Here is a 119,871-nt window from a genome sequence, read left to right as displayed (position 1 = left end):
TGGCAATCTGAAATAAATATCTGAGATGCAAATCTTTTTCTTTGAGTATTGTATTGTAAGTGAACAAAACCATTGCAAAGGGATCAGAGCCTCAAGACAGAGTCTGCATTGTCTGATGAAGATGGCTTCGTCAAAATACAGTCTTATACAGCTTTATCAGTGTGAGAAAGAAAAGGGAGTATCAGGTTAGTTATGCCTCTACTAGGGGGAGGACAGGAAGAATAAGATATGACTTCAACAGCGTATTTGCAGGTGGGTACTGACTGGTTTCAAGGCCGCATTGATCAGGTCACAGAGTTGCAGAGAGAAAAACATCTCACATATGAACATTGTATAGTAATATGTCCCTACAGTGTTGTTAAGGGCCATGTTCAACCCATGAAATGCAGATTTAAAAATATTGCAATATTTAAACCACCATTAACAACAGATGATCAAAGTCTTGACAGTGACTATAAACCCAGAGGCCGTCGCCCCCTTCAGACCTAATGTGTTCCGAGTGTGGTCGTCTTCCTGTGGAACAAGGATGCTCTCACTGTTTCGAGTGTAAAGTTTGAATTGTCGTCCATAGTTAATATGTTTATATCACTGTTGTTTTGTATTTACTGTGTTTAAATGTGCTTCTCTCTGTTTAAAAAAAAATGTTTTAGCTAATTTTTCTCTTTATCTGAGACTTTATGATGGTGTGGTCATAACAGTTGTGAGGTTAGTGCAAATCGGTGGGGTCTCCCCAAGTCAAATTCTGCTGAGGGGCCTCATGAAGGCTTTGGCCCTGCAGATTGCCTCAGAAAAGACTTTATTGCAGTACTCTGCAGACGACAGGGTTTCAAACTGAAATTGTGGTCATAGCTTGTTGTCCAAATCAATCCTGACCCTTGGATTGTCTTACTGCAGGATTTAGTCATAAGGTTTTGGAACATCAGCTCAGGCTTTTCACTACAGCTCTCCTCTCCGAGGGGTTTTGTTAGAATTACAGGGAAGAGAAAGCCGAACAACTGAAACAGATGTTGTTGTTGTTGTGGGAATTTTGAAGACTGGATTCCTGCCATACAAGACAGGAGGGTTTGGGGCCCCTTGACATGTGCAACACTTAATAACAAATGACATAGATTTGATTAAACTGCTTGTAGAAGTCGCTTTGTACTGAAACTGTGAATTGAATCCCTTAACATAGAATCATATTCAAAACTTAATTTTCAAAAGTCAGTTATTTATAATAGCCATGGGTAAACAGACATGTACAAACACTTAACACAAAGAAAGACATTGTAGAATGAATGGAATCTTCTGATATATCCGGCAGACAACTTGTCAACGAGCTGCGCTAATTTGATAAAAATAGAGCATCAGCGGTGCGCATCAGTATTTCTACAGCGTCATGTTTAGGCGACATGTAGTCTCATTAAAGTTATGGGACAAACAGATAGGTTACAAACCATTTTACCTGGGATTTATTGAATTTAATAACAAAGAAAAAATCTAATTGTAATTTTCCTTAACAAGAGTTTGGTTGTATGTCTTTCTCCGCGAAAAGAATGTAGGCGATATTACTACATCACATGAATGGACTGACAAAAACAAAGGCCACTCCGCCAATCAAAACACACTACCGTAAACGGGACCAATCAGAGCAGTAGCCAGCGACAACATAGTCTCACTATCAGCCAATCGTACGAGGCGGACGTGTGACGCAGCGCCGTCAGCTGTTCTTGTTGCGCTTCGTTTTTGCTCCTCTTTTTTTCCCCTGCGGGGTCTGGATAACCGACCTGTGAAACCGCAGGCACTGAAACATCGTTGTTATTCATCTGCGGCTGAGGATATCCACGGCTCTTCTTCGGCCGCTCAGCCGCACATCACCTGGTCCACATTTCTTCCAAATTGGAGCCGTCTGCCGCCGACATCGAGCGAAGAGGTGCAGCCGATCCCAGGCCTCCAATCCAGGGCGGACGGAGGAAAGGAGGTCGCTGGGCATCGGGATGGAGACCGCAGAGGGAGCTGGTGGGCCTGGCGGACCGGACGGATCGGGGCACCGGTTTGGCTGCGCCTCTTTCAACCAAGACTCCACGTAAGCACCGCACGCAGGCGGATAACAAGAGGCTGAGTCATCAACACTCAACCTGCTTGGTTTCTCCCTCAAATAAGTCGAATGCATCTGGCTGTGCCCTGCAACTATGTCATTCAACACTTAGAACACAAAGGCGTGTTGAAGAAAAACCCCACACACAACCTTACGTTCATACAGTTAAAGGGGCACTCCACCAATCAGTGAACTTACCGTGACATGATGTAAACGATTCAGCATGTAAGAACAGTTTTATACTGTCTTCTGGTGCTCTCGAGGAGCTGGCCAAAGTATGAGGAAAGAACCCTGATGATGTCAGAGTGATGTCATCGGGGGTTACCATTGCTTTGAAAACAAAACAAAACTGGGGGTTTGGAGGTTGAGAGATGTGCATGATTACAGGTCATTGGGTGGTGTGTGTGTGTGTGTGTGTCTGCGTGTGTGGGTTGTTGTCCAACAACATATGCTATTGATGTGCATTATGGGAAATTTAGGATCCAGGGACTCGAACTCTTGGCCTCTGGTGTCACACAGTTTGACCAGGCCGGCATTACAAACCTCGGAAGGTGATTGACAAGTACAAAGGGTCTGATGTTATCAAGACTCAGTGTTTTCTAGCTTAACTCAAACTAGGGTCCAAAATCCTGATATATTTGCGCCTGGTGGACAAAATCTTTTCTCCGCATGTCCACTAGCTTCATGGATTTAGGGATAGGGTTGCTGGAGTAGCCTTAATCACGGCTCTGCTTGGGATGATGATGATGATGATGATGATGAATGTAATCGCAGCTCAACTGTTGCAACTTGTGTTTTCAGTGCCCCGGAGAGACCTTGAATTCAAAGGGTGTAACTATCTCATTACACCACTTTACACAACAAGCAAAAGAAGACTGCTGAACAAATGAAGCATCCAATCTGGTCAATCAAGTTTCTGTCTATTTCAAGCAGAAATACTGAACAACCAGCCCATTTGTCAAACCACATAATTAAGAATATGTTTAATAAGCTCACTCACTGCATACAAAACAGGACATCACACAGAGGCCTGTCGCTATGCTCACTAATCTTAAAGATCAGAGCTGCATATTGTGAAAGATAGTTTGAACTTCTTTATTTGTGTTTGGGTATACAGTATATGCGCCAACATGCCCTCATGTAACACATTCATCTCCAACCCATGAGGCAGTAACAGTTTTCAGGCAGCAGAGGAATGCAGACTCATGATTTTTATGCTTTGGCTGTAATTAACTCATTCCCTCTGTTCAATGTCTCATTCCCTCTCCCAAAACAGGAATCAGCTCTTTGTTTTAAAAGAATGGTTGGGAATCAGAGAAAAAGCTGTGCATGGCACGACCCTCAGTCAATTTATTCTGCAGGGGCCTTCAAAATCTGTTGTTCTGCAGGTTCCCTCTTGTTAGGACACAGGATGGGACAAGACAGGAATGTAGAGGTCTTACAGCAAGGAATAAAGGCACAGGTGGTCATTAAGAAAATTAATTGTGTTAAGTAAAGAAATGGCATCTTAAACAGGTCAAATGTCGTCTGTTTGACTCTGCGTATAAGAGCAGGGAAGAGAGTCAGAAAGTTTAACGAGACATCAAATGAGGGGCTCCTAAGGTGGATGTTAACAGATGTGTCACCCTGTGGAAATCTTTACCTCAGCATCATTCTCTGGATGGCGTGTTTGTGTCATGATGTTTTCAAATCATAGAGAAAGAGAAACTCGAATGGCACTCAGTAGAGCGCATACCTCCACCAAGGCCCGACAGTCCACCATAATTTCTATCAAGACACACCGAATTGCACACACTCATAGATATCACTTTTATTCTGCCCTAAAATGGAATGGGTTATGTTTTTGGCCTATGTCCCATTCTTCCAACAAGTTTCGTGGGAATCTGTTCAGGAATCTTTGCTGACAAACAAACAAACAAACTTGGCGGAGGTAATTATGATCCGAAAGAAGAAAGAGAGACCATCGAACAGTTGTGTAACAGTTATATTTAAGCTTCAAGTCAGACTGGTTCTCATAATGACAATGTGGAGAGGGTGTCTGCATCCTGAGCCCAAACTGAATAATAATCCTGAATAATAATACTAATAATAACAGAGAGAGAGGCCTAGGCCAATATAGCATTATAACTAAGAGATGGTTCAGTAAACACCTGAGCAGCTCTAACTATAAGCTTTATTAAAGTCTGCCTCCTTGACACAAACTGGGATCTGGTTCCAGAGGAGAGGAGCCTGGTGGCTGAAGGCTCTGCCTCCCATTCTACTCTTACAGACTCTGGGAACAGAAGGTAGTCCTGAGTTTAAAGAGCCAAGTGATCTATTGGGATGATATGGAACTATGAGCTCTGTAAGATATGATGGAGCCTGATTATTAAGGGATTTGTGGGTGAGGAGAAGGATTTTGAATTCTATTCTGAATTTTACAGGAAGCCAATGGAGAGATGCTAACACTGGAGGAATATGATCTTTCTAGTTCCTGTTAGAACTCGTGCTGCAGCATTTTGGATTAACTGGAGGCTTTTCACAGACTTGTTTGGGCAATGAATTACAGTAGTCCAGTCTAGAAGTTACAAATGAATGGACTAGTTTTTCAGCATCCTTTTGACATAGGATGTTTCTAATGTTTTTAATTTTGTGCAGGTGGAAAAGGGCCAAAATGTCATGCCATATCATGCAAAATGATGTCATACTTCATCAGGCAACTTCACGTGATCAAATCATGTAATCTCCTTTTATGGCCACTGTCTGAGAATTTAATGACAAATACATATTTTAATCTTTAATATTGTTTACATTGTGTACGATGTAAATTATGTCTGACCAAAGTTATGTCTCACAGACGTCTGAAGGCCTTTCACTATTTTCCAACATACAATTTGTTTATCAATCAAAAGATAATCAACAAAATCATTTTTAACGGAAATACTGAGGTATGTCTGCGACCAAGAACATGGCACCAACAACCAGATAAAAGTGAGCTTGTTCTTTTGTCCACCGCTTGTTGTCACGTCTCCTGGAATTCAAAAGATGGCAGGCAACGACGTAACATCTCATAAATTTTCCTTTGAATTTACAGTTTTTAAGCATTTAAATGGTGCGTTTCATTTGGTCAGGATTAGGGTTGTGATTATGGTTATGGTTATGGTCGTTGTACACTACATTTAACATCAAATGACAACTTCTTTCAAACCTATCAAAATGACAGCAATACAATAAAAAAGTCACTACATCTACCACTCTTCTTTCGCTTTTCTGCCACATTTTAATATCTGCCACTGTCAGAGAAAAGGAAAATCTCCGAAGCAGAAGGTGCTGTTAATGCTTCTAATACGCTGGTTGCCAACCGCCATTAAATATGAAGAAGAAGAGTGTACAACCAATCACGTTGCGATCTCTTAGCTGGTTTTGGACTAGAACACGGCCTCAACCATAGCACGGCAATACTTGCCAGGTGTGACACCAAAGCATCAGTACAGGAAAAGGAAGCGGCAGGATACTTTAGCACATGTTTGTTTCTGATTTCTGATGTTTCACTAACAGTGCTGACTCTCCACTCTCAGTCCTTGTGTTTGCAGGACGCCATGTCTTCTCAAACACTGTTGTTTTAGTGTTAAAGTTCATTATTGACTTTACAAACATAAGTATGTCAACACACACTGCTTCCCATAATGCAACTCAATTGCATCTTCCAAACACACTTCTTTCGAACCCTATTCCACATCTTTATGCATTATTTTAAAAAGACATTAAGGTGTCAAGCCCACACTGAGATAACCCTGATGAGGAGGTTCATGCAGGCTGAGCAGTACTCAGTGGAATACTCCTTTAACTTACTAACTGCATCTGTACATGTTCCCAATTATCATTTACCTGCTACCATGTGACTGAAATTCCACACTTGGTTACACCCGAACTGCTGCATCTCCACTAAAACTGAAAGCTTCAGCAGAAAATCAAAAGTGAAGCAAGTAGAGACTTTAATTGTAAACCCAAACATAACTTATTTTTAGACCCATCTGATCACAAGATCCCGACTCTTGTTTATCATGGCACATTTCACCACTAGGGTTCCCTACAGAAAGGAGCCGCCAAGACAGAGTGATAATGTGCAACCGAATGCACCACAAATCAGCTCACATCTTGTCATGTCAAATTGTCCCTGTTTTTCCAGTACAGAGGCAGATTCAGTCATTCATGCTAAGAATGTTTGATACTGAAATACTGAGAAAAACTGGAGCTTTACTTTGTGTGTGTGTGTGTGTGTGTGCGTGTGTGTGCGTGTGTGTGTGTGTGCGTGTGGTTGTGTGTGTTTGTGTGTGTGCGTGCATGTGCGTGCATGCGTGCGTGTGTGTGTTCGCACACTGCAGGTCACTGGCTTTGGGAACAAAGGCTGGCTACAAGCTGTTTTCTCTGACCATGGTGGAAAAACTGGACTGCATCCATGAGAGTGGTAAGTGTTGTGAATCTGCACTTTGTATCAGTATGGCCTAAGCATCCATCCATACCCAAATTTAAGTTTAAACCTTTTATAACAGATTCTTTAAAAAAAAAATTGTGCAACCCGCTGAATGGTATGCTGAAATTTGACTTGTAATCCGTTCCATTTCTCGCCTTCAATATTTGATGACAGCATGAGCACCACAATCATTCATCAGATTCTCTGGTGGATTATTAATTTTTATTCATTCTGGTTCATGTGACATTATGCTTTTTTGTAAACTGAGCTGTTGTAACAGCTCATCTGTCCCCACACAGACGACCTGTCCGCTGTGGATAAGCTCTCCTCAGGTTTCCCTAAAAGGAACAGTGATAATGTGAAAATACGTCAAACCCTGGTCACATTGTTTGTCAGTGAATAATTTGTCTATTGTCTAATACAGTAGACAGCTCTTATTAAAGCTCATACACATGAGATTTTAAACATGAATAGGGCAGCCAACAACTATTTTCTCTGCAAAGATACAGTGGAGTAATGTTGTCCTGAGCAGCGAATGAAGTCACACTCCATCTGCGTGGGTTGTAATCCTAGGTTCTCTGTTCTTTGTTTTGGTAGATGGTCTGGGAGCACCTTCATGTTAATGTGAGTCCCTCCCTGTGAAAGTGTTTGCCTTTCAGACTTTTATAAAGCAAGCTCCAATCGGCAGTGACGTAAACATGACTCCCGGGTGAATGCACTAATTCCCACCCCTCTTCTGTCCTGTGAAGTCTTTTGGAGACATATACACACACACACACACACACACACACACACACACACACACACTGATGCTTTTCTAAATGCATTACTTTTGCTATTTTTACGTCTGTCGTCCACACTACTCTGGAGTTTTGTGTCCCTAAATTGGAGAATTTGGGAAATGCTGCTGGCAGTTGAATGCAGGCTGCTAACACTTACTGCAAGTAATAGTTCCACTTTTTAAAACTCAGTCTTAAAAATGAAAACGTATTAATGTGGATGTTGTCTTAAACTACACCTATCACCTGCCCACCACTGTGCTGTTACACCACACCCACAAAATGCAGAGTGGTTGAAAACAACATAATTTGGATCGTTTTTATCCACCGCTTGGTAACTGTTGGACGAACCACAGCAAAATGGGTTATTCGTTTAACTCTACAAGATGTGTTGGATATTCTCTCCAACTGTTGGTTCATATAAACCCAAATGTTGGATACACATAATTCATACATGGCACGGCGTTCAGTGTCTTGACAAAGGATACTTCAGCATGCAGACAAAAGGCGCTGGGGATTGAACCAGCGATCTTCTGATGAGTGGCACTACTACTACCCCCATACTACACTACTTAACAGTTAAATTACAAAATATTAATGTTTTTTTAATCATGCAGTTGATGCTTCCCTCTTAAGGCAGAGTTGACACAGCAATTGGTGGATATGTATTACATGTCTTTCCAACCTCTAAACCAGCTGCTGGGTTACACCAAAACTACACAACTCCCTTCAAATAACCCCGAAAAAAAGCCCCCCAGGCTCAACCCTGCATTTAGGTAGATACAATAACCCAGCATTTTTCTGTGTGCACAAACAAGTACACCTTTTAAAAAAATGTATGTGCTACTGTACACATGGCACAGCTATGCTAATGGTGCTATCCCTGCTTGCCGCTGTACAGGTCCGCTGTAGAATGCGCTAAGGTTTAAAAACACACATTTACAGGGTTTTAGAGGCTCGGACACTGACAGGAGCACTGACCTGAGGATGAGATGCGACAGTCAGTCTGCATGGCAGCTAGCTGGCTTGTTTAATTGTTGGCGTCCCTTTACATAGGGTAACTTTATTCATTTGTGCTTCTGGTTGTGTGTTTAGGAGCTGCTGTGCTTCGCAAATAAGGGAGGGGACAGTTGTGGCAGACAAAGTACTTTTTTTGGTTCGAGAGACTTAAGGTTTTAAAACTGTTTCCATGAAACAGTGTTTCTGTTGGTGCGAGTAAACCTGTGTGGTCGAAGCAAGAGTAGCTTACTTGTAATACAAAGGAACTAAATGATCTCTGTAATAATGCCCAAACATTTGCATACATCTGTACACTAGTGAGGCTGCAGTGATGCACCAGAGTTACAGAAGAATGACTGGAGTTCTTTAATCATCTTGCCATCTTAAGAATACTCTCATGGGTCTGCAGACTTCTACAAATGTGCAAGAGCCGCACAGCATTTAGTTGGAAACACAACTACAGTCACCAGTTTAATGTGGGAGGAAGCCTGACATCTTAACCAAGTTTCTGCTAAATCAGAGTTCCGCATCAGAATTAGAGCTCAGCATAATTAAGATCAATGTATGCTGACACAACCAAGCTACACGAATAACTGGGTGAGAGAGGGAATATTTCCGTGCATGTAAACAGAAGCAGTTGGGTTGTTTTAGTGTTTCAGTGGCTGGATGCTCACACAAGGTTGTGCTTACTGTAATAACAAGGTGCTCATGTCTGTTGGCGGAAGCCTATATGTCTGTATATCTGTATGTCTGAGAACTAAAAAATCTGATCTGATGAAAAATCAGCATATTTTTTTCCACTTCTGTGGCACTAAATAGGTAACCTGAAATGTTTGAAACTTTTAACATATCATTTCAATAATATACATTTAATATGTAAAATATTTAACCTACACAACCTATTTAATAAAAGGAAACAAAAACAGAACTTCAGTCTTTTAAGGGGAAAAATAAACAGAAACCAAAACGATCACAGGGAAACACAAGAAACATAAAGTAACAGAAAACCAGCCGCAGGAGAACAGGAAATTAAATAGATAAAACCTTGGTGTCAGATTTGACCCTCAATTTCATCATCCTTCCTTTTTATCCTTAAATTAGCACAGCTCTTTAAATAACAACAGCACAACAGCTCTGCTTTAAGAAAAAAGAAGCTGCATCTCAGCTGTTCTTTGATAATTAGTATAATATGTGTGCAGAGGAGTGTTTGTGTGGGTTCTCAGTGGCAGGAAGCTTTTGGCAGGAGTCAGACAGCCTTCTTTTAATTTTCAACATCAACTAAATATTGAAGTTCAGCTGCATTTATTGAACCGAAAGGAGCACTTGAAGCATTTTGGCTAACTAGCAGAATGTTATGATGCAAAACATTACAAACATCATGGCTGTGACGATGTAATGTATTTGAAATTATTGGCAGCCTTAGTCCAAAAATACGTAAACAGGGTAATTCACCCAACTAGAGATACCAAAAACTTGGAAAACAGTACAAGTGATGTACACTTGCAACACTGTAAAGGGTTCAACTGTTGATTTATCATGAGAACTAGACACTGGACTCAAAGATTTTGCTCACTCCAGTAACAATCGCTGACTCTACGTAAGGCCAAAAAACAGGTTTTCTAGTTTTGTTTATTTTATCTATTTGAAAAGAGACAATGTATTAAACATTCACACAAATGTAAATGCACCTGGGTTAGCTGAAAAGCTAGTTTTCATTGGCAGTCTATTTGACAGATGTTGATAGACATCCTGCTGTGATAAAAAAAAATGATATTACTACAATAGAAATAATTAAGAAGGATACTACATTTTTGTAAAAAGCATTAGGCTACAGTTATCCATTATGAGCAGACAAAAGTCATTAGCAGCTGATACAAGAACTTTAGCAGGAGTACAGTCATGGTAAAACATTATCACTTACGAAATTGTTGGTTATCAACAAGCCATTAGTTAATGCTACATTTTAAAATACAATATATTGGAGACTTTCAAATAGTTTCTGGGTTTGCTCCTGTGATCCCAGTCAACTGCACATATTCACAGTGTTTCTCCAGCAGGCTCCACCCACATGTTCACACGTGACCCATAGACTTAACATAGTAAGATATCATGCAAATAAAATGGTAGGCTCTGGAAATAATTTCCATGGATGAAAATGTCATCGTACAAAGAGTAATAACTGCCATTGTTTGCAGTTGCAGATGTCTTGCAACTGCAGGAAAGAAAGGAAAATGGCTTTCTGGCTGCAGATGATTGTTTTTGTTGTCATAAGACTGTGGTGGCACCTGCCTGACAAATCAAGAGTCAGTCTCAAATGATTTTTGCATCAAATAAGTAATTAGAACCAAACTTATCAGTAATTTGAACTTACATCAGTTTGACAAGAACTACTTATTACTGACTGACTGTCTCTCTGCTTCTGTTCTTCACCAGTAGAGACTCCAGATGTTTACATCGTGGAGCGTCTGTTCTCCAGCAGTCTGGTAGTCGTGGTGAGCACCGCAATGCCGCAGCGAATGAACGTCTACCACTTCAAGAAAGGGACAGAGATCTGCAACTACAGTTACCCCGACAACATCCTTGCTGTCAAGCTCAACAGACAGGTGAGCAGCCGTGTTTCAGAGTCACACACAGAGCCACAATACCCACATTCAGACCAACGTAGTGGCTGTTGTTAAACATGCATCTATCTGTATGGGTCAGCCTGTGTAATCCAACAATCTTTCACAAATAGCCTCACTCAAGTAAGACAATACTCAACTTTAATGTTGTAGCATCCAGGACTGGCTCTCACACAGTGGGGAAAATCAGTGTATGTGCTGTTAATATTGGGACTTTTTTTGTTAAACATTAGCTGTTATCTGTAGTAAGCTAATGAAATGCTTTAGAAATAGTAGTAGTTAGATGGTATTTACTGGTTATTCATGAGGAGATAATCACACTCTTTAATCCATTCCTTGCACTTGTGTTTTTGCTTTTGGTAAAGGTTAATCAAAAGAAACAATCATCTTTAGATTTTAAACTCTTTAGATGCTGAATATAATACAGCTGCATTGACACCAATGGGTGTTTGGGGGTGTAGCATACCCCCACTAACATGCTGCGCATATCAAAAGAAGACGCAATTAATCATCAGCATCAGTGATTTGTCCTTTGGCATTCTAACAACTAAGGAAATAAGGTTTAGGAACATGGACTAAAATGTTGAAACAGAATTATTTCTAATATATACATATTATTTCTACCATGCTACTAAGCCACATATGAAGAAATGGTGGGATCACAGTGGACAAGCATATAATAATATGATATAGATGTGGCCATAATCAAGCTGTATCAGATTTGACAAAGCTCCCGTATTTTTGTGTTGTTCAACCGTCTTGTCCATCAATCTGTCTTCTTCACCCTACGGATGTGACCTTTTAGAGATGAGCTGAGACAATTGAAATGAACCAGAGCCTTTACCTGAACTGCTGCCTTTGCTTACTCACACACAAACTGCTTTACAAGCTTGCATGCAAATACATAGCAAACCATGATACCCTATTCTGAACAGATCCAGTGTGTAACGATCAGGTGATTGTGCACTGTAGAGAGAGAGCTCACTACCACAACATCCACAACCTGAGTTGATGTGACCCGCATCTCAATGTTCCTCAACCATCATCTTGATCAACTTCATTTTGTAGGGGGTTTTATTTTCTATTTTAATATTTTAAAATAATGTAATGTTTTTTATAATGAGCATGATGAGTAAACTGTGATGGTGAATATGGTTAATATCACCTGGTTATAAGGAGTTAAACATGCCAAACATGTTAATATTGTCATCGTGAGCATTTTTCTACACCGATATCAAGCCTGGTTATGCAATGGGAAAAGTGGCTCCAGCGTCACTGACCCTCAGGGGCCCCAAAGGCTCCAGGGTCAATGTGTTTTGTGGTTGTTTGATTACGCATTTATTTGTATGCATGTACCACTAAAGCACATTACAATTTGAAATGATAAGGGACTTAATTGAAGTCTGCATTATAACCTAATTCTTTGGCCCCACCTTGTAGAAGTGCCTTGATTTAAAATCTATTTGTAAGGTCTGTAATTATTCATTACACAGTAACAAGCTTAAGTTTGAGGCATTTCAGTTGATTAGATTCTTTTCCATCACACAGTCTCATCAGGTAGCGTCTGATCAGTCCCAGATTTATTCTGCAGTGATAAATGAGCCCAAACATACAATCATACAGCAACAGATGTCTGGCCCCCACAGACCTCTCTGTTCTCACCATCATGGCATCAGTGTGGGACAGAAGACACCGAGACAAACTTAAATCAATTCAGTTCAATTCAATTTAATTTGTATAGCACCAAATCACAACACACATTATCTCAACGCACTATACATAGTGAGGTGGAGACCTCACAATATTACAGAGAAACCCAACAGTTCCCACAATGAGCAGCACAAACCCTGGAGAAAAAACCCTCTATTTTAACAGGAAGAAATCAACAGAGCCGGACTAAGTTGTGGGTGGAACATCTGCCGTGACCGGTTTGGGTGAGATAAAAGAAATGGGGAAGAGAGGAGAGGTGGGAGGAAAGAGGGGAGAAGAGAGAGAACAGTTGTATAACCATTGCTTTAAGCTCTATCAGACTAATTCTTATAATTGCAATAATAATACTGACACTTATAGATCCAATGACATTGTTAATAATAACAATAATAATCATAATGATAATTATGATAAGAAAAATACAAATGTAATGCTGATGATAAATATTAGGATAACAATCCACAGAACAACTTTGGCAACTTCTCCAAGACACTTGGAACAACCTACATGCCATGTACGAGGCATGATCAATAATTTTGTGACGTAGAGGGAGTCAATTTTAGAAAGCGTATTAAAATCTATTTTTCCACATTGTCCGTCTCACATCCACACACAGTCAAGTAGTCACAGAGTATACAGATCCCTTCTTGGTAGACCCGAGTGTCTTGGATCTCCAGAGAATGGTCCACAGCAGCGACGAGAGTCATCTTCCGGTTCTCTTTGCCATATTTCAATTAAGCAACCGAGATAACTCATACCTTGAGAAACTGTTTGCAGGTGTACTGAGGAGAACTTGTGCTGTTTTAAAGGCAAAGGTGGTCACAGCAAATTCTAAAATTCAGGTTTATTCTATTTACTGAACTTTGTATAAAGTTAATAGATAAATGAAGGACACATTAACAAGCACTGACATCAAACACCAGTAGTGTATATGTAGCCCAACTAACTATCTAACTAACTAACTTACTAACTAACTGTTTTTAAACATTGGCAAACCAACTAGATTGACCAGTAGAGGATTCAGTAGACAAGTACATTTTTGTTTCTGGTGTGGAAAAACAGCGTTAATATACATTGGAATTCAGAATGGAGGTCAGTGAATTTGTGAATTTGGTAACTTTATAAAAATATCTCTTACTTCAGTCTCTTCCAACTTAACGCCAAGAGAACGATGTGCCAAGTGTTGCTTGAGATGAGAGAGATATAATTTGTGGCTGAGAGGACAAAAACAAAAACTAACTAGATTGGCACTCAGATTGGCAGTGCCTACCTCTGCCAAGGCCCAACAGTCCCGTTATGAAACCACATTTACATCTACTAGATCCAGATTTTTATTTGGATCTGCATTAAATTGCACACAGTCATAGATCAGTCCCCTAAATACACCTGATTTTTTTCATCAAGATCCATGTATTATTCCCTGGGGGATGAGTGAAAATGTAAAATTGCCCTATCTTGTAATGTGAAAGAAAATGATTAAAAAAACACTCCTGGATTTGTCCCTTTGTTCATACCTGCGGCAACATTCGATGGGTTATTTCTTGGCAAATGTTCCATCCTTTTACCAAGTTTCATGGAAACTCTTCAGTAGTTTTTGTGTAGTCCTGATGAAAAACAAACATAACTTCCTTAGCGGAGGTACACTAACTAACTAACTAACTTACTAACTCAGGTTATCAAAGGGTCCCCTTTAAAGCAACAAAGGTCACTCATTGTGGGCACTAATTAATACTCCTGCACAATCAGTGTATCTTAAATGTAAATAAACGTATATCCACAGAGTGCATTATAATAAGGTCTCAAAATCTAGGCTTTGTATGAAAAGCTCAGGGATTAGTAGAAAAATAGTTAGCCACTAATCGATCTACCTAAAATTCCACCTGTTGGCCAGGAACAAATAAAAAATTTCTAATGTCAATATAATATCACTAGGTACATCTTATTCAACTTTACCGCTCTCAGTATTCTCTGAAATTACAGGGGTTCATGTGTTTGGTTACAACAAAGGACCTGTAAGCTCTTTGTCAAGACACAACAGGCAGACTGTTGACAGAAATGTAATATTTGAAGCAGTGTCAGTCAATAGATGGCACATGTGCGGTGCCCCGGCAGCCCCAAAGCTGAATTCATTGAGCAGACCTAAAAAAAAATTGTAATCAAAAATTTCGATGAGTAATAACATTAGTATTTACTTGTTAAAAAAAATCCCCAACATCAATTAAAGTAAAGTTAAACATTTTGTTTTTAAAGAATGAATTGCACTTGTGTATTTTCTTTCCTAATGGGCAATACACACAAATTCAACACTGGTCTCCCCCTGATCCTGCTGCCTCCAACTAAACCAAGTAAATGTGCAGAAGTCATGTGAAACTGCAGCTGTGAGGAAATGATTGTGAACAATTTAGATGTTGTGACATGGAGTATGTTTTCACTGACACGACACAGTTGCTGAACAGTATGATGACCTGAGGGCTGCTGTGTCTTGCAGAGACTCGTGGTGTGCCTTGAAGAGTCCATTTATATCCACAACATCAAAGACATGAAGCTGCTCAAGACTCTGCTTAACACTCCGTCCAACCCCTCAGGTAAGCTGTTGTGCCAAGACAAAGGAACGGCTAACACATGGTTCACCCCCATATACGCCTTTTCTGTGGTGCAGTGACTGAAACAACATCTAACGGGAAAAATCCAGCTAATTACAACTTGCTGAACTGTTCTCCATCATTCCTATGTGAAATAATAACACTGTACTCACCAAGTTAATTGCATCATAGGAAGACGTCTACCGGGGCAAGAAAGAGCAAAAAGACAAGCAGACAGGTGGTAAAGAAAATTCTCAGGTGAAGGCTTTCAAATTAACCAGGAAGACATGTTGTCTGACTTTGTATAAAGGTGTAGGTTTATCTACCTAAAATGGAGAAATCACTGTGCCTCTGTCTGTCTTTTTGTCTTTCGGACCGGTCTTCAAGTTTGGTGGGTGTGAGAACCCTAGGAAGTGTGGTGTCAACCATGAAGGTTTTTGGATGAGTGGTTGTTGAGTAATTTTTAATTAACATAACGTGATAACATGCCTTTGTTTTTTTCTCAGCTTGTTTCTGTTATCCCAATAAATCAAAAGGTCAATTATGTTCACATAATGTAGATGTGTTCATGTCCTGCTCCTGTTTACTACTGGAGGGGTTCAACAGTCTTATTACAAACTGATGGTTGTGTTCCTTGGCTGACACTACCATTGTTTTCCACAAACCATTAGTTAGTCATTCTTTCTCCTTGATAAACCTAAATCTTCTCTCCTCCTGCAGGTCTCTGTGCTCTTTCTATCAATCATTCCAACTCCTACCTGGCTTACCCCGGCAGTGCCACCATTGGGGAAATTATAATGTATGATGCCAACAATTTGGTAAGCAACATGTAATCGTAGAACAATTCAGATACCATCTGTCACCCACTTTGCAGTTACATTTCTATTGTTTTGGATCCTGTGTCTGTCGGCCAATACAGTCGAGTTCTCTGTTGCCGAAGAACGAAGAGCAGTATGGTAAAGAAAAGATAACTCATCAGGATAAAGCAGGGTCGGACTGGGAACAAAATTCGACCCTGGCAATTTTGTTTGGGCAGGCCCCGTTTTTCTTCAACATCTGCACCGCAATATAAGGCTATCTGTGGCCCACAACTGGGCTGGCCCATCTGGCATTTGCCAGATTTGGCAGATGCCAGTCCGAGCCTGGGATAAAGGCAGTTATGAGAGTTCAACTTTGGGGTTTAACAAATGCATGTCGACATCTGGCGTCATCCCCATTTTGCTATTGTTTCTAACGGCTTCTTCCAAACACACTGCACCATGTGGCAAAGCAAATGTCGTTCATTGAAAATAGTTCAATGAACATGACAATGAGTTCAGTGAACTTCAGTGACGTCACCAGGCACCGTATCTAAATTTTCGTACAACAATGGATCTCTAGGGCACAGAGGAATAAGATATATCAGACTTTGATACAAACACTTCTCCTTATAAGTGACATAAACATTACAATAATGTGGAATAACACAATTTTTTTCTGTCTCATGTATCTTTCTTTTTGTCATTTCAGAACACAGTGACAACGATCCCAGCTCACGACAGTCCTGTGGTAGCTCTCGCCTTCAACTCCTCGGCGAGCAAACTTGCCAGCGCCTCAGAGAGAGTACGACAGAGACAACCTTTTCAAGTCTCATAACTCATAAGATTGACAGACTGTATAAAATGGAACAAGAGCTAGTAATATGTGGCACAGAGTCCACACGTTGGTCTTATTAATGATGTTCATTGTCCCCAGAGAATGAATCCTAGCATTTGTGCTAGGCCATATTTTTTTGTCTGACCGGCCATTTTATCTTTTGCAAGGGGTTTCTTTGGCTTAGACTGCATTTCCACTTAGTTTGCTCTGGATATTCACTGTCCACAGAGGTAGGCCTGTAACAATAACTCCTTTTTGTTGGATGGTATATTGTCCTTGAAATAATTGCGATAAACCATAATATTGTCATTTAAGACCATTTTTGCTACTGAATCATGTGAGCTTGCAGAACAGGCATATTGGTCTTTGTGAGTGTGAGTCACTGCACTCTTCTCTTACTCGATTTTTTTTCCCTCCTTAGAGAAATATTATTAATATTATTATTATTATTATTAAGTATAGATAATGCAAGTCTTCAAGCAGATGGTGATACCACAGTTAGTGAGCTGCGTCCTGTTGTTGACATTCATTCTTATGTCAACAAACACGCATGTAAACACAATGGCTTTTATTGAGGTCAATAAAAATTGTTGAATTCATGTTCATGTATTATACCATAAGCCGATAACGTAATTATTGTGACAGGCCTTCCCAGAGGATGAATCTCTTGTGACTTTTCCTTCAATGCCACCATCAGGACTCAATATTCGCTTTGGCATAAAACACTTGCAAATGCTCTGCTCTGCTCTGAATACCCCTTGAAATTTCTACCTGTGCCATCTTAAAAGTTAAAATGTAAACCTTGGGCACATTCAGGCTCCCATGGGAAACATTTCTTAATTTAAATAATGTCATGGCTTTTTCCTTTGCATCTAGCCAAACTGATTTTATAGCTGGGCTAGAAAACAAAATCATTAGTATACAATATTGTTTCTTTCACAGCCTCTGTTGTGTTGGGTACAAGAGCATTGTAGTGTTGATAGCATTTTTACTCTTATTCTACTCTACTCTTTAAATATTACATTATAAGAGCAGCTTCTCTGCGCCACTATGTTCCTAACAGGAATATTTTGTCTCTGCATGTCAAGGCAACTGTGGAAAGTAAAATATTCAACTTATGAAAACCAAAGTAAAGATAACACCTTACTGGCAACTTGTCTCGACAGGGCACCGTCATCCGAGTGTTCTCCGTTCCCGAGGGCCTGCGTCTGTTTGAGTTTCGCCGGGGAATGAAGAGGTCAGATTATCGCACACTGCCTAAATTTACCTGTGTTCACCTCTTAGTAGAAGCATCACTTAGATCACACAAAGCTTGTCTTCCACTTTATTTACATAATGTCTCCAAGCTTTTTCAGTGGCCTTCCTGACACATTTTTGAACGTCTTGTGATGCTGGCATTAACACTATTTACGTTTGAAAATACTTTTTCCGGCGTTTGAAGCAGTGGCATAGTCAGCCATGTTTTTTATTTTGAAAAAAAAACTTAAAGAACATAAAATTCATTCATAGCAAACTAATCCTATTTAAAATAATGAAGAACTAAACAGCTTTGTGCAACAGATGAATTCCAACATCCGAACATCTGTAGATCTAAGCCTATCCATGTGAAAGCGGCCCATGTAGTCATCCTTACAATGCTGCAATGTAGTTATACACTAGCGTGCATGCATGAGACTTTATTACATCCTGATGACTGATTACAGTTATTAAATGGCACATGATTTGTGCTGGCTAAGATCTTCAAAAGCTGAGTAGACTGATGAGGTCAAATCAGTCAGCTAATAGCTCACTAACAGGCAAAGTTATTTATCCACTTGAGATTATAGATTACTAATCAAGACTTTGTGCAAGTTTTTTGCGTGTGTGTGTGTGTGTACTGTATTTAATATGTGCTTTTCTAGTCTTATTGACCTCTCAAAGCGCTTTACGTCACATACCGATCATACAGCGCTGCCAATTACCGCGCATTTTCTGTCACATTCATACACTGCCCGAAGATAAGAGAAGTTAGAGGAAATTTTAGGGTTGAGTGTCTTGCCCAAGGACACATCGGCATGCGGACTGGGGAAGCGGGGATCGAACCGCTGACCTTTGGGTTAGCGGACTACTCTACCTCCTGAGCCACCGACGTCCGTGTGTGTGTTTATATCTGTCTTGTTTTGTCTGCAGGTACGTCAGTATAAGGTCTTTATCCTTCAGCCCTGATGGCCAGTTCCTTTGTGCTTCAAGCAACACAGAGACGGTGCATATCTTTAAACTGGAACATCTGGGACCAAGGTACTCACACACACACACACACACACAAATATCTGGGGTTTTATTATTTTACCTCTGGCCCCTACTGCTGTCAGCTTTGACATCATTGCACAAACCAAGGTGTAAATCAAGTTGCAGGATGAACTTGTTCCTAAGGAAGCTTGTTACCCTGTATACAGTGAAGGGGATGAGGCTGCCACCTGGACAGCCTATGTAGGGAAGATGTTCTCAGCAGCCAGCAGCTACCTCCCTTCTCAGGTATCCGGTATGATGAGCCAGGACCGGGCCTTTGCAATTGTTCACCTCCTCTCGTCTGAACAGAGGAACGTCTGCACCTTGGCTATGTGAGTGTCTTTGTGGTCTATAGGAATCAGAGATTAATTATGATACCCTATCATATTATGATAGATTTTTTTTTAGCTCCAAACTGAATGAATCTTCTATCAAACCTTTTATCTTCCTGGTTATTTTTCACAAGCAAAGATCAACGGTGAATCTGTCAGACTGTTTGTTATAATGATAATAATAATAATAATTAAAGTGATATTTTGATACTTGATAGATGTAATAATTTCCTTAATAGTAACAGCAGCAATGATACCAGTACCATGGTGCTATGCTAATACTAATACAAATTATAATTATAGTAATATTTAATAGTAGCTTGTTTGTCCTTTATTTTAGTGTGCCATGATTCATATTTTCTGCTGCTTGACTCATTTTTAGTTTGGAGTTGCAGGTTAGATTAGCTTTATTAATGTTTGATAGATTTGACACTGGATTAGGATTCGATGCAATGCAATCAAACCCACCTGAGGATTTAGATGTAGGTCGACACTGTGATGGTTGACTGATCCAGCTATCTATTATTTTTTCAAGGTGACAAAGTAAAATAATCAGTTCTGTGTTGCTCTGTCTGAGAGACTGGGGTGAATGACTATGATTGTTCCCAAGCAGCTGTAATGCAAACTCAATCTGGTGTTTCAGGATCCAGAAGCTTCCGCGGCTGCTGGTGGCCACGACCAGTGGCCACCTATTCATCTATAACGTGGATCCACTGGACGGAGGCGAGTGCATGTTGGCCCAAAAACACAGGTGAGGGTTGAGTGTATGTTAAGCACTAGGCTCAACAAGAAGGAAGGAGGAGGAAGCTCTGCACGCCATTGTAATTTGTAATTCATAGATCAGTGTGTCAACATGTGTCCTCATTCAGGATAAAATCACAAATCTCACAGGATGTTAGTAGGCCTCCTTTTTTAATCCTGATGATGGTGATTTGTAAAGACTGAGCTTGAAATCCTTTGGAGGTTTAAATCTTACAAACCTCTTCATCAGTAAGGTTATCTTATTAGATTCTCCAGAAACTCCTGAAGAATTGTATAATGCCCTGAAATCTTTGAAGCAGGGAAATTACCTGGTATGGGTGATGCTTAATATTTTATTAATAATAATAATAATAATTAAAGCTGCGAGCAGCGATGATCGGGCCCTCGCACTCTTGCCGTCGGGGACGCGCCGGCAGCCGCTCTCCACGCGTCCGCCGGGTCTCGCGACGGCCGGTCGGGACGCGACGATTTCTCTTCCCCACCCTAGGGAAGCGGGCTCCGGAAACCGTCCAGTGGCAAGAAGCGGCCCATGTCGCGGAGTGGACGTCCCCAACCCCCCCTTGCCCGGCTCCCCGGGGGTCCTAAAAATAGGCGGCGAAGTGTACGTACACTTCAAAATACCTTAGAGCTGAGGTCAGGGTATTCCAACTGGACAAAGGCAAGGTGGTCTTTTCCACCCGGCCAGCACAGTCCTCCTCAGTGGGGGGAACATGTCCACTCGGTGGAAGTGCAACCTACCCCAGGGGCCCCCAGGTACCCCCTGGGGGCCCCTGGTACCCCTGGGGTACCCCCCGGCACCCCTCGGGCCCTCCTCCCAAAGTCGGCAAGTGAGTTTTGGGCCGATTGGACTCTTGGCCCCCGGGGGCCCCCGGGGGCCCCTTGTGCCCAAGCCCCCGGTGTCGGCAAGTGAGTTCTTGGCTAATTGGACTTTTGGCCCCCGGGGGCCCCTGGTACTCCCGGGCCCCCCTCAGGCCTCTCCCCCCCGATGTCGGCAAGTGAGTTCTGGGCTAATTGGACTTTTGGCCCCCGGGGGCCCCGGGGGCCCCTGGTACCCCTCCCCAGAGTCGGCAGGCGAGTTTTGGGCAAAAGGGGGCCATTTACCCAGAGTGGACAAATATTCCTCCGATTGGACATATTTACTGTACCGTACTGTACTACCATGACAAGTTCTGCGATGTCGACAAATGTACCACGAAGCGGACACCCAAAAATTTACAAAGTGAATGAAGTGGACAAAAAGGTCCATCAGTTGGACAGGTGTACGAGTTAGGGAAGTGGTAGGGGCCCCTGTGTCCAACGGCAATACCCGGGGCCCCCCCCCCCAGCCCAGAAAGGAGTGATAGCGCCACCGACAGGCGCAGTGGCTTCAGCACACTTTGCGTCCAATTCGTGATCTTAGTCACAGCCATATGACACCCTAACAGGGACGCAAGTCCATTGTGACGACCTTTGACCAATGGCAGGAAAATGCCCATTCATTCTCAGCCACGAAGTGGAAAATTCCCTTACCCGTGTCCCGTAGGAGGAGTTCGTCAAAGTGCGTCGCCTTTCATTCACTGCTTACCCCAAGGTAAAATCCAAAATGGCTGACTTCCGGTTGGGCGGAGCTAATTGCTCCGGAGGCTTTTTGGTAGGTCGTCGGGAGGTACATGAGCCGACCGAATTTGGTTCTTCTAAGTCAAATTTAAAGGCGTTAGAATTGACTTTGAAATGTTGTAGGGGGCGCTATGGAGCCATTTTGACACAATTGGACAAAAGACACATATCAGACATATTGTCTTGCCACTCTGAACATGTCTGCCAAGTTTCATGAGAAACAAAGCATCATAAGTGCCTCAAATATGTAACGTATTTGATGGCGAACAGGGCGTCACCATGGCAACAGCGTTTGACATATGGTCAAAAATTTCACAGTACAATATCAGCCATGTCTCACAACTAAGCTGACCAAATTTGAGGTTTCTCCAGTGAACCTGCGAGGCAGAGGACGTAAAAGAAGAATTTCAAACTTCCTATCACCATTAGGTGGCGCTATGACTTATGTCCAATATTGACATGTAGATGTGTTTAGGGTGGGACTGTTATCACGCCTGAGAAGTTTGGATCAGATTAGACCATGTAGCTTTGATTTGGAGCAACTTCCTGTTCATGGTGAATCACGCCTCACCGCGGCCACGCCTTTCGATGTGGAGTAAATCTTTTGATATCGTTTGATCCGGAAGGCCTCCTCTACGCGTTGCTAAAGTTTGAGGCGGATCCCATAAACCGCCTAGGAGGAGTTCGTCAAAGTACGTCACCTTCCGTTCACTGCTTACACCAAGGTAAAATCCGAAATGGCTGACTTCCGGTTGGGCGGAGCTAATTGCTCCAAGAGGCTTTTTGGTAGGTCGTCGAGAGGTACATGAGCCGACCGAATTTAGTTCTTCTACGTCAAATTTAAAGGTGCGATAATTGACTTTTAAGTTTTGTAGGGGGCGCTATGGAGCCATTTTGACACAATTGGACAAAAGACACATATCGGACATATTGTCTTGCCACTCTGAACATGTCTGCCAAGTTTCGTGACAAACAGATTATCATAAGTGCCTCAAATATGTAACGTATTTGATGGCGAACAGGGCGTCACCATGGCAACAGCGTTTGACACATGGTCAAAATTTTCAAAGTATCATATCAGCCATGTCTCACAACTAAGCTGACCAAATTTGAGGTTGCTCCAGTGAACCTGCGAGGCAGAGGACATAAAAGAAGAATTTCAAACTTCCTATCACCATTAGGTGGCGCTATGACTTATGTCCAATATTGACATGTAGATGTGTTTAGGGTGGGACTGTTATCACGCCTGAGAAGTTTGGATCAGATTAGACCATGTAGCTTTGATTTGGAGCAACTTCCTGTTCATGGTGAATCACGCCTCACCGCGGCCACGCCTTTCGATGTGGAGTAAATCTTTTGATATCGTTTGATCCGGAAGGCCTCCTCTACGCGTTGCTAAAGTTTGAGGCGGATCCCATAAACCGCCTAGGAGGAGTTCGTCAAAGTACGTCACCTTCCGTTCACTGCTTACACCAAGGTAAAATCCGAAATGGCTGACTTCCGGTTGGGCGGAGCTAATTGCTCCAAGAGGCTTTTTGGTAGGTCGTCGAGAGGTACATGAGCCGACCGAATTTAGTTCTTCTACGTCAAATTTAAAGGTGCGATAATTGACTTTTAAGTTTTGTAGGGGGCGCTATGGAGCCATTTTGACACAATTGGACAAAAGACACATATCGGACATATTGTCTTGCCACTCTGAACATGTCTGCCAAGTTTCGTGACAAACAGATTATCATAAGTGCCTCAAATATGTAACGTATTTGATGGCGAACAGGGCGTCACCATGGCAACAGCGTTTGACACATGGTCAAAATTTTCAAAGTATCATATCAGCCATGTCTCACAACTAAGCTGACCAAATTTGAGGTTGCTCCAGTGAACCTGCGAGGCAGAGGACATAAAAGAAGAATTTCAAACTTCCTATCACCATTAGGTGGCGCTATGACTTATGTCCAATATTGACATGAAGATGTTTTCAGGGCGGGACTGTTATCATGCCTGAGAAGTTTGGATCAGATTAGACCATGTACCTTTGATTTGGAGCAACTTCCTGTTCATGGCGAATCACGCTTCACCGCGGCCACGCCTTTCGATTTAGACAAAATCTTTTGATATCGTTTGATCTGGAAGGCCTCCTCTACGCGTTGCCCAAGTTTGAGGCGGATCCCATGAACCGCCTAGGAGGAGTTCGCGAAAGTACGAGGCCTTCCGTTCGCCCCTTACGCCAAGGTAAAATCAAAATGGCGGACTTCCGGTTGGGCGGAGCTAATTGCTCCAAGAGGCTTTTTCGTAGGTCGTCGGGAGGTACATGAGCCCACCGAATTTGGTTCTTCTACGTCAAATTTAAAGGTGGGATAATTGACTTTTAAGTTTTGTAGGGGGCGCTATGGAGCCATTTTGACACAATTGGACAAAAGACACATATCGGACATATTGTCTTGCCACTCTGAACATGTCTGCCAAGTTTCGTGAGACACAAAGCATCATAAGTGCCTCAAATATGTATTCGTATTTTATGGCGAACAAGGCGTCACCATGGCGACAGCGTTTGACATATGGTCACAAATTTCATAGTACCACGTTAGCAACTTCTTACAACTTAGCTGACCAAATTTGACGATGATGTGGTCAACCTATAAGACAGAGGGCGTAAAAGTGTAGACACATGTTACTTCCTGTTGCCAGTAGGTGGCGCTATGACCTATGTCCAATATTGACATGGTAATCTGTTCAGGGCGAGACTGTTATCATGCCTGAGAAGTTTGGGTCCGATCGGAGCATGTACCTTCGATTACGAGCGACTTCCATTTTCATGGCGAGGGATCGAAATTCGCCACATTTTCGCCACGCCGTCACAGCATGGGCCTCTGACGTACACTCAAGCTTTTGATATCGTTTCATCCCATGGGTCTTTAGATGACACACGACAAATTTGAAGTAGCTCATGTGAAATTTGTAGTAGTAGTTCATTAAAATATGGCACGTGAAATATGGATTTTGACACAAAATGGCCGACTTCCTGTTGGTCATAGGAAATTTTGCCAAGAGGTTTTTTGTCAGGTCCGACAAGATGTATCTGCCACCCAAATTTCATTTATGTAGGATACTCCAAAAAAATTTTTCCTATACCTGCTGATTTTTCCAGGGGGCGCTGTGAAGCCCCTGGGCCACACCCAGTGCCGGGCCTCTAGGCCTGAGTAGCGGGAGCAGTTTCTGACGTGTGTGCCAATTTTCATCCGTTTTCGCATATGGGAACAGGGTGTAAAATGAGTGAACGATGCTGAATAAGAATAATAATAATAATCCTTACGGAAACAATAGGGCCTTGCACCTCGGTGCATGCGGCCCTGGTGCATGCAATGCCCCAGGTCCGCGCACCTCGTGCTCGGGCCCTAATAATACATTTAATTTATAGAGCACTTTTCATTACTAAAAGCAATCTCAAAGTGCTACAGAGTAGAAACAAGCTAAAAGAAAGTTTAAAAAGAAAAAACATCGGTGGGAATGCTTGTTTAAAAACAAAGGTTTTCAGGCCCTTCTTAAAAGAGAGAGTGCTTTGTGGAGCCCTCAGGTGGTCTTGAAGGGAAATTCCACAGGCGAGAGGTGGCTGGGCAGAAGGCTCGATCCCCCATGGTGCGCAGCCTGTTCCTCGAGGGGTGAAGGGTGAAGGTTTTGTTTCCGGAGCGGATGTTGGGTGAGGAGGTTTGTGGTGAGAGTAGATCTTTCAGGTAGGGAGGGGCATTGCCATGGATGCACTGATAGGTGAGTAGGGAGATTTTGTAATCAATCCTGAAAGAGACAAGAAGTCAGTGGAGTGAGGGAAGGACGGGTGTGATGTGGTCATATTTTCGTATCCTCATCAGGATCCTAGCGACGCTGTTTTGGACGTATTGAAGCTTGTGAATGCCTTTGCCAGGAGTCCCGATGAGGAGAGCATTGCAGTAGTCCAGCCTTGAGGAGACAAAGGTGTGGACAAGGTTTTCGGCATCTGACAGACAGAGTGTGGGACGGAGTTTGCCAATGTTCCTGAGGTGATAGAAGGAGGTCTTGCACAGATGTGGGTGTGGGCAATGTGGGTGTCAAATGTAAGATGAGGGTAAAATCTTACACCCAGGTTGGTGACTATTGATGTCAGGGGTATATTTTGAGGGGAAGGTGATTTGGGTTATGGGGGATGACTGGACCTGGTGTGGTGTGCCAACTAAAATAGCTTCTGTTTTAGAACTATTAAGCTGTAGGAAGTTTTCTGTCATCCATTCCGTTATCTCCTTAAGGCAGTAGCTCAGTGATGATGATGACCCGAACAGTGAGGCTGCAGATGAGATGGGGTCGGTTTTTATGCAGAGCTGTGTGTCATCAGCGTAGCACTGGAATGGTATTCCATGCTTGCTGATTATGCGGCCAAGGGGAAGAGTATAGAGGGTGAACAGAGTGGGGCCGAGAACCAACCCTTGGGGGACTCCACAAGTGACAGTGAGTGTTTGCGATTCTGCTCCTGCCAAGGAGACGTATTCTGTTCTTCCAGACAGGTAGGACTGGAACCAGCTCAGGGCGGAGTCAGAGAGTCCGATGGTGCGTTGGAGGCGCTGAAGGAGGATGTTAGGGTCAACCGTGTTGAAAGCTGCAGACAGATCCAGAAGGATGAGGAGCGATGGAGATCCAGCGTCAGCCGCCATCAGCAGGTCGTTTGTGACCCTGACCAGGGCTGTTTCGGTGCTGTGGGCGGAACGGAAGCCAGACTGGAACTTCTCAAATAGGGAGTGAGAATTTAGGTGGTCCTGAAGATGTGCGGCGACTACTTTTTCCAGCACTTTGGACAGAAATGGGAGGTTGGAAATGGGCCTGTAGTTGGCGAGGATTTCTGGGTCTTAGGTGGTTTTTTTGAGGAGGTGTCTGGTGAAAGCAGTTTTGAGATCAGATGGAACATATCCAGCCTGGAGTGAGTGGTTGATGACTTGGGTGATTAGGGGACTTAGAGCGCAGACGTTTGATTTTACCAGGGCTGTGGGAAAAGGGTCCAGGGTACAGGTGGAGGGTTTCATCCTGCAGATGATGTCCTCAATCTCTCACTGAGAAATCTTGGGGAAGCAGCAGAGAGGCTGAAAAATCTCAGGAAGTGGGTTGGCAGTAGGGACTGATGGAGCAGGAGAGCTGGAGAGAAGAGAGCGGATGGTGTCGACTTTTTTCCTGGAGAAGATGATGAAGTTATTGCACTGCTCTTCTGTGGTATCGATGTGTGAGAGAGTTTGAGGCTTGAGGAGATGATTTATAGTAGAAAAAAGCTGCTTGGAGTTTCCAGGACTTGTATTGATGATGTTGGAGTAGAACTGTGACCGTGCTTTTCTAAGTGACTTTGACTAGGCCTTTTGGTGTTCTTGATAGGCAAATCTTTGCACAGTGAGTCCAGTTTTTGCAACACGCCACTCGAGTACATGCCCAGCTGCTCATTTATCCAAGATGATATGTGCTGCCTCTCAGAGAGGGAGTATTTAAATAGAGACATTCATTTAGGTATTATCTCTCCACAAATCGGCTCCGCAAGAATTGCAAATATCCTAATTTATGCTCAGGTTGGCATCCAGTATTTCTTTTAACCCTCACCACCAAGAGTGGTCTGTATGTTATTAAAAAGTGACCTTTCACTGACATTTTAAATAGTCCACCATGCATGGCACACTTTGCTAAAGCTCTCAAAATGGGATTGCCATGTACTACACTGACTACAATGTAGCATAATTCTTTATTCACTTTAATTTCTGTTTCATAATTAATTTAGAGCAGGTTCAATTGTATCAGTGACAACTGATTCATTGTTATGAGGGTGTTATTCACTCTCTAATTTAGAATTAGGAGTAGGAAAAAGTAAAAGTGAGTCTTTCAAGTCTTCATCTGGCCTGGTGATGTGGACAGGGAGACCTAGCCCAATACATTTTGGCGTGGATCCGAACAAAGGGGCGGATCCAGGATTTAAAACATTTTTTATCACTGTATTTAACTTTGTAAGATAATGCATGAATGTTGATGAAAAAATCTGGCATATTTAGGGGACTGATATCTATGAGTGTTTGTTATTTGAGGTGGCTTGATTGAATTTCAGGGGACTGTTGGCCGTAGGTATGGGTGTCATCCTTGTTCAAAATTCTCCCTTATCCATAAAGACCAAAGGTGTTCATTTTGGCCTTACAGTTGTAGAGCCGTTTTGATTGATCATTGATTATTTTCAGGCAGGAAAAAAAAAAACACCCTGGGTTTTAAGGAGCGTAAGCATTTAATTGTAATATAAATTATATAATAGATTTTAGCACATTGTTCAGAGTCAAGGTTCAAATTGTAGGAACAAAAATTGAACCTTGAGGAACACAACATTTCATTTTGTAGCTTTTAGATGAACAGTCATCCATGCTTCCAAAATATTTCCTGTATGTAAGATAAGACCAATTAAAAAAAACTGTACTAGAGAGATCAGACTGTGAAATCTGTCTAACAGAATTCAGAGGTGTTTTTATCAAAGGAAGCGCTAAAGTCAAGTACTAACACAGAGGGGTTTTTTTCACTCCCATATTGGACCTGAGGTCATTTAGGAAATTAACTAGTGCTGTCTCTGTACTGTGATTGGTTCAAAAACATGATTGGTATTTTTCTAAAATATTACATATTCTGACCATGATTCATAGCAGTTTCTCCACAGATCAAATAACATGGACTAGGTGGATTAATTGCCAGTAAAGGGCACTGACATCCATATATCTACAGTATCTGTCATAGGAAACATCAAATACTAAACAGAGAATCACAAACTTACACAATGGAAAAACATAAATTGGATTTACATAGAATAAAGTCATATGTTTACAAAAGAATAAACAAATGAATTGCAGTAGAAATTGGGTGAATTTAAACCCTATGGTAGCACATTATTTTGGGGTACGGAATTTGATTCACTGTTTATGATTATTCCTGGGAAGAACTTTATAATATTGGGGTAATTATTACTAATTATTGGGGAAGTACAAACAGTGTTTAATTAATGAGACTCCCCTGATGATACATCACAAGGGGTATAAACTGATATAATAAATGTGACTAATACTCCTCCAGTTGATTAATTTCAAGTACTAGTCAGAAAAAAAAAATGGAAATTGTCAACAGACAGGCAAAAACTTCGACATAAATTTTCCAATGATAGTGTCAATGGAGCCATTTCCTAAAGTAAAACCCTGTTTTCTATATAATTACTGTGAAACCTTTTATTAAGAAACTATTAGAAAATAACATCACCTGTAAAATGACGTAACAGGCCTTTGTTACTTCATTTTACAGGTGATGTCATTTTGTTAAGGCTGACTAACAAAAATGAAAATATGTTTTTTGTAAATGGTAAATGGACTGTATTTATATAGCGCTTTTCTAGTCATATAGACCACTCAAAGCGCTTTACAGGAGAGTCACATTCACCCATTCACACACATTCATACAGCGCTGCTATTAACCACGCATTTTTCTGTCACATTCATACACATTCATACACTGTCGGAAGAGCCGTCAGAGGCAAGTTAGCGTTAAGTGTCTTGCCCAAGGACACTGCGACGGCAGAGGGTTTTCAATCAAGGGTATCTTGATTAATTAATTGATCAGAGTGTGAACCTCCAAAATACTACAATTATAGGAAATCTAAGGGATCTAAGGGCATCGCTTTTTACATTAACAAAGCCTGACAGGGAAGCATTTGCCATGTTGTTCTTTTCTTTCTTATTGTCTGAAAGTTGTTCGATGATCACACGCTACATTGATGCTGCGTTCATCAATTCACCTGCTTTGGGAAAATAATCAATACCACAGTGTGAAATGTACTCCCTCACAAGGAAAAGTCATTCCTGTACAAATCTTACTTGAAAAAAATGAATTACTTGAATTGAAAAAAAAAAGCATTATTAGATAAAATGACTTTAAAGTATGAAAAGGGAAAGTATGCGGAGGAGACCCTCTCATTGTAATGGTGATACTATATCATTTGTATGTTAAATCTGAGAGCCCCATGCACACCCTGAGTCCACCCACACTAACTTACATGATGTTTCCTGATTCTTCTCATTTAAATATGGACAATGTACACTGTGTTTGATGGACTTCCCATGTACACTTCTGTTTGTCTTAATGTACCTGTTAGGGAAGCACAACCTGCCCAGTCATCATTCACATTAGCTGGCATGAATGCAACAAGTGGGAAACTCATACATGGTCATCAGAAGAACATCAATGGGTTAAATGTCTGGCCCAAGGACACATTGACATGTAGACAGGGGGAGCTTGGAATCAAACCACTGACCCTACAATTAATCGTTGATCCACTGCTGAGCCACAAGAAACCTGTGATTAGATGTCATTATCAGACTCTTTCCAGGCACAGATCGCATGTTAATACCACATGGAAATATACCGCACTTCCTGTGCCCCTGAATCCAAAGGGGCACAGGAAGTGCGGTCACCCTCTCTACAGGTCCAGGAAGCCACTGAATCCAACACTATTTCTTGTGTTTTGCATCAAACTCATAAACTTGCGAGCAGATGAGCACAGTAATCCATTAGAGGGGACGTTGTAAAACTCAAAACTGTGCTCCTTCACAAATACTCTCTGTTTTATTATTCTTTGAAAGACTCAAGACTTCTGTGTCCTTGCTTCTTTCTCTCTTCCACTCTAAGGCTGTTTGGCATTGATGATGACCAGGGTGAAAGCAAAGAGTCAGAAGGGTCAGAGATCACAGGGCCAGCACAGGCCTGTCCATCCTACGCTGCGACGGCTGCCTTACCAGCCTCCAGACCCGTCACTGCCACTCTCACAGGTTGGTGCTCACAGACACTTCTCCGTCTGTGTGTAACAGGGAGGCATAGAGTTCCTTTCCTGGCATTGATTAAGGGTCATATATACATCCAAAAACTATTCTCTTGTCTTCAACAAGCACACTAGAAACCTACAGAAAAAAGAGCAACACTGACTCATTACTGTTTACAGTCAAGGCTCCATCTTGGGCCCATAGATATACCTTAAATGGGAAATCTCTCTCATTTTAAGCTTCTTCTGTTAAAATGTTATTTTAATGTTAGAATTAAGATAATGTTAAAATGCAGATTATTCACTTATGTTATTCTGATGATTCATCTACATCCCTCATCTGTTTCCACCCAGGCTATTCTGAGGATGGTGGAGCAAAGAAAGGCGAAGTCATCCCAGAACACGAGTTTGCTGCTGGACCTGTGTGTCTGGACGACGAGAACGAGTTTCCTCCTGTGAGCATCCTGAAATGTTAACTGTCAGCTGTAGCTAGCTCTCCTAGAACGAGTTTAAGGTATAGGCATGACAACTCATTCGTGCAAACTTAAAAAAAATTGAGGCTAACTGGTTCTCTGGCATGAACAGATGAGATCAGTACATATTTTCAGCAAAAGCAACATTGGTTTGAAATTCAAACATCAGCAAGATTCCGAAACATTGGACATAGACTGAGGTCCAAGTTGTCTGAAGATAATCCATAAAAGTGATAAATTGTTCACTCTGTTGCCAGTTTATTAGGTACATCAAGCTAAAATGACAGCAGTCATATACAACAGTCCTGCAATAAATTCTCACTTCACGGCGGTAGTAATGATTATATTTAGTTAAAATTCAGTTGTTGGGAATTTCAATTCATCCATCCTTTAAATTTATTTGTATAGTGCCACATCATCATCATCACCATCATACATTATCTCAAGGCACTTTACATAGTACGGTGAGGACCTCACAATATTAAAGAGAAAACCCAACAGTTCCCACAATGACAAGCACTTGGCGACTGTGGTTGTGGGCGGAACATCTGCCTCTACCGGTTGGGGTGAGAGGAGAGGAGGGCAGAAAGAGGGGGAGAGACGAGAGAGAGGGGCCAGGAACAGTTGAGTAACGGTTGTTCAAAGATCTGTCAGGGGTAATTCATTTGGTTTTTCATCTGGATTCTCACCACTGATGCCACTACAGTACATCAAAGTAATTTATGGAAATTTCCAGATTATTTTATATGTGTGCCTTATGTTTGAAATAAATCTAGATTAACGGAAAATTCCAGTCATTTTCATCCTGGTTCTAACGCTCAAACTTTTGGCCATCTGCCTTCTTCACTGTAGAGATCGATAAATTAAGAATCTTGGGGGGGGTGGGTAGTTGTACATCATGCCTTCTAAAGCTAATAATAATAATAAATTTCATTTCTATGTGTAAGTATGTGAACTCCTTGGCCAATGACATAATTTAACTGGATTCAGCAGTTGGTAAACCTGGAGTCCAGCTCATGAAGCCAGACTGGAGGTGTGTGTTTCATAGCAACAAGATGTAAAACAACAGATCTTAGAAGACTTGGGAACAAGCATTTTTTAACAGTTTGGAGAGGGTTATCAAGTAACCTCTGAATAGTTCAGACATTCAGTCTACAGGGTCGCCAGTTAAGATGAGTCCTAAGAGACAACACCAAATGTGTGGTAAAAAATAAAACCATTGGAGCTGCTTAACATACAGTATCTGTAAGTTTGCCATACGCAGGTCTTGGAGCATGGTGTCTGTGTCAGTTTTCCAAAAAAGCACTTAAACAACTTGTTTTGTGGACTGATGAAACAAAGGTTGAATTATTTGGGAAGAACATGCAGCACTACGTATAGAAAAAGTAAACAGGAAACATCCGTGCAGGGAGAATCATGATTTGGGGGTTTGCTGCCTCTGGGCCTGGGCAGCTCGGCATGATGGAGGGACAAAATGAATACCAAGGTTTTTCAGTGTACGTTACAGGATAATGTCAGGGTGTCTGTTTACCAGTAGAAGTTGAGTGATGCAGCAGGATAATGACCCAAAACATTCAAGTTGATCTATTCCAGAATGATATATTCAAACAATTCTGTTGGAGCTCAGGGAGTGGTTCACTCCCTGCATCCTGACTGAGCTGAAGAATGATCCAAAACTCCTTCTGAACTTTCTGCATGGACTGAAAGAGCTTGTTTGAAGTTCAACCTGTTATTAAATCCAAACATTCACTTGATTTTCCCACCAGCACTGTGACTGTTGTGTTAAATAAAGACATGAAAGATTATAATTGTGCGGTATTAGCTTTAGCACATTTTGTGTGTCTCTAATTGTTAGTCAGATGAAGATTAGATCATATTTTATAGACAATTAATGCAGGAAACCAGGTCATTCCAAAGGGTTCACATACTTTTCCTTGTACTGGGATTTCCCTTTAGCTGTGCACCAGAAAGAGGGACGTGAGCTGCATTTGACAAATCCTGTAGAAAAAACTAACAGGTCTGTTCATGTGTTTTGGTAGATTAATTGGTGCCGCGACGGGACTGGAGGTGGCCTGGGGAGGCGCTCGTGAGTGGGTAGAAGGAGAGATGGACAAAAAGACAGGCACCAGCGAATGAGATGAGCAGCAAAAAAAAAAATCTTTCAGGGTGTCACGTTATTTTTTCATTCAGAGAGAAAATAACATCGATTTACATTCAAGATGACATGGGAAACAAAACACTGACCAAGAAGTAGAAGTCAAGTAGTAATTTCAGCAAGGACCATGATTTGGTTCTGTTACGTAATGACTGTGTAAAAGCTGCACTTCTGATTTTGTCATAGCACCAACAGGACCTCTGAACTTCCTCTAGCTTGTGGTTGAATTTCAGAACACCACCTGTGAACTGGGAGGATATTTCACCTTTTCTGATGCTGTTGGCTACTTCAAAACAAATCAGGGAGTTTATCTTTTAAGTCATGCTTGATGAAAATATGAGGTGCATGCTGGAGCATAAATATAACCACAATTTTCATAGCTTTATTACTTGACAAATATTTGTATTAAGTTACATTATTGTAGCAGCATTTTTTATTGCCAATTATATCTTAGTTTACAAATTGTTTTTCTTTTTATTCTGTATTGTATTTCACTGTATTGACATGTATGAAGTGTTTCTGTTTGCCGCCTGGATGCATTTCATATCGTGTGTTTGTAATGTATGTTTGTACCTATTATCATTTGTACAAGAGCAAAGTATTTTGCTAATTGCACAAGACCAAAACAAGTCAAAGAAACAATACTGAAATAATGAATGATATTAATAATAATCATCATAATAATTACTATTAAATAACCATGGTGGAGTAAAAATGAACCTATGCAAAGAATTTGTCTTGTTTCATGTTATGTAATTTTTTTTTTACTCTGATAAAGGGTTAGATAAGGAACTGATTATTGACATACATGGCTTTGAGTGTTTATGGTTATGTAAGTCACAGGTCAAACATTTCATGACATTTACAGCTTCAAGTGTTGTATGTGTGTTAAGCTGCGAACACATGGTGGTCTTTTCAATATTCTGTGTTATTGACTGCCATGGGCCTAGAATTAAGTAAAACATGGTGCCCTAAAAGCCTCAGTATGCTTCAACAAAGCACTTGTCAGATATGCAAATTCACATGTATTGCATAGAGGACGTCAGCTGAGTAGGCCCGCAGGACACATTTCCATTTAAAGAAAGTGACCACTTCCAATGCGTCCACATTCACTTCTGTAACTAGAGCTGTCCACTTGTGATCGAATCCCCCAAGACACAAGTTAATGCAAGGTATGAACAGGACCTGACGGTGTCTGCAAACCACTAGACAGTTTTCATCCCTTTTTTGTCTGTACAGCTGAGTGCAACACCTTGAATGTCTTCCAGGAGCTTGAATTAATATGAATAGGCCGTACGAAAGTCTGGGTTATGATTGAAATTAATCAGATGATGTCCTACCTGACCAAATGGCCTCCACACACACATTTGTATAGAATACTATAAAAACTACTGATAGATTTTAAAAACAATAAAAGATTAGGTGATATTCTCCTATATTAAGGAATATGATTTCAACAACTGAAAACTTCTGCCATGCAGACACACCTCCCACACTTTGTGCATTGTATGATTTTTTTCTATTCTATTTTTTGAGTCCAACAAGGACTGGGGACAGAGACCAAGAAATAAACTTCTCCTCTTAGTCTTTTATGTAGTACTGCCTGGCCCCAGGTTTTCAGGTGTGTTACTTTATAGCCATTTCATTTGACACGGCATTATTTAGGATGTAAGCTAAAAGTAGACAAAAAATGAAAAGGGCCCCTCTAAAAACTGCCAGATACTGCCTATTTGGTGCCTGGTACCAATGTGGACTTGAGCTTCTTCTCTCTTGAAGATCCTGTTTGAAACCAATATAATCATGTATAAAATTTGCACAGAGTAAAGTGGAGGGCAGTAATGGAGTTTATGGTAAAAGCGGATAAAAAATATGACTAGTCATCATGCGTCACAGTCCATAGTCACTCAGAGGATCATTACATTCATTCCAGAAAAAATGCTTAAAATGGGACCAACTTGGAAACTATTCTATTTAAGTCGAAAAATAAATCCAGGCTGGTGTAAGTCCTTAATTAGGATGCCACGTACCTCCTAGCCCCTGACTGAAGTGCTACTCATCAGCAGTGGCGTTAGGGTGAAATCTGCGTCAAATGTGTTGTAGCTTCTTTGTCTTAATTAAAGGATCTTGGGTTGTACATGACCAAATTGTCATTTGAATCAGAACGGGCTTTTCAATACAAATATTCCACAATTTTTTTCCATATAGACTAATTACCAATGCATCACTGGACTAAAATATTTTTGACCATGGTTCAGTTGGACAGTGACAGCTAAATTCATGTAATATAGTAAAGAATTCTAGTTATTCCTCCGCTAACAATGGATTGTAGGTGTGATGTACTTGCCGCTGTGGACTCAATGTCAGCAACTACATTGAGCCCACAATGTTACAATTCAGTTTGCGTTATTTAGACCCCAAGGCAGATTCAGACACAACACACTGGCTGAGTACAATAAAGTTCTTTATTTGGCCTTTAGCCAGTCTGGGTACTTGCAGGCCGAGTGTATCATGGAGATGAACAGGAGAGATGGAATCCCGGTGGGCGGTGATGGCATCCTGTGGTGGGGAGCTGGTGGAGAACTGGTGCAGGCTGGAGCGAATGGTAGCTGGTGGGGACAGGACGCAGCAGAGGCAGGCTCAGCTCCGGTTATGGCAATTATTGGAGGTGAAGGAGGCATAGGTGAGAATGATATCAGTGAAGCTCAAACAAGAGATCAGTAAAGTTTACTTTCACTAGTATACGAGGGCCTGGCGAGTTACCACATAGAGAGCAGATCAATCTGGTGACGAGTGAGTGGAGAGCCGGGGTTCTTGTACTGAGCTTGATGATGATGAGAGTCAGGTGTGCCAGGTGGTGACTGAGCCACGCCCCTGCTGAGAAACATACACACACACCAAGAGGAGGAGTCACAGGGAATGACTGACAGGGAAACAAACAGGAAACACTGGGGAAGTCTAGAGGTCACAGAAAGGGCTGTGACACACAACTGCAAGTACATGTCGTCTTCACCAAGCGGACAGGATGACTTGACTGAGAACAGCACCAAAAAGTATCTTTAGGCCTATATGGGGCCCTCAGCAGAATTTGTTAATGATATTGTCAATGCTTGATTGTTTGCAAACTTTCTGTAAATCGTACACACCCATTATCAATTGTATTAGTTGTAGCTGTGTTGCTTATATTATAACAATGTCAGCCTTTATGCTTCTAAGGTTTTTAATCTTAAAAATAGCCAATTCATAAAAGTGGTCCAGTGTTAATTTGCACTTTAATATTCAAAGTGATACAGTACTGAGTGGAATCTAGCTGTTGTTGTATTTTCTTAGCTATTGCCTTGACTGAACAGAAGGCTATCTAGCCGTTGAATGTTTATAGTAAAACATTTAATTAGTCATGCATGTCCTTTTTTGTGACATTGCCTTTAGATTTAACTTTATTTTCTACTGCATTTTCCTTCAGCTTTCTGACTGACGATGGCTGAATATTGCCTATAGAAACATTGAGCTTCGGGGCACCAGGGGGCCCTAAGCGGCCGCTTAGTTCGCATTTGCCTTGGGCCGGCCCTGTTTAGGGTCATCAGGACAGCACACGAGTTTGTCTTTTTAACAATCTCACACGAGTCTTGAAGTAAGCCAAATATTCAAGTTGGAAAATAGCCATCAGGACTACATGGCACACTACCTTATAGTGATTACATCAAGGTTATTCACAAATTTGATCCTTAAACTATTTGCAGTATGTTGCAGCAAGACTAAAGGACACTTGACCTTTCATCAGTACTTCAAGCACTCTAAAGTCCACCAGCTCAACACTTTTATTACTAGCATGCTCTCATTGCTGTTCGTTTTTTCAGCTGCAAACTGCTGTCATCAATCATCCTGAGGCACATAACCTCCCAATTTTCCCTGAAAAGACCACAGTGTACAGCAAATATCTCAGTTAAAGGGCATTGTCCTGCAGCTAGTCTTCTCATCATGTATTTCCTTTATTAGTGTGGTGGTTGCTTGACATTACGCAATGCAGGACCATTATAAGCAGCTGTAACCTCACACCTATTAGGACAATGTACTGCAGAGGGGAGACAAAGACAAATGACCCAGGGGAAATAGAAGAAGGGAGGAAGTAGCAGACAAACAACAGAAAACAATCTCTGACAGTTAAATGAATACATAGGGTAGAAGAATGGAGCTGAGGCCTCTAAGGTGATGTGTGAAGTGTAAGAAACCAGATTGTTTTCTATTGCATACAAGAATGCGTATTCACTTTTTCGGCATGTCACACCAGGGTCTCTCTATGAAATTGATCACAGACGCAAATTCTGGCATGTTGAAATCTCATTTGTGAGACAATGCAGCTTATATTGGTGATTTTTCTGCAATCTCAAAATCTCAAGTCAAACATCAACATCAGGGTCAGTCAAATATGAAAATTTAAGGAGTATGAAAATCTTGTCAAAATCTCGTTGCACAACTCTCTCCAGCCAGGAAGAACTGGCTGAACAAACACTGAGTGATCTGTAGAATTTGTACTGTCCCCAGGCAATCAGTCAGTGTTCACTGACACATTGATTAACTTTCCTTGGGATCACGTCTGTTCTTTAATCAGCACTGCTCAGGACTTAGGATAACATCATTGTTTTATCAGTTAGTGCACAGTAAAGCAGAGGAATTCTGAGCCATCTTGATTTGGCAAAGATACTGTGAGCTCAATATAAGAACATCGTAAAATCATTTTACAGACTTGTGATTCAGTGTCTTGGATCCTTGGTTCCAAAAAATGTGTTGTCTTGATAGTCCAGCTTCTTGCATGAAAAATAAAACAATGACTGGAAGAAAAGTGTACATTTTAAGGATTTGATCAAGATGTATTGACCTCACCAAACATCCTCCTCAACCAGTCTAACCTGATAACAGGCCTAGATCTGTGGCTGGCCACACTTTAGACACACCCCTACACCACACTGAAATGTAGTCTTAGGGCAGTTCAGAATACTCAACATAAATCAGGATCATTCACAACCAAGAGACAGGTGAGTCCTCTATAAATTATACAGAGCTATACTTCTGGGCTGGATGAATTGATGATGTAATTATTTAACATGCATTATTAAAATCATATTTAAATTAAAAATCCAATGTACGTCATTCTGAAAGGGTTATATAGTTTTTTTAATTACTTTTTGTTCAAGGTTATGTAAGACCACCATTAGTTCAGCTGACAACCATCTAAACATTTCATGATGTTTTCCTGTAAACACTGCAACTTTTTCACTCACTGTAATCCAGTTACACAATTTCAAAGAAAATAGAGCTTTATTGCGGCGGTGTTCATTTGCTGTTGACTAATGTTGTTTACATGTTTCTTTTAAGCTAATGTTTGAATAGTTGACAGAGCAGCCAAGTTTTGCCCAGAACGCAGTTTGGCAAAGGTAGCCCAGTTTTATTTTGGAACCCATCCACAACCCTACCAAACAAATGTGCTAATGCAAGTGGCTAAGTCAGAGCTGGCAATCATGATGTTGATGCAACATTTACAGTAAATAGGTTATCTATAACCACTACATTTCTGATGTTGTAGAGAGCGATACATTAAAATCAAGTGACGTCACCAATTGAGTTTTGCATTTTAACCAGAGCCAATCTTCGGTTTTTTGAAACCCAATGGGGTGGGTCTGCGTGCCCACCTACACCAGCAACTCTGCACCGATTGGACGGACCAACTGTCAGTCAAGCTGTATCCATACTACGGTGCTTTATTATCTATTTTACATTTTAAATGAGAACAAATGAACATCACGTTGTATTGAAGAAGATTTGAAACTAGAGATTGACCATAAACTCCTCAGGAAAATGTTTACTGATGTTATAAATCAAGTGAGAATGAGAATGACATAGATGACATATTTATAGATATTTGACTACTAAATGAAAGCGTGAACGTTGTAGAGTTTCAGGACATTCAATTCAAGGGAATGTTTTTCTTGGAAAGAAAATATATAGATATGTAATTTTGATAAACAGAGATTTAAGGGACGCACACGCGCGCGCCAACGCCGCAGGGTGGAACGCCACGCCGCCTCCGCTGCGTCTTGACTGGAATCAGCCTGTTCATCCCAGCCGCGCGCCCGGCGTACTGTGCGTTGTGGCGCGCGCCAGGACACGACGGAGCTGTATTCACGTCACAGGATGAAATGAGGAAAGTAGGATGCTATATCGGTTTCCAGAGTGAAGTGATTGCTGATGTACTTGGTGTCAGATCAGCATGTAGCTAATGTTAGTTGACTAACCAGTGAACCAAGCCTGCGACCCAAGCCTGCGATCACCCACAAAAGACAGTCCACTTAAAAATTGCTTTTATTCCGGTGTCAATGTTTTTTCCTACCGGCACTGGAACGCAGCCTCGGAACAGCTCAAGCGGCAGGGGAAGCACGCGGTGCAGAGTGCGCGCGCGCGCGCGCGCCTGTGTGTGTGAGAGAGAGAGAGAGAGAGAGAGAGAGACTTTCCGCTTCTCTAACGAGAGAAACCCTGCGCGTTCGTGAGTACGAGCGGTTTTGCGCGCCCTCGTTTGAATACCGGCTCGAGCCGGTAAAGAGCTGTCAAAGCAGGCAGGAAATCATCCAGTGAAGACAAAAGATGCCGCTGCCTGTGATCTGTGCCACAGAGAAAACAGGCCGCAGCGACTCTTCTAATTGTCCATTTTTTTCGCATTAGAAGCAAGTGACCTAGGATATCACAATAAATCATTATTGCTGTCTCCAGCCAAATAGGCTTATATCTTTTTATACGCTGCGTTTAAAGGCTCAACGAGATGAGGACGAAGTAGAGAAGCCGGCTCGTTCCCACCGGAAGCCTGTTTTAGCCACCCCGCGTCAACTGCTCCGGTAAGTCAGACGTGAACCCGGCGGCTCCAGCCGCAGGATGCTGTTCATCCTCGGCCCGCCGTCGGAGCCGCCTCCTGCTCGCCTGGACCCGGGGAGTTGCATTACTTCAGCTGTATATCTGCTGTGAGTGCATAAGGGGCCCGGACGACATGTTATAGATCGTCTCCAAACCATCACGCATGTTAACGAGAGCAGGGGTGAGGCGGAGGCAGCTCCAGCATTGACGTCAGCCCTCCTCCACCGCACTGCGGATAACCAATCTGTGGTATCTAATAAAATGATACGTAAATCTCGGGGTTATAGGCCGGTCACATTTATGTGATACAGTCAATTTGAAAACTGTCATTCAATCCTTAAAAGTTGCATGGTTGAAGTGATGCAGTTGCACACGTTCCAGTGCAACATGCATTGCTGACATGAATGGACTCAGTGCCACAGCGAGCAGGAATTGTTCACCCCAACAAGTGCTCTCGCCCCGTGGCCCTGGTGTGATGCTGCTACATGCTGGCAACACAGCACCAGAGAAGGCAGTCAGTCCCCGGCCCGTGGGAACAACCTCTGTGGTGCCTGTCTTCTTTGTCACCTGTGCTCCTGTTGCTCCTGATCAGCTCTACTTAAACTAAATCTTTACTGCAAGTCATTTGCACACACCTAGTAATAAAACTACTGGCAGTGGAGGATCCAAAGTGAGGATCAGTTCCTTTTCCCCTGGTTGGCTATGGGAAGGAATAAGGAAGTGACAGGCCCTACTGTATACAGGGGAAAATGCTAAGAAACAAATGGCACCTCTGTAAAACTTAAAAATAATAAATGCTATGTAACATAGCCTCTAATGGTCAAATCTCTGTGGAACTTTGGGCTGCTAATATATGAATGATATACTTTTTGAATTGCCATATACAGAACAAATAATTGCAAGTATTGAAATAAGTTGTGTATAATGGGATAAATATTATGCTTGGTCTTCAATTATTTTTAAAGGGGCCACATCAGCGTTTTAGTGTTGGACTTTTATCAAGTTGTGAGTGAGAAACAGTTTTAAAAAGAATGGTCCAGATCGATGTAGAGGACGTTCTCAGTGGACTGTGACTTTATCAATGACTACATTTTTTTGTCTGCTTTTGTTTTGCAAATGTTCAAATTCATCCAGCCATCAGGATTTGGAACAGGACAGTTAACTGATGAATCGATTAGTAATCGCCTACTAAATAAACCACAAACTATTTTGACAATCAGTTAATCGGTTCAAGTAGTTTTCATCAAATAAAAAGGCAAGATTTTCTGATTTCAGGTCTTAAGTGTGAATATTTTTCTGGTTTCTTTGCTCCTCTATGACTGTATATGTGAGCTGAATATCTTTGGTGTGGACAAATAAAAAACCTCACCTTGGGGTTTTGGGAAATAGGATCAACATTTTCTTAACTTACATGACTTTTAAAATATACAAATTAGATAAGACACCGAGTTATGTATTTCCTTAGTTGTGTCTAATGTGTCACGTTGTGTCATGAGCGTCGGTTTGAAAGGCATCACTGATTTTCAGATCCAGTGTCTAGTGCCCTGGTGAATGTCAGGTTTCATGCTGGTTTTCCTGCAGCCCCTGCAACTTTTTTTCCTAAATGAAAAAGATTTGTGATGTGACGACTTGTAGTTTCAAGTATGAAATGGGACATGGTGAGCCTCCATGTAGCATATCGTGAGCAGTCAGTGTGTAGCTACATTAACTGTCTGAAATCTGAGTCGCACGGGATATCCTGTAAGAAAAGCCTGTGCCTGTTGTCTGTGGGATATGACATCAATGTCACATAGTGTAGGAGTTATATATCCTGAGGTGAAGGTTATCGTCCCTAAACCAAATGAGAGGTGCGTTTGCGTGATCACGGGTGTGTTTGGGTGGGATAGCCCAGTGTTTACAGGCTCACATAGCCTGTGAGTCATCAGCTGGCGACCTAAGTCTAGACTCCCAAGGTGGAGGTTTTATTGTTGTCTGGAGGCAGAGTGTAGTTCAGGGAAATCATGTTCTGGGTACATCTTAATGCTTTCGGGAGGAAAGACCATCAAATGTTTTTTTCATTGGAGACTTAAACCATTGTCTAAATTATTTTCTATAAAGGAAATTTGAGTAAATAAACGAAATACTTTATACTTTCCTGGCAGTCAAATGATTAAAGACACAAAATATTTTCCAACTCTCCAAAAGCCACATCAGGGAAGAAGCTACTAGGTTGCACATGAGATTTTGTTTGACACATTGTGTGCCTTTTCGGCTGCACCCTCAGCACTGCTACACATTCTGCCGTTGTTATTCTAATGTCGCTGCCTGTGTCGGCTTTCCACCGCACTGCCACACATCACCATTAGGTCCAAGTGCAGTACAGTCAGGGCGGGCAAAATATTTGTGGAAATAATTCTGTGTTATTATAATAACTGATAACTAGTTGATGATAAGAGAAAAAGCAAGAACCTGAATCATTCAAATTCAGGAATAAATCAAGTCTGTCAGAGTGTTCACTTACACAGATGGTGAATCCTTAAATCATCACTGACGTCGTCTCTGTTTCTTCCTCCAGGTAGCCGGCTCTCGCCATGAGGGTTCCCTATTCCCAGCGTTGTTTGGGTCCTAAGGTTTACCCAGAAGTGCCTGATGGCGGCTGGGGCTGGGCCGTGGCTGCGGCCTTCTTCTTGGTGGAGGTCTGCACCTACGGCACCCTCAAGAGCCTGGGCGTCTTCCTCCAGGACCTGATGGAAGAGTTCGGAGAGAGCAACAGCCGAGTGTCATGGGTCATCTCCATTTGCGTCTTCATCTTTACCTTCACCGGTCAGTCACCTGGGGTTTAGTCACGTCTCGACTCTTCATGTGGTCTCATTGCATTTCCCTTCTAATGACTTGATGAGATTTATGAGGTTCTGTGCTGTCAGAAACAATCAGCTTTATTGTAAATGCTGTGTAAAAGTGGGACATCGGTAAAGGTCTGGTGTTTTGTCCATCTTCAAAAAAAATGTATTTGTCTCCATTCACATGGATGTTTCATCACCTTAGCTGAGTTAAGTGAAACAATGCAACATGAACTCATGTCAAAAAGGTAGTTCAGTGTGTATGTATTTGATGCATTATCACTCTCATGATGTAATTCAACTTGAATAATCAGATTAGCTGTAACTCAATGAACTTTGCATGTCACTGGTCATCAGTGCATAAACAGATATTAATATCTGCAGTCTGAGAGGGAGAAATGTTGTCGGAGTTCATAAACTGTCTGGATGTATCCTGAGCTACTAAAAGCCTTCAGCAAATACACGTATCATACTGTGCAAACTTTCGAAAGGATTTTAATGAAATTACTGTTTTGTTTTTCACCCCCCTCCCACAAACACACACACACACACACACACACACACATCCTCAGCCCCCCTGTCCATCATGCTGAGCAACCGTTTTGGCTATCGTCCTGTGGTGATGATAGGAGGCTTCCTCATCAGTCTGGGAACCATCACCTCCGCTTTCACCAATTCCATCAACGAGATGTACATCACCATTGGCCTTGTCTCAGGTAGTTATAAAAGTCACAGCTCCCCACCCAGTGGCTCGTCTATCTATATATCTATCTACCTATCTGTCTGTCTGTCTGTCTGTCTGTCTGTCTGTCTGTCTGTCTGTCTGTCTGTCTGTCTGTCTGTCGATCGATCTCGGTATGTGTCTGTCTTTGGCTACGTCCACACTTTTACATTTCCGTTATAATATGCATCACTGTTGCTATGGTCACACCTGGTATTCACACAACGCTGAGTTTTTGAGCCTCTTAAAACAGAGACTCTTGAAAACACTGCTACGGATCAACCACGTGCTCTCTTCCTGATTGCGTGTTATCAGTCATGACTCGATTATCAGCGCCGAATGCAAAGCGCTGCTAACACTTTCGGTCAGTAATCCCTGCTCTTACTTTCACTGTTGTTGTTCCTTGTTTACTGTAACTAAGCAACCAACTGCAGAGTAGACAATCTGCGAGATCATTTCTGATCTGGAGCTAAAACGCTTGACTAGATGGAGATTGTTTTTTTGTTTTAAAACAAAACTGTATCAAAGTGGACGCAGCCTTTGTGTGTTATTGTAACATGCAGAATGTTACAGAATGATTTGCTCCTACTGATGAGTTGTCTGTCTTGTCATTAGTGAATGAACTAAAGGGACTCCTAGCAGTGTCCACAACAAAGTCTGCCTCAGTCTGTCCAATGAGTGAGAGGTCAACAGCCTCTTGTAAACAGAATGGACCTCACAGACAGTGAGGTCCATTCCTCTATTTTAACTCTCTAGGAAGGACTGAGAGAACAGAGCAGGGCAGATACCCCCCCCTCAAAATAAAAGATTAAATTCCCTTTCAGATGGTGATGGAACAGGAAGTGGCTCAGGAAGGAATAAATGGACTGAATGAAAGTAATTGATTGGATTATGAGCAAATTGGTTGAATGAGTTTTGTATCAGAGCACATTAACTTGTTTTTTCCTTGGACAGAAAGCACTGCTAGCCCTCCCACCGTGATAACCATGTCTGCCTCTGAAACGGGCCACAGCTAACTTGACAACCCCTTCTCCTCTCTCCCTCTGTCTTTCTCTTTTTTTTTTTTTTTTTTTTGTCTTTACATGCCATTTGTCTTTCAGCCGCAGCTGTAGCAAAGATGAGTCATCTCAAGCAGCTGGCCACATGTGAAAAAGGAGTGACCTGACAACTTGATCTTTGACCCATCCCCCCTATCCATGCAGTGTTCCTACCATGCGGGCCAGTGGCTGTCATGTCCCCTTTTGCTCTTCTCCTCTTTGTTTACAGGCCTGGGCTACTGCCTCACTTTCCTCCCCACCGTCACCATCTTAGCCCAGTATTTCTCCAGACGGCGAGCCCTCGTCACCTCTGTCGCTTCCTCTGGAGAATCCTTCGCCATATTCGCATTTGCTCCAGGTGAGTTTTCAGTCAGACTTATGATGAGTTATGATGTGTTATCAATAGTATTGTTTGACATAAAACTTTTAACTCACAATCCATAACTAGCTTTTTATGTGGCTTTCAACCACATCTTCCTGATTGGATGAAGTTTGTCCACTTACCATTGAGATGGCTCAGGGCTAATTTGGAACATTGGTGACATGATCATATAATACCAGCACATCAAAGTTTTTTGCTTGCTGAGGAGGAGTTGAGTCTCAATTATTCTCCCTTGCGGATGTGTACTTGTTCTTGTTACGTCCTCTGACGATGAAATTCACGTCACACAGAACAGTTCGGATGCAGGAAGTATGAAACTGATAAATCTGATAAAACAAATAAGGAGGTGTGTCTGTGTCTTTGTGTCAAAAAGTATCTGTTTCTGGCCATCCGGACAAAAACACAACCCCAGACTTTCCAAAGTAAACAACTAAAACGTAGCCTGGGGTGACAGCTCACTGTTGCTGCTCCTGACTGCTCCATTCTCCCTGTCGTACACTCAGCTGATCCACTGAGAAAAAAATCACCAAGCCCGTGTCTCGGTCGGTCGGTCACGTAACCCTAGTGACAAAAACACAGGTTTTCTTTCACAATGAAAGCCATGTCATGCTTTGCTAGTTGAAGTCTACTAATGTGAAGCAGCAGCAGAAATGTTGTGGAGAAAACTGTAAACAGTGAGGCTCATATCACTGAGATCAAATTACAAACAATAACACTGGATTATGTGCTGCAGTGATCCCCAACAATCCCCAGTGTGTGTGCGTGTGAGTGATTGTGATTTCATGAAACCATATGAATTCTAGCTTTAACGTCAATAGTTCAGAGGGACGTTTGCTGAAAAACATCCAAATCCACTTACGATCACCAAGGAGCCCACAGCCCTGTAACTTTATGTCAGTTTCACGGCAAAATAGGCAAACCCCATCCACTGAGGAAAACACTGGGACATGAGACCTTGAGAAAGATTTGAAAAAGGAGAACAATATCAAAAGTAACCTGTGCTGTCCTAATCTCTCCACAGCCTTCACCACACTTAAAGAACACATTGGTTGGCGCTACTGTCTGGTTATTCTTGGCACCATTCAGGCTTCTGTGATTGGATGTGGGCTTCTCCTATGTCCAATCATCATTGAGCCAAAACTTGTAAAGGAGGACAGTGAAGCGGACAAAGACTCTCTCTCTCTGAAGCAGACGGCTTACAAGCTTGAGAACGAACAAACCAGAACCTCCATCAGTTCCACAGTCTCCCGAGGTTCGGAGGACTCAGGCGTTACCTCGCTCTCCGCTTCAAACGTTGACCTCAGGTCTGCGGGGGCAGAAAGCAAGGCCCTGATGCAGTGGGGAGTGCAGGACAAAGAGGCAGAGGTGGAGGCGGGTCCTCTCAACCCTTCAAGCCCCAAACTCATGGACTTCTCTGTGCTAAAAGATGCTGCCTTCATCTGGTACTCCCTCTTTGGCCTGTTTGCCACGCTGGGCTTTTTTGCCCCGCAGCTCTACATCATCGAACTGAGCAAAAGCCGTGGCGTGGAGCCCAGCATGGCCTCCTATATGCTCTCTGTGATGGCCGTGGCTGAGATCTTCGGTCGCTTGTCCATCGGGGTGGTGTTGAACAAAGTCCGCTGCAGGAAGACAATGGTGTTGTTGGGGTGTGTGGTTCTACTGTGCCTGGTTCTGGTGGCCTTTACAATAGTGTGGGAGTTCTGGGGCCTGGTGGTCTGCTGCGCCCTCTACGGCTACTTCATGGGCACCGTGGGCTCCATACACATCCCCATGCTGGCTGAGGAGGACGTGGTGGGCATTCAGAGGATGGCGTCATCTGTAGGAGTGTATGTCTTCATCCAGAGCTTCGCTGGGCTGGCCGGACCGCCACTAGGAGGTAAGAACTTCTCGCCCTGCTATGTTTTCTGTGTGCTGTTTTATTTCGCTAATCTGCCTAATCTGCTAATTTCCCTCCAGGTGTGTTGGTGGATGTCACACAGAACTACGGTGCTGCCTTCTACTCCTGCGCGGTGGGCATGGGGCTCAGTGCCATATGCCTGGCTCTGGTCGGCCCCGCCAAATCCGGCATGTGCCAAAGACAGAGCAGAAACATAGACGAAGGCAGGAGCACAGAGGAAGAGGAGAAAATGTCACAGGACAGCAACCAGACCTTTTTGGAGGTGGACCTAGCACCTGAGGACAGTCCTATTAGACAAGCCCTGGATCAAGACAACGCCTCTGTAATATAAACCCAACCTCAGCGTGACATCACCTCTTTACTAAAGACAAGGAGGTCAACACGCTAATACAGATGCACTTGGTAAGGCTACAGTGTCATCGACACCCACAAACTTTACAGATGCTGCTGGTTGCAAATTTCAGGTGCCACGTACTCACTTTCTGACCAGCTTGAACTTCACTACTTCCCTGGAAGGAGGCTGTCGCTCCTCTGAGACCAAAGACACAACCGCGTTGTTAGCTTCTTAACAACGCCCCACAAAGCTTTCACAATCCATTCTAGCATTTCTAGTTCATGTTCAGTTTAGGTTGCAGTGCTGCTATCTCAGGAAAGAAGTATAGTTGTCATGGTGATCGAGGCATCATGGGTATGGCAGATACCACAATTACACCTGGTATTAAATTGTGTTTTGTAACCAGATTGTATCTAGATAAGTTGGACCTGATTACATTTACACCTGGTGTTGATGTGTATCCAGTGTCCACATGATCTCTGACCTGCTCACGTCACATCAACAAACAAAAAAAGAGACAGAAGAGGAAGACGCTGTCCACACGTGAAGCTGTGTCATTGTGTTTTCCTGCTTTTCGATCGGTCTCATCTTCAGTCCATCCAAAGGCGTCTCGAACAACATGAGAACTGAGGGGCTTCCTGTGTTCACTGGCTAACGACTGCTAGCTGCCTTACTGCTGCGACCTGTCGGACCAGTCATATTGTTGTGTGTGAATTGTGTTCTATCCAAAAACAGTCCAATTACCCAAAATAAGTTGTAATGCCAGGTGTACATGGGATACTTTGTATGAGAAGCTCCCTCTCTCATATAACGCTGATTCCTCAAACATGACACAGTCACTTCTTCAGCAAAGTGTGGAGAGGGAGACACACACCTCATGGCTTTAAAATATACCCCCCCCCCCCCAGAAAAATAAGGAACACTTGACAATCTGCCTTTTATGCACCAGATGCATGGAGAGTGATCGGCTAAAGCTGGACAAGAACAGGTCATCGTGTCATCTGTACATACTGCAGGTCTAGTTCATGTATTGATATTTAATTTCTTACACTATGATAACAACAGCAATACTGCAGCAGTGTTCACTGGTGGTTGAGGATCTGTGATACTGGAGGTGTCAGCCTCCACTTGACTTCCTTGCTCCTGTGCTGCTTGAGGTGAAAGCATTGCCTGTATATATACTGTCATGTTATCATGATCCTTTCAATGTACTGTAGAATGACCTTGTTAAGTATATTTGCACGCAGCCTGAATGGGAGGGTGATAATATAGCAGAACCTTGGGGGTTTACAGTGATTTTTTTCCCTATCAGTGCCACAAGTAGATGAACACAATGTGCACATGTCAAATTGTAGAAGTAGAGATGGCCATTTATGTAGTATTTGTATGCAAAGGTGTGAAGGAGGCATTTGACAGGAGTGAGAGCGTCCACACCCACCTTCACATGACTTGAATTACTCTGTCACCTTTATTTAAAAATAATTACGGTTTGATGTTCTTTTTTTTTTTATTTAACTTTTTTTGCCAGGCAGGTTCCTGTCTGTAAAAGTGCTGCACAAGTGCAAATTTTTAAAATAAAATCTCCTCCAAACTCTGATCCCCTTTTTTCTTCCGCGTCTGCTTCAGTGTTAGGCTGGCAGAGGCAGACCTGTCTGCAATGCTAGTGCAACTAAAGGAACATGCCCCCTATTTCTTAAAAGACAGAAAAGTGCTCAAGATAAACCGGTTAGTGCTGCTCACATGTGTCACTGTTACAAATCTAATCTCATGATCTCTCATATGTCACATTTTGAAAAGTTTTACATGGTCTAATGTTGAGAAAAGGCATTAGTGTTCTCATACTGCCCATTCCAGCTCCTCTTTTCACCCTGTCTAAAACGCCTGGATTTCTATTAGCTCCCCCCCTCCCGAAAAACCCCCAGTCTGCTCTGATTGGCCAGCGGGTCAACCGCTTTCAAAATTTGTAGATGTCACTACTCTCCACCAGAAAAGTGCAGGTGGGGATTCCCCAAAAGAGTCTGACTGTGACAGTGGGAGAGAAATCTGAAACAGTGGAAGGTTTAGCCAGGGTTTAGCCAGCCCACAAAAAAGACGACAGGGTGGTCTTTTCACAGTTTGTGGGCCGGCAGGCACCACAGATACACAACGTTATGTGCACAAACACTGAAAAGGTGATTTTGGTATAATATGTCTCCTTTAAATACAAAAATCTTTAGATCCAGAGGTTTTTTTGAATTCGCAACAAATTCCCCTCTCACTTAGAAATATCAGTCCCCTAAATATGCCAGAATTTTTTCTCCATCAACATCCATTAAAGTGAAAGAATTATTCCTGAAGCCCAGAACTGCATCAAAAATGTTATGGTCCTTGGCCAATGTCCCGAGGGACATGTATAATCTGTACTTGTACCTGCACCACCTTGGGACTGGGGGTTTGGTGCTGTATACATCACTGCATTTTACGAGCAGGCAAAAAAACCCATGCTTGGAGCTATCAGTTAGGATAGCTTGGCCTGTGCTGTTTCTCTGTTTAATGTGTAGCACCAGTTCCCACTAATTAAGCGATGAGGTGTCATACTAAATCAGTGGAGTAGCTCTTTAAGTGTAAATTGATTAATGATCAAACCCTTATTTTAAGACCACTGCTCAAATGGTGTCTCGAAGAAAGAGGCAATGATTCAAATCTGAAACTTTCTTCATGGATTCAATTTGAAAAGTCTTGCAGCAAATTGCCTGACATCTGTAGAACATGAGCCCTGCACGGCTGTTCTAAGTGGTTTATTAAGCCTTTACATAATTTCACATAGAAAGTTGGGGACATAATGTTTTCCTCCTCAGCCTATTTCCCTGGATTTCACTGACTGGTTACAGAGTTGCACTGCACACAGCTGCACGCAGCCGTTCAGTCAGTGCTGTTACTACAAGTAGTGCAACACCATCTCCTACTGGCTGAACATTAGTTATGTCTCTGATATGACCCTTGTCTTAATGTGTATTAGCCTGAATAATGTTCAGTATATAAAACCATGATCAAAAGATCATTACTTTAAATTTCAAGAACTGACAAGAACATACATCTGTTCATATCCCACTATGTGGATAAATATGTAAAATGTCTGAGTCTAAAAATTGATCCAGGTAATCATTTGTATAAATGTCAGTATAAAATATAAATGGAAGATGTTCTGCCCACAACTGAGTCCGGGTTCTGTTAGAAATTTCTTCCTGATAACATTTTTTTCTTCTTCTCCACAGTCGCCAAGTGCTTCTCATTGTGGGAACTATTGGGTTTCTCTGTAATATTGTGAGGTTTGACCTCACTGTGTAAAGTGCCTTGAGATGATGTATGTTGTGATTTGGCGCTATACAAATAAAATTGAATTGAATGTTAATATGAAAACACAGTCTGCAACCACATACCTTCTTATTTGTACTTAGGGTCAGTGGCAATAATTCCTGCTTCATCAGTTCTTACGGTCTTTTAAAAGGCAGACGACTGTCTTCACAGATGTGGGTTGTCATGTGGTGATGTCATATCATTCAGCTGGTTGGGTAACTACATGTTGTTTATTAAGGCTTTTGAATGGATGCAGTTGCAGTTGCACTGAAAACAGTTCATGTTGTTCAGTGCAGTTTGGTTTGAATGGTCTGCACTGGGTGCTGAGGTCTTTGCTGCATAAGTAAGGCTTCAGACGCTGTCACAAACAATTCAACTCAAATACCGTCCCAGGCACTCAGCATAATCCTTTTTTTCCACTTTTTATTTAATTGGGCAGAAAAGATGGGTATGTCAGGTTAGACTGAAATCCACAGAGAGGTTGATGTTTGGATCGGTGTGCAGCGCTGGTGTGCTGTTGCAGGGGTTCCATTGAGTCCACGTGCACGTGTCTCAATCATTTCCTCTGGTGCTGTAAACTGACCTGCTGCAACCGATGCTGTCTTTAATCAGTCATATCCAACCCAGGGGTCACCTGGGGGCATTTCAACTGAATGGCTGAACTTTAAAAAAAAAATTCTATTGTCATGGATTTATTCTATTTACAAATAGGTCGGACTTTACCTCACAGATCACAATCCCCCACACACACATATTCAAACAATGCTCTCTATACCAAGCACATTGTCTATCACTCACACATCTCACCTCTCTCACACTGCCGACACAGCAGTCAGGGGCAATATTGGGTTTCAGTGCCTTGCCTGAGGACGGTTCAACATGCTGACTTAGAGGAGGCGGGAATCAAAAAACTGACTGTTGGATTAGCGGAAATCCCACTCTTCCTCGAGAGCCACAGCTGCCCTGGACATAGATTACATTCCCTGAACACAGCTGTCTGCTCCTCCATCCGATCACCAGTAAGTCAAGTCAAGTCAAGTCAACTTAATTGTCAATTCCTGCAATATTGTTCCAGGCATACAGAGGAATTGAAAAGCCGTTTATCTCGGACCCACGGTGCAATACTCCCAAAAAATAAAATAAAAATAAGATAAGTAATATATACAATAAATACATTCTAAATAGTGCAAAAGTAAGAGTAGGGCTAAAGAAATTGAAAATTTGCAATAGAAAGGAAATACTGTGCAGTATGTGAAATATACCGGAAACTAAATGAATAGAATAAATTGAGAAATATAGAGGACATGGAGTGCAGATTGAATGTAATAAATGTAGAGGGCACTGATGAAGTGACAAAGTGTTCCTCAGTCTTTGTAAAGTGACCGGTGCAGTTCCAAGAGCAGTTACCCAACTGCTCCTGGTTTGGTCAACCCAACCAGTCAGGACAGTGAGACAAAGACAAACCAGTGAGCATGGAGAAAATTATCAGAAACCTGGATTACAGGATCCTGGTTTCTATCAGAAATCAATTCCAGGTTTATCTAAACCTGGAAAATGGTAATTTAGGCTTCTGAAAACCAGAGTATGTTACCATGTAGATACACCTGATCATAACAAAGGTACTAGAGTGCATGTAAACACATGATAATGTTCATCTGGACAGCAGCTTTGCTCTGTACACACATCTAATGCAGAGATAAGCCCCGCCTCCAGCATCACTGCACACAGTGTTTGGATGATGATTCATGCCGATGGTTCAAAACATATTATCTCATACACAGCATGTGGATACTCCAGCTGCAACAGGCCGAATCAGCAGTTATTTATCAGTTGACTTGTTACAAAGTGGAGCAATGTGATCCCACCTTGACTCCATGATGCTGAGATCAGGTGTCTGTGGGGTCCACACCATCTGCTGCGGGACTCGTTGTTCCTCTTGTCTCTGGAGACCGTTGTTTAGGACTCGGTGTGTTTGGGCTCGTTGTCCTGCTAAAGATTGAACCTGGGACCAATCAGACGCTTCCTTGTGTGACTGATGAAGGAGAAGAATCCAAACGTCTGAATTGCCTTAGAACTGTACATTAGGTTGATCAGGGCAGCAACTAAGCATTATTTACATTATTGATTAAGCTGCTGATATTTGGTTATTAATCTTTCATCTGACAACTAAAATGTCCAGTCACAGGTGACAGAACCAGACCAGATTTTCCAGCTATGGTATAAAAACAGAAAACTCTTCACATTCCACAACACGTTTGGCATTTTCCATCGTCACAAGACAGAAACTATTACTGGATGGTCGGGGTAGTAGCTGATTACTGTACATGATTAATGAACTAAAACAGAACCACACCATATGCTGTTTGTATGAAACAACAACAATTTGAAGAACAGCAGAGGCCGTGTTTAAAAAAACAGCTGGATTTATTTAAGAGTAGAAGGATAAGACAGCATAAGTTAGACTGTACATCGAAAGTTTTTGTACGTGGAAATACCAAAAACTGGGCAGAGAAATGTTTGTGTGAGTTACTTAGTATGAGGACATCAGACTGTGGCATTATTAAAACATAAAAATAAAACAAAACACAGTATAAAACCTTTGTTAACACGATTGGACAATAGAGGCAGAGCTTGGAAAAGGAGGCACTCAACATCAGTATATTTGGCAGATCATATTTCTATAAAACACTGGCATTAAGAGAATCATCAGTCAGTGAGATCATGATTATTTGAACACATAATAATATCAAGTCAAGGCTGTGGAGCAGTGCTGTTGCATAGTTTGGACTATCTTGGGTGACACTGGTTTCCTCTCACAGGTGTTTTACAACCTCTCTCAGTCGAAACACGATCGCGACCTCCAGTCGCAGCACCGACGTCAGACTCACACAACACATAGGATGCAGGGTAGAAAACCAGCATCACAGAAAAGGTTAAAAGGCAAAGTCAAAGGCAGTTAAAGAAGTGAGACGCTGCTCAGCAAGGAGCTTTGGGAGCAGAACTCAAACAAGGTCACCTGGTTTGAAATGGATCTTCTCTGTTCCCGGAACAGAAAGAAAGATCCCCACCAGATCCCAGCACTGAGCGCCGGCACTGCTGAAGCAGCTCAACCTCAGGACCTGGTGACAAATCTAAGGCCCTGTTCAGATCTGGTGTGAACAATCTGTCTCAGGTGATCTGATCACGAGGTATTATGTAGGACACTGGAAGGTAAGATGGTGAAGCCTGGACCACAGTTCAACAGAGAACACAGAATACAGAACAGTTTCTGGGCACAAAGGGGATGTTGGGCCGAGGATTGAAGGTAGGACTCAGTTTGGTGTGGCCTTCATTACGTTTCAGACAAAGTGCCAGTCTGTGAAGGCAGAGTAACCTACATCCAGCACAGTCCCCAACTCTCTGAAAAAAAACAACCCACAATCAGATTATACAGCTGACTTTACACAGTGACTGGTCCACTTAGTGGAGGAGCAGATGTAGGCAGGGGCTGAACTTTTCTCTCAAGTTATTTCCCTTCATTCGTCCTTCTCACCACTACTTCTGTCACCACAAATGCACGAGGGTCCAATTTGTCTGGTTCATGGCAGGGAGACTAAAAGACGTGCAAAAAGCACAGAGTTCCTGGAAGATGTGGAAGAGTTGTTGAATCAGGGCAGGCATTTTGATCGCCACCTTCCAGAGTAGACGTTGATGACGCGACTTGCTGTACCATTGTGTTAGTTTGTTTAAATCTGTAAAACAACAGCAGACAGGCATTTACAGCAGAGCCACCACTGGTTCTGACTTTATCTCGACAAACCTGAAGTTTGAAGTGTGATGACATCCTCTACACTGAGCTTGTGGCAACTTTCAAACACACACTAAGGTCTCCATGTGTCACTCTGGACCCATGAGAGTCCAAGCATGATCTCTGGTCTCAGAGCTGAATGCCCCCATGACCCATCACAATGAAGACCATGTGGGAGCTCTGAAACGTTGGGCTTTGAGCTGAGATTTTCTTACATATGTTCGAGAGAGTTAAACAACTAAATCTCAGAAATGCTAATTAAGTCATTAAGTCCAGATCACCTTCTTGACCCGTCAGATGGTGGAAGGCAGCAAAAAAGCCTAGGTGCTTTGAAAGGATGTCTTCTTTTTTTTTGCAGCAGGCTCCGAGTCAACTGTCGGACTTTGGAGTCGTGACGTCACATGATGGAGAAACATGACATGACAGAGCCGAGACATGTAGCTCGCTCACCCGTCTGCTCCTGGTCCCCTGTGACAGTACACTGTCTGTGCACTCATGATCAAAACCAAGTTTGTTCAGCACTGACAGAGGCTGTTCTGCTCTGACTCCATGGTGCCCGTGTGTTCGCGTGTGTGTAACTATAGGCTTTCTTCTGGCCTTGAGTGACGACATGACACAGCAGTCTGATACCAGACATTTGTGTGACACAAACAGACAGTGCTTCATCCGGACACAGACAGACAGAGAATCATGCTGACTGGCGCTGCACAATTTGAGGGGGAGCCAGTCATATTAGCCGACACAAATACACACCAACATCAGCCATGTGACGACACATGCTGAGTGACAGCGGGCTCCTTGTTGGTCTGGGGGGACAGTGACATAGCTTCCTGTGACACGTGTCCCCCTCACCCTTCATGTCCCTGATTAAGGCAACTGTTTACTCAAAGCTAAATCGTCCGAGTATGAGGAGCAAAGAGGAACATGTCATGAATGTGCTGAAAACAGAAATACAGTTGAAAAGCGTGATCCACTCTACTAGTCATCAGTGAAGTGAGCGGTATGAGAAACGGCTGCAGCAGCAGATGATGTTGACACCTTGATGACTTCAACAGTGTAATCCAGTGACTGTATATAAAGATGGAAGACATGACAAACATCTGGAATGTACAGGTCCAAAAATGGGTTCTGTCATGTTAGGTAGTTCTTTTCACAATGTGGCATGTTCAAGTGTTAATTAGTTATGTGATGCTATAAAAAAGGCTGAGGTGTCATAATGGACAGCTGAGACTGATTGGTCAGGAAGGCGTATGGGCGGGACCTAGATACAGAGGCTCCACACCTCGATCACTTCTGCGCAGACTCTGCCTCCACATGACATCACCAACACAAGATGTCTGCGCCTGCATCCAGAATATTTTGGCCTCATGTTTGAACAGTGGGAGGAAGAGGAAACAAGCCATCCGTCTTTATTTACAGTCACTGGTGTCATCTATCACTATGATGCATTATTTTTCTACAAATTCATTTTCAGAGTGAAAAGACTCTTTGGATCTTTAAAACTCTGGGAGTGTGTGTAGCTGTGGGATAGGTTGGGCATGTTAAGAGTTAAAAAACGTCATTCAGTCTTTGCAGCGATTAGCTGCCATTTGCAATAACAACTATAAAGAGAAATAACCACGAAGCTGTGCTGGTGTATGTACAATGTCTGTGTTCAAGACCTTAAACAATAAACAATAAAAGATTTTCTGTCGATCACATTTAAAGGTGACATATTATGCTCATATTCAGGTTCATACTTTTAATTTTGGTGACCACTTGAAAAGGTTTACATGCTCTAATGTTCAGAAAAGGCATCATTGTTCTCATACTGCCAATCCTGCAGCTCCTCTTTTCACCCTCTGTCTAAAACGCCTAGATTTCTTTTAGCCTCTCTTACCGATAAACCCCAGTCTGCTCTGATTGGCCAGCTGGGGTCAACCGCTTTCAAAATGTGTAGGAAATGTCACACCCATACATTCAAGTTGAGATTCTCAAATTGCAAGCAGGGTTTCCCCAAAAGAGCCCGACTGTGATGTCACAGTTGGACAGGAATCTGAATCAGTGGTTCACAGATTTCATCACTCATCAACATCTGCTGAAGCATGAACCAGTGGAGCCAAATATCTGGAGGTGATCACGTTGTCGACACATCTGGAGGAAGCTGATGCTTTAGATTTAAATAAACACCATCCAAACTTTTTTTTAAATATATGTAACAACACTCATGGTCATACCGAGATATGTGTGGAGGGATTTACATCAGCTGTTGGAAATGAGAGTGATGTTGCATGATGTGTGATGAATTAGACATTTGAGAAGGCGCTAAGAGGACAATTTGAACAATGGATAACCTGTACACGACGGGGCCAGTGGATCATTAGGAACATACAGACTGGCTTCATCCCTTTCCTTTTTAGCTCAGAAATGTGGACGAGAACGACGGACAGCATCTACAGGTACCTTCTGAGACAGCAAAACAAAGGCCAAACAAGCCGCCTCCTCCGTTCTGGTACGATACACAACACTTACAGGATGGAGATGACGTGGAGAGATAAGACATGAAGGCTTTGGAGGTCAATGTCTGTAATATCGCTGCAATACATTCCAATTCACTGCAGCAACACCACTTTGACTGTCAGCTCTTGATATTGCTGCAGTCAGCCGCCAGAGCAAACCAGTTCACGTTCTCGTTACAGAGCTTTCAGATGACACCAATGTGGACCACAGACCAGATGTCACCCTGGTATTACCGTGTGATCTGTATCAGCATTGTGTTTTGCCCATTAAAACATAAAAAATAAAATGATAAATAAATAATTATTAACGTAGATGTAAGTGCACACAGAAACACGGCAATGGGGAATCCTGCCAGATGTGTTGACAAATCTGAATATTGTCCAGAATGTTATCCAGATATGGTGCGTGGAGATGAGATTCCTACAATCAACCCTCAAGTCTTCCAAATCCGCAAGCATCAACAGCATTGCCCCCGGGGGTCTCTGACTCCTAGATGCTCTGACCCAGGTTTTGTCAGGTGCTGCTTGGAGTTTCTAGCTTGCATACTGAGATCCAATTAAGTGGCAAATAAGGATCATTATTGTTATCATTATCGATTAAACCAACAGTTATTATCCAGTTTACTAAAATGTGAGATTAGGACATGTAACAAGTCCCTGCATATGAGAAGCATAAAATTTTGGCATCTTTGCTTGAAAATCACTACCCAAGAGGAATTTTAAAGAATGTGGATAACAACACGACTTATTAACGCCGGATGCAAATGTTAAGGTCTTCAGCCATGTACAGATCACGAGTTAATACCAGGTGGAAACGGGATCAGCAGTTTCTTTTAGTACACACACGCACGCACACCCAGAGAGAAGACACTGTAACAGCTGTCATTCGACAACTTGACTTGTGGGGGGGCAGAGTGAGAGAGTTCTGGCTTCAAATCACAGAGAAGTGGTTCACAATTTGCCCTGAGAAAAAGCTAAAAACAATGTTTCACGCTGAACCTAGCTAGCCTGATGGTTTATGTTACAAGTGGTCTATTTGTGTTTGTGTCTGTGCTCTCTCACCCCCCCCAAATTAACTGTAACAGAGGCCATCAGCAGTCACACAAGTGTAAACCCCTATAAAATATAAGTTAAAAGAAAATGCATAGGTTAAATACTGAATATTCAACGACTAGAAAGTGAAAGTAAATGATTAGAAAACTAGAATCAGGTGGAATCAATAGGACTTCCTATCTGTGTGTGTGTGTATTGTTCTTTCCTGTTCTATTTCTCTCAGAGGAAATCCCCACCCTGGCCCGGTGATGAGATCAACAAGCGCCGCTGGAAAGCATATGTTAACCCAAAGACAAAACAAAAGGCATTCTGCAAAAGGAAGGCAACACCTGGCAACAGTCGCTGAGCCGCTGACGTTGCCAGCACTGGCAGGTGGCTTTGACAGCTACTCATTGACGCCAGTTTAAAACAAGCCCCCCCCCCCCCCCCCCCCAATCAACAGTGGTCAGAGCAGCATAGAAAAAAAGGGACAGTGTGACGATGTGAATCAGAGCAAAACACATACAGAGAGGATATACCATAGACAATGTCGACAAGGTCCACTGTACTGAGGGTGGACGTGGGGGGTCATTTACAGTGGTTTTCGAGGGTCAGAGGGCGGTTGGAGCTCTGAGCCAAAAGCAGCTGTTATAAGTCACAGTGAACAAGCTCAGTAAGGCAGAGAGAAAGCGTGGGGGTGGGGGGAATGGCGGTAGTAGTGGTGGCTTAATACACAGTCAAAGTTCAAAAGTGACGCCTCCTGCTCCACTTACAGGCTGGCAGGAGTGGGGGGTTAAGGAAAAAGGCACCTTGACACCCATTTTCCATCTGTCTCCATCCCTCTGTCCCCCTCCTCCTCCTCCTGGTCAGTCCCTTCACTGCAGCATCAGCTGCTTGAGGTTGTCGTGAAGGATGGTGTCCTTGACGTCACGGAACACCAGCCGGATGTTCTCGGTGTTGATGGCTGTGGTGAAGTGGTGGTAGAGCGGCTTCTGCTGCTGCTCGCGGCGCTTTTTGCGAAAGCATTCCACCAGGAAGCGCTGGACGTCCGCCAGGCTCGTGGGGTCGCCTGAAAACTCGGGGAAGTAGTCTTTGACGGACACATGTTTGACCTTGTCCTCCAGCAGGTCCGTCTTGTTCAGGAACAGGATGATGGAGACGTTACTGAAAACCCGGTTGTTGACGATGGTCTCAAAAATGTTGAGGGACTCGCTCAGCCGGTTGGTTTGCCGGTCCTCCATCAGCACCTGGAGGAGTGCAGACATATCATGAATGCTGGGGTCAAAGGTTGTCGGGACACGTATGTGCCTAATATGGGCAACAGGTTTGATTGACTGTGCATTGTACAAAGAAGAGAAGAAAAAATCTGTCAAAATTACCCTTCCATACTGGCAAAGTTGTCTTAACCCTTTTATAAGGACTCAAAAAGTTTACCTGCATTTCCACCTGAGGAAAAAAGGTCCAACCTAATTTCTTTGGTCATAGTTCCTAGTCCCAAAAACAGTGTATCAATCAAAGGGAAATTTTGTATCCATAATTTGACTTATTGGCCTAATTTTCATGCTCTTTCAAATGCAGTGGAAACACAAACAGCAACACATTTTTAAGCCTTTTATTGACAGGAGAGTATTCAGCGTGAAGGGGGAGAGAGTGGGGGAAGACACACAAGTGCCAGGGTCAGAATTGAACCCATGGTCGCTGCAGGAGGACTCAAGCGTCCGTACATGGGGTGCTGGCGCTGCCAAGTGAGCTAAACGACCCTCTGCTGAATTTTTTAAATACAGTGAAAACTGAGGAAAGAACCTTAGAAGAAGCATAAAATATTCATAGTTGTGGTTTTGAGTTAAAATTATGGACAAGAAAATGGGCAAAACCAGTTCCTGATTTTACTCTGGTGGATCCTTAGTTCCTCGAACCATCAGGTCACAAAGAGACTTGTGTGCATCTGTGTTTTAGTCATTGCAGTTATGAGCGAATGTAAAACACACTGTGATATCTATGAAACATGCGAATATTCATAACCCACTGCCATAACATATTTTTAAATGATCCAGGAAAGGTCCATGTCGTGTTGAGGGACACAGAGGTCATCATTAGAGGAAATCTTGAATAAGGAAAAGGACAGCAGCTCATCTCGCTCTACTCTGACATATTTCTCTTGGTTTGGCTCTTGAATGTCGTTTCTTTCTTTAATTTAATAAATTCATATTGATTCATTGGCAATTTTGGTCATGTCATTCACATTCAGTGACTGCACACTCTGGTGTTTTGTATGTCCCTGGCGCAGATGTAACGGTATGAAAATTGAACATCACGGTTATAGTGACCAAAATTATCACAGTTATCAGTATTATCACAGTATTTTTAAAATATGATGAAAATGTACAAAAAGTACCAATACATAAACCTTGTTTGATTCTGCTTAACAACATAAGCACCATGACACAATCAGATTTAAAATAAATAAAATAAAACAATTCTCCAATTTCTCCAATTATTTGTCCTCACTAACACCACTCCCTCTCTGCATTCACTCTGTAGCTCGCTCGTCCACTGTCTCTCTCTCTTTTGATGTGCAGGAGGGGGAAACTGAACTCACCTGGTCATATTCAGAGGAAGAGACGAGGAAGAGGATGGAAGTGACCGAGTCAAAGCATTCGAACCAGCGCCGCCTCTCAGAGCGTTGACCGCCCACGTCTACCATCTTGAAGGGCACATTCTTGATCTCAAAGTCGTACTCATGGATGCCCTTAGTGGGTTTTCTGGCCAGGAGGATGTCCTGCTGGCTTGGGAGGTAGTCCTGGAGACACATTGTTACAATTAAGAGATTTTACAAGTCTCGTCAAAATGTACATAGTCAATAGTGTCAATGCTGAATGCTGATTCATGTGAGCTTTTTGTTGCAGTGCACACCCTTCTCATGCTGCTGCATGATTTGGAGACATCCCTGTTTAACACACTGCATTCCTTAAATACTAGCACACAAAAACAAATGTGTCTGCAAGTGTGTGTGTGCGTGTGTGTGTGTGTGTGTGAGTTCCAAGATAGATTTACATTCCTAACATTACAGAAGTGATGAGTCATCACTGACAGACCATGCTGGTGTGTGTGTAACTACAAACACACACACATAATGGATGTAAGACCCCCCCCCCGCCCCCACAGGACTTCCAGTGCACTTATTTGTTCATGCAAAGCAGGAAAAGAATATCAGCTACAAAAACACCATATGGAAGAAATGCAGCACAGACAAACCAAGAATGATCATCAACAGCCTCAATTCAGCTCATTTAGTTTAATTAGTTATGTGTGATTTTTGGTGGGTAGTGGTAGTGTATGACTTCATGTGTTTATGGTCTGAACATTCTACAGGTCTTTTTTGAAGCTCCTTTCACATTTTCTTTCTCTATGGGCTCATTTTCCACTGCAGCTCTATGGAAACCAGAAAAAAAGGCTAGAAGTAAAAACGACTTATAATGTCTGATGCAGTATAACACAGTAATAATATCATACATTTAAAAAAATAAAAAGGTAAAGGAACATTTGATTTTCTTTTACAAAATGTGAAAAATAGAATCAATATACACAACATTTTTCAATACCAATACTGTAAAAAAACAAAACAATAAAGGCCTCCATATGGTATACATGTTGAACGATTTAGAGATTCAACATGATACAATACAACCACATGTCAATGCATGGATCCTTGCGGCAGTAGAATTGTAACAGAATTTTTTGTCATGTGACTGTTGGTTTCACAAAGGAAAAGACGTTTTTAAATGTTCCCACTTAAAGTTTAAAATGATACACAATAAAATGTTTTGATGAAATATCAAAATGTTAAGCTCATGATATGGTTATTTGTCCTGAAGCGAACATCACATGATTAGTTCAAGATGTGCTGGCAAATGTTGCTTTTTTAGTGTTTACAGTTTCCGGCTGTGACGATTATGGTGATTAAAAAAACCCAACTATGCCTTTCAAACCTTTTAAGGTTTAACGATAAAAAACAAATCTCATTTTTTTAACAGCGAGCGGGGGCATGTTGATGACTGTAAAAAAAATCACTGCTTTCTGCAGCAGAGTTATCATTGTGTCCTGCCTCCTGCTGCTCTATCCAGAAGCCACTGAATGTTCTTGAGTTTATCCTGCTGTTGTGAACATGGCTGACTCTGACAATCTCCTGCTCCTTCGTCTTAGGTGAACGGCTAACTCCGGAGAAGGTTCAGACAATATTCTGCGGACTATGTCTGAAAACGACTATACAGAGTGAACAGGGACTAGCTGACATTGAGCCATTTATCAGAGGATTTTAGACTGTCACATGACCACATCTTCATCTGTTTCTAAATAGCTCACTGAGGCTATTAGCTATCATTTCCTGCCTCCGATCAAGAGACAGTATTTTTGCAAAGTCCCCTCAGCATTATAAAGAGTATTTGATGCTGTGCTTGCAGGCGACTAAATGGAGGAAGAGTGAGTACACACTGGAACAAACCAGTGTGGAGACAAGACTGGGGACAGGAAGGCAGCAGTTTCACTTCTCTTTTCAATACACTAGCAACACACTTTTCAACAAAGTGCTGTCACACCCATCTGCCCCATCGGGCATCCTGCCTGCTGGGGGTCTGTGCTTTGTGGAGCCTTTGCAGTGTGGGCAGGACTTACCGACTGTGCGAGCTTTTCCAAATTGTCCAGGAAATACTTGACTGACTCCCCCTGTGAGAAAGAGAATAGAGATAAATGTGTCATATACTTCAGCTCCCTTTCACATCAATATGGAAGTGGCTTAGATTAACGTCACTTTCTCATGTGATACCAGTGGGAGGACAAAGTCACTGTGGCTGCTCTCAACGTGTAGTAGGGCGGTCGCTGTATTGATTTTTGTTTAATATATCGCTGCTGTAACCACCATAAATTATAAATACATTTATTTCAGTTGCTATAGAATAATTTTAAGTTTAGTTCCTAAACAAATATTTAGGATGCCTGCCTGTTCTCTGAACTATTATTCATATTTTTAACTAAATGTCTGTTAATTCCAGAGAAGTGAGAGTAATTTAACAGTAGGGGTTGTCAATCTTCCTCTATAATCCCATTCAAATGTCATTCCTTATTATTTTTATTATTCAAATTATATTCAAATGTCATATATTCAGTGGGATATTGATCGCCACGTTGCCTTCTCTGTTTTATTTGGTTATTATTGTTGTTGTTCTTCTTCCTGCATTGTATCTTATTACAGCTGCTGCACTGACTTCAGATGTGCTGTGAGGTTTGTGGTGTTTCCCTGAATCACATTAATTACTCTGTCTGCATGTCTACATTGCCAGGAGCAGACGATTGTTTCAAAGAACAATTGTCTCTGTGTGTGTATAAAATAACTCAAAAACAGTGGGGGTCTCCAGAGGACACATGGCTCCAGCAGGACCTGTGGTAAGTCAAGGTCTCCCTTGACTTACCACAGGTCTGATGGTCTGACTGTGACGGATCATTTTGTTTGAAAGCGATCAAAAGCAGGGCAGAGCGCTGCACACAGCTCTACAATGAAGCAAATATGTCATTTTGAAACAGTGATGGGGAAAACATAGTACGCATATATATTAGGGGCAGCTCTGGCTCAGGTCTTCTGTCAGACCCTTCTTTGGCTTCTGGTAAATTCCTCACAGTGTTTTGACAAAGCAACCATCTCATGGTGAAAACTAGAGGCCAGTTTCACTCCTCCCCTTCATTATCCATGGTTTCACAGCAGCGGTCACCAACCCGTCGATCCCTGTAGCTCCCAAAAATAACAGTAAAAATAAATAAACTGTAGCACTGGGACTGACAGACAGAAGGCCAGAGTGCCCATTATAACGTACAGCTTTTATCAAGTCCAAACGGAACAATTAGAACTGTAGAGGAGCGCTCACAAAACAGCACTGGAAAAAAAAACTTGCATTCACTGAACTACGGAAATCACAGCGTCTCCACAAAACACTCCCCGAACACCACCAACCAGCAGCGTGCACACTACTTGACTTAAAATGCACTCACCGAATTGGCTGAGATACGAGAGATGGCTGACTGACTCCTCTAACCGATGCCTCAGACTGGTCGCTGTTGCTATGAAACAAACTACAAAACTCTCACTGACAGAATTCAGTCAAAGCCATCAGCTATCATATTGAGTGAGTCACATGACTGCAAACGTTTTGCCTCCTGATGGCCTTGTAGAAGTGATGCTGCATATGATGGGATATAGAACTGCACTTCGCTTAATTAACTGAGAATTTAGTTGGCACACATTACAGTTCTGCTTTCTTAAATGTTAATGTCAAAATGTAGTAACATACATGAAGCAAGTTGATTAGCATCACAGTTAACTGGCACTACATATGATCGATCTGCTCATTGCAAAATGTATTTACTTTTTTTGTTGTCAACTATGAACAATAAAATGTGCATAATTCTGTAATGCAAATAGAAAAGAACCCACATGCCTTTATGCGTTGTATTGGTATGAATTTAAATAATACAACTTGAAATTGTTGGTATTCTTAAAGCAAGGTAGCTGTGGCCTGTTTGAAATGCCAGTTACAGTGTTGTTGTTGTTGTTTACTTGTTGCATCAAATTGAAAGTTTGATGCAACAAATTTCAGCAGGGCTGAGTTCATGAGCCATGGGCTTAAAAAGGTTGGTGAGCACTGTTCTACAGCATGTGGTTTGCACTCAAGTCTCAGACTTCCTCTCTCAAAAATAATCTGCTTAATCAAAGACTTTGCCTTCATGAGAGGTCATCCCACTGAAACTGCACTGCTGTCACTGTAGTCAGCTCCAAGGGATGCCTCATCATCAGTCATCTGTATGCGGGACCTATTGGCAGCCTTTGACACAGTGAGTACACTGATTACCTGCAATGTTTGATTCACAGCCGTAGACTGTATATAACGACGTAGTCCAGAAAGTGAAGCCAATGTGGAAGTGCCTGAAAGCCTGGATTCTCTGAAATCACCTGCAGAGGGCAACTCACAGGTTGCAAAAATGAGTCAGTTTCTAAAGAGGTCTATGAGAAAATGACTCTACTTCTCTCTTGATTTGTAATGCCAGTAAACATTTTCCTAAGGAGTTCATGGTTCAAACTCTAGTTTCAAGTCTTCTTCAACAAAGCATGATGTTAATTTTGTACCGTATGTATGTGTGTGTGGATACAGCGTGATTTACAGCTGGTCCATCCAATTGGTGCTTGGAGGACGAGCACTCAGTCAGAACCATGCCCGCTATTAAACCAACAGGGCGCTGGTCAAAATGCGAAACTCAAGGCTTCAAAACAGCAGTTCACAAACCAACAGGTGATATCACAGTGGGTTGCCAGAATTGTTCATAGCAAATAAAAGTTCCATATTGGCCAGTTGCTTGTATTTTACTTTATTGTTACTAGGTGTTGACTAGATTAGACAAAAATACCTTGCAATATCACAATATACTTTTAATGACTAAATCACTCCCCTCCAACCAAAGTAGCTCCCAGGAACCAACAGCAATACTAAAATGTCACAGTAAAGCGAATACCTCCACCAAGGACCAACAGTCCCCTCAAACTCAATCAATCTGCCCCAAATTGCACACACTCAGAGATATCAGTCCCCTATTGCCTGATTTGTTTAGTCAGGAGCAATGCATTATTCTGTGGGAAATCTGTGACAATGTCAAAAAATGCCCCATCTCACCATGTTAAAGAGAGTGAAAAAAAATCGTGGATCCGAGCCCCTTTGTCCGCATCCTCGGCAAAAAAAACAAACAGGCAAGGGTGAAAACCTAACCTCCTTGGCTGTCAGCCATGCTTACTGTCGCTGTATATCAGTGGCTGTACATAAATAAGGTAGATGCATCTACACTGCTTCTAATGTACAAAAATGAAGCCAAAATATTGAGGATGCAGGGCGCCGTCATGTTGTGCTGCTGAGGTCATTTGGAGCCAGATTCTGTGCAGTAGTGATCGGGGAGTAAAGGGAGTGGGATCAAGGTCCCGCTGATACACAACTATGGTTGCCACTGTAGTCTCTATTAATGGTGTTACATGGTGTTCAGGCACATATCGATTGCATATCTTGCCAACCAGCCCCACCATCAATTCAATGTTGTATTGTATTGTACCATTTCCATGTAAGCAAGACACTGTTAGACCACAACTTAAACTTGTGGAGAGTGGTGAGGGAGACATGGAGGAAGGAAGGGCGTGGGGATGCAGAGGGACAGAGGGCAGAGGGCAGAGAGAGAAGCAGTCCTTCATTAACTTGTCTGTGTCTGTCTGTGTGAGCTCAGCAGCTGCAGCTCTGCTCTGGCAACTGTGAGGAAGAGCCTTTATCTCTTACTGTCAATGCTCATCTGTGCACTCAATGCTTCGGTCTTGAGTGTAGAGCTGGACCTGAACAGTCACTGGGATTGAAGGAAAAAAAAATCTTCTGACTGAAAATGTTTAAGTGTGCCCCTGAATAATCTAGTCTGGATTACTTTTCCCTGGTTGATTTCTACGATATGTTCCCAGGGCTCCAGACTAACTTTTTACAATGGTTGCACCGGTGTGCCTAACTTTTTCATTTGGGTAAACCAACACACAATTTAGGTGCACCCAAAAATTTTCGCTGCGCCTTTTGGCACTGCAATAATACACGTATTATACCTTTTTCTTGACAGTTCCCATATATATTTGTAATTTCATAACACATTATGTAAATGAGGATGATTTGGGATCTAAATTTTGTAAATGGTAGCTTAACTTTGGTGATATTAGAAGAGCAGTGTTAAATTTTATTGTCATTTCTGACTAGAAGCAGTGAGGAGTAGAATGGACAAATGTTTGGTTTTTCAGACTGTACACACAGTACATTGTTGAACACTGAACAGCTCTATTTTGAACAAATAACTAATATAAAGTACATGATGTTTTGCGTTGAGTGATGGGACTAACATGAAGCCCATCATACTAAAAAAATAACACAAGTCTATATGCACAGACTCTATTGTTAGAAAGAGTTGTAGGTCTTCACTATGAACCATGTCACGGCGAGGTGTCACTCATTCACCATCTCCTCATTCATTCTCCCACTAGCTGCAGCTATTGTCTCTGACTGGGACGAGCTTAGATTTTTTGACTGGTTCACTCACTGCACCATCCCCACACGAAGCAGGTCTGCGTGTGAAGGGCAGTGGGAGCTGGTGCTGGTACCGCTCCTGCCACCGCTCCGACACTGCTAACGCTTCCAAGGAAAATTCTTAGTCACACTGCACAGATTTTTGGTCGCACTCTGGAGCCCTGAGAGCTCGTTTTACTGGACCAAACAAACACAGTTAAAGTCTGATTAACAGTGAAAGACTTGCTATAGACCAGGGGTGGCCAACCAGTCCAGCATAATAATATATCGACCACCAGGCCCTTACTCTGAATTTTCAGACTTTTTATCTGAGTTGGTGCTTAGCACAGATAAAGTCATTATAGTGGGTGATTTAAACATTAATGTGGATGTTGCCAACGACATTCTTAGTTCTGCCTTTAATTCGCTCATAGACTCAATTGGTTTTACTCAACATGTAAACAAACCCACTCACTATTTTAATCGCACCCTCAACCTCGTTCTGACATATGGCATAGACATTGACAATCTAATAGTATTTCCTCAGTACCCTCTGTCCGATCACTACTTAGTTACATTTGAATTCTCGTTTATTAACTTAACTGAATTTGGAGAAAAGTTCTATTACAGCAGTTGTCTATCAGAAAACTCCACTGCCATGTGTCGATCCAGTGCAGGATAGTTATCAAAACTTTACTACCACACAAATTGATGATGTTGTTGATAGTGCAGCAGCCTCACTACATTCCACACTCGACACTGTCACCCCTCTGAAAAACAAGACAGTCAAACCGCAAGATAGCGCCATGGTTCAATGCACAGACACGTGCTATAAAACAGACGTCACGTAGGTAAGAAAGGAAGTGGCGTTCCAATAGTCTAGATGATTCTCACCTAGCCTGGAAAAATAGTTTAATTACATATAAGAAAGCCCTCTGAAATGCTGGAACCAATTATTATTCTTCACTAATACAAGAAAATAAAAACATCCCCAGGTTCCTCTTCAGCAATGTAGCCAGGCTGACAGAGAGTTAAAGCTCTACTGAACAAACTATTCCTCCAACTCTAAGTAGCAATGATTTCATGAGCTTCTTAACCAATAAGATTATTACCATCAGAGAAAAAATTTACCAGCTTCTTCCCACTAATAGCACAGACACACTGTCCAGTACAGTAGCCTCTGAACCAACAGTATCTCCTAATTTATATTTTGAAAGCTTCTCCCCTATAGATCTGTCTGAGCTGACTTCACTTGTCACTTCATCCAAGCCATCAACCTGTCTTTTAGATCCTATTCCATCAAGGCTATTTAAGGATGTATTACCTTAAATAAATAGTTCCATATTAGATCAGATCAATTTATCTATATTTAACAGGCTATGTACCAAATAAAATAGAATCAAATTGAATTGAAATAAATCCCAACACTTTGCAAAGAGCTATATGTAACTTCTAATAAGTCTCCTCTTGTAGATTTTTTTGTAGGGTTGGTGTTTCCCATAGGACTTTGTGAAACAATGGTGGGTGTATGTCACAACCCTGTAGGGGGCTCCGGGGGAGAATTACATTTCAAAGTTAAATCCATCAATCTGGTGAACTTTGACAGCAATTTAGGAGGTTAGATCTATATGAACTGTATGCTCTTGTAAACAACTGTGCTGTATTACTTACAGCACTTACAACTGTGCTTTAAGTAATCATAGACACATATTTTTTATGGATAATGAATGATGATCACCACCATTCATATCCTTACAATCTATGTGTTGTATGGACACTGCAAGTGTGACTCGCAAATTGAATTCCTTTTTTTTAAGGAAAAAATATTTTGAAGTAGTGGTTGTGAAAAATAAATCCTTAAAGTGACTGTTTTGATTGAGAAAAAGCATTACGTGTTGGGTAGGCTATATTGCTGTGCATTGTTATTCCCGCAGAAAGATTCGTTGCTTTCTAAAAATAGATTGTGAAAAACTCGATTGACCCTCGATGAATTGATGCGATTGATGTGTTCCATCTCCAATTATTCTGATTCAATCTTTTTTTTAACGAGAGGAGATTGGGCTTTCGTTATTCCCAATCCCGAGTCTCTGTGCTGAAGCCTGAGTGAACGTCTAGGTGTACTTGAAAAAAAAAATGATAATGGAGAAAGCTCTACTTCTGCTGGTCCCAGTCAGAGACCACAGCTGCAGTCAGTGGAAGGATGACTGAGGAGACGTGACCTGGTTCATAGTGAAAGACCTACAACCCTTTACAACAGTAGAGTCCAAGGACTTTTACAGGCTTTAAGTTAGTCCCATAACTCAACACAACATCATAAGTAATTTACATTAGTTATTTTTTCGAAATAGTGCTGTTCAGTGTTCAACAATTTAACCTCCTACTCACTTGGCACTTTTCACATGCCCCTGCTTATAAATAACCAAATGAACAGAGTATGTCTCTGCAATTTCAAGCTAAATATGAATAATCTTGGAATCTATTTAAAGGTAAAAAAATTGTGAGATTTCTGCAGAAGTGTAAGCATCAGTAGAGATGTTCAGTGTTTCCCTTAGGATGGAGTTGTAGCAGCGGAGGTGAAGCGCGCGTGCAGGGGGGGAAATTGTGAGCTGGTACTCTTATGGATACTGCTTATCGATCCGGTACTTTAACAGTACTCTTATAGGTTCTTTTTTCCTTTTTAGTAGAAAAAAATGGAAGAAAAGAGTGTACAAATGTTTTGTTTGCAGCACTGTGCTCAGTAAGTACTCATATTGGCACTCACTATCGGCAAGTACTGTTTGAATGGTGTGTGATATAAAAAAGTGCTGTGTATAGAAGCGCTGTATGATTTTTGTGTGAATGGCTGAATGTAACTCAATAGTCACTAAGACTAGAAACTTCTCGCAGGGCTTTGTTGCCAATCTCAGACGAAAATGGAGAAATGTCTTGGCGATAGCTTCAAATATTCACTATAACTTACTACCAAAGCTCCAGAACGTGTTATTTGGGACAGCAGCACTACTGGACTAATACACTGGGTAACACTTAACTCACCAGCTGGAACTCTCTGCGGCGATCGTAGGCATTCTGGATGCCCTGGTCGGCCCACAGTGCCCGGATGGATGGCAGATAGTGCTGAAAAACCTTGGGCTCCACCATGCCGTGACCATGAGACATCGCTGACCGGGTGTCAAACGCCATCATGGTGTCTCCATGCCGCTTGTTGGACGGGTTACCCCACAGGATGTGTAGCTTCTCTCGAGCATCCACCAACACCCGGATACCTGAAGGTGAACAAAAACACACATCAGGATTTTGTTTGTATTTTTGTACAAGATTATCCATTACTGCCTAGATCTTAGGGATGAGAGTGAGTAATCAATTATTCGAGTAGTCCTACTCGATTGGTGAACAAGGGGCACCAAGTTTTTTTGTGTGTTTTGTGCGCAGAAGGAGTGCTTCTGCGCTTGACACGAGACACAAACACCATTGATTTTTGGAACCAGCACTTCGCCTTACCATTCAAGAGAAGGTGTCTGACCTACACAACAGGGGTCACTGTGCAAGACATGCACGGGACCGCAACGTCTCAAGCACAGAGTCACTGGACACCCAGCACCTGCTGATACCTGCCGCCTTGGTGCCAGCGGACCGCGTCTCCTCCGAAGCAGGATAGATCATAAACAGAATGCATTCTCGCCTTTCTCCCGAACACGTTGGCATGCGTGTTTTCCTGAGCAAGAATTTAATTCATTTTAGGTTTTCAGATTTTATTTTCTGGGTAAAGTTGAAGCTTATCGTTTTACTGTTACAGTCCCACAGCATTTGTTCGAGCATTTGTTGTTAAGTCAAGTAAAGTGTGACCCGCAAATTGAATTAATATTTTTGTAAGGAAAAAATATGTTGAAGTTCATCCACCCATCCATCGTCTACCACTTTATCCATTTAAGGGTCACGGGGGGGCTGGAGCGAGCGCATCTTGGGCAGGAGGCAGGGTACACCCTGGACAGGTTACCAGCCTATCATTGACATACAGAGACAAACAACCACTCACTCTCACATTCACACCTACGGTGAATTTAAAGGCTTCAATTTACCTAACCTCATTCTGCATGTCTTTGGACCGTGGGAGGAAGCCGGAGAACCCGAAGAGAACCCACGCATACACGGGGAGAACATGCAAACTCCACGAATCCCGGTTTGGACCGGGATTCGAACCCAGAACCTTCTTGCTGTGAGGCGAACGTGCTAACCACTACACCACCGTGCAGCCCCTTATGTTGAAGTTGTGGTTGTGAAAATTAAATTCTTAAAGGGTAACTGTTACTGTTTTGATTGAGAATAAGCATTAAGTGTTGGGTAGGCTGTATTGATGTACATCGTTATTCCTGCAGATAAATGTGTTGCGTTCTAAAGATAGATTTTGAAAAACAAGTACTTGATTAACCCTTGAGGATTTGATCCGATCCCTCGATCTTGGAATTTAAGACTCGTACCCATCCCTACTAGATGACAAAGATCACACAGTGTGGACATGTGGATGAAGGAAAAGGAACTGCATTAAAAATGTTGACTGGTATCACAGGAACTCTGGGTTTACCAACGTTTTCTTGTTTCAGTGGTACCTGGTTTCAGATTTTTTTGGGTTTACATGAGTAAAATAATCAACTATTCACACAATTCTAGCAAATCAAGGACATTGTCAAAAGCACAGCTATAATTTCATATCAGTGATGTTGAACCATGCAGAGGCCAAACTGTACACATCCTCCCAAACCAAGCTGCTTATTACAGGATTACTACAGTGTAGGGGTGGGAGAGGTGATATATTGTTAAGCTTCAGACATAAATATTTGAAGGACAGCAGAGGGGCTACAAATGTCTCCACTGCTGGATTAATTTGACAAATTACTTGCTATTCAGTCAGTCAGTGTCTCTACATATAAGACTATGGCGGCTCATTGTTCTGTATAAAAGGAGACAGAACACTGTTGTTCTGCCTTTATGCTGGAAGAGGAGGTAGCTACAGACCTGGACTGCATCTGTGTATAAGGGAGAGCTGGTGTGGAAAAGAAAGTTACTGAGTTGTTACACATCACACCTCTGATTCTGGAACGCTGGCATGTGATCTATAATCACATACTAGTGCGGCTAACGGCTTTATTTGGTTCAGTGTAAACAAGCAATGGCAGCTTAATGACGGGTCTTCCTAGCAGATCTCTGTCTGTAGTGGGATCTCTATATAGAAACTAGAGGGGCTAATGACTGTAGGTTTGGTTCACAGATGATGACCATAAAATAGTATGATGTGCTGGGGAAGTGATGACAAACAGCTCAATCAGACACAATAAGATGCTGGGGGGGAAAAGTATCCCAGCTACACTGTAGTTCAGACACTAGGCAGACGTTACTCATGAACAGGGTATATAATACTTTTAGCATCATCATGGCTCAAACTGATTATAGCCTTATAGTCCAAATGCAGTTTGAACTTGTTTAGTCCTGCCATTGCATGCGGAATGAACACTGAATGCTTTTTATTTTAAAATATTACATTTCTGCATCACAAACATTGCAGCCACCAACCTGCTCCAGTGAATAAGTCCTAAACACCTTCATAACCACAGTTTTGGTCTAGCACAATCTGCTGACACCAGCAGGCCACTGAGCACAGATGAGCAGCGAGCCATGGTGCTGAGTTTACCTTTGTGAACTCTTCTTCACCCCTTCACATCAGCCTGCTCTCACAATGTGCTCCATTCCTTGACTGTCCACAACATGCAGTTTAATCCAGCTGTCTGCAGTGTGTGTTTGTGTGAGAGCTGACAGCTCAAGGATCGGATGAGTGTGTTGTTTCTGTCTACATATCTTTGGTTCCTTTCCTGAGATGCAGCTTTCAGGTACTTTTCTGTCTGTGCCCTGGGAACAACATAAAACTCTTAAGTAGCTGGGGACAGATGATAGGACGCCACACTTAACCTGTACTTTAATACTGACATGCAGATGTTTTTACTATATCAACTCATGAGAGCAGGGCTAAAATAAGACGTAATGTTAATGCATCGGGAAAACTGACTTAACCACAATTTTGAAACATAAGATATACTGGGGGCCTCACAAAAGACTTTTAAACAGTAAAGAGTCAACAAATTCTCTTTACCGCTCTTTTAGTAGTTTACCTCATCTCAATCCAGCACTGCATTTGCAATTTTTAATCTGAATCCTTTCAAACGTATTAGTGAAGCATTTGATGTTTACTGTTTGAACGTCATTAAAATTGTACATAGCTTAAAGTCAAGAGACCCCGGTGAAATCTGTAAGTTGTCTAGACTGACTCAGTTAAGTGTCAGAGTCCATACTGAGGCATCTCAGTGTCAGAGATGCTCAGTATAGACTATAAAATAAATTCTATGTAAACATAGATGAAAAGTTGATTAAATCCATATTTTCACATTTCTAGAATGGCACTCAGTAGAGCTCATACAACAAGACCCAACAGTCCCCTTAAATTCAATCAAGTCACACACTCATATATATATATATATATATATATATATATATATATATATATATATATATGTCCCATAAATATATTGATTTAATCAAGATCCATGTTTTATTCACAGGGAAATGAGGAAAAAAATTCGACAAAAGAACAAAAAAACAACAGAAAATCTTGTTGTTTTTTGCAAAGAACCCAACTTTTAATTTTTGCCAGTTATGAAGTTAAGCCTAGGATCAGTGTTAGTTAGAGATAGGGCTGGGTTTAATAAATCAATCCTCGATTAATATCAATCTTATTTTTAAACATCTGATATCAATTCATAAAATCCATAGATGAATCTTTTTAATATATTCCATTTCCTGTATCATTTGCTTTAGTCTCGCGTGACCGCACAACAAGATTTGTGCACGAGAGACAGGTAAACCAAAACATGTCAGAAGCCGCCCCACTGAAAGCACCGTCAGGCCTGAAGGCAGATGTCTGGTAGCATCTTGGTTTTAAAACTTACGAACAAAGACCCAGCCATCCTAACGGACAATGCAGCAAATATGGTCCGTGCTGTGGAATCGATGGGGCTGTTGCACATTGGCTGTTTTGCGCACACACTAAACTTAACCTCGCAAGCAGCTCTCAATCTTCCAGCTGTTGCGCGCTTGCTTGGTCATGTGAGGCGAATCACTTCATTTTTACCGGAATGCTATGTTTAGCCAGAAGCTGAAAGAAAGGCAAATGAAAATGCAGCTGTCAGTGGCTAACACACAGCTAAAGGCAGGGGCGGGGCACCCCCCCAATTCAATGGTAGGGGAAACACTCTACTGTAACACCTACTATAAATATTAATATTTTTAATAATGCACCAATTCAATTCAATTTTATTTGTATAGCGCCATATCACAACATACATTTTCTCAAGGCACTTTACATAGTGAGGTCAATATTACAATATTACAGGGAAAACCCAACAAGAGACCAGGTAAGTGAGATCCATATTTGTACAGTTTACAGTATTTGTTCTGTGAAAATCTCTGTCATTACGAAGGAGAATTGGTATTGAAACTGAAATATCTCTAAACAAGTCAATATCGAATCGAAATCGAATCGATTCAGGAAACCAGTTGCGATACCCAGGCCTAGGTAGAGACAGCTAACCTGCTGGCAGCTAAAAGTGAGAAGCTGCTACCTGTAAGGTTTGTAAACTGAGCTTTGCTAATAACCGGGTGATAAGTGAAGTAGCTTGCACTGATGGGCCTAAACAATTCATCACTGTCACACTTATGTGAGCACTAGGGATGTCCTGATCCAATATTCCATATCGGTTTCGGGGCAATATTGGCCAAAATGACTGGATTGGATATCAAAAGAAATAAGAAGTAAAATCCGATCAGATACATTACAGTAAACATACAAAAAAATGCCTATTTACATATCTACTAAGCCTTGAACGACATTTCTTGGTTGATTTATTATTATTCAATTAACAGTTTGCAGTTCAATTTGTTTTTTGCTTGTTTGAACGGTCCTGACCATAAAATATTCTGCCAAAAGTTCTGTGAGAAATAAAACAGCAGTATTCCATAACTAAGTCATGTTGCTGGCTATTTCTTTCTTTAGGGGAGTTGATTATTTGTTGAGTTGAGTATGAGGTTTTTGATGGCTAGGTAAAGAAAAGTGCATCCTGAACAATGCATTATTAATATTTTTGTTTTACGAGTGGGGAAAAGATTATCAGATTATTATAGGATCGGTCGCAGGATCGGTATTGGATCAGACACAAAAAAGTGTCCATTGAATGGTTGTTTGATTGAGGTGTCAAGTTATTTTATATTTATTCACAGCCTGATAATTTCAAATACATTTAGACGTTTTATTTCCTCAAGACCTTTACTCACCAAAAAAACTAATCTTATTTACTTTAACCCAGGGTTCATCTGAAAAAATCTGAGATAAATAATGCATAAAAATCTTTGCTAATATGAAGCATGCCAACAGTAAACAGTCAACAAGAGTGAATTATTTTTTCAAGTGTTATTTTCACACAGACAAGTCAGTAAGCCCCTTAAATACTGATATTATTGGAGAAAGCTTGTTTCTCTCTTTTTTTTGTTTTCGATTTACAGGCGTATACACACAAGCGAAGGCTAGCGTACTGTGAGGAAATATTTTTACAAAACGTATTGCTTTAGTATCGCTTGCTGCCCCTTGAAGTTGGTATAGTTGTCTCCCATTTCGTCTCATAGTGTGTGTCTGGATGTGGATCATCATCATGTTGATGATGAAAAACACGTCAATGCATACGTCAGTGAGTAAGAATCAATTCTCTGCTATAAATAGAAAGTGCGCAGTTCAGTGCACTGTGTGAAAACATTTACTCATCTCATTAGTCCATTGAATTGCAATAGAAAACATAGCTTGTGGTTAAGCTGAATGGTGCTGAGGGTCTGATCAAGGTAAATTTTCCTTTGTGTTTGAGTGACGTGCAGTCCAATCATCTCTCTCTGCCATTTTTCCTTTCTCTGCTGTATGCGTGTGGCACTGGTTGCTAAGTCTACAAATTTATATTTTATTTTACAAAACTGGTAATTAGCTATGTTTAGGGTATGATAACCATCAAATTGGATAACTTTGGCCATAAAAGGAAATGCGTAAACAAAAAATATTACATTACATTCATTTAGCGACTTACAATGAGTGCTAGGGGGGGCTCTGGAGATGGACAGGAGGTGGAGTGCTGCTCTCTGAACTCACATCTAAGAAAAGTATACATTAGAATAATTTGAGGACATCATTCGTTTTCCTTCAATGTAAAAGGCGAATGTCACCTCATTTGTGTTTTATCTGTGGCTGAGCATGGTGAACGGCCCATCAGACCTGGCTAGCGTTAGCCTTAGCTGTATCCCTGGGGAGGACCGCAACACATCGAACACGGTGCAATCCTTCAAATTCACCTGTGTTTATGTAAATGCATTGTCATGGTGGAGATGCTTCCTCCCTTGCACAAAATATCTGTACTGCAGTTGTTGCATTTTGCTGTGTCCAATCTTTCGAGCTAAACATAGTGGCTCGTCTTCTCAAATGCATAGTTGACATACTGCACAATGATGACGTGACTTCAGGTCCGGTTGCAGGTCCTGGCAGATAACTACAACTTGTATTGACTATTTAATGCTCTCTGCGCGACTGAAGTATGATGTTAGGAACCGATAAGCAGAACCAAAATGCAAGTTTCTTATCGAATCCACAAATCTTGGAAATTCATAACCGGTACCTTCATATCCAACCCTTATCGTGAAACCGGATATCGCTGTAACCTTACACTCAACATTAGCACCTTATGCAATCTGAATACTTTATCAATATTTTGATAAACCCCTGCAGAGTCGTGTAATTTAAACTTCTTGACATTTAATAACATTTTGCGGGCCGCCACCGCAACCCTGAACATGATAATATTTTTACATCTAAAACTCTGTCTTTTCTCTTTCTGCAATACGGTTTCAAAGATGAAGATTTCTGGAATTGTCAACTCCCTCCCCAGGATCCTACGCTATCCGATTCATCGGTTAAATCCACAGGCTTGGGCAAAGGTGGTGGCGAGAAGTCCACGACAACAGAGAGCAGGCTGTCATCAGGACTGTCCATGTTGAGCTGCTAGTTACTGTCAACTCTGCTGCAGGCACGCACACACACTATTGGCTGCTGTAAACGCAAATCAACAAAATTTCCCTCCATTTTAAATAACAGCACAGAAATCTACAGACCTGTTCTACCTCCTGAATCAGTACAAGAGACCAATGAGGGAGATTTCCTATATTTAAAGTATAAATACATTTTACTGACTCAGGCGGTGCGAATGGTGCTACATGCGCAATGCGAATCAGGTGAAATTTGAGTGGAAATATTTGTATCATGAAGAAGTAGAGGGCTCGGCAGAAAGTTGGACACTAGCTAGCTAGTCAGCCCCAGTTAGCACAACCACTTTGTGTAGCTTCCCCAGAAGCACTCCCGTCTACCCTTTTCTCCTTCAACAGTTCATGTGTACCTGTGTGCCTTTCCCATTCATTCCGGTCTGCCTTTTCTTCCTTCAACACTTCATGTTTACCTGCGCCTGTGTGTGTGTCTTTGTCTGTGTGTGTTTGTTCAGATGAAGTTTGTTGGAGAAAGTGGAAGGGATTGAACAGGCAAACTTTCGTGCAAATGCGACTAATAAGAACAAACGTTTGCCTGCGACCAAACTGCGTCTGGTGTGAACGCACTAAAAAGCTCACGCAGAGATACAGATCTTATTCACCTTTGTCATGAAGTTCATTCTCACCTGATTGCTCAGTTTGGCCGAGTGGCAGTTCCAGTTTCTATCTAAACCAAGTGGGAACTAGAAGGAAAAAATGACATCGGACACATGGTGTCAAAATGCTACATGCTTCTTCTTCGGAGTAGTCTACTGGGGCAGCAACATCTCGACAGTTGACAGGAAGAGACTGGACAGACTTATTAGGAAGCCCTCTTGACCCAATGGAGGTTGTGGGACAGTAATAATCTGGGATGGAGATACAGTCTCACCCCCTACATGGCACCATCAGCACCATCAGCACAGGGCAGCTCCTTCAGCGACAGACTGTTGCACCCCAAATGTCTGGAGGAGAGGTATCACAGGTTGTTCCCTCCTGCAGCTGTTAGACTGTACAACGAGCACCGATCCCAGTCGACCACATGACCCACATTATGCATTACAAACTCACTCAAGTTTATTGTCATTTAATAAGAAATAGTCCAAGTCTTTCTGTGCAATTTTAATATCTGATATGCAATCCTTTTACAATTTATGTTTATGTATTCTGCTCACACGTTTATAATTCCGTTTAAATGTATATATTTCTTTTTTTTATTGATTTTTTATTTTCACTATGCCCTCTGCTGCTGTAAAACAACAAATCCTCATCATTGTGGGGCTTATAGGGCTTACACATTATTTTATTTTAAAGCTATAGAGTCAATGCGGGAGATCACACCATACAAGTTTAAATACCACAAACTTTGCCCTGTTTCCAAGCATAATTCATAGAAGTTATGTTATTTACCAACATTGGTTTTGGACTTTGTGTTGACATGTGGAACAGAGACCCATTAAATTTAATCAATGAAGATTTCCCTTTCAATGACGACACAAAATGAATCTGTGTAATCTATGTGTCAACAGTACGTCAAACACGCTGTTGCGTCCCCACAATGGTTACTCCCACACCCCATCAGCTCAGACTGATGTAACTTTTATCCTGAAATGACACCGACACCAACAGTTTCCTTTTTGCTTTAACCACGCCAAGCTTCAGTTACTTCCCCCTGACTGAAGCTGAGCAAGCCTTTCCAGCCTGACACATCTCACTTCCCTGTTTGCACTTATTCACAGGGGAGTTTACAAAAAACACAAACATAATTGGAAGCACAAATAGAGGCTTCTGTCGTTGGTAACTCATTGGCTCATTGTTATTCACCTCAAACTTACTGAACAGAGTCAATCACCTCTGCACTGATATCTCCAGAAACATTTTAAAACTAGGCCTTGCTGCAAGCCCCGCTCAATATCATCAATTTAAGACTCAATAGCAAATTTTGGGAAAAGATTTGCAGCACTATCACAAAGGTATCCTCACTATCAAAGTAGGGATGAAGAAGAGTAAACAGATTTGAGATCAGCCAGATAAACAGGTCACGAGTAGGAATGGGTACTGAAACCCGGTTCTAAATTTTCCCCGGGGCAAGATTTTGAAAGACCATAGAATCGATAGGCTCTGACGTTATCGGTTCTGCTTAACAGTATTGGACAATTTAATGATGTCTTTTCGCTATTAATCCACGCAATCCTGAACAGACTGTGTCAGAGCCCGTCCTACTGTGCAGGGGGCAGGGCGGGGTGCGGCGGAGTAGTCACTCAATCACTGCCTGTCTGTCACTCTCTCACACTCTCTCTCACACACGCCGATAGAGACGATGGGGGAGAGAACCAAGCAGTCCAAAGTGTGGCTTTATTTCACCAAAATTTACTCAAATAGTAATGCTCGTTGCAATAAGTGCAACAAAATTTTTGCATGTAACACAAGCAACCTCTCAAAACATCTAAAAGTGCATAATATTCAGACGGATAAATGCACCGTTTTTGACAGCCTAACCCGTTTCCCCATCCACCTCAGGTATGTTAAGTTATGCTCGCAGTATATTATGCTGGCCAGAGCCCACGCAGAGTTAATTAAATTATAAAAAAAACGTGAGTAATCACTTTACATCCAGTAATTAAGCTACTAATTGTGAGTAATATATATATATATATATATATATATATATATATATATATATATATATATATATAGTGAATTGTTAAACATGGCTATTAAAACATTTTAAAAAATCTATTTGATTTATGGCATTATACTGTTATTTCTTCAAAACTATGCTGCTGATTTGGCTTTCAAAAATGTTTATTACAGTAGTTTGTTTAGTAAATTATAAGGTACAAGAAAATAAAGCAGTTGTTAATTCTGTTCTCAATTTGTTTTTAGCTGAGCAGTGCCGGTAAAAGTAGCGTTTGTAAGAAAAGGAGTTTTTTATTTATTTTATGTTTTCAAGTTTACAACACATTGAAGTTTTTCTTTTACTTTTTAATTAACTACAAGGATGCTGCTACAGGCACACTTTCGTTGTAGTTTTTGTTGCTGGGAAATATAATGGCAAATTTAACCTTCCAGTTGACATATCTCTTCCATTGATTATTATTAATAAAATATAATGCAATGAAATGTATCTGTTTATTTTCACAATTGATCAAAACAAAAAGATAAATAATAAAGAAATAATGTATAGAAATAACAATATTTGATGCATCGAGATGCATCGATAATCGTTTTATAATTGAATCGTAGCCCTCTGAATCAGAATCGAATTGTGAGATGCCTTAAGATTCCCACTCCTAGCGCTGTATGAATGTGTGTGAATGGGTGAATGTGACTTGTCCTGTAAAGCGCTTGAAGTGGTCAATAAGACGATATAAATACAGTCCATTTACCTTCAGAGCAGCCCTCACACACTAAACTCCAGGTTTTACCTAAGAGAGTCAAAATAAAAACAGTTTGTGTCCTTTTCATAGCGAAGTAATTAAACCTAATGCTGTGTTCAACAATGTACTGAGTACAGCATCGATAGGAGTACCGGCTGCTTCAACTCAATCCTAGGGGAAACACTGCTGTGTGTTCTGTTATGCAAGAAAGGAGCATTTTTTATTTATTTTACTAAACAAACATTTTTATTTAATATAATTTTTTTGTTATTTCACAAGCCTACATATTTCAATTTCATGTACATGTTGATATTGTGCAGCTGGTCATTAAAAGTGCCTGTGTGAAATTTGGCACATGTTGATTTGACTCGGAACTGACTTTGTCTTTGTTATTTCTTTACGGGAAAAAATATCAAGGTATATATTGAGTATCGACATTCAGCTAAAAAATATTGAGATATGATTTTTGGTCCATATCGCCTAGCCCTACTCAGGAGGTAGAGTCCACTAACTCGAAGGTCGGCGGTTTGATCCCAGCTTGCCCTAGTTGTGTCCTTGGGCAAGACACTTAGAGTTATCTACAGAAAACCGACAAATGTGAGAGATTTAAGAAATTAGATCAGCGCAGGCTCATCAACCTGAGCTAAAGTTATATATTATCAAACATTTTTTGAACCTGTTTTTTTCCTTTCCTCCAAAATAAACTGACCAGATAGCAAAACAGGTTTATGCAGGTTTTCCAAATTAATCAGAACTGTCCGTCAGGTATTAACTCACAGCAGTTGGTCTAATTAGTAGCTGTGGTGTTCTGGATTGAAGATGGAAAATACCGTTGAGTTAAAAAAAAACTTAACTTGTGCATAATGGGTGAAAACACAGAAACAAGAGAGCATATGACATATGTCATGTTGTTAATACAAACTATAGGGCTGCAACTAAGGATTATTTACATAATTGATTAATCTGTTGATTATTTTCGCAATTAATCTATTAGTTGTTTGGTCCATAAAATGGTAAAAAAAATCTTGATCGTGTTCCCAAAACCCCAAGATGATGTTTTGTTTTGTCCACACACCAAGATATTTAGTTCACTGTCAAAGAGAAATCAGAAAATATTGACATTTAAGATGCTGAAATTAGAGAATTTTTTAATGGATTTTTTTCCCATAAAGACTACTTGCACCAATTAATTAATTATCAAAATAGTTGTCGTTTAATTTAGTAATAGATTAATAATCGATTAATTCGATGAAAAAGGGCAGTAAGCAATTCTGGAGAAAGCTTGTTTCTTTCTTTCTTGTTGTTGTGATTCTACTAATCTGGCCGGTCTGTGAACCCCGAGTCCTCGGTGTGGGAGTCTGACACACTAACCCACTAGGCCAACAACGCAGAGTTGCAGCACCACCCGCCAGTACGTCTCTTAAGGTGTCGTCAAGTGATGTTTACAAACGGCGATCGCAGTGCTGGGTGGTGCGGTCCACACCATTTTTTTGTTTCATTTTACGGAGCCTTAAGGAGCCGAAAACCCGGATATTTGCGCACACACATAAGCGACAGTTAACGGACGGTAAGGAAATATTTGCTGACTTTTAAAAACCTGTATCGTTTAGAATCGCTTAACGCCCCTTTAACTGTGGCAGCTCTAATACAAACCCAACACTTGGGCAAAAAAAAGATAGGTGGTGTTGCTAGAAGGAGAGATCAGTGTTGTTGCACACGCGGCGGGAGCGGAGACAGGTCAAATTCTCAAAGTCGATGGCAACAGAAAACAACAACACGCCGTGCATTTAGTGAAGGGTCATCTGAGATAAAGCGGAGTACTGATGGGGGGTAAACAGGCTACACATTCAGATTCAACATAGCCTGGTCTCAGCAGATCAACTTCACGCGTGTCCTGGAACACGCTTGGAAAAACAGTAGTGATCCACGGGGGTCAATTGGGTCACTTGGACATTCTTTGACAATACTCGGATAGAGTCCAATAGCTCGCATGTCTCTGTGCGCTTTGCTTCTACAATCAACGCGGGCCGCCCCCAAATGATGCCTGCACGCGCGTTGCTTCAGCAAAGCCCATGCACAACTCCACTGGCCCCCCCGCTGAAGTCGGTTTGCCGTTGACACAACGAGCGGCTACAGGTTGATGTGGACCGGAAAGCCGGGGCAGGGCCACGAGCCCGGTTCCGCGACTGTCAGTCGCGCCTGCCCGCCGCCTCGTCGTCTGCTGCTGGCAGGGCAGTTTACAGTAAACACGCACGCTCTGGTGTCGCGCTCTCTCCGCGGCATGTGTCGGCGAGGAACATTAGGGCAACGTCAAGACGGCAGCGGGCGGCATGTGAGGCACGACACTCGGAGAGGAGGAGAACCACGAATCACACCCGAGGCTCTGAATTAAACGCAGACGACGAGCGCGCTGCCGCTCCCTCCACTCACCCCCCCAAAAAACGAAACACAAATAACATGGGCGTTTCTTGCTCGCTAGACCAGCTAGCCAGACTAGCTTTGTCGAGCACCGAGAAGTGCCCCGGTCGGTTCAGCGGCAGCTAGCATGGCTACCAACGTCCCACTCCATATCCCTGGAGCAGGCAGCAGACACAGCGGCCAAAACGAGCCTGCTCCTCCGTCCAAACCGCAGCGGCTGCTCGTTGCAGTCTTACCTTTAATAACATTGCTAAAAATCGTGGCTCTGAATTCTTCCTTGGCCTTCTGATCGAAGTCCTTCCCATGGATAATGCGCATCTGCTTGAGGAAAGTGGACTTGCCGCTCTCGCCTGCTCCAAGTAACAGGATCTTAACTAGCCTTTTCACATACGTCTTATCACGATTAATACACTTATCTATCTCTTTGGATTTCCGCAGCTGCTCTGCCTCACCGCTCGTGAGGAGACAGTTAGGGAAACATACAGATAAGACGGAGCGGGACGGCAGGAAATCCGCCATCTTTGAAACAACTTCATCGATACAGACAGCAGTGAGGACTAGAGGGCTGAGCTCGCCCTTGCCCGCTGCTGCGTTCACGTGTCGTAGGAGTCTCAAAGTGACGTTCGCGCTCAACTTTCAACCAGTGTATTTTCGCCCACCAAACTCCCGTCCGTGAAGACCAAGCTCGACTATAGTGGGACTTTCACATTAGGGCAAATACTTTGCAGGACCTTAGTTTTTTAGCATTACATTTTTATTTTTTCAAATAAAGTAAATTATGCCCGCATTAAATTATAAATAACTGGTAGAATAGCAAAATGTCATCACTCAGTCTATATCAAGCATTTTGCGTCTTCCTGGAATTTTGATGTGTGATTCATGTAGTATAACATAGACAAATACACTATAAAACAATGTATGTTTAACAAATGCCTACAGAAAAGCTTCCATCGGACGAGGTTCAAATGAACGTCTGTCACATGCATGGTTACAAGGCGTAGATTACGTGTTCCGAAACACATTCACAGTTTTTCCAACACACATGAACCCAGCACAAATCAGAGGTACAGTGGCGAGCGAGGGAACGCGCCCACGCATCGAGGTTTGGGCGGGTCGCACACAGCACAGATTCCTGTACCACCATCACTCTCCGCACTTTTCTCACTCAGCTGGACATATACTGTATAATAAAACTCGTTCAGTACACAGGAAAACTGTGATACAGTAGCTCACGACTAGAGGGCTATATTAACTTGTTATGCTTATGTTAGAATCGACCTACCTGAGCCCAGGTCTGCAACTCCGCAAAAAACACCTAACACTATTATGACTTAATATATCATGATTATCAGTTAGGAATACTGTATGACTTTCAGTTATTATTATTTCATACATTACACAGTATCCTCGGATTAGTTAACATACATTTTAACTTCTTCTAAATATTAGCAATTGCATTTTTTTCATAATAAGAAACTAGAAAATGATTTTTGGTTTTTTAAAGTAATAGTTTGACATTTTGGGAAATACTGCTATGCTACTCTTTTATCTGCTTAGTGAGAAGATGCCACTTATGTCTGAATACAGTAAATCAGTGACGAACTGGGATAAAAAAAAATGGCCCTGGCATTTGCAACACACACCGGCCCTTTTTTTCATACCCAGCAACCCCAACCCACTTGGAAATTTTTGTCTTTGCCCAGTTCACAAAATTGTCTACGGTCTCTTTCACGATGTCAAAAAGTTTTTCTCTTACTATCGTGTTTTTTTTAGCCATCCATGGGCGTCCAGGAGATCCATCCCGCTGGTCTGGAGGTACTCTGACAAGTGCGAAGACATGCGCAGCAACAATTGCGCAGTCAAAACAGTCTCATTCTTTAAAAGTGACTCCATGAAGGCGTGTGCTTTTACACGCACAACTGGCTTGTGTTTGTTACTGCATGTATAAAACAACTTTTTGAAAATAATCAAATACATTCTTAGCGACCCATACAGAGGGTGGACCTTCTGGTATTTGCCCAAATTCCAGATGGCCAGACCATAACTGCAGTAGATATTGCTGCGTTCAAACGGGGTTGTATTCACGAGAGTCCCTTTGAGTGCCCCACTTGTGGTATTCACGACTTCAGATCTTTCTGAAAATGTGTTTGCTGACGTTTTCAGAAATGGTGAGGCAATGGAAGTTCATTAGTCATTGGAGAATAAGTTAATATATTGCAATTTTAGTTGTATTGGCTAATTGTTGATATTCCCAATGGCCTCATCTTTGCCCTTTGTCATTTTGCCTTGGCATTCCCTGCATTATGAGACCCAACTTGCTAAATTGGACACCAAGGACACAGAGTAGGCTACACAACTTCTTACAACATAATCAGCTAATAAGTTCCATTGGAATGCAGCATAAATCTAATGCAGCCAGCTAGCTTAATTTGGCATATCACTAGAGACGGGGGGAAACACCTAGCCTGGCACTGTCCATATATAGGCATAGACTGCATATAAAAATGGATGCAGGTATTGATGCAGGCTCTTGTCATCTGACGTCTGGACTACTGCAACTTCTTCCATGCTCTGCCAATATGTGCCAGCTGACCTGCTGTTCAACAACCTAACCAAGTTCTCCCACACTACACCACTCCTCCGCACCCTGCACTGGCTCCTGATGATGAATTTGATTAAGGCCATCCCTACATCCAGAACATGGTCAGCTTACACTCCAGCCTGTCCACTACACTTTGCTACTGCCAAACACACTTATTGTGTCGCTTTGGACAAAAGCGAAATTAAAATAATGTAACATAGTCACCGGGTTTGTAAAATGAAGCCAACACAGATGTGCCTGAAGTCTGTATTCTCTAGAATCACCAGCAGAGGGCGACTTCCTGGTTGCAAAAATAAGTCAGTTTCTAAAGTAGTCTATGAGAAAATGACCCTATTTCTCCCCTGACTTATATCATCAGTAAACGTTTTCCTGAGGAGTTTATGGTCTCAATCAGTTTAGTTTAAAGTCTTCTTCAATACAGCATGATGTTCATTGAGTAAATTATGGTCTCATTTTACAGTACATACGTGAGAGCAGAAGTCTCTGAACATATAACTCTTAACAAGAAAGAGAATAAAATATTATTTCCAAATTGTATCTTAGAAGTTTTTAATCTACTACTTTTACATTGAATCATTTTAATGCATAATGATAGAAAATGTATAAATAGTATTCTAATATATCATCAAATCCCACAAAGTATTTGGTAATTGTGACTCACTATAGCTTTCATACTGCCTCCCTATACTGTAGAAACTGACTCTCTCTTAAGTTTGGTTAATTTAAGAACCACCCAGACTGGCTTTTCTCTGTAATTACTTGGGGGATAAGAGCAGGAGTTCCATACAGCTGATTGGTGGATATATCCTTCCTTCATATCCCCTCTCAATACTCACACAGGAAGAGTGCCTGCATGCACACACTTCTCTCAGCACCTTTACGTATTATAACTGGAATATTTCACAGCAGGAATTTTTTTTTAATTAAAAAAATTGATTTGTTTTTCATCGGCCTGCAAATATGACGATTAGATCAGCTCGTCCAGACCGAGGGCAGCATTTTCGACCCCGTATGCTCTGCCTCAATAAGGTGAGTGGATAATATCATTATTATTATTGGTCAGCTTTTATCCAGTGCTTCAACTTTGTATACATTGTTGTTACATTATAGATAATACATCTTCATTATCCATAGAATATATTCTAGTATTGAGTATGAATTACTACTTTTCATGTACATTGCAGATATGTCAGTTATTGAATTGAAATTAGATTTCACATTTCTGGAGGACACTGATATTTGACCTTTGGAAAAAAACAAATACATTCCTGTCACATGTAGGACCTTATTATGTACATGTGTTTATACATGGTTTAAAGAGCAGAGGATTGTTAACGATAATCTTTAATTCCACTGTAAATCCAATTAGCTTTGCTAGTCTAATGGTGAAGTACACTGTACAGGTTATCAGCAATGCCTGACCTATTCTGGTATGCTCCTAAAAAAAGACCAAAAACAACAACAAAGGAGTGGGGTACAGGACAGAAAAAAAACAAGTAAATAGCATCATAGCAAATTGTGTGCGCAATAAGCAAATGAAAGGATTAAAAACAAGATCCTCTTTAAGTCACAAAAGAATAAGATCACAGTGTGCTGAACTGTGTCACATGTTGATATCGTGGGCATTCTCTTTATATTAGTGAGTGTGAATTTACTGTACATACATACACATGCAATATGACTACGGTGCAGGAAACTTTAATTCTTCTTTAAGTTCATTTAGTTGGACACTTTTCTCATTTGAATGGTGCAAGAAGACATTCAGAGTAAGTTTTATTACATTTACATTCATTAATTTGGCAGACATTTGATGTTTTTCTCAAGTGATGAAGATGAAGTAGAAGCCCTGGACAATACAGTAAGTGTCACAGGCCTTCAGTGTGTAATGTAAAATATGCTTGGACATGTCAGGAGCAGACGGGAATCTAAGCCAAAACTAAACAAATTCCAAGCTTCAGCCAACCCTTGTAAGTTGAAGCAAATACTACACAGAATACAAAATAATGAGACAAAAGGTCTTTAATTGGATGTAGGGATGACCTCATAGCTGAGTGGATGGTGAGCCGGACCATTAACTGCATGTCACTCCCCTGCTCACTTTGTCAGTTTTTACTGTCACTATCAATTAAATGTCCAAAAAATAGAAGCTTTTTCCTGTGAGGAAGTATTTCTTGGACTTGAGGTGTTTAGGGGAGTGATGGTGAGCCACTGATTAATTATAACAAAGAGTTTCATGTAAATCCTGTGCTAGTTCTTCCTCGCAAAGGTGGAATAAATAAATGTTTCACTTTTAAAGTAAAAGTAGCAAAAGCACAATTTAAAATGTCTCCATTAGAAGTAAGAGTCTTGCATTCAAAATGGGACTTGAATGAATATAGTGTTAAAGTCAAAGATTTGTTGCACATGTAAATGGCCGTTGTCATTGGTGCATATATGGTGGTATTGGATTATCAACACTGAGACCTCAAAGCTACAGTTTGTAATATTTAGAAGAACTTATTCACAGAAATGTATTGTTTGTCAAAATCACTCTTTGACATTGCTACAATTCAGGGCTTTTGGTCTAGTGGTAGTGTGTCGGTCCCCCATACCCGAGGCTGCCAGTTCACGGCCCAGCCAGTGCAGTAAAATCACAACAACAACAAAGAGGGAAACAAGCTTTCTCTAAAATTGCTAAGCGCCCCTTTTATTATGTAGCCTCTGTGTAAAAGGTTAAACATTTCTCTCTGAAATGTTACGAAACAGAAGGTTAAAGTAGCACAACATCAACATACTCAAGTTAGGTACAAGTACCTCAGAGTACATGTTACTCTTGTCAGATGCAAGAGCAACAAACAGCCTTTGCCACTTTCCTGATGAGATACAGCCCTGTCATTCATATTCAAATATTCTGCATTCTGAAGGGTGCCTTTCTTTTCGTGAGTGGAACATGGATATCTGAACTGGATATCTGTGATAATGAATAATATTCTTGAATAAATTAAACCTCTGTTTCCAGCTGGAGGTCATCGTGGTGGAGATGCAGGACCCGAAAAGTGGAGTGACAGGCTCAGAGCAGAAACTCAACGTCACTACCATCCCACATGTTTTCGCTGGTGAGTCTCACACACACACACACAAAGATGCAGACCTAATTTAGAGATGGGCTGGACAGGTTGCCATCTTTGATTGTTGTTTATAAACAAAGATGGACAAAAACAAAATGCCAAATGAATAACAAAGTCTTCCTGTGTCTGCTGGATGTGTAAACATGCAGTTGACTTCAGCTTTACAGGGTGTGTCAAGTTATGGTTTCAGCTTGTTGTGCTGCCCCAACGTGCCAAAAAATGTACTACTGTACATGCCTTTAAATATGTTTTAGTTTATTACTGTTTTTTGTCGATGTATATAAAATATAATCTTCGTATTCTGTCATTAGTCATTTGTATTTATTTGTGATTGTGTTTATTGACCTTTATTTGCTGCAAATGTTGCATTTGTCCCTGCATAATCAATACAATAATAAAAGTAAAAAAGAGATATGGGAATTCTTCCAGTGGCTCAATTTTTCCAGTGGCTCCAGTCCCTGTTCACTGACCTTTAATTCTAGATTTTTATCAAATTTTACTGTCAACTCCCAGAATAAACAGCTCACAAACAAGTACAGTGCATTTATTGATCAAACATAAAAACACACACTGTAGTTGCATTATTTAAAGCACAGCCTCTGACAGGCTGCCTTGACTGCCTAAGCTTCTAACAGAGGCTAAATGAGGCACACCACAATTGGATGTGATCTGGACAGTGCTTTAGGAGCCAAGCTAGCTTTAATCTGGTGTAAAGCCAGGGATGGAAAGGTCAGTATGGATTCTGTATTTAGGCCAAATCCACCATGTGATCTGAGATAGTCTGAGTAATGTGTGAGCACCTCCTGTGGTGAGTGATTGTTTCCAAAAAAATGGCTAGAGGAAAAACAATGTGATCCATCTGTAATGCCTGTTACCTTTAGCTAATTTGTGTTGTTGTGTCTCCCGGCTACTGCTGCCTGTTGTTTTGTCCTCCGTTATCCTTACAACAGATTTGGGGTATGATATCGAGATAAGACAAGATTCCCATGAGAATTGCCACTGCGAAGTTGGGACAGGAGCATGAACTGGTGAAGAAGGTGGACCTGTACCAACCAGATATAGTTGGGCTCACCTCTACGCATAAGTTCTGAAACCAAACACCCACAGAAGAGCAGGACTCTCCCCTTTTACAGAAGTTCCCAGGGTGACACACATGATGTTCTTCCCAGAGAATTAGAGGGTTGTCTGTTTGCAGTGCTGCTGAGGGGGAGGCTCTGGCTGTTGTGTGTGCTCATGTACCAAACAGCAGGTCAGAGTACCTCGCCTTTTTGGAGTCCCAGGATAGGGGCCTGGAAAGGATCTGCCAAGGGACAACAATTTCATGGGCAACAACAGAGAGACCTGGAAGGTCATGATTGGAACAGCCTGCCTGATCTGAATGAGTGGTGCTTTCTATTTGGACTTGCCTTGGATTGGCCATAACAAAGACTATATTGGTGCATACTGTGTCTGATAAGTGTACCTGGTACCTTAACATCTTACAATCGATGATCGACTTGATTGATACAACTGTGGTCATCATCAGATCTTCCAGGGCCTCGAGTCTGTTTGATTAACTGTGTATACAGTCTGTATAGTGTTTAAGCTCTTTACCGTGTTCCAACACAGGTAAGGACATCATTGCATGGATTGCCAACAAGATGAAGACCCCACCAGAAGGTAAAGTCTGTACAAAGATCAAAGACTACTTCCAAAATGTTACATCTCCATTCATGTCATTGAAGAGAGACTTCATCCCACTCGTTCTCACTTCCTTTTCACCTGCTGCCTCCTGTCTGTGTCGTTTCAGAGGCTCATGTCTTTGGCACCATGTTAGTGGCCTTTGGCTACATTTACCCCCTGCAGAACCACAAGATGCTGGTCATGTGTAATGACACTAGCCTCTACCGCTTCCAGGTAAACCCTTGCTTCTTAAGGAATCAGTGTCACACTATTATCACAGTTTGAACAGGGTTTCACTTCACTAAAGATAGACCCACTGATTGTGTCTAAGTGCCCAGCATATGGATTCCTGCACAGCTCACTGCTGTGTTTTGAAATCATCAATGAGCTGTTTTAAACACTGTGAACTGGGAGGAAATTTGAGGAACTGTTATTTAAAATATTTTTCCCCCCAAGAATAAAAATTATTCAGTGCCATTTATTTGTGAAATTCTTAGTAAAATGTTTTACTGTAAGAAATTGTCACTAAATTGTAATTGCTCCTGCGAAACATGCAGACATGTAAAATATACATTTTAATGATACCTGATACGTTATGATCCTATCTATCCAGACTTTACTGTGGTAACAAGTTATTATGATCATCCCATGATTAATTGTATAGAACATAGATAGGAAATGGAAAAATAGAACTTATTGTTTTAATCATTATATATATATATATATATATATATGTATATATATATATATATGTATATATATATATATATATATATATATATAGAGAGAGAGAGAGAGAGAGAGAGAGAGAGAGAGAGAGAGAGAGAGATTATTATATTCATTCATAATATCTTTATGGTGGAATGCACTTATTGTAATCGCTTTGGACAAAAGCGTCTGCTTAATGAATTTAATGTAAAATGTAATGTAATGTTAATTTTAATATAAACATTTTTAGTTCATATTGACATTTTATTCCCAATGTCACATGCCGTTTTTTATTCTATGACCATCATGTGCTCCCTGCCTCTGTTAAGTAGAGCAACCACTATCAGACTGTAATGAAAAAATCATTATGAATCAGACATCTGGTGGCTGCTGTAAATAATCCCAGTACACAGACACAGTAACTGACTAACTGACTACACTGGCTTGTGAAAACACATTTACTGTGCAGGATCCAAGTGTGAAGCCAGTGTCAGGGGCATCAGATAGCTGGTGAATTAAGAGTTGGCTCGACAACATTCTGATTCGCTGAAATCCTGAGTGCTGAGATAAGGTTTAGGTAAAGAAAAGAAAAGTCCTGTTTTTCAGGTGTTTGGTAAAGAATGTGGTTTGGGGTTAAACGTGTCCATCTTGTGCTCCAAGTCTCTTGTGCTGTGAGTGACTAGACAGAAGCAGTAGAAACATACGCTGTTAACAATGATTGCTAATTGTGTTGATAGACAATCTAATCTGAGTAGTATCACTTTGGTTTAAAAACCTTAGCTGGTGCAATTTTCTAAAGCTTTTACAGGGTTGGTTATAGCCACTGTTATTTACATGTTTTGTTTATTATGTTGTTTATTGTTAATGTTTATACAGTGACAGAACATCAATAACACTGTTTTCAATATGAACCTTTCAGGCCCCATACTTTTGGCCTACACAGAAATGGGTTGCAGACGACTCTGATTATGGTGGGTACAGTATCTCATATGAGGTGGTTGTTTCCTAGAACAGAAAAAAACATGAGCCTCGCTGTCTCTTTACAGTAAATCGTGAAGACTGTTGAGTCACAACTACAGATGCTTCATTCTGTATATTGATGATTTATTATTGACCTCTCACTAAGAAAATAAAAATAATGTCAACGCTCCAATACAAGATTTATGGCCAATATAGCATAGATTCTGAGTGGTGATTTCACGAGGCACATGGTTGGGAAAATAACTTGTATCATTTTAGAAGGAGGTTCTGTTTTTACTCAAATCTGAAAAAAATATCTGGTAAGTCGGAAATGGGAAGCACACATGGGAAGCACTGAAATGTCTTCAACTGTAGAAGAACGGGGCAGTTAAAGAAAACGTCTGACACTTTTGGAGGTCGCTACACAGCATGTCAGATTTCCCAAGGAGTGGTAGAACTTTCTAAGTCTACAAGAATCCCTGCTGGGGTTTGGATGAACATAAAAACACTACAATGTCACTCAGTAGAGCATATACCTCCACCAAGGCCCAACAGTCCCCTTCAATTCCATCAAGCTGCGCTAAATTGCACACACTCAGAGAAACCAGTCCCCTAAATATGCCAGATTTTTTTTATTCATCAAGATCCATACTTTATTTCCTGGAATTTCTCCCAATTTGAACAGCTGGGCTAAACACATTGTACATTGTGGTCGTGTTTGTAACTAATACTAGTTTTCTGTTAGTGGATAAAATGGCAAAAAAATAAATTTATAACACTGATCATGTCAACTGTTTGTAATTTGTTTTTTTTATATTTGAAACTTTAGTAACCAATGTTTTTGATGTGGTTGCAGCCATTTACCTAGCCAAGAGGAACATCCGCAAGAAAGGCATGCTAGAACCTTATGAACAGGTAAATAAGTGTGTGTATATGCATGAGTAAAAAAGTCCACAGCTTTCTTTCCTATGTTGTTTAAAGTTATAAACAGCACTGACAGTGCTGGAAACCAGATTTACTTTCGCTCACAGATACTGAGTCTGAATGCAGACACAAGATGTAATTTGGCAACAAGCATTAAGCCCAAAACAGACCGTAGATCAAAACAGCTGGACTTAGAAAAGGAAGCTTAAACTGTTGCCATCTGACTTTGCTGTAGCACTTATTATTTCCCCCCCACTCTCTCTTTATGTCAGAACAACTCAATTGTAAACTGTTTCAAAAACAGCTACGTTTTTGAATTTTGGAAGAATTATTTTCATTTTTATACCATTTGTATACCACTTTAGTAGCTATCCCCATTCAGTTGGCAAGTGACATGGAAAGTTGATGGTAGATGGTCGAATAATATAAAGAATTAGGAGATATGGCTGTAAGGAGATATTTTAGTATATTAATCCAATGAAACTCAAAATATCCAAGGCCAAACTGTACTGTGTTTTAAACAGGCACATTACAACCACCTCCATAAATGGCTGAACCACAAGTGGGACTTTATTGTGATGCAGGCCACTGAACAATACAAGTAAGTGAAACCATTACAGCCTGAGACTGAACCTCAGTATGTTCTCTTTGTTTAAGATCTAGTATTTCAAAGATCACATAGGTAGGTAGGTAGGTACGTAAGATATATATACAGATAGATAGATAGATAGATAGATAGATAGATAGAACTTGTTTGCACACGGTATAGAACTTCCATACAGGTCATTTTTTTATTGCTCTTGTCTCATTAATTAAAAGAAGACCAAATCGCAAATTCTGCTAAATGTAAATACTATTCATATGTTCTTCCAGTCACTGTGATAGAGTGGTGATTGTGATGAGCAGAGGGTTTTCAGCTTAGACGTCTCGTCTTCGTAAGAGAAAAGTTACTGAAAAGGAGAAGCTGACTGAGTTTCTCTTCAGGCCATTTCGTTTGAGCTTTCACCTTCAACGATCAATACGTCCTATTCATTTTTTGGTGTGCAGTCACACTTTCTGCAGTCTCGTTGTGGTGTATCCACAGCAACCGTGTCTGTGATGTGTAGTTACATTTTACGAAGAGGCATATGCCATGTTAAGTGTTATTGTAGGAATATGATTGCAAATGTGCTGTGAAACTGTATCTCAAGCTATATGTGTGTGCTCAGTTTTGTGAATATGTAAAGTTAAATGAAAAAAATTTGCAGATTAACATTTGCAAATAATATTTGTTTAAACTATAAACCCATAGTATGTCAGCTACAGTGTAGCCCATAGAGAGGCAGAGAAGTCACATATGTAGACCAATGACTGTATATAAAGATGAAGGATGTGTGTCCAATGTGGGCCAGAATCTGCGCAATAGTGATTGTGGAGTGGAGCTGCGCTATCAAGATTCAGCCTATACACCCAACTAATATACCATTGGTCAGTCTCAGCTGTAAATCATGATGTTTCAACCAATTTTTAAATCATCAACTAACTTATAATAACCAAACTTATCAGAAACATGATCACTTGAACATACATCAGTGGGAAATTTATTTGATGTGATCTTTGACTTATTAGTTTGATACATGTCCAGCATGACCAAGCCCAAGCAGCAATACAGAACATTGGCAAACGGAATAGCCTAAAACTGGCAAAAGAAATCAGTTGTTAACAATATCATGAATCTGAACAGCTGTTTGACTTTTACTAACACTCCTGCTTTCCATCTATGTATGCGTGTGTGTGTGTGTGTGTGTGTGTGTCAGGGCAGGTAAGGAGAGGAAGAAGCCAGATCGTGTGGTGTTTGACTGCCAGGAGAGGGCTTACTGGATACTGAACAGGCCACCGGTCAGTGTGTGTGTGTGTGTGTGTGTGTGTATTTTACTTCCTGCAAATACATCATGAATCTGTCCTGTGTGTGTTCAGCGCCGTACTCACAGTGCTATGGATTGCGGTCCAGAGCGTCTTATTGATCCGAACGAAGATGAGGTAAAAGGTCAGTTCACACACAGACACACACACACACACACACACATACGCAGTGGAAAGGCTGAGGTGTTAGCTCAGCTTAAGTAATAAAGCAGAGCTGATCTCTATGGACATATCCACTTAGAGACGAGAACTATCTGGGGCTCACTCTCTCTGTCTCTCCTCTCTTTCTCTTCCCATTTAACCCTTCTTTTCCTTCCATGTACTTTTTAAAAATCAGGTAGAGTAAATTTGCTGTTAATTAAACAATATAGTTTGGTGTTTATTAAATCAGTTTACATTTCACATTCAGACACGATTAATAACAGTGTTTTGTCATCACTTGTCTTTTGGACAGCTTTTGAAAAATAGAGTTATATAGATTCCTATGTTTATAACTAAGGTCACTGTTCAAAGTGCCAAAAACTTGATGTCTCAATAAGTTTGAGCATCTTCTGTTGTACCTGCTAAAACTTGCTGTTTCCCAGATGCACTTAGGCGCTTAGGTTGCATCTCGTGCCCAGCAAGAGTTTCAGTGTCTCTCATTTCAATTTGCAGAGGACATATTTACAGCTCTCTTTACTTTCCCTGTACCCAGACACTGCGGAACACAGCCCATAGTGTTGTTTGAATGTGACACATACTGTTCCCCCAGTGAACACTGGGAATTCCCCGTCATTGTATCAACGAGATCATCACTGTACTGTGTACTGCATCCTCAATAGATAAAAAAAAGTACTGACATTGTATCTGTTCTCATTCCCAGGTAACGTTCAGTTTTCTCACAATACCTCAAACGCATCATAGTAGACACAAAACATCCAGTAACATCTGGTAGATGACCAGATGTAATTATTTGCGAGCAAATAGGAAACTGTAGCCAGCATTGGATTATAGGTATGCATATATAGTGTAGGACAATGTATGCTTTTTACTGTTCTACATTTAGTTGGCAAAATATTAAATTTACAGATAAAGATTTTACACCACAAATCATAAATATATATATATACATATATAAAGGCCCCTAATGGGACAAGCATTGGAATTTAGCTACAAATGATTTGATTGTTTCTGTCCCTATCGGATAAACATTAGATTAATAACATCAATGAATTAATTATGGATTAAATAGCATGCACTAAACTGTTCAAAAAGAATCCAATAAAATTATGAATAATAGTGCACAGGGCCAATGTTTCTACATTATAAGTGAGGCTTAAACCATGAGTCGATCAACCAATTAGTGACAGAAAATAATGATAATTGATTCATTACCTTTTTGAATCAAAAGCGCCACAAATTCTCCAGATCCAAACTTTCAAATATGCATATGCTTATGTATGGTTTTTATTAGTCTTGTAATCATTGTCAAGAATATCTTATTTGTGATGCTTGCAAATGAGAATGCTTCTCCATCTTTGTCACCTTCCTTTACTTGTACCAAATGAAGATAATCAGAATCTGAACACATTAGGGCATCCTTTAAAGACTACTTTGTTCACTGCATTTCTCCTTCTCCTGTCTTTTTCTCTTTTCAAACAGATCTACTTACACTGATGAAGACAGAGTAATGTGAAAATGGAAAAAAAAAGTGTTTGTAGTGTTTTAGTCTCATGTAACTTGATGGTCTATGGCGTCTTTAGTTAGTCCCTCCAGGAAATAGTGATGTTGCATATGTAGTTATTCTCGCAAGATGAGCTATTTGAGGAGCTTTTTCATCTCACTCATGAAATAATTCTGTCCTAAATTGGTTATGCACTTTTGTGCATAAAGTAAACAGGGATGCTGGAAGTCAGTCAGAGTTTGGTTTGCTGAAACAAAGCCTTTATTATGACTTCATCTTAAATGCAACATTCAGGATTTTTGTTTTACTTTTAATGGGCAACAACCTCATCAGTATATCAGTTTTAGAGTAGTCTAGAAAACAACAGGCAGCAAACTTGAAAGAAATCAGACATTACTTTTTGAGACATATCTAGCCCACTATTACACCACTAAAATCTGTGATCCTTTCAGTTCACGCCTAACATCTATGTCTATACTGCATTCTACATTTGTGCATCTCATAGGTTACACAGAAAATACACTGAATTGTTCTCAAATTGAAATCAAATATTATTGAAGATTAAATCAACATTTTAAAACGATAGGCTCACTACTGTGCTACTCTCAAAATATGTTGGTTTTTTTACTTTGTTTTGTAAACTCTTTTGCCTTGCAGTTACAACCCCTTGCCAGTAACAGCAGCATCACACACAGTCTGGGAAATTTGAGCACTGAGATTTACACTTTTGGTTTTCTGCTTTCTACCTGTACTAGAGAGGCTTATTCACAGTATCTTTTTGGGACCCTAAGGACTGATATTATTTGTACACACATCTTATACTCTTTTTTCCTTGTCTTTTCTTGTTTTTGTGTTTTTTTTACAAATCTTTTAGACACATGCACAAACTTGAATTTGTCATACTGATTTATTTCCAAATACAACATAAGAACTATTTGTGAAAATCATTTTACAAGCTCAAAAACTCATTTTCCAAAATTTGAGCCAGAAGAAATATCCAATCTCAGCAAGCCAAGTTCAGATCACTTCTACTCCCACTGGAACACAGCGCCACAATTTTGCACCTTTACCCTGGAGGGTCTATTAAGTTGTTGTTGTTGTTGTTGTTCTCTTTGTGCTTCCACAGCAGCAGCTTTGTAGATAACACCTAAACATCAGAATGTTCCTCTGCATTCCTACTCGACTTACTTTAAACATCTAACAAACTGTTTCCATTTTTCCTTGTTGTCTTCAGAAAATCAGTTTTGATCAGTACAGACGCAAGGTAAGTGATAATATGTAATGAATGATGATATTCAAAAATAAAGATCTTATTTCATTTTTGTAAAGGTTTGAAACTGGAAGTTGAGTTCTATAGCATCAACAGGTTCTCACATGGACATCTGTCGAAATGTCCATAGTAGATTGTTTATTTTGAAATCCATTTGCAAAATGACAATAAGAATTTTACAAATGTAAACTCCATTTTTTATTCTTCATTTATTCTAGAACATGTTCTATCAACAAGCCATCATGAGGTCAAAGGTCAAATCTAGCGTGTCCCTTGGAGCGTAAGTTTGTCTGGTCCCTTATGTTTTTCCCACATCATTTTGACGTCACATCTTGTTCTTACATACAAATTATCTCAAGTATGAGATCTTTTACTTCCTAATTATAATAATTATTTCCAAACAAAATATCTGGTTATTACAAAAACAGGTTCTTTTGATTATCGGTGTGCAGTGATCAGTCAAAGCACTGACTTGCCCAGTTTGGAAACCTTGACAGAGACTCAGTGGATTCTTGTCTCACAGCAGTAACATCTATCCCCACAGGCTCGTAAAGTACATCACAACATACAAAACCCACGACCCGTTTCTGGCTCCATGTCAACCCAGCAACCCCTGGCAAACAGACAATGACACATACTGGACTCTCAACATGAGAGGGTGAGGGCCGCCACATTTTTTTTAACTTTCTGTCTTGTTTCATCATCAATGTACTTAATGGTGTCATTCTCAGATCAATAAATGATCATATTCTTGGTGAGACATTGGTATATTTATTGAAAACAAACAAAACTGGGAGATTATCATCCTCTTCAAACATCTACATTTGAACAGGAAGAGCTTCTGTTTTAGATTTGTATGGAATTGCTTTACAGCACAAAACAGGAAGATCAGAGACAAATGTCTCCACAACTGAACTTTAAGCTCAGCTGATGAAGGAGTGATGGTAAACTCCACCCCAACATGATTACCATCATCATCATCATCATCTGTCTTGATTAAAAAAATGTGACATTTTAAATTATTCAGCTGATGGTTATTTCAATAAGATGTGGGAATGATTAAGTAGACCTTGTGGGTTAATTTGTTTGTCGGTTTGTTCATTGGTTGGTTGGTTGTTCAATACCCAAAATATGTATCTAAGTTCTCTGTTAATAAATGTCTCCTGCGGTCAAATGGAATTAAAAAATATTTTATTTTAGAAAATCTCTTAAATCTAAAGGTTGTTTAGACATATGAATAGATGATACAAAATGGCAGAAAGCACAAGTCATTAGAATTTCATATCTTTATTTCATATGATTTGAATTCTTATGACAAAAACAGAGCTCTGTACTGGTGACTCTGCAGAATAGATTCCACACTGTTTGTCCTGTATCTCTGTAAATTTGTAGCATGGATACTTCTTAAAAACCACAGTCTTGTATGTGAGGTGAGAGCTTCAGTGGGTTACTGAGCCTGTGTTTCTGTTCAGAGTTGACGTCCCTACCAAGATGAGGGTCGAGCGCTGGTCCTTCAGCTTGTTCGAGCTGTTGACCGACCTGCGAGGAAGAGATGACTTCAAGGTCTTCCTCAAGAAGGAGTTCAGCGGTATGTTACCAAAACCCAATTTAAATACATTTCAGTTTGGATTGTGTATCTCTGGTGTTCAGCCCACCTGAGCATTCTGGGGGTGACTGCAGGATGGTGTGTACAGTTCAAAACAATTGGCCGCGTGAATTTGCAGCTGGAAAATCGGTAGAATTGATGTGATTCAGTCACGTCAACATGGAACAGAATCTCAGAGGAAAGTTCCCAACGTCTTGGCGAATCAGTGACACAAAGAACTGAGGCTGTTTGAGAGCAAAGGGAGGAACTGCCCAGAATCAGTGTTGTGTTCCTTACAAAGTGCTCAGTGAGTGTATCTGTACAGATTTGTTAATAATAAGTTAATAAACAAAGAACTTTGGACTATCTGTCTGTCATGCCATCTGCCTTTCAAATACCATCTACAGCCTTGCTCTCTGAGGCTGCACTAATACTGACTTCAACCAGCCAACAGCTAATGTGTGTGTGCGCGTGTTCTCAGGGGAGAACTTGGCTTTTTGGGAAGCAGCTGAAGAACTAAAGTGGGGCACTGGATCCTCCATGTCAGCAAAAGCTGAGACCATCTTCAAGTAAGACAAACATCATGGAAGTTAGACTATTTCTCTCTTTGCATGTGATTTTAACAGTAACGTGAGCAAAAGTGTGAACCAAACCTTAACGGAGGGTAAATTCCAGTACGGTTGTTTCAAAGGAATAACATCTCTAAACAGAGTTAGCAGTCTGTACCTCCCAACTCTCAGCCACATGGCAGGATATTGACCGGAAGTGTGTGTGTGTCTTCAGGACCTTCTTGGCCCCTGGTGCCCCCCGCTGGATCAACATTGATGGCAGGACCATGGGTCTGACAGTGAAGGGCCTGGATCATCCTCACCGTTACGTACTAGAGGCAGCTCAGACACACGTCTTCCTGCTCATGAAAAAGGTGTGTCTGTTTACCTCTAATATTGACTATAATTCATTGGTCGGGGGGGTTGATGCAAGCTAGTGGTTATATAAATGATCTCAAATTCTCTCTTTAGACCAAAAACCTGTTGAATGTCTGGGTAGGACGGGCAAGGGCAGAGGACCAACTTTTTAACAGTTTAAAAAAATACTTTTTATTGTTCAGTCTTTCGACTGCTTCTGATCTTACTGGCTATTTTAACCTTTTTTTTAGAATGTTTAATTTCATTGTATTTTACTCTTTTCTCCAAAGTTGCACTTTTATACCACTTTTATATAATTTCTATGTATTTATATAAATGTAATATTATTATTATTTTAATAATTGTTATTATTAGTAGTAATGGTAGTAGTAGTGGAAACCAATCCCTTTTGTTTTGTGGAGCTGAGGTCACCAGCAGTCTTGTGTGCTTTCATTGGTTCAGGACACTTTCTTCCGTTACCTCAAGTCACCAGTGTACAAAGACATCCAGAAGAAGGCACTGAGCCCTGAGACTCACAACTTCAGGTTAGTGGCTAAAGCCATTTCATTTCATTTTTGTGTTCTTTGTACTGCACATGAACAAATGTTGACCACACGTTCAATATGGTCCTTTTAGTATCTTAACAATATGGACAAACAAATATTCCCACCTTGCAGTTGCTGCTACACTAAGCTGTCAATGTGCAAGAACACTGGTCAGAGTCTCCCCTTGTGTTACTCAGCTATGGTGCTGAATAATGGCCAGAAAAGTGTTTTTGCAGGACACTATAAAGTCACCGTGGGGCTGACGTTTGACCATTTGTATATCAACTGCCTGCACCTAATCATTTTTATCCTCTTTGACATTTGTCAGAAAATGTGCATTTGGTTTCATATTAATTTTGTCATGTTTCTTTTTTCACCCTAGTCCGGCACAGCTGGAGCAAAATGCTCAGAATAGAAGCCCCGGCATCCATCCCATCATCCTCTGGCAGCAGGAGGAGGAGGAAAAGGCTAAGACTGCTGCTGCCTCCGCTCCCGTCGATGTCAAGGCCATGATGAGCAAAATAGACAGGAAAAAGTAGATATGCAGTGGAGGTTTACATGTCAAAGTGACATACACGCTATCCAGAGTCATCCCAGGAAGTGATGCTCTATTTTAGAAACTTATGAAATGTGAGAAATTGAGTAACCATGGCTACATATTTGAAGAGGTGTACAAGACACCACAGAGAGAGAAAACCTTCCTTGTTCTTTGGCAAAGTGGTAGAATATTTCCAAATTGTGGTCAGTATGTTGAGTCACTTTCATTTAAAAAATGATAACTAATACAACTTATTTCATGTTAAATACTTACATATATCACATTTCTTAGAAAAAAACATTTTAAATATATTTTATCAGTAAATTAGATATTAATTCAAAGCTTATTGTTTGCCATGAAACTGTACCTTGCTGCAAATTACTCTACCAGTTATAATCAAAATGCACATCAATGTCAGTACAGTGCAGTTAAAACAAACACATTTCCATATGGATATTTGTACAGTATGTACATATTGTTATTTGCCTGATATTAATAAATGAGATTAAGTTAAAGCAGAGTCAAGATCTGTGTTTTTGAGAACACAAACAAGTGTTTTTAGAAGTCTTTAAGAACTAAAATGTCTTCATTTAAATCAGTACTTGGTAGAAACTATTGGCTGAGTCTCTACAAGCTTTGAACACATTTGAGAACATCTCATTCCTCCTGACAGGATCCTCTGTCTGAAGCACTCAGAGAGAGACAGCAACTTGACCTGAAGACACTTAAGTGTCGTCTCGACTGTTTGCGTCATTGTTCTGCTGAAAGGCGAACCGGAGGGTTAATCACATGTAATTTTACATTATTTCTGTGAATCTGTGGATAAACACAGTTGAGGTGTGTTGTAGGCAGATCAACAAATATTAGCTGTTATCCAGTGAATATTTCTTATAGGATAAGACCAACTGCCAGGTTGATATTGCTACCATCATCTGTAGACCAATGTCATATAAGTCAGTGATTTTCATATTCTCCTCTGCTGCTTTTTCTGCCATCATCTCTAAATGACACGTGTGACTATCACACGACACTGGTCTCCACAGAAGTGCTTGAATTTAGTCACAGTTGCATTAGTTAATTAAAGAAAGAGGCTTTTTTTTTTTTCAAAAGACAAAAATTTGATTTATTATACATATTTATTTTTACAAACTTTTTGCTAAGGCAAATAAAAAGTGTTGAGCGATAAAGGGTTATTTGGCCATGGCCGACAGCCAGCTGAGTTTAAATAAAGAAGGAGCTGCTGTGCCCTCATCCTGATCAGCGAGCTGTCTGAAGAGGCTGCCTGGCTGGAAGTTGTCCTCACTGTTGGCTGTGGAGGACGGAGGAGCCTGATGGAGGAAGGAGAACACATGAGGTCCACAGAGGTGTTGGTAGATTGTCCTTTTGATACCAAGTAAGAACATACAACACGACTGTCCATTGACCCTAGTCATCACCAATGTCACATTCTGCCAGGACATGGATTTATAAGCACACGCACACACGCACGCACAGCGATCTACTTCACACCATACTGAACTATGTCACATCCACAGGTTACATACAGGCAGTAAGGTGACCAGGATTAATCTGGCAATTTGCTGTGCTGACTTAATATGATGCCTTCTAATTAGAAATTTACTCCAACTTCCACCACTGCTGCAGAACGTCACTGTTTCACATGACAATATTTTTTACAAGAGCAAGGCTGCAGTTTTCTGAGTCAGGCGCTTCTAACGTCCTCTGGCAGTGATGTCCGACCTTTGTCCTAACTGGCTGAATGCTTCACGGACACGCACGGCATGCTCTACATTTTCATTCCAAGAACTTCAGATCTGTTTTCTTTGATTGCCGCGAAGTGGAAAACGCAACGACAACTGGAAATCACAATGCCAAATCATAAAGCACAACAACGAATTATGAAACCAACGACAAATAAGACCAGAAAGAATACTACCTTAATGGAAAAGGTAGGAACCTGTTATAGACAAAGTCCATCGCTGACTGGACAGACGCAATGTTTCAGCTCATTTTTACTTGTGAAAGCAAGATTTCCTTGTCATCAGGTTGCAACATATCCTCGATAGCAGGTCCTTATCGTTAGAAGTTAAATATCGTTGTGTTTTCTTGTTTGTCATTGTTTTTTTTATTGCCATTAATTGTGTGATTTCATGTTGTGTTTTACCATTTGCCATTATGATTTGCACTTCACGGCCACCACAATTCATCTCCTGTGGTTCTCTGATGGATGCAATTTATTTGCCACAGAGCTTTTTAAATGGAAAGAGGAAACACCTCAAATTTACGTAAGCACCTTAAAGACAGACATGAGGATCTGTAAACATAGTTCAGGCTGAGTGAGTATAAATTGAGTTTATGTTATTAACAATATGCCCTCAAAAAGTTATTAATTACCTCTGCCAAGGATGTTGTTTTCAAGCAGGATTACGCTAAAACTACAGAACAGATTTACTCACAAGTTTGTGAAAGCATGGGACATGGGCAAAGAAAGAAACCATTCAATTTGGGAGCAGATCTGAGAAAGGGGCACATCCAGGATTTTTCTTATCACTTGCTCTAAGATTGTGAGATGTTTTTGACATTTTCACAACTTTACAAGAGAATAATTCATGGATCTTGATGGAAAAAATCAGGCATATCTAGGGGACTGATATCTATGCGTGTGTGTAATTTGGTGTGGCTTAATTGAATTCAAGGGGTTCATGTACAGTTTCAAAAACAACAACATGGCGCTGGTCAAAACGCGAAACTTGAGGCTTCAAAGCGGCAGCTCACAAACCAACGGGTCACAGCAGGTCGCCACTTGGTTTAGGCTAACGCAGTGACAGTTCATGACATGGGTACATAGACAAGCTTCTTTACGAGATTAGTAAGATAAGATATAAGATATTCCTTTATTCGTCCCACAATGTGGAAATTTGGTTAGAATGGAGCAGAACAGTTTCTAGCCACCAGACCTTAAGAATCCTTTAAACAAGTAATAATGCACTCACACTGCAAAAGCACCAAAGCTAAACCAAGGTACTACTAAAACCAACACACCGAAACATACATGAACCCACACTGATTAACTTGCCTGGGTTTCTCGCACTCAGAATTGCTGGGAGGGGAGAGGGTGTGACAGACAACAACATTTATCCCGGTTGGAACAAAACAATGACATAGAGAAATGAAACAACAAAACTGAAATGTCCTGAACATAAAAACTCAGCTACCTGATCACCGCCGTGTTACTCACCAGCTGGTGCGGCGCATCAGAGCTCCTCGAGGCCAACTTGGATTTACGCACATTGGACATGCTGAGAGGCAGCAGTCCGAACCTGAAGAGGACAGAACAGACAGGTCAACATGATAATGACATCTGATGAGAAATATAGAAATGCTGTAAATAGTTCCAAGCTGTTTAGACCTGCCAGAAACAATTATACTATGTTACAGAGCCCAAATGATATATCGGTTAGCCGATAAAATGAAAATAAAAATCAGCCAACATGAACCTTTTCAGTCAGGTTCTTTCTCAAGTAGCTTTTTTAATAGCGTTCTGCTTGCGTGAAAACGTTAAGCATTTTGCCTTTTTTTCCCCCGAACTGAACGAAAATAAAGCTTTAGAAGATAAACAACTTTATACCCCTTGCAGTGAGAAAAAGTTTTCTTCATTTTCTTATTAGTATTGTATAAACATTTGAAAATGACACCCTGGTGTTTAGGGGAACATTAGGAAATTGTACCTACAGAAGATAACCTGGATTACTCTCTTCCCGTCTTACACACTCTGCATGTACATCGACCACATGGCATTGCAAGTATTTTCTCACCCAGTGTGAGACACTGTATCGTCTGTCAAACAGTTAGTTCAAGTGAAGGAGTAAACAACAGCAATACGCCATCACATCCCCCTACACGACATGGGCTTAAATTCCAGGAATGTGAGGAATCATCAAGGGTATTAATAAAGACCCAAGACCAATAAGCAGAATTAAAAACCTACACCAGACAGAAAATGTTGTGGTTTTGAAGTCTGAAAAGGTTCTATAAACTTGATTTAGCCTGGTCTAACCCTCTAACCCCAACCCAACCCACTGACCTGATCTGGCTGCTGGCCAGTGGCAGGATGTTGTAAGGCTCCTGGGAGTTGACGCTGCTGCTCCGTGAGGTAAACTGCTTCTCTGAGCCCGTCAGCAGTCCCAGCAGCACCTGAAACACAGCATTGCATCAGACTGGTCGCAACATGAGGAAACAAAGGCGCACAAACTTTTGGTAAGCGGCTCATCTCAGATCTAGTAATGCTTCCATGTTCATCAAGCTACAGGTAAGACTGCATTTCTTTTTGCGCGTGTGTCTGTAATTGTGAGGGTCCGAAAGTACCGAAGTCCTCTGGGACAGGCGGTTGAGGTTGGTGTTCAGCGGAGGCGTGAACACATCCAGATCAAAGGGGTCGATGAACCTCTCCAGCCAATCACAGACCTCGGGGAATCTGGAAGACAGATCAAATTTACAACAAATCAGGTGTCAACCTATCAAATCATCCTTTAGAGACACCACTTATCCTTGAGGGGTCACAGGGGCTGGAGCCAATCCCAACAGACATTACAGTAGGTGCAGAGTTTCCCATACAAATATCTTTACACTTAACGCAAAATAAAAGATCTCTAAGGTGCATTCACACTGAACGCGATGCGAATTATTCGTGCAAATATAGATTACATAGAAAGTCAGTACAAAGACGCGACTAGATGCGTTGACGAGATTTTGCAGCGTTACTTCAGCAGAGCAGATCTCAGTCTGTCACCCTGCAGCGTACTGCTCCTCAAGCTGTATGTGCACTCACGTTCACATGCGGGGAGTGCTCATCTGTGTTCTTATTAAAGTTATCATTGTAGTGGCTGTTCTCAACATGTAGGCTGTTTGGCCACTTATTGAAACTCCAAAAAGTGACCTGCAGTAATATGCAACAATATATTCAATTATATGTAATATGCAAATTCCTGGCATCCTGTGCAACACATTGAGTGCTGATTAATTAATTAAGAAATCAACTACTTAATCGCACAATTTGCTGTGATTAATTGCGATTAATCACATTTTTATTTCTTGGGACTGAAGTTTGTAATAATGGATATTAAAATGTAAAATGATAGAATTAATGTAGAATCAACACAAAGGATGTATTTAGATTCAAATACTATTGTTTAATAGCATCTTTTTAACTTTGAGCACAGATTCTCTCCTGTGTACTACAGATTTCCAATAAAACCACCGCCGACGTGTCCAGATATCTATCATCTAAATATCTGGACACGTCGGGTAACCATCTCCTGTGTGAGCTGTGATGTGACAGGCAGTGAGTGCATCAACCTGGAAACCACAACACTCTTCACACACATTCTCTGCCTTTTCCTTGTTTCTGAAAAAAATCATCAGACTATATGCAGGGCTTTTTTCTGTCATGTTGAGCGTTTTCACTGCAATAGATGATGAGTGTAAACTCCAGCTGCTTAAATGCGGAACCACATATTAACACGTCAAGTTAATCCTCTCTGTCCTCACTACACAGAGCATCCGCTCAACCTACTTCCTGTTTCTTTCAACATAAGAGTATCCTGCAATATATTCATCACAGTTTCTTTTTGACGTCCATCATGAAAGTGACAAACAATTCCTGTTTCGCGTGTGTATCGCATATTTCCCTGTGTCACTTCTCACGTGTGTTTTCGTGATAAAAAATACTTTAATCTCCATAAACTCCTTCCTTGTCTGTATCCATTTATAGCCAGGATGGCTAATGGCTAACGGTTATGCGGCACACGTCGTCACACAGGTCAGCCGCCACAGGGAGAAAACACAATGTGTCAATGGCTTTACATTTTTTAAACGCGTTAAATATTTTACAATTAACACAAATATTAACGTTTTAATTTTGACAGGACTAATATATATATATATATTTTGAAAATAGTTTGTTCCTGTTTTTTTAACTGTGTTTTTGTTTGTATGTTTTCTACAGTGTGTGATACTGTGCTGCTGAGACAAACGACTTTCCCCGGCACCAGAATAATAACGTTCTATTCTATTCTATTTTCTCAGGAACACTACGTACATGAAACTGTGCACTATGCACTGCGTCCGGGAAAGTGTCGGTGTCTGTATCAGTGTCAGAGTCTGTGTGGTGGAGAGTATAATATATAATTTCATTTGGCAACAGCAGTAGCTAAAAGTTTTAGAACCACCAAAGGGTTTGATCCCCCACCGGCAGGATAAATCTGGCCAGCACTTACCCTTCTCTCATTACCACCACTAAGGTGAACAGAGACTCGTAACCCCAACCGCTCCACTGGAGCTGGGACTGGGCTGCTTCCAGGTATATACAGTCTCTAAAAGTAGGTGATGCAACTATGTGATAAATCATAATATTGATCCTCAACACTTAGGTACCCAAGAATCGTGACAGTATGGAATCAGGAGATAAGTGTATTGTCCCAGTCCTAATATAAATGGACATGTAACAGCCTCTATTGAGTGTTGCAATCCCCCTGCAGCAGGCTGCATGGAACAAATTTGTAACGAGGAACAATACCTGATGTCTTGATGGTATCGGGAGCTCTTGCCCTCCTCTAGTCTGCTGCCCAGTGTGGTGTTGAGGTAACGGAGGTCAAATAACAGCTGCAAGGCTCTGTTCTGAGTCATGGGGAAGACGCCCTCCTGGAGGATGGAGGAGCAGAAGAAAAGCAAGGAGAGTTATTCATGAAGCTAATGGTGATTACTCCTGTTGCCACAGTTTTCCCTTCTCATTTCCTTTGACCAGTCTCTTTCTTCTCTTTGCCACCCTCTCTTTCCTCCTTTCTTCTGCCTCTTCTACCTCCCAGCTCCTTCTTTCTTACTACTACTCCCCGTTTTCCTCACCTGCAGATGTCCCTTAAACCTAAACCCTGTTTCTTTGCAATCATCATGAAGAATACTCTTGTTCAAAGATGTTTCCCATATTACGGAATAAGAAAAACGAGGGTCTTTAAAATCATATTGACACAAACCAGCCTTACTTTTCTTTCTTTTGAACTGTGTTTCAACCGAATATGAGAATTCCAGTTAGACCAGACCGTTCAGCAAACATCCCTTCAGCAATCGTCAGGCAATGACACAAATATTACAGCAATGTCCCTGCCAAATTAGGTTTTGAGTAATACAATTTGTGTGCGTGTGTGTGTGTGTGTGTTACCTTGGCGCGGGCCTTCTGCGAGAGGCTCTGGTAATGGTGCAGGGCCTCAGCCAGACAGGACTGCAGAAGCTCCTGCAGGGTGGGCCGGGGCAGGGCGTGACCCCCCACCCTGTTCACCTCCACGCACAGCTGGAAAAGCAGCGACTGAACAAACCAAGATGGCTGCAGAGGACAAAGAGTTTCACATCAGATCTCTGAGTAGAGCCAGCAATCACTGTGCCTCCTGTGTTCCAGGAGATGCTGAGCATCTGACCTGCACTGGAAGACGGATTTTGGACGTGATGCTGCTCCCCGACTCTGCCTCTTCTTGGATCTCCAGGTCCTCCCAGTTTGTGGCTGTTGTTAGGATGGCACCAGCAGACTCTGCATGCAGCACTGTGCCAAACTTATCCAGCAACACCTGTCACCACACAACAACAGTGTAACTATGCATGGAACAACTCCGGTAAGATTAAAAGCTGCAATAAAACATTTTTTCTTCTGCTACTTGGGTGCACTGGAACAAATAACACATTCTAATGTCACCATACAAATTTGTTATGACTATAATGGCCGCAAATAACTGTCACTTTCAACATCCAGTAGCCACAGAGCAATATTATCATTCATGTGGAGTCATGTTTGTGTCAACCTGATATAGTATATTATATATATAATATAACATTTACAGTTGATTATGAAACTGGATTGGTTCAGATGAGTAGGTGGTCCGTCATTTGTGTTCACACTGCGTCTTTTTTTGAAACACTAACCCTGCTAAAAGAATGTGGCAACATGTGTCTCAGTCCACCTCCTAATGTGGTCCGACATCTCAAATGTGTCCTCAGTGCATGTTGGGTGTGTTAACACCTGTAATTTAAGGCTGTCCACTTGTGATCAGATCGGTCAGGATTGAAGTTAATACCAGGTCTGCGTAGGGCCGTACACTGTTCTAAAAAGGATGCTCATGCTCACATTCTACTGCTTATTACACCCTGTGACTTGCACTCTGTTTTTGTCACTGCCAATCACATTTCTACACTTCTCAACACAAATCACACTCTATGCTCCATGTAGCAAATACAATTTCACAGATGTACATCGACCGTTCTGACAGTGTCTGACTTTGGAGAGGGCGGAGCTCCAGATGCGGTAGGCATCCATGCTGCAGTTGAGAAGCTCCTCCTTCAAACCTTCCCACTTGGCCTGGGCGGGGCTGACCTCTGTGGTGGCCCTGGCTTTGCCCAGTTTCTTGCCCTGCCTGGGGGTCCCCTTGGCCATGGCGCCCCTGTTTTTTCCTAGGATGCAATGCTTCAGGTTAGGGCAGAGTTCGCCCATGGACTGGCACAGCCTGGCCATGAAAAGGACCGAGCTGAGGCAGCTAGGGCTGGGGTGAGGTGAGGCTGCGGCCAGTTCAGAGTGGATGGAGGACAGGATGTGGCGAACACAGGCCAGGGAGCCTTCACGTAAAGCCTCCTCCACTGCTGGTGAATCCATGAAGCGGTTGAATGAGGATGCTGACGAGGCCTCTGCAGGTCCAGAGGAGGAGGAGGCTGTGACTGAGAATGAGTCAGACCCTGCACAGCAAGGAAGATTAACATTTATCACTATTCACTATCTAATAAATAAATATTTACACATTTTCATGGCAATGCATTCAATACTTTTCAATACAGCACAACCTGTTGGCCAAACTGTCAGCTTTGTACACAGATACTGTGTTTAGTTGCTGAATTATCACAAATATAGGCTGTTATTGGTCTTCAGAGGATAAACCACCTGACTTTTGCTCTATTACCACCTTTCATGAACTTGCATGGACCAAATTCACGTCTGTCAATCTCCACAGTAGCTCGTAAAATCAATTTTTTTACTTAAAGTCGTAACTACACTTTACACAATCACTTAATTACTAGTGCTCGTCTCTTTTCTGATCAAAAGCAGCACACTATGAATCAGCGCCATGTTTACTGCTGTTGTAGTTTTGTAGACTTATATGGAGTCACTGTTGTTGTATAGTCCTCTGCATTACCACCACCCGGTGGACTTAAGCATAACACCTTCTTGTAGCCTTCAGTTAGTCAAACGTCAGAAGACGAATTTGCCTAATCTCCTCTGGTCTTTAGACAACAGTGGTAACAGTCTGCAGTAGCGTTTTAGTTCCTTGAAAAATTTTCCCGGGACTATCATTTCAAGGTACCTTTAGTCAAAACGCATGTTGTATGTGGAACAGAGACTGCAAATACTTACTTTTTACCTATCAGGTACAACTTGGAGATCAACAACCAACCTGCATCAGTAAATCTGTCTGAACATTGCACTGGCTAAAACAGACTAGCACACATTGGCTCAGTCTGAATTGCACCCACCTGTATTCTGGGAGGGAAGGTAGTGCTGGAGGTCATCCAGCCTGGCCTTCAGCTTTGCGTCCATGGAAGAGCAGAAGCTCTGAACACAAGGTGTCAGTGCCTGGGTCTTCATGGCCAGGCCACTCCTCTGCTGCTGCTGCCCCTGCTGGCTGACGCTGACCCAACCTGCATCACTCAGCAGGTCCCCTGGAGACTCTGACCACAGGAAGGAGGCCACATCTACCTCGTACTGGGCCCTGCTGCCAGATCCGGGATTGGTACCTGCAGAAGTGTGGATGGTCTGGCCCTCCAGATCCCTCACAGCGGAGGTGAGGAGCTGGACAGAACACGCCGAGATGGCCTCAGTTTCTTCTTTGGTAATGGCCTTGATAATGAAAAGAAGGAATCATTGTAGTAATACAATATGTACTATTTTTACCACATCAGCAAGCAGGCCTGTCAGTGTGGCGAGAGCACAAATGCATACAAAGTCAATAGACATATTTATTCAGATGCTGCAAACAGCTGACAGCTCTAATAACCATGACACTAGAAGGGCACCAACCTGCAGGCGCTGAAGAAAGAGCTGCTGGAGAAAGTTATCCCAGACAGCCAGGGGGCGCTCCAGCAGCCGCTGGCACACAGTGTTCCAGTGCTGACTGATTGAGTCGGTGGACAGGAGGTCCCACACAGCATCTCTGATGGCTGCCAGCCCCTTCAGGCTCTTGATGTAGACCAGAAGGCTGCCAACACCATGGCAAATGTCCTCCTTACACCTGACAACAGAAGAGGAGGCATTTATCAGCTATCATAGAGAATTCATCAGTGACAAGTTAGCTGATTGATGGGTTTAAGTCTTTTTTTAAACAAATTTAAAAAGGCAACAAAAAAATATTGTTTTATTGGCCTTTATTCAATAAATAAATGAAGGCTGAATATTTGACAGATTTGCTGAACTGCAAGATAATAGCACAAACAATAAAGGCCAGGATAAAACAAACACAGAGGGGGATTCAAATAACTGTAGTATCATTTCTTACAAGTAAGTTTTTTCTTTACAGCACAATTTGGTAAAGTCATTGATACCGCTGCGGCCATGTATTAAAAATACACCTCGGTGCTTTAGAATAATTTCAAAAGTTTGTCTGGTCCCTAAACATATGTTGTAGACTGCATGTTTTCCTGTAGCAATTAATTCCAATACACTTTTTTTTAAAAACCAGCAAATATTTCCTCACGGTTCTCTAGCTGTCGGTTCTGTGTGCGCCGAAAGAAAATCTGGGTTTTCAAAACTAAAAGTCTACACTTCAATCATATCTTTATTGCTTCATTTCAAATTCATTATGGTTGTGTAAAGAGGCAAAACTACAAAAACTGTCACTGTATTCCAAATACTTATGGACCTGACTGTATGTTAAACACCTGGGACAAAAGTAACAGCTGATACAAAAAGATGAGCAGTGTCCTTACGTATCAATCCACTGCTGCAGGGTGTCACGGAGCTGTTCTCTCTGGATTGGCTGAGCCAGGGTGCGGAGGGCTGGCTGGAACTCAGTGATGGAGGGAGGCAGATACTTGAACCAACTACCTGTACTTGTCTCTTCCTGCAACACCTTCCGGACTTTAGCTGAGGAGCGAGACAAGATCGACAGAGGAGACACTGTATCACACTGTTAAACAAACCATCTTTGCACAATTACAAAATAATTAAATTAAATTGATTAAAATTCTAACTAGATAAAAGCTTTTAAAAAATGTTTTAAGAAAGGATTTGAAAGCAGTAACACGTGTAGCAAATCAACTATCCATTCACAAACTATCCATTCAGAGATTTGCTGAAATGAAAAACAGTGGACATACAGGAAAAGACCTAGATAAATGTAATAAAAGTGTGTTAACTCTTTTTTTTTTTAAAAACCTATCCTACAACATACATAGTTACCCCTGCATGCTAAACAATAGTATTTCTGAGTTGCCATATCTTACTTGGTTGAATTATCCTGAATATAACAATATATATCATGTCTGGCTGGGACGAGTAGTGCCTATGCCAAAAGTCTGTTAATAAAGGAGGAAAACTGAGCTACAACAACCTGGATATCAAAGGGACATCTCCTGTCTAAGATTGTTCTAGCTGACTCTCGGTATCGAAATCAAGAAAAAGTATCCTGGTGTCCATGGTGTCCCAGCTGTTTACCTGCAGGACTGGTTGTGGTTACATTTTCTAGGATAGAGAACAGCATGCCACAGCTCAGGGCTCCCTCCCCTGGCCTGGGGCCTCCCTCTGGGGGCAGGTAGAAGACGGCGTAGGCCTGGAACAAAGTGGTGACCAGCAACTCCACCAGGCTGCACACCTGAGCCTTGATCCCTGCACCTGGATAAAATGTCCATGTTAATGAACTGGTACACATTTGCAAAACAATGATAGTACGAACAACACTTCCTGCTCTGCTTCACAGTAAAAGCCTTTGTGCTTCTTGCCTTTCGTGTAAAATTAAATTGATAGTGCATCTGGCATTAAAACAAGCACATTTGCATATGTAACATATGGTAAAATACCATGCTGTGGTTGGTTGAGTAGTTGATGGATAGAGGATTTCCGGGCCAGCAAGAAGTCAGCCAGGGCTTGGCGTGGCGAGCTGTCCTCCAGCAGCATGGTGGACACCAGGGCCTCAGCGATAGCCTGGTCCAACACTGCCCGGCCCCGCAGCAAAGACCTGCTGTCCAGCAGAATGGTGGACCTGCAAAAAGCCAGGCTGCTTACTGACCTATGATGTCACTTTCAGTAACTTTCACGTGCGGATCTATCACTGATTCTTTCAGTTCTGTGGCCTGTAGTTTCTGCTGCATGAGCGTGGATTTCACTATGTGACAACATGTCTTCCAAAAGACACAAGAAGGAATCTACATCCAGTACCTGAAGTGTCCGGTGGTGGCAACCTGCCGGACCAGAATAGGGAAGCGAGTCAGGATGGGGCTGTAGTGGCCCACTGTAGCAGTTTCCAGCTGAAGCAGACAGTGCAGGTGGCAGCACAGCAGATACAGCTGAGTGGCCTGGAGGTACTGGGACGCCTCCATGGCACTCCAGATGCGCTCTGGGATCTCCAAGAGGAGCTTGATCTGGGAGGCCATGGTGTAGAACTTCTCCTGACACTGCCTCTGGCTCTACAGCAGGATGACACACATGTATATGTGGCAGGCTACAAAGACCTTAGATATCAGTGATATAAGGATAATAAGTAAAAACACAAGACAATATTGTGATGAACACTAATACAATGATGCATTAGATATGTGAATTTCAGGTCATATATGCAATGTAAAAAACCCACTATAAAGCCGATAGTGGTTTAACCAAGTGCATTCCCATCTCTCTTTGTTTATGAAGACATGTCCCCGATTTTTATTATAGAAAAAGATTATGACTTACTGTCCCCTTTGCAGGACAGCAAAAACCACCACGACACAGAAGTGTTCAGACAATTTACAGCAGATTAGAAGTTATTCACCAGCAGCTTTTTAGCTCTGGTCACCGGAGTGGAGGTGAAAGCTACACCACCTCACGATACAGTACACTGACAGATGATCTGTCGTCGCCCGACTGATCCGGGTTTCACTTGGAGTCGCTCTGCGCGTAAAGCAATGACGTAACTGGGGTGAATAACTGCATTAACAGCATATCATAAATGAATTGGGACTTTTTTGACATGGACCCTGGTGATCCTAAGATAACGGAGCTCTCGGGCTTTGGACGCAGGTGTACTGAAACAGGTGTAGTTTGGTAAACCGTTCACCTCCAGTCTGCAGCTGTTCGCACCGGGTTTGACTTGTTTGAGCCTGTGGCAGTACTGGTGCATGTCCTGGATGGACTGGACCACGCTCTCAGAACACTGCCTCATCTCTCCGATGGTGTCGGCGGCGTCGATCAGGTCCCGGTAGCGCTCGCCAACCATCTGCCTCAGCTCCTCCTTCTTCTGCTCGATTTCCCCGCGGACTTTGCGCTCGATCCGGCGGATCTCTTCGGTGTTGTAGCGCTCGAAGAGACCAGCCGGGTCTCTAATCTCCGAGACCCGGAGGGTCGGCGCAGGATCATCTGCCATCGCACCACCACAACAACAACTTCTGCCGCTGCAGGGACTCCAACAACCCGGAAGACCGAAGGGCGATACACTTCCTGCTTCCACGTAGGTCAAAATGTGATGACGCCGGAGTGTGATGTGTTCATTGGTTACCAAAGCTGTCAGTCAGGGAACACTTCCGGTACGGGCTTGATGCCGCCCACCCAAACTGCTGAACCAATCAAATGATTACAAAAATCAAGGGCGTAACATGACATAATACACATATTTAATTCAATTCAATTTCAATTCAATTTCATTAGTATACTGCCATATCACAACATACATTGTCTCAAGGCACTTTACATAGTGAGGTCAATATTACAATATTACAGGGAAAACCCAACAAATCCCACAATGAGCAAAACACTTAACGACGGTAGAGAGAAAAAACTCCCTTTTAACAGGAAGAAATCTCTGAAAGAACCAGACTCAGTTGTGGGCGGTCATCTGTCTCGACTGGTTGGGGTGAGGAGAGAAATGGGGAAGAGAGGAGAAGTGGGCAGAAAGAGGGTGGGAGGAGAGACAGTAGGAGAGAAGAGAGAGAGAGGACAGTTGTACAACCGCCAATTTAGTCTCTACCATACTGATACTTATAATTACAAAAAAATACAATTATGCTGTTGTTATTATTAGTGATAATAATAATAATGAGAATAATAATAATAATAATAACAATAATAATGACGGGTTTGGGTCCTGCAGCTCTGGGGTCAGAGATACACTAGGAGAGAGAGAAAACAGAGTTAGTGAAATGTAATGTAAATACATTTGGGCAGCGAGAGAGAGAGAGAGAGAGAGAGAGAGAGAGGGAGAGAGAGAGAGAGAGGGAGAAGGAGAGAGATTTTGATTTTTAAAAAACAATGTTTAATAAGATTTACCAGAGAACATCACGGTCCTCTACAAATGAAATGAGAAAAAAAACACACACAACAACAACAACACAAAACAAAAAACAACTGAAAAAACAGAGAAGGAGAGAGAGAGAGAGAAGGAGGGAGAAGGAGAGAGCGAGAAAGGGAGAGAGATATTTAAAACAATATGAATGGTCATCTTAACAAGTCTTCAAGTAATTCACAATTCCGTAAATGATCATACAATGCAAACCAAAAAAATTAAATGAGGCAACATGAATAAACCAATAAGCAAACAACATAACACACATAAGAACACACACAGGAGGTTTACTTGATAATGTTGAAGAGTTTGCACAAGTTAATATTTCTATGTAAATTTAAAGGTGATTAAATATGTAATCTCTTCTAGAATTTCATTTTGTGGATGTAAAATCTGACTAAAATAATGAGCAAATTAGCGATGTATAGTTATTTTCTGCAAAAGTTGGAATTGCTCAATTTTCTTTGTGAAATTTCCTTACCAAAATAATAAATTTAACTGAATAAATAAGATTTTGATTCCACTATATGATAAACAAAGAACATTTGTTTTTTTTGCATCAGGAAAACATTTACAGATAATGGAGTTCCTGGAGTAATATCTATGTGTAACTTTAAATAACTTTAATTGTTTAATTTTGTTGGGTAGCATATATTGTATGGGAGAGTAACGGTTCCCTGTTGTACCATCAAGATCTCTGTTTTTCCATTTGCATTTAATAGGTAATTTTGTTTTTGACATTGAGTGAGATTATGATGAACGTGTAGTTGTACTTTTTGTTATAAAAGTAAATGTGATTAACAGAAATGTTGTAGTTGGTATCAGTGTCAAATATATTTGTACAAATATAATTAACATATGATGCTGGATGACAGTATTAATGACAGTGCTAAACTCATTTGGGGAGACAGGAACACTATATTTATTTATAAAATCTATGAATTAAGAAGTCCTTCAAGCTTTTTACAAGCTAAATGTTGTTAAAACAAATTTTGACATAACGATTTGTTTCTGTATGAGCTATTGACATTCTTCCATTTAAAAAAAACACTTGTGAGGGCAATGGTATTTCATTGCAGGGACCTATAAGAGGCAAACACATAGGAACTTGCCTATTAGAATTGGAGAGTTTGATAGGATGTTTACTGACAGTATAAGTACACATCAATAAAAAGTTAAGACCTACCTACTACTACAACTGGGGGCGGCTCCGGCGCAGGAGATAGATAAAGTCATCCCCTAAAGTTGATGGTTCGATCCCCGATGTACGGCTGTGTGTGAATGGGTGAATGTGACTTGTACTGTAAAGCACTTTGAGTGGTCAATAAGACTAGAAAAGAACTGTATATATGATTCAGTTAATTTTGATAAGTTAAATGAGGAAAAGTCCAAAACGTTGATACACTTTGTTAGAGACTAAAACACAATCTGCTTTTTGTGCAGCTTATTGTTCCAAATTGTTAAGTTGTAAATCCCATAACATAATGTATAAAATAGACCTAGTGGCTTGTGTCAATTCTGGACCTGCATGAATGTCACTGCTGTTCCACCAGCAAACAGAGGACACAGTCCACCAGCAGGTTACTTTACTGTGTAAAACATTAAGCTAATGTATTATTGATAGATGATGTGAAGAATGTCGCTGTTGTCTTTTCTGGAGGCTAAGTGGATCTGTATGGCTAACAACAAATATGTCAGTGGAACATCAAGCTGATGGACAGTACACATCTGACTGGAACCACCATGACATGTGGCAAATGCTAGTCAAGCAAGGACATTGTGCACTGCCCTGACAGTGACAAACCCCTTTTGTCCTACAAACTAGTTAAACAGCAGTAAACTAAGTCAAATCTGAAAATCAGTGACTAAAACAAGAGTTGGACACCATCAACTCTGTCACCCAAATATACAGCCCCATATTTCATATCATGTCAGGAAATGTCATGTTATCTTAATTATGCCATAGAAGTCCAGATTGTGTGATAGAGTAATTCACAATGTTGACTTTTTACCTCCGCCAAAGGAGTTATGTTTTCGCTCCTGTCATTTTATTTATTGGTTTGTTGGTTGATTGGTTTGTTTGTTTTTGCCAGCTGGATTATGCAAAAACTGAATGAGTTTCCACGAAACTTACTTAAACATAGCAAGATAATTTTCACCAATTTCCCATAGACTCATGGTGAGTAAATCAGTCATATTGGGGGGACTGATTTATCTAAATTGATGCAATTTGGTGCAGCCAAATTTGAGCTTTTATTGAAATGGTCTTCCAGACAATGTAACAGCATCACGTGTCTTCACCAGCAACAAAAACACTAGTGTCTGGTTCCCTGCGCGTCCTGGTCGTCAGTCTCATGAGAGCGCACAGCCGCAGGTAACGTGTAAACACAGGTGCGCCAGCAGACCTTCGTACCCGGAAGCAAAAGACAAACACGACGCACTTAGAGGTAAGCACCTGCTCCTCTGAATAACGTTGTTTTTGTCTTTATGAAGTACACAACAAAGTTTACGTTTATTGTTATTAAAAATGTATGTTTTACCATGTTATCTTTAATACACGTTCGAGTGACGGGAGGCTGGTTCCAGTTGTGTAACGATTCCGCCTGGTTACCAGTCATCACAAGCTGAAGTGTGTTGATTTATCCGGGAAGTAGCCACATACCGAATATACAGTATGTACCCAGAGTAAGAATTTGTTTACATGTGTGTTTCCCTGTGTTGTAGCTGGCAGCTAAAAGAATTTAAGCCCATTACTTTTGTAACTATTAACACATGTATATTTCCTGCTGTGATGTCAAAATATCTGCTCTATATGACTTATTGTTTTTAGCTATGGATAGATGGAAAGCTTTTTATCTTAACCAGATTCATATCAACCCACGCCATTGGTCTGTACAAAGCACAATACCACACAATCCTAATAAAACACACATTTTTCAAACACTAAAAAATCAGCTGTAAAAAAATACTTCAAAATTAATCATGACATAATGAACATAAATGTATTATCTGAATGAACATACATTAATCATCTACACCCATAATTTATCCTTAACAACATGAAACACAGGTATTTACGGTATTTTTCTAACCTCATTATCACTTCAGTTTTCAGGTCATACAGGTCTTACACCAGAAATACTGTTGAAGTGTTGAAACGTTTGTTTCTAGATGAAGAACTTCTTACATTAACATTCATATTAACAAAGAACTTGTTGTCTGCCTCAGACTGTACAAATGAGGTTATGTTCTTTTTTAATCATTCAATCATAATAAGTCATAAAATATTAATAAGTAGTCCTTAAATGATTATATAAAGAGCAATATGAGTTGGATTTTATCTATAATCTCCCCTAAATCGCACAAAGTCTTCAGTCTAAAGTATGAACTCTAAACATGCCATTTTCTTTAGCTGACGATAATGTTTCTGAACGTAACTGCGCAAATTAAGATCTTGGATTTCTAGTGTATTGAATTCCCACAAGGTGGCAGTATTAGCCAGGTAGAGGAGGAAAATAGACAGGCATTATTCAGGACGCCTCAGCAGGAATAGTGTATCTGTTCGACTGTGCCTGGGAAGCATCAGTAAAGTTTGTGTGCAGCGAAAGATCTCTGCCTCAGCGTCTAGCTCTCTCATCGAAGACCCACTGAGACCCAGTGAGGACCTGGCCCACATCTATCTCAGTCCTGATTCTGAATAATTCTTAAAAACCTTAATAAGAAGAAAAGATTCTTAATCATAATTTAGGTTTGTACCAAACACCAACAGGCCATCTATATGTATTAGAGTCAATCAGAGCTGAGTTTCAGGAATATCACACTGTAATTTGTTATGAGAAAAGTCCGGGGATTGTATGCATAGTGTAATCA

At 41.3% G+C, this 119,871-nt stretch overlaps 6 protein-coding genes and 1 long non-coding RNA gene across 15 annotated transcripts in view; 4 read left to right on the top strand and 3 right to left on the bottom strand.

Annotated features, from left to right (window-relative positions):
• Window positions 1–1,704: 1,704 nt before the first annotated feature.
• Window positions 1,705–34,004, top strand: wipi1 (WD repeat domain, phosphoinositide interacting 1). Of its 3 annotated transcripts, none has more exons than XM_035614555.2 (13): window positions 1,705–2,065; window positions 6,442–6,524; window positions 10,745–10,911; window positions 15,128–15,224; window positions 15,942–16,039; window positions 16,731–16,823; window positions 18,023–18,093; window positions 19,026–19,133; window positions 19,292–19,456; window positions 20,100–20,207; window positions 30,515–30,654; window positions 30,999–31,099; window positions 33,157–34,004. In XM_035614555.2, exons 1-13 carry the CDS (start codon window positions 1,977–1,979, stop codon window positions 33,205–33,207), a joined length of 1,371 nt encoding a protein of 456 aa, XP_035470448.1. In that variant the 5' UTR covers window positions 1,705–1,976; the 3' UTR covers window positions 33,208–34,004. The 3 variants fall into 3 exon arrangements, with proteins under 3 accessions (XP_035470448.1, XP_035470446.1, XP_035470449.1); XM_035614553.2 differs by having other exon boundaries at window positions 10,742–10,911; XM_035614556.2 differs by lacking the exon at window positions 1,705–2,065 and adding an exon at window positions 7,128–7,154 and having other exon boundaries at window positions 10,742–10,911.
• Window positions 34,005–35,716: 1,712 nt separating this feature from the next.
• On the bottom strand, window positions 35,717–39,741 carry LOC118288915. The gene is made up of 2 exons (XR_004785957.2): window positions 39,655–39,741; window positions 35,717–36,146 (listed from the first exon to the last, which is right to left on the bottom strand). It is a non-coding gene; the product is annotated as an uncharacterized LOC118288915 (long non-coding RNA).
• Window positions 38,238–48,956, top strand: slc16a6b (solute carrier family 16 member 6b). 3 transcript variants are annotated; one of them, XM_035615509.2, is made up of 6 exons: window positions 38,238–38,302; window positions 42,724–42,971; window positions 43,561–43,704; window positions 44,976–45,104; window positions 46,150–47,004; window positions 47,085–48,956. In XM_035615509.2, exons 2-6 carry the CDS (start codon window positions 42,740–42,742, stop codon window positions 47,354–47,356), a joined length of 1,632 nt encoding a protein of 543 aa, XP_035471402.1. In that variant the 5' UTR covers window positions 38,238–38,302; window positions 42,724–42,739; the 3' UTR covers window positions 47,357–48,956. The 3 variants fall into 3 exon arrangements, with proteins under 3 accessions (XP_035471402.1, XP_035471401.1, XP_035471403.1); XM_035615508.2 differs by lacking the exon at window positions 38,238–38,302 and adding an exon at window positions 39,742–40,153; XM_035615510.2 differs by lacking the exons at window positions 38,238–38,302; window positions 42,724–42,971 and having other exon boundaries at window positions 43,565–43,704; window positions 44,810–45,104.
• A 4,144-nt stretch (window positions 48,957–53,100) lies between these two features.
• On the bottom strand, window positions 53,101–83,664 carry gna13b (guanine nucleotide binding protein (G protein), alpha 13b). Its single transcript, XM_035614712.2, has 5 exons — window positions 83,312–83,664; window positions 70,162–70,391; window positions 62,684–62,734; window positions 60,612–60,812; window positions 53,101–59,259 (listed from the first exon to the last, which is right to left on the bottom strand). Exons 1-5 carry the CDS (start codon window positions 83,592–83,594, stop codon window positions 58,888–58,890), a joined length of 1,137 nt encoding a protein of 378 aa, XP_035470605.1. The 5' UTR covers window positions 83,595–83,664; the 3' UTR covers window positions 53,101–58,887.
• Window positions 83,665–86,487: 2,823 nt separating this feature from the next.
• rgs9a (regulator of G protein signaling 9a) lies at window positions 86,488–101,961 on the top strand. The gene is made up of 17 exons (XM_035615097.1): window positions 86,488–86,706; window positions 88,676–88,772; window positions 90,393–90,443; window positions 90,574–90,680; window positions 92,074–92,125; window positions 92,971–93,029; window positions 93,563–93,639; window positions 94,835–94,916; window positions 94,995–95,057; window positions 97,838–97,867; window positions 98,092–98,153; window positions 98,418–98,531; window positions 99,346–99,461; window positions 99,940–100,027; window positions 100,242–100,380; window positions 100,826–100,908; window positions 101,291–101,961. The coding sequence occupies exons 1-17, from the start codon at window positions 86,638–86,640 to the stop codon at window positions 101,445–101,447; spliced, it is 1,446 nt and encodes a 481-aa protein (XP_035470990.1). The 5' UTR covers window positions 86,488–86,637; the 3' UTR covers window positions 101,448–101,961.
• Window positions 101,962–102,551: 590 nt separating this feature from the next.
• cog1 (component of oligomeric golgi complex 1) lies at window positions 102,552–115,161 on the bottom strand. Of its 2 annotated transcripts, XM_035615095.1 has the most exons (16): window positions 114,781–115,161; window positions 113,904–114,151; window positions 113,546–113,727; window positions 113,184–113,360; window positions 112,457–112,613; window positions 111,552–111,762; window positions 111,008–111,371; window positions 109,764–110,215; window positions 108,913–109,059; window positions 108,660–108,821; window positions 108,021–108,145; window positions 105,812–105,920; window positions 105,531–105,640; window positions 104,685–104,766; window positions 104,523–104,546; window positions 102,657–102,774 (listed from the first exon to the last, which is right to left on the bottom strand). In XM_035615095.1, exons 1-15 carry the CDS (start codon window positions 115,084–115,086, stop codon window positions 104,538–104,540), a joined length of 2,841 nt encoding a protein of 946 aa, XP_035470988.1. In that variant the 5' UTR covers window positions 115,087–115,161; the 3' UTR covers window positions 102,657–102,774; window positions 104,523–104,537. The 2 variants fall into 2 exon arrangements, with proteins under 2 accessions (XP_035470987.1, XP_035470988.1); XM_035615094.1 differs by lacking the exon at window positions 104,523–104,546 and having other exon boundaries at window positions 102,552–102,774.
• A 3,137-nt stretch (window positions 115,162–118,298) lies between these two features.
• smim22 (small integral membrane protein 22) overlaps window positions 118,299–119,871 on the top strand; it is a 4,040-nt gene continuing 2,467 nt past the window's right edge. The window contains exons 1-2 of one of the 4 annotated variants that reach the window (XM_035615100.2): window positions 118,299–118,448; window positions 118,568–118,673. Coding sequence is in view for 1 of the 4 variants with exons in the window: in XM_035615098.2 (XP_035470991.1) it covers window positions 118,676–118,686 (11 nt within the window). In the remaining 3 variants the exon portion in view is untranslated. Of the gene's footprint in view, window positions 118,449–118,567; window positions 118,687–119,871 lie in introns of all 4 variants that reach the window. The other 3 variants (XM_035615098.2, XM_035615099.2, XM_035615101.2) reach the window with 3 other exon arrangements.

The sequence above is a fragment of the Scophthalmus maximus genome, chromosome 17 (genome assembly GCF_022379125.1).
Source record: "Scophthalmus maximus strain ysfricsl-2021 chromosome 17, ASM2237912v1, whole genome shotgun sequence".
NCBI lineage: Eukaryota > Metazoa > Chordata > Actinopteri > Pleuronectiformes > Scophthalmidae > Scophthalmus > Scophthalmus maximus.
Note: the sequence above shows the minus strand (reverse complement) of the source record. Positions and strands in the feature narration are given on the sequence as shown.

Excerpts from the sequence above, each read along its gene's own strand:
- wipi1 (XM_035614553.2), top strand. The coding sequence starts at position 1,977 with ATGGAGACCGCAGAGGGAGCTGGTGGGCCTGGCGGACCGGACGGATCG. Across the intron at positions 18,094-19,025 it reads TTTCGCCGGGGAATGAAGAG|GTACGTCAGTATAAGGTCTT; the intron begins GTCAGATTATCG and ends TTTTGTCTGCAG. Across the intron at positions 20,208-30,514 it reads ATGTTGGCCCAAAAACACAG|GCTGTTTGGCATTGATGATG; the intron begins GTGAGGGTTGAG and ends TTCCACTCTAAG.
- slc16a6b (XM_035615509.2), top strand. The coding sequence starts at position 42,740 with ATGAGGGTTCCCTATTCCCAGCGTTGTTTGGGTCCTAAGGTTTACCCA. Across the intron at positions 43,705-44,975 it reads CACCATTGGCCTTGTCTCAG|GCCTGGGCTACTGCCTCACT; the intron begins GTAGTTATAAAA and ends CTTTGTTTACAG. Across the intron at positions 45,105-46,149 it reads CATATTCGCATTTGCTCCAG|CCTTCACCACACTTAAAGAA; the intron begins GTGAGTTTTCAG and ends ATCTCTCCACAG.
- gna13b (XM_035614712.2), bottom strand. The coding sequence starts at position 83,594 with ATGGCGGATTTCCTGCCGTCCCGCTCCGTCTTATCTGTATGTTTCCCT. Across the intron at positions 62,735-70,161 it reads GCCGCAGAGAGTTCCAGCTG|GGGGAGTCAGTCAAGTATTT; the intron begins GTGAGTTAAGTG and ends TCTTTCTCACAG. Across the intron at positions 59,260-60,611 it reads CTTCCTCTGAATATGACCAG|GTGCTGATGGAGGACCGGCA; the intron begins GTGAGTTCAGTT and ends GCACTCCTCCAG.
- rgs9a (XM_035615097.1), top strand. The coding sequence starts at position 86,638 with ATGACGATTAGATCAGCTCGTCCAGACCGAGGGCAGCATTTTCGACCC. Across the intron at positions 93,640-94,834 it reads CAGGCCACTGAACAATACAA|GGCAGGTAAGGAGAGGAAGA; the intron begins GTAAGTGAAACC and ends TGTGTGTGTCAG. Across the intron at positions 100,028-100,241 it reads AAAGCTGAGACCATCTTCAA|GACCTTCTTGGCCCCTGGTG; the intron begins GTAAGACAAACA and ends GTGTGTCTTCAG.
- cog1 (XM_035615094.1), bottom strand. The coding sequence starts at position 115,086 with ATGGCAGATGATCCTGCGCCGACCCTCCGGGTCTCGGAGATTAGAGAC. Across the intron at positions 108,822-108,912 it reads AAATCCGTCTTCCAGTGCAG|CCATCTTGGTTTGTTCAGTC; the intron begins GTCAGATGCTCA and ends TGTCCTCTGCAG. Across the intron at positions 105,641-105,811 it reads GCCTGTCCCAGAGGACTTCG|GTGCTGCTGGGACTGCTGAC; the intron begins GTACTTTCGGAC and ends GCTGTGTTTCAG.